Source organism: Lepisma saccharinum, chromosome 12 (assembly GCF_977018435.1).
Source record: "Lepisma saccharinum chromosome 12, izLepSacc3.1, whole genome shotgun sequence".
Classification (NCBI taxonomy): domain Eukaryota; kingdom Metazoa; phylum Arthropoda; class Insecta; order Zygentoma; family Lepismatidae; genus Lepisma; species Lepisma saccharinum.
The window spans coordinates 63687214-63809109 of record NC_139240.1 but is presented as its reverse complement, the minus strand read 5'-3'; the positions used below and the strand labels follow the sequence as shown (position 1 = coordinate 63809109).

Genomic DNA, 121896 nt, shown 5'->3' with positions numbered 1-121896 from the left:
TCGAAGTCCTCTCGCATTACGATAACCTCGCAGTGCATCTGCACTATTACTACCGTTCTGATAAAACAACTTCACCAGCAATGCACGTTCTTTCTTATTTAATGGCATGGTGATCACTTCCGAACTCTTGTTCAACACTCACGTTAAGTGATTTAGCTGAATTAATAATTAGAAAGACATTTGTTAGTGGCTGGAAGTTGCGAGAAAATAATCTCTCGTTTATTGCAAGATTTCAAGGTAAAGGCAAATCCATAACCAATTGGAGCAGTTTACGTCATTATTAAAACCCATCATGGAAGAACAGTGCCACATTTCAACCTGGTGGTGGAAAATTGAACTTTTTATCGCCATCCTCTTCCCCATGGTCTGCATAGTAAATTCACCAAATTTCAGATTTCTACGATGCCTCAAACAGGCTACAGAGGGTTCTGAGTTGGGTAACTTTAATTCTGGCCACACGGTACAATATAAATATAATTGTCTACATGCTAAAGATATGTGCGTAGAAAAGCGGGACGTCACGGGTCGAAAATGCCGGCATCTGCGCCACATCACACGCTATCTCGGCCCACAGCCAAAATAAACTCACTTTATAAGCGAGGCTATCTCCTTTTAAAAGAATTCCATTCGTGTAGGTGTAGACAAAAATTTATTGAAGTTACTGCTGCATAACATAATAGGCTAAGTATATTGCAAAATCATGTAGCAAGTTAAGCTAAGAGATTACTGTTGCCGATCTCCGTAGCAGAGTGATTGTCACAGCGCGCTACGACGCCAGAGATTCCGTGTTCGAATCCCGGCTTGAGGTAAATCAAACTCGAGGTTTGATTTACACTTAAATACGAGGGTCACTATTTATATTTTGAGCCTTGGCAACACTGATTGAAGTTAGGCGCGATTTGACGTTTGCACGGAATCGTCTGGCATCATTGACCATAACGTACTTCAAATGTTTTGTCAATAGCTTCATTTGTGTTGTTTATGTTGCCTTGGAGATTACGCGACAACAATAAAATGGAATTAACTCGTGAACATTTTCGTGCGATGATTTTTTACGATTTTCGACGTGGATTATCAAGACAAGAGTGCATCGATCAACTTACTTCCACATTTGGCGATGAAGCCCCATCCTTTGCCACCGTGAAACGCTGGTAAAACGAATTTAATCGTGGCCGCCATTCGCTCACCGATGAGATTCGCGAAGGTCGTCCAAAATCAGTTGTTGTTCAAGAAAACATTGATGCTATGCAAAACCTAATACTGCAAGATCGTCATGTGACATACTGTGAGATTGAGGCAACCATAGGCATTAGTTCCACCAGCATATATAAAATATTACATGATCATTTAGCTGTGAGAAAGGTATGTTCTCGTTGGATCCCACACAATTTGACAAGAACTCAAAAAGACGCTCGCGTCAATCGGTGCAAACAAATGCTCAATAAATACAATCGTGGTGCTTCAAAAGACTTATATAAGATTGTAACAGGTGACGAATCATGGATATATGCATATGAGCCGGAACGTAAACAGCAGTCGACTGTATGGGTGTTTCAAGATGAACCCAATCCAACAAAAGTTGTTCGCGCTCGAAGCACATCGAAACAAATGGTCGCCTGTTTTTTCGGGAAAACTGGTCATGTGGCAACTGTGCCTTTAGAGGAACGTAGAACGGTCAACTCTGAATGGTACACAACAATTTGTTTGCCAGAGGTCTTCGGTCAAATACGGAAAACTAACAAACGCCGTCGGATCATTCTTCATCAAGACAATGGCAGCTGTCACACATCTCGTCTAACAACCGACTTTATGAACATTCAAAAAATCGAATTGATGGTTCATCCGCCGTACAGTCCTGATTTGGCACCCAATGACTTCTTCTTGTTCCCGAATGTCAAGAATAAATTGCGTGGACAACGATTTTCGTCGGCGGAAGACGCCGTTGATGCGTTCAAAAACCATATTATGGAGGTGTCTCAAGAAGATTGGAAAAACTGCTTTGACAAATGGTTCGAACGAATGCAAAAGTATATTGACCATAAAGGAGAATACTTCGAAAAACAATAAAGCAGTTTTCAATGCCAAATTCCTGTTTTTTCATTGTTAGGCTCAAAATATAAATAGTGACCCTCGTACTACAAACAAACTATAACTAGCGTTATTTGCTTATGGAATATTATTCCTTCAGGTTTCCTGTCGCTTCTGTTAGTACAGCCGTGTGTTGAGCAGGCACCATTGCTTCGTAAATCTTATTCAAAAGTACACAAAATTACATGCTTTCTTACGGCGTCCTCGAATGTTTTGGTCTCACTTCGGCTCTGTCACGTGACCCGGCTTCAGAAACAGCTCGTAGTGCTTACTCCTCCCTTTTACCTCCATGATAACGACAGAGAGAGAGAGAGGGGGGGGGAGAGAAGTCAAAAACAATTGAAGGGAACTGCGAGACGTCCTTGGCCGAGTGCGAAAGGGGAGGGGACAAAACACCGCCCCCATTGTAAGTAGATTGATTGACACTTTGTGGAAGGCGCTGTTTCTGAAATCACCCATTGCGTTTTACCAATAGGATCCCGCTAGAGGGTTTGTCCGAAGCGTAAACCGATTGCAGGTCAAAAGCATGCTATGTGCTTTGTGGAGCACACACATGCGACCGTAGTCACGTGACCAGAGCCTCGAGGCTTGTTACTTCTCAGCGAGGTCACCTTCCTTGCGGGAGATGACATCCAGCAACTTCGGAGCCTGCCGTGGACAGACGTGGGACGTCGACAATGGGGACCGCGTAAGTACTGTCATAGCACGGCTGGAACAAAGCCGTTTGTCTCGATTGTCAGTTACGTAAGTGCGTATGTGCTCCATATGGTGTCTAAGGTTGTCGACATTGCAATTCACCTTGTGTAGGCACTTACGTCATTGTAGCAAGCACCAGTCTGGCATTGTTGTTTAGCTAATGACGAATAAATCGGATAATGGCGAGATTAGCTTTACTAATCGCGTATGTCTCAGTCTTTCTAGTTCAATTTTGATTTTGAGGTGACTCTTAAGTCCACTTGATGCAGGGATAGGTTCATCGGGACTGGACCTACAGTTTAAAGTGGTATCTGAAACACTATGTGCCTCCACCGGATATCAAACCCAAGGTATCTTGATTACAAGGCTAAGGAGAAACCACTAAGCCATCAGGGAGGCCCGCCCTTCTACAGGGTGTCTGCAAAGTTACGCAACCGAGATTTTAAACTTAAAGCCGCGGTGGTCTTGTCGGTAGGGCGTCTGCTGTGACGCGGGTGTCCCGGGTTCGATTCCCGGGCACATGTAAGGTCGTAAAATTTTCGCTTTATCCCCACGTAAAGCGGCTCTGGGGCTCATCCAGCTTCAAATCAATGGGTACCTAGGGGTAAAAGCGGAGCGTGGTGTTATCACATCACCTCCAAAATGGCCGAGATCGAGAATGTGCGGGGCCTTACCCGCAAAATGTGCCTTCGTGTCACGGTTCTGTATGCACGGGGAACTTTGCTTTATCTAATTGCATACCAGACACTCTGTCAATTCAGTGCACTGTCTTCTAAATCATTCGTCGTCGCGATTAGCCAAACGTGAAAGAGGGGCGACGTAAAATGACGTAATTCAATCATTTAATCTATTTCCAAACCGCCCAATAGTAGGGAACGCATTAAGCATGTGATTGCTACATCCTGTATTAATCCGGTCCCCGGCCATAAGTGCCGCAAAAATTTTAAGGTGGATGAGTTTTTTGTTTTGCTCCTGTTTCGGCATGCCTAAAGAAAGGGGAAAAAAGCTTGGGTAGACATCTGGCATACCGGGCCCAAGTTTTCTAGGGGCCCATAAATTCAAGATGGCCGCCGCTTCACCACGCACCAACAAATGAAATTGATCAAAACTCCTTTAAAATTGGTATTTGACAATTTTGCATAGAGACATATCTTGTTCAGAATTGAAAACGGAACACAAAATATTCTTACAGTTTTTTTCATATCTTGCACTGTTATGAAGATATTTCCAGTGATCCAGTATCCTTTCTTTAGGCATGCCCTAATATCTGCTGGCAATATAACATAATTGCTTAGAATCCTTGCAGAAAAGGGTACGGAATTCTTTCACTGGATATATCTCTATAACAGTACAAGATATGAAAAAACTGAAATAATATTTTGTGTTCCGTTCTCAATTCTGAACAAAATATGTCTATGCAAAATTGTCAAAAACGAATTTTAAAGGAGTTAGGATCGATTTCTTTTGTTGGTGCGTGAAGCGGTGGCCATCTTGCGCCCCTAGAAAACTTGGGCCCGATATTCCAGATGTCTACCCACGATTTTTTCCTTTCTTTAGGCATGCCCTAACAGGGTCAAAAGAGAAAACTCGTCCACCTCAAAATTTTTGCAGGATTTATGGCCAGGGATCGGATTATACAATATCTTATCTCACGTCTACCCTTCCAATGGTGTTAGGGGTGACCCTTCGTGAATCACTCAAATGTCTTCCACATAGTACACCCTGCACTGCACCCCTGCAGACTAACTCACTCTGGCGTCTTGACCCACAATCCTCTGCGGGGCTAGTCTTATTTTTTGATTCTCCTTTCACAAATTTCATCTCATCACCTTTCCTCCTCATTTTCGAGATTAGCCACAACAAATCAAAGGAAATCTACATTTCTAGCTTACGTTAACTGATGAAATGGGTGAAGAGAGAACAATGAAGCATCCATTCCTAACCCGGAATTCGAATCTAGAACCTTAGGATTCATGGCATGAAGGTCCCTAGAAACTGGCATTGTTCATTTCAAGTTACAAAAAAATCAGAAAGCTTGTTATCATTATCTTGATCACGGAAATAGACTTTGGTTAGTTAGTTATTCGAACGGTGGAACGAAGTAGAAAATGCATTAAATCGAAAAATAAATTAGCGTAAAATTCAGGAACCGGTTTACGTAAAAATGTGTCTAAAAGATAATAAAAATCTGTGCTAGATATTCATTCATCTGGATCTAGTAGTAAAATCTCCCCAGTGGTATAATAATAAAAAATTGAGAATAAAAAAATATTTTAATTAGATTTATAATAATTATTATTGTATAAGACTAATCTTAAACGTGATAATAATTATTATAATTGTTATCATTAGTCGGGGTTCTTCAGCCATCTGCTAAAACTCTTCCTATCTTGTGCCATTCTCTTTAACTTCCATTAGTGTCTTCCCTCTTTAAGTAACCATCTCTGACAGGTATTGTTCCCATTCTATCCGAGGTCATCCTCTTCCTCTCCTTCCTTCTGGTCTTGTTTCGGTTTTCTTTCTTCTCCCATTCTCATGACATGTCCATACCAACCCACTGTTCTTCTCTCTATTACCTCTTCAATTGATTCTACTTGTAGCTTTACCCTGATTTTAGTGTTCTTGATTCTACCTTGTCTGGCTTTTCCTACGACTTTTCTGAGGTATTTTATCTCTGTTGCTGCTAATCTACTTTTATGCTTATTTTGGAGCGTTAAACTTTCGATGCCATAGAGCATTGTTGATTTAGTATTTTTTGTATCTCATTTTTCCTACTATTGTATTACTTATTTGGTAATATATTTTATTTGTTTTTAGAACTCTGCTGTATATTTCTTCTTCTACTTTTCCATCGCCTGTTATTGTTGTTCCGTTGTTCTAGCTGTTGTCCTTCCAATTTTATTTCCAATCTCTCTTCATTTCCATGCTTTCATATATGTATTAATTTACTCTTCTTTGGGTTCACTGTCATTTCTCTATCTTGTACTGAGCTGGCCCATTCTATTACTGTATGTTGTAGCTCCTGTTTAGTTTATGTTATTAATTCTATGTCATCAGCATACAGCAGTGATTGTACTGTACATAAACTGGTTTAAGTTTTCTCTTTCCAACCTTACATTTTCGATTGGAGCTTTCCATGACTTGGGGTGTAATAGGTGACCTTCGAAGGCATCCAAGTCTTGCAGGCCAACGAAGCTCTGGCGTCTGGACCCGCAGACAGTATAATCCTCTGCGGTTTGTGTTTTTTTTTTTGTTTTTTTTTTCATTTGAGTGTTGGGTGCACCTTTACAGCCTCAGCTTTTAAAGCTAGGCATGAAGAGTTTATCCTACGAGTTAATTTATTTTTCGTTGTTTTCTGCCACTTTTGGCTAATCGCGACGATGGGGATAAATAGTGATGAGATGAATGAAGCGACAAATATGGACGACAAAACACGAGCTCAACAGAAAACTATACTGGCTGCGAGCCCAGACTCAGAGCATCGTTAGTCTACACGGGTGTACAGTCAAAATGGAGAAATTTTCTATCGGCAAATTTCTTTGAGGAAATCTGGAATAAGATCGCACGTTTCAATGATCTAGAATTATTATTTTTATTATCCATTACTTTGAACGAGAGTGAAGGCATGGTATTACTTGCAAAATTTCATGTATGGGTAAGAGGTTTTGCCCCCACGTGCTAGAATATCATGCATTACATAAGCGTTGCGTTCAGGTTAAGTTTTATGGATGAACACAGCAAGTTCGCTTATCATTTGGCACGCACTTAAACATTGACGCAAGCGGAATGTTGGCATTATCGGTTTCATCATTCAATATTACCTTACCCTCTGCCATTTTGAAAGTGCGCTCTTGTACGCACGTGTGGACTGCAGAACGGCAAGTTTGTGGAGCGTTAAGAATGTAAGAAGGGTGGAAAGGCTTCGCTGGTCGCGTTCATAAGCTATCGTTATCGTATTCGTAACTCCCGCACAGCTGCGCTCCTGCTGGCCTTGTGATGCAGTGTGCGCGCAGAAATCTCGCACGGCACAGCGCTCTCGCTCACCTTCACTTGTGCAAGCTAGTTGCCCACTTCTGCCTCATGTAGGTTGCCAACGCTCCCGGACAAACTTCGTTATATTTCTTATGATTGTAATGTGTTCTTTTGGCATTTGCCGAGCGAAGAAATTTGTTATTGCAAACCAAACAAACCTCTCAATAATATTTTGAAGACTCGTAGTCAAAAAAAAATGAGTCATTGGAACTAATGGGAAGTTCAGGCACACACGCACATTGTTGCAACAGAGCGTCTACACAAGACCTGCAGATTACGAAAACAATTGTTGTTGCGTCAAAGTCTCGAGACTTCGTTATTTTCTTCGTAGAATGTTGGAGTTGCGTTCAGTGCATGTCAGTATTCGTCTTGTTGTCACGGCAGTTCGGAGTCGAGAGAAAATAGAAAGGTACCAGTTTCATAGATTGGAGACACAATAAAATCGCATATTTTTGTGTTTCGCATGTATCGTACTTACCAATTGTGTATTGCGGAACATAGTTCAAGGTGCCATTATGTTTTTTTACACGAAAACAAACGCAATTTTTCACATTCTGAGTGCTTTTTTTATTCCTTTTTTCGCTTCCGGAACACCCAATGTGGCGGGCACATTTTGACTCACGTTGTCGGTATGCAGTGTTTCAACCTTCTTCACCGAAAAATACCTACCGGCGCCCACCGAGCGTCGAATGACATGGGTACCTAGGGGAAACTCTGGGGGGTAAAGGCGGTCAGGGGCGTGGTGCTGATCACATCACCCCACTCACGACCGGATCAAGAAAGTGTGGGGCGTTACCCCCACACCCCCTATATGACTTCATGGCGTGGTGCTAAAGCGCAGGGGAACACTTTACCTTTTTTTATCATGTTCGTCACTTTTGGAAATTATACATTATGCGCGGGTAGCTGACGGATAGCCCCACGAACCATACACAGATAGCCCCACGAACCATACACGGATAGCCCACAAACCATTCACGGATAGCCCCACGAACCATACACAGATAGCCCCACGAACCATACACAGATAGCCCCACGAACCATACACGGATAGCCCACAAACCATTCACGGATAGCCCCACGAACCACTTCCGATAAGTTAGGTTAGGTTTGGTTACGTTAGGCAAGCATAGTAAAAAAGGGGGGTTTGAAACACTGACAGGGGCTTACGTCATCAAACGTACGCAGCATCCGATTGGGCAAGCAAATGAAAGCAATGGCAATTGTGCGTCGGTGAGATATTTCTCTTAAAAAATACATGATTTCCCGGTCAAATATATTCCACGATGAAAGAAAATACCTCAACGAACGTTGTAAACCTTGGAGAAACTAATTTCCGTGAGTAGTTTCTTTTGTAACATTGAAGAAATGTGTCTCCGATGTATGAAACTGTTACCAATAGAAAATTATTACTTTTGGTCGCGCATAGCTGCCGACAAAATGGGGCGGGGATTAAGTTGGGCACAGCGAAACGGCAAAGGTTAGGTCCATGGGCGTCCGGAAGGGGGGGCAAGGGGGGGCCGTGGCCCCCCCCCCTGGAAAATGAAAGTCAACCAAAAAATATGTATTTCACACATATAATTTCATTTTAGCCACAATTATTTGTGTTAATTATTGCATGAACACCATAAATTCATATTTAAGCAATGTTTTTTAGGGAACAACACTATTTTTGGGGAAATTTTGCCTTCGTTTGCCCCCCCCTGGAAAAAAATACCTTCCTTGCCCCTCCCTGGAAAAAATCCTGCGGACGTCCATGGTTAGGTCGCTCCCCCTCCATGAAATCCCGTGCCCTCTCGCGCAGAGACTTGTTTTCGTTCGATTGCTCCAGATATACTCCGGGCAGAGCATACTTTTACTTACAAATTGTGGTCCCCCAGAGCTCTGATTACGTGCCTACAGACAACAACTGACATTCAGGGCATCAATCCCGGAATTTCATTCTTTAAAGTTAGCACGCGTAGCCTTAAGCCTGAATTACACGAGGCTACATTTCCTATTGGATCTTCAAGTTGGACTTGGACTCGTTGTGTGATACTTGCTCATCAGCTAGTTTTTACCTCGCACGACACTCGTTACCGTAATTGTTAAACTTTTGTTCTCACAAGGCATTCCGCAGACGAGCGACTTGAACATTGTACGAATTGCTACTTTCCTTCCAATTGCCAAAATTTAAAGTAAACTATGTGCTAGAAATTGACTAGAAAGAAAAAATGGTAGTCAAGGCACACTCACCACGCTGTTAATGAACTCGGGTATGTTCAACAAAATATGTCAAACATTGAATACAGTAAAGCGTCCCTGAATCTCATTTTTTAAAATGAAATGAAATGCTGTAACTTTATTGTATCTTCTGAGTGAACAATCTAAAATTGTCATTTGCATAAAAATCCAAGTATTATAAATAATCAAAGTAGAAGGTATTTTGTATATTGTTCGTTCATCTTAACTTTTTTTTATTTACTTGTGTTTTGCATTGTATCCCACCACTGACACAAAAAAAAAAACAATTCATTTCTCATTCAACTCCACTAGAATATTCAAAGGTGAATTACCTTTTCTCTTTGTCTTAAATAATTTATTTTTCATCATTTGAAAATTCCCAAAAATTAAAATAAATTTCTTATTGAGTAAAGAGACAGTGACACAAAATTATTCACTTGTAGCTACAAATCTGAGAATGCATTCTAATCATGTTTAATCAAAAGTGTTAAGTGTCATAATTCATTGCACAAGAACTAAGAAAATCCATGCCTGACTGTCAGTAGAACACTTACTTTAATATCAATAAATGTAGTCTGTGCTTCCCATCCGTGACAATGGAATGTTCCAGCGGTAATAGTAAAGATTTTCACTATCAGCTAATCGCATCTGTCGTGTACAAATCTCATCTTCCTAGCAATGAGGCAAAAAGTCCACGACTGTAGGTCGAGGACAAAATTGATGTCTCTGAACACGGAAGCGAGATTCAATTATCACGCAATATATATCCTTCCCTCGGTTACGTAACCAGAATGAAATTATATTTTTCACACGCGCATACACAAACTTTAGTGTAATGGAAGCTGCTAATTCGAGAAATGATGGAAACGACACTTGATGAGGGAACAATTGCGACATGTTATCTTCCCACAACCTTCGGGGCTAGAAAATGGCGCAACGTTTATAAGATGATATCTTTTATGATTGCCCTTATGAGGAGAATGATGTCAAATATAGGGGCTATCCACCGGAAGGAAGTGTCTTCGCGCGGACGCCATAGTATTAGCACAACTTCCGGTTCGTAGGCCCACAGTAGCCCCGTCTAATTGGCTGGACTTTTTGACTCGCTTTGACTCTCTTTGCACAGAAGCGTCTAGTTCGTTGATTTGGAGTCAAGTAGTGTATTTGGTGTCTGCACAATCTGCACTTCCTTCCGGACCGGTGTATGTTTGGTGTATGGTCACGTGGTGCGTGTTAACTAATCAAATGACCGTTTAAAGTGGCAGACAGGAATTTGTTGAATATTTTAAACTTGAACACCGCTTTCCATCTAGTTGGTTGAACGTCATTTCCTTGCACCACCCTGACACTGGATATACCTGCACTGCACCGAGTGTCAAAAAGTGCAGCTAAACCGAGTTAACAGTAGGAAAAAACGATAGGGTGTGTGGCAGAGAATGTAAACATTTTTATTGCACGTTGTGTATAATAAGTAGCTATTCACTTTATCTCAAGTCATTGATTATGAAGGAGAAATTATCGTAAATCAGGAAGTGTTTCTTTTGTTCAGTTTCTGGCCATTTTCCTTTCTACATATTGCAACACTACCGCATAGATTTGCAATTCGTTTCGATGGCTAAATTCACCTCTTACCGTCTTCTCGTCATCACGAGGTAGAGTCGAATTACTTTCGGAACATCTCCAGCGGACTGCGCGAGTCTGTCTAGCGAGCCTAGTGGGCGTGTAGAACCTGAGCATGAGGCTTAGCGATAGATTCTGGGTTATGATGACGTCAGCGGCTCGCTTGGTTGATTGGCTGCTTCGAGAGTTGTGACTCGTTCCGATGCTTCAAATGCATAACAGCCAAAGATGTTACGGAAATAATCTCCCTCTAAACAAGCTGTTGCCCCCCCCTGATAAATCCGGCCTTACGTATGTTGTTGCTCTGGATTTGAGATAACTGCCATGACCCTGACAGTGTCAAAAAGTTTTGGAGGAAAATAAATTAAAAAGCAATAACAACTGCGACAGAGTAAAATAAAATATATATATTTGTATATCCTCGCCGGTGCATGCACTGCAAATGAATTGGCTTCGCGAATTCCCCCTGAACTGCAAATCCTGATTTCATTGGAAATAACCGTGTTTCCCCTCCCTGCGATTGTTGCTAGTAATTTGCTCATCGCGTAGCGTGTATGGAGAACGGAAGTGGAAGGTGACCTTGGAAATTTGCAAGTGGTGCAGGTCTCAAACTAACCGTGTCACCTACAAAAACACACAGGAAGATGTATGCCTGGAGGTAAATAGACCACCACAAATGGTAATCTGCCTATGGCGATGTTCGATTCATATTATTGCGTGCGTCCCAAATGGAGTAGTGGCAAGGTTGATTGATTTAAATTAATATTTAAATTAGGTGATTTTTTGTTAAATCACTGATTTAAATCACTTGAAAAAATAATTTGTAGAAGAATGTACATTAGGATTTCGTAGATATCAGAATCACTTTTGGTTACACTACATAAATCTCGTGATCATTTAATGGTGTTTATTAGACTGTGAGAAAAGAAACAAAATATATGTACTAATGGGGTGAAGCTCATACGAAAGGAAGTGTAATATGTAAACTGTCAACACACTAAAAATTATCTTGATTTAAACTTCAACAATTTTTATAGGCAAAAATAGCAAACATTTTGTGTAGAATAATATGCAAAATACTAATCATGTTCAACATTATCATTAAACTGTAAATAAACATGGTAGCTTGCATTTTGCAAACTATCGTTAAAAATTTGCCAAAATTCTGCTACAAAGACTATAAGTTACAATTATATAGTACATCCAGAATGTTATATTTTCACTAGAAGAAAAGTTACTGAAATTATTATTGTTTCATTACCACAATCAACAAACATTTCAATAGTTCATTCATATGTGCAGGATCAGAAACAGAACAATGTATATTTACATATTTTTTTTTATTTGCTTTAATCAAAGTGTTCAAATATTTTACAGGACCGTTTACCCGAAATAGCCTTTCTGTAAAAAAAACATATATCTATATGTATGGTGCCAAAAACCATACAAGCTATTTCAATCGTGTTTTTTTTTAAAAAAATCCGATTTAAATAAAGAAAATCATCATTTTTTTTTTTTAATAAATATCCACCCTGCGTAGTGGTAACTTGCTTGCATTTTAATCAAGGGGGTCGGGTTTCGATACCGGGTGGAAGCACAAAATGGTTTCGATTCAACTTTAAACTGTAGGTCCAGTCCCGATTAGCCTTACTGTGCATGAAGTGGGCTTAGACATGTAGGTTCATGTAAATGAATCAACAATGTATTGTTTCCATGTCATCTTTTTAACTTTTAGATTAATTGCGATTGGAATGATAAATAACAGCGGCATGTCCAATAGAAATGTTTCTATGTTTCTCTCCAAAAAAGGAAGCGAATACTTGAAAAAGTTTTTTTTTATTCATTTACTTATTTCACTTTTCTGCCACTTTTGGCTAATCGTGAAGATGATGATGAAAGGACAATCATGTGAAAAAATGGTGAAAAATCGTAGTACATTGACAGTTTGTCATCACCAGTGAACGGATTTATATGTAAATGTATATTTATGAATGAAGCTGAAATCAGTTATATTTTGTATTATCTTTGCACATCAAGGCACGTAGACTCGAACAATTCAGTTTTCAATTTCCATATTTCTACATATATTAGGTTGTGGTTCATATTTTACATATTTTAGTTATTTTTACATATTACTTCCATATTTTAGAACATTTCGCAACATATACTCCATATTCGCGCAATAACTACATGTCCCCATGTGACCGAAAGAGTTGGGTGTATTTCTTGCGAATAACTGACAAATTTCAAATACACTCCCATTACTGCTTGCGATATTGAACGCAGTTTAATATAAATCCATCTTAATTGAGGAGTTACAGTTACGCACCCATTTACTTCAATATCAATGGGCACTGCTACAAAAAAAAACTTACGTACGCAAGTTGCAAGCGTTTTTTCTATGTTGATTATTAAGCTGGATACTATGTTTGAAAAATATGATGAATAAGAACTTTCGGAATCCCATGTATTCCTTAAGGGGAATCAACTTCAACATCAAGTTACGGCTAATGAAATAGAAGTTTCGACTTTTCCGCTGGTGAAATGCATCTTCAAACTGCCCTCTTGCCGTTGATATATTTTTCTATTTCATCGGAAGTTTGATTGATATTCCCAAGAGAACAAATCAAATAATACTCCCATAAGCCCAATTCATTTCTCCTTGCCTCCTACGGCCATCCTGGCAGTGTTGCCAAACCTGATGAGCATAAAAGAGCTAAATTTCACCTTAAATAGAGTTAAAACTTACTTTCAAGGAGCTAGATTTAGGAAGGCTGGATAAAGTCCCTCCCAAGATAATTCTAGTTGTCAAAAGAGGGGGGCGCTGTATTACTGTTAACTTTACAGTGATGACATCATCACCATCTAGATCCGGCGGGATAACCCATCTCAATAATCCACTGATGGTCGTATGAAGTCAAAAATAAAGGATTCCCTGCTAACAATGTTATGTCAATTTCACGTCAGCCACGGCGCTATAAAAAAGTAACTGGGGAGATAAGGGGGAGTGGGGCGACGCAGCCAATATAACAATATCACGTCACGTGCAAAATTTATAATCATGCCAAAAAGTTGGTCTATATGGGTCGGAACCAGGGATGGCATCATAGTGGAGCACGAGGGCGGGCGCCCCAGTTCAAGCCAAACTAGTGCACGAAACAGCCAGATCTGGCTCCAAGAGAGCTAAGTTGGCAGCACTGCCACGGAGGGAAGAGCTTGGGAAGAGTCCCGTGGAAACTGTTCCTCATGCCCTTAAGTGACAACAGAAGGAAATTCATGTTCGAACACTTACAACAAAATTTGTTATTAATTGTTTTGGAAAAAGAAAATGAAAACACACTTTCTGTTGTTTTATGTACAATTAATGTCAATGTAAGCGTACTTGTATTTTATGTAGCTCGTGTAGTGACTTATATTATTAAAAAGATAATTTTTTACAATTTTTAGTCCATACGTAACTTCATATTTTTGTGAAAATAACGAAATATATATTTCCATATTTAGCACATTTTTGCTACATATAAATCCGTTCTCTGCTCGAAACCTACTCCTTTATACCGGTAAATAATCCTCCGGTGGTGAATAGAGAATAGTGTTTGGCATTCTGCGATTTTCCTTATTTTATATCGCTGTTTTGTCACCACTGATCCTCACTATCCCCCACCTCGTCTTTTTTTTCACAAACACCTAATTTATGGTCTCAAGCAGAGAAAATGGGCACTTTAGACAACCTTCCTCCCTATCTAACAGAATTTTAAATGACAAGAGTTTTTAAACGCTTGGGTAATTGTTTACAATGAAATAACACCATCCATAGTGCAATGATCATATAAGATCACCAGAACCAAATTTCTAAACCTGCTGATGAAGATGAATAATGCTCAGACGAAAATTGATGGAGACAAACACAAAGAAACGCCAATGTCAAGGCTGGTACTCGAGTGCACGAGTTTTGTGAATTGAGCAGTGAGTGAAACAGAATGCGTGGCGAGTTAGCAAAATGCTCACAACTGCATAACTCCTAGCCAAACCTAACTGTGGGCAATTTCGTGCATCAAATAAATAAATGAAGAACTGTGCAAAGCAGGAATGTCGTTATGACCCCAAGAACCTTCTACAAGTCCTTACAAATTGCCCATGTAAAAAAAAAAAACTCCAAATTATACAGGGTTAGCCTAAAAGAAATAGACAGTTTAAACGCTTTATAAATTGACATGTGTTTGTTACATCAGAAAGCATTTAGTACTTTTGTATAGACAAAGTCTTGAAGTTTACGACCTCCGCTTTTCGTTTGTCTTCGTGACGTCAGCATCACGTGAGTACCAGTGACGTAAGTCGAGCAGTATGGTCGCTAGCCAGGATTGAATTTGATAAAATAAATTCTGTTACTATCGTGCAGTGTCGTTTTAGAACACTGTATGGTAAGCAACCACCCACAAGACAGACAATCTACGATTGGAGCAAGAAATTTAGGATAACTGGTTGTCTGTGCAAGGGGAAAAGGAGAAGATAAGAACTGGACTATTGCATTGATATCTGTCGTGTTACAAAAAAGACTGTGAAATTATTTGGATAGAACTCAATTTTCAAAAAAACAAAAAACTTCTAATTGGATCGTATTATCGCCCACATAAGAACTCTCCTATTTCCATCCTAGAAGCCTGCAGGGATTCGGTATTAGCAGCAATGACAAGTGGTGATATTATGCTATTTGGTGATTTCAACCTGTCCATCGATTGGGAAAGCCCAAATACGGGAACTATAAACTGCCAAAATGATCAGTGGTTTATTGATACGTTCATCCACGGAATAGGGTTAAACCAGTTCAACTTGCATAAAACACGTGGTGACAGTAACCTTGACTATGTACTGGCAACCCTGCCTAATATGCAGGTAACTACAGGAAAAAATCTTCTAACCTCCGACCATGACTCACTCGACGTCACAATGCACCTGCCTACCACGAAGAAAGACAAGGAATCCGTCAAGCAGAACCAACGCCCCCACCACCTATGGTGAAAAGCTCCATGGAATGCCATCCAGCGGGCGCTCAATGTCTACCCTTGGTTTTTGCTGATGGAAGAGGAAGTGAACGAAGCCGTTGAGAACTTTGTCGAAATTCTGCATGCCACGATAAAGGACTTCGTGCCCACTGCGAGACCGAGATCTACCAAATACCCCGTCTGGTTCGACAGAGAAGTTCTCTTTGTGTTAAAAAATAAAAAACAGGCTTGGTACCTATGGAAGCAGCACCCTAATGTTCACACTCACGGTACCTATTGTGACATCAGACGTCATTCAAAATACCTACTCAGAAAAAAATATAGTGAACATATAAATAACATAACAACCGAATGTACTACAAACCCTAAGAGATTCTTCACTTTACTAAATTCAAGAAAACAAAGCCCAGTTATACCTAAAGAAATTGTTCATAATACTGATATTGCTAGTGGAGAAGAAAGAGCCGAACTTTTTAATGTTTTTTTTCATCAGAACTTCTCACCTCCCTCACTTTCCGACTCTCTCCCCCACTTAAATGCTGTCTGTCCTCACACACTATCTTCAATCAAAACATCCCCCGAGGAAGTAAAATACCTTCTCGCTTCATTGCCCCTCCACCGGTCCCTAGGTCCAGATGAAATCCCCACAATATTCCTATGTAAAACAGCCAACTCCTTGGCTCTTCCTCTGTCTGCCTTACTCAACAAATGTTTCTCTAAGGGTGTGTTTCCTAAAAACTTCAAACGGGCCAACATTGTGCCCATTCACAAAACTGGAGATAAAAAATGTGTAAAATCCTATAGACCAATCTCGCTTCTATCGCCACTATCAATTATTTGTGAAAAAATCATCAAAAACAGGTTACTTCAGTTTACGTCACCATATATCAACACAGCACAACATGGTTTTCTTCCAGGCAGCTCTTGCCTAACAAATCTTTCCGTCTTACTTTCGCATGCTGCCAGAGCTATTGATAATAACTCCCAACTTGACACTATATATTTGGACATTTCGAAAGCCTTTGACAAAATTAATCATAAATTTCTCCTTCATAAATTATCATCCAGATTTAACATCCATGGCAAATTTCTCTCTTTACTCCAGGACTACCTCCATGAGCGTGAACAACGTGTTGTTCTTTCAGGTACCTCTTCTAACTTTCTTCCCGTTTTGTCTGGAGTTCCCCAGGGGAGTGTCTTAGGGCCGCTCCTATTCCTTCTGTACATGGATGACCTCCCTGAAAAACTGTCCTCCCTCCCTATCAATATACTTTTGTTTGCGGATGATTGTAAACTCTTTAAGGAGATCTCATCGCATCATGACATGATGATTCTTCAAAATGCTCTCACAGAACTTGTTAAGTGGTGTCGTCAGTGGAATTTAGAACTAAACCCTCAGAAATGCTCTTTCCTTACTTATTCCCTAAAAAAGAACAAAGTGGTGTCTACTTATACTATTGAAAACAAACCAATCCAAAACGTTTCCACCCAAAAGGACCTAGGTATTATCATGGATGAAAAACTCACTTTTAATTATCATATTATCGCTACCACTAAAAAAGCCATGCGCCTTCTCGGTCTTCTATACAGATTTAGCGAAATTCAAAACCCATCATCTCTTGCTTTATTCTTTAAATCTTTCATCTCGCCCATCCTTGAATACTGTTCCCCAATTTGGGCAATGGCCTCAAAAACCAATCTCACCAGAATAGATTCTGTTCTCAGTTTCTTTCTTGCAATTGTTCGCCATAGAATACCTTCCTTTCGACATGTATCCAAATCAGACACCATGGCTGCTCTGAATATTCACGCTCCATCCTTTCGTCGTGATCTAGCTGACATGAAATTTTTATACAAAATAATAAATGGCAAAATCAGAACAGATCTCCTAATCAGTGAATTCTCACTTAGGGTACCCCAAAAGCTAACGCGCAACCTGCAACTCTTCCACAACCCAACCACTAGGCTATCCCTTCTACAACGCTCCTTGTTTTACAGGCTCCCAGAAATCTACAACAAACTTCCCCTGAATGTAGATATATTCCTTCCAGAACGTAACTTTTGTATATTACTGACGAAGAACATGTAAATCTATCCCATCTTGTTATTGTTTTTTATCTTTTGTTATTATTTGTTTCTACTTTATGTTGTTTCAGTGTAAAATGGCCAAATAAGACTGTATCTGAAACTCTGAGTAAATAAATAAATAAATAAATAAATAAAAAGGGTCACACATAGAACACTTGTAACTTACCAATGTAAACTTCAGGACGTACTCTTCAAACCATATAAATATTTCAGCCCTATTATTTAAACTCTTCTTTCTGTAAAATTTTGAAAGTGTCTATTTCTTGCTACGCCCTTTGCGAGTACGTACTTAAATGTTATTTACCACGGCTACAGATATCTTAATCTCAGGGGGATAGGTTCTTTATTCGAGAATTCCAAATAAGAAATCGTTTTATAGCCAAGAGGATATAGTTAAATGCGGATCTATATTCTGAAAAACTATACACAATACAGAGAAAATATATAGCGAAGCTTGTATATACATTGAAATATACGCTCATTCCAAATTTACGTAGGTTGTTATATTCTTCTTGAAAGGAAATCTTCTTCTTCTTTCTTCTCGTAATTTCTGGCAAAAGGCTTCGTCTTCCTTCTTATCTTTGATTTGGAAAAAGGCTTATTCTTCTTTTCTTCTTTGATTATAGAAATAGGCTTCTTCTTTTTTGATTATGGAAAAGGCTTCTTCTTCTTTTCTTCTTTGATTATAGAATAGACTTCTTCTTCTTTTCTTCCTTCTATTTTAGGAAAAGGCTTCTTCTTCTTTTTCTAATTTATTATCTTTCTTTTTAAAGCGTAATCTTATTTATTTATTCTACATATGCACTCGTTTTACCCGCTTCTTTGGCAAACAATACAAGCTATACTTATAGAAAGAGTAGGGTCGACTAAACTGACAATAGCGCCACCTCCTATGTAACGACCAAAGGGGAATAGCCCAGGATCGCTAACAGCAAGCGCTGCCTATGGCCCAGTGCGTCTAATAAGAAGAGCAACCGTAAGTGCTTCGGGGCGTCTAATTTGGACACAGCGCCACCGAGGGACGGACAAATACAAAAGCTGACGATGTACTCCTCGTCAGAAGATCAAAAGGAGAGAGAGATATACATTTCTGAATTAATTTGCTCACTTATTAACTTTCCTGATTGTTTCATATACGATCATATTCTTATTTATCTTAATTGGCTATATACAACATTTTATTTACTCCTTCTATAATTTTTATACTCTTCCTTTATATATATTTCATTTACTATAATATATATAATCGCTCTTCTCCGCTCCTAGTTTCCACAATGAACTCTGCTCTTCTTTATATGGCGTGCTGCCATCTGTCGTCGCTCTCGGGAAACATTTTCTTCCTTGCATTTCTCATTGTGTCGTAGGAAACTGGCACGTGACATTCTTTTAGGCTAACCCTATATATTTCGAAAATTTTTTGCACCTAAATCACAATCGCTTTATTTATTTAGCTACTGTACTTCGCGTGATATAGACTGATTTAATATAAACGTAAATATTTTATGATAATATCCAGACAAGAAAGATAAAACGCACAAATAACAATCTGGCTCACGTCAAGGCGACTGGCAATGGACGGGTCTCTCTCGGTAACACGCGATTCGTTATCAGCGGCGAAGAGCAAATGGTACGTCGGTTGCACGTAATTGTACGACCGTCTGTAATGTCATTTGGTACCTTTGTGTCATCTGCGATTAAGCAGACACTGATGGGTGCCTTTTGTTTAGTCTTTTCTAGTGGTCTGGCAGGGAGGAGGTAGCTGCGCGTGTTTTTTACTTTGTGATTATGCTATGGAATACGGTATTATATTCTACGTAGATGAAGCATATGGAAACAAGTCTTTTTCAGTTACGAATGAGGCGAACGAAAGAAGTGTCTGTGCAAGCAGTGACGCGAGACGGCTCCACCAATTAACACGGGAAAGGAACGGGATTGCGTGGAGGAGGAAAAGCGACTGGAGTTACCAGCCATCGCAGCAGCGTGTACTGATTCACACTGCTCACTCGATTTCCCCCCTTCTCTGCCGCTTTGCGCGGGCCTCGCCTAGCTCCAGAAATAGCCGGGACAGAGTATAGATTGAAACCCACATATTTCCAACTTTCCCCTCCTTACATTTTTCGCGCTAATGCACTAATAACGTCGTCGCTTTGTAATTAAGGGCTCCCGGGTTCGATTCCCGGTGGACGCTGGTGTTGACTCGGATCACACTTTAAGCTGTAGGCCCAGTCCCAATTAGCCTATTTGTGCATAAAGCGGACTTTAAAACAAAAATTCAACTCAATCAAACACCGAGTCTGTCTATAAACTCATATCCATGCCTCCAGCTACACGTGGGGAACTCTTTCTGAGACAGCGAAGGCAAAACGCTGACATCACACCGGGGAAACCCCACTCACTTGACACAGTTGTCTTCTATTTGCATGGCCTTGTGTAGCTTTGCATAGGAGCTTATACAAATGGAAAAACCGTTGTTATTTAACGGATTTCTTTCTCTGGTTAGCTGAAAAAAAATCGAAGCACACAAATGTATTTTACCAGCGAAGAGTTGGAATTCCTCATCTACTTATTGTTTGATCACGGAGACGTGCCTGGCCCACTTTAGATGAAAGCATTTTCCTTAGCAGTTTTCTTAACATTTAAGCCATGACCAAAAAGCTACCGTGTAAAGTAAAAATTCTTATGGCATTTCAGATGCCATGGTATTTCTCAAGGATAGAATCGGTCCTAATTCCGTAGCATAACCAATCAGAAGCGAGCTCTACGTCACGAGTTCAGATGCAACATGGCGGCCGAGTGAGGTGTAAAAATGTATCACTTCACATTTTTAAAGGCCTATAATTATTCAACAGAGAGGAATAACGTTTCCGTTGAAAAGATCTTAGTTACAAATCAATAGCACTTCTTCAATACATACTCTACTAAAGCGTGTTCAGTACACGTATGGAAGAATAAATTAGTAAACACAGGGCACTGGCTATCTCTTATACCTTTCGTGCTGTATATATTATCTAACGTTATCTGAAAGAAGTTAACTTTTTCCTGGTAGACAAGGCTTAGCATTAAGAGGCCATAGTGCGGGGGCAAAAAGTATGGGTGTAACAGTCCGCCTAATCGTCGCCACTGTTTTCAAGTATACAAGAAAATTATGTCAAGGAAACTACGAACGAAATACCTCCAAAACGTATTGCCGTAGAATTATTAAGTGTGAATATACATAAACTAGGTATAAATCATGTGTAAAAAAAAAATCATATGTGCCTATTCTATATCTGAAATTTCACAGTACCCTAGAGAAGTGGTTCTCAACTTTCGTGAAACCGCGGCCCGGTAAATTATTTTATCTTCTTTAATTCGTTTCGCTGATCCCAACAACTATACTCACATATTTTTCTATTATCAACTTTATAGAAAAATTAATATGTACCCTTGAAATTAAACATTAAGAAATATGATATCACATAATCAAAAAGAGTAATAGTTCGATTATATTTAGGGTTATTGACAAATATAAAAGTAAGTTTAAATTAGTTGTCAACCACTGGATTTAATGAAATTTTGCACCTCAAGCCAATCATTACATTAATTTTATAAACGCTGACTTTCTTTGACATGTTGCATTTTGAACATGCCTATATTATTATACCTAAAAAACTGATAACAGTATTAATTTGGTAGCAACTAACCCAAAACTGGGCCGCGGTCCAGCGGTTGAGAAACACTGCCATAACAATAAGGTACAGAGCTGTGTCCTATTGTTATTGTATCTTCTTTAAAACTTATATTTTCCTCTATATTAATAGTGAATATGAGGAAGGAATAAGGCAAAACGATAATCGCTTTATCAGGGCCTCTACGATGGCGCAGTGGTAGCGTTGTCGCATTAAGGGGACCCGGGTTCGATACCCGGTGGAGGCATTTTAAACTGTAGGTCCAGCACTAATTAGACTTACTGTGCATAAATCGGACTTAAAGCACTAATTCAATCTATAATCACTTTATAATTAGTATACGCGTGTAACTTCATATGTACTATAAGAAGGGTTTGTATATCAGCATGCTATATTTTTCGATAAAAAGAAATACATGCTTATATTACAATATTTTCACATGTTCATTTGAAGTTTGGGTAAAATTTCAGTAACCACCAAACGTCTGAAATTCCTTTATTTTCTTCTTTTTCACATTGGTACTTACGTATTCTGCATTCCTAAGGATTCTTCAAGGTGACATTTTGTTTTTTTCACGCAAATAATCTCAACTTTCGACATATCGAGTAATTCTTGTTTGTTCGTTATCGCTTGCGTTACACGCAATATGGCGGAGAAATCTTGACTAGCGTTGTCCATGACCAGTGGTTATACAGTGTTGCAACCTTTTTCATCGGAAAATATCTACTTTCGTGTTACTGTTTTTGTAATTTTTTTCAGGTTCGAAAACCCCACGAACCATGCACAGATATCCCCACGAACCATTCATAAATATCCCCACGAACCATGCACGGATAGCCCCACGAACCATTCACGGATAGCCCCATGAACCATTCACGGATAGCCCCACGAACCATTTCCGGTAAGGTTAGGTTAGGTAGGGTCACGTATAGGTTACAATAGTTAAAAATTGGTTTTAAAAAAATATGCGTAGCCCCACACACCATTCTCGCATAGCCCCACGAACCATTGACACATAGCCCCACGAAGAAAGCCAAACTCATCTTGTACAGCTTTAGAAGATTTTTGAGCCATTGACACATAGCCCCACAAACCATTTGTGGAAACGTACCTTCTTCAGTTACAAAAACACATGTTTGGAAACACTGACAGGGATTACGTCATCACACACAGGCTACATCCACCTGGAAGTAAATGGATGCAATAGCTTTCGTGCATCGGTTACACATTTATATCGAAAAATAGATTATTTACCGGCAAAATTCAATGAACGATGCGAGAAAACACTTCCCCGAACTTCCAAAATTATAAAGAAACTGCATTCGGTAAGTAATTTCTCCTGAAAAATTGAAGAAATACGTATTACGTATACGTATTACTGTGCCTCCACCGGGTATCGAAACCGCGACTCCTTGCTTACAAGGCGGTGATGCCGTAATTTACCGGGCCGCGGTTTCACAATGGTTGAGAAACACTTCTCTAGGGTACTGTGAAATTTCAGATATAGAATAGGCCCATATGATTCTTTTTTTTTTTACACATGATTTATACCTAGTGCATGTATTTTCATACTAAATAATTTCAAGTCATCGGAGAGATTCTTGTGTTCATTTGGTAATAGGTCATCGTTTCTAGATAGGCGTACACACAGAACATGTGAAAAATGATCTTGCAAGGTGAGCTAGAAATTTTCAATTTCAATTTGAAAAAGCTGTTTTGAGAAGGTTCACTAAATAAAAGTATATGTTTCTGAAATGCGGTAAAAATATGGAAAATACAACTAAACATCTAACATTAAGTAGGTCTAAAAGGTTCTAACAAACTCTATCACGATTTTGCTAACCCCCGGATCCCCATATGTATATAAATCCGAGCCTAATGTACACACAAGTTGTCAAACGTTAACTCTTTCCAATTTTCAAAACGCTCGTGAACATGGAGCCTTTGACCGACTGTACACACACTCGAAAATAATGTCGATTTCTTTTAATCGACATATGTCGTATCATAATATTTGTTACAAGGCGCGGAAACCACAAATAATCAAGATATTTGATCTGAAAAGTGCTACGTGAAACCACATTTCCACGAAAAATAACAGAAAACGTTCATAAACAACACAATCCTCAGAAACCATACAAAAATTTCCACTTTTTAACGGGTGTACATTTGTCTTTGCAAACCGACAATACAATGTTAATTTAATGGAATATTAATACGTTTATAGGGCCATCTGTAAATTCTGCCCTTTAATTTGTTCTCTCTACTCGTTCGGCACAATTTTTGCCTTGTTCCTTACTCCCACCCCTTTCCCGGACTACGTCTACAGTCGCTAAACAGACTTCAGTAAGTGTTTGTCTGCACCATACAAGTTTAAAAGGGGTTTCAAGTGAACGTTACTGTGCCTTTCTTCGTCAAAAAAATATGAAACACTTCAAATACTGCACTCAACAAGTCTATTCTGATGAGTAAATTGGTCATCTAATAAGAATTCTCTGTATGAGGTACTCTGCAGTTGTATACATACTTTAAACACAAAACACACTCGGAGGGTTCGAAACCAATATGGCGTAAATGCTTAAGGTGAGATATCAAATTCGAAGTGTACATACCTGTTTCGTAGCAGGCAGTTTTAATAAAGTTCACTTACAGCCAAGTACGCACGTAAATATAGCAGCTTCGCGATAAGTATTTAATAATAATCTAGATTATTTTAATACAGTAAGAACACTTCTAATCATAATTGCACTTCATCACAAGCACAATATCACGTAACTTCCAACCTGCCGCCGATAACAATCTCAAGAAGTGCAGGAATTTATCGATGTGTGGCGCTTCAATCGCAAACAAGTCTTTGCAGTAAGCAGTGTTGCCAAGTTGGCCCTTTTGGGGCCAGAACTGGCCCTTTTGAGTACGTACTCAGCCCCAAAATTCAGCAAAAACCCCAAGGGGCTTTTTAGCCCTACAGAGAGAAATCTTGCTACAAATCTAGCCCTTTCAGTAATGAAATGTTTTTTGGTATTTCAGTAAACTGTAAAGAAGAATTCACTTAACCGACCCTCCTCTGCACCCGCAAGCTCGTCCTGCGACCCCTCCTGGGGAGCAGGCAGCAAGTGCACATTGTCAATTTATCCCCTTGTTTCTGGTTTTGGTATGCTGTGTAGCCCGAGGCGAATTACGGATAACGTCGATTCCAGAAAATGCGAATCTTTGTTCAGTTGCATTGCATCTGGTCCTTCAAAGTTCACAGAAGTGCGGTGCGGAATCGACGAATCGTTCGTAACAGTAGGCTCGCCCAGAGACTAGTTCGTGCGTGCGGCCGTGTGTGTGTGTGAGTGTACGTGTGCATATATATGAAGGAGGAATATGCCGAAAATGTGTAATGCTTTTGTGTAATCTACTGCACCACAATTTACGGGGGAAATAAATTATTTAAGTTAAGAAAATTTAATTTACTTGAGCTTATGCCCCTCATCTTGACAGTTGATTAGTTGTGGTTCTTGAGTTTCAGAAATTTTGCACCAAAACACCCAAGAATTAAGAACCAGATTTTTTTTAAGTGCGCAGCCGCACCTATGTAAATCTAGCCCCTTGGATGTGAATTTTAGCTCCATTTTGGGTGCGATTTAGCCCGTTTTTCTCTCGTGCTGTTGGCAACACTGGCAGTAAGCGAAGGTGGATTTAGTAGAGGTGGGATCGTAGATGATGTTCGGTGAACAGGGTTAGATGAACATCCGTATTGTCTGCAGAATGAATGGTAATATACAGATTATGCATTTGTTTTTCGAAAGCATGCGTTAACTTGCGTTGTGATCTTTAAAAAATCTAAATAAAAAAATATATAAATCGTTCCACAGCGATCGTTAGTATAAACTTGTGACAACCTCCAATTATGTTACGAGTAGAGAAAGTCGAAAATTTTCGAACATAAAAGAAGTTGACAAGTCACGATTTTTAGATGTGGTCTCGGAGGGTCTGGTACGGAGCACACCCAGCATGTAAAGGCCAAAACTAAATGCTAAGAGCTCTAAACCAGACCCTCCCAACCTAACCACACATGCATTATTAGACCTAAGCGGAATTGTAGGTTAGGTATTCTTAGTTTGAAGGGCCAGGTTTAGAGCTCTTAGTATTTAAATTTGACGTTTGTTGCAAGCTGGATGTTCACCACACCAGACCCGGTCTCGGTACTAATCACATTATAAAACTTAAAACAGCATTTTTCGTGTTTGCATCTAATGTGCTATTCAGATATCTGCATCGAAGAGCAAAAATTCATTCTGACAAATAGAGGAAGTTAAAACTTTCAGCGTGTTGCTTAACAGACAGTTAGCAACATGTGTGTCCGTTTCAAGACCGTGACTTTGGGATTATTTGCTTGCGTCTTACTTGCAACAAAAGCTCTAATACCTGTGCAATTAATCACAAAAGACCAGCATATGCCAGGTGTTTGTCACCGTTTATAATATCTGTAATTGACCATACATCTTTCCATCAGCTTTCTGTGCAAGGAAAACTTGAAAATGGTTGCAACAATCTTGCTAGTATGTCTGCACAGTAGCTGAAGATATGCACGTATGTACAAATAAAGACTCTTGTATGCGAGAACACATTCAAACCTCGTGGCTAGGGAACGGTTCACGAATATGCGGAACACACGTAGGCGGATTACATGGAACACGAGTAAAGAACTATTTTATTTATTGATTGTGCCTTTGTGCAATGGTACAGTGGGATCTATGAGTATTACCGTGCAAATTGTCCATCACCATGTTAGTACACTTTATTTGATCAAATAAGAGCTTCAGGATTTGAAAGAAAACTCAAAACAAGCTGTTGACAACGAAAGCACCAGCATGCATAACAATCCATCGCTTAAAAACACACAGGATGTAAGAGACAAATTATTGAAAATAGTCATGGACAATTTGCACGGTAATACTCATGGATCCCACTGTACACAATTACGTGGAAGGCAATTTTGTAACGATTTCGTAACGAATGCAAGAAAATTTTAGTTACAGCTTTCCATCATTATTGTTTTATGATTTATTGTTGATATTGGTTTACAAATAGCTTTATAATAACTATTTGAAAATGTAGGTATATTTCACCTGCATCACAAACTGTTGCATTGTGGCTTCGAGCAGTCATGATTGAGGCCAGTTCTTGTAAGCACACGGAATTCAAACGGAGGGGCAGGAGATTTGAACCTTGCTTATGATGGTACGAGTACATACGTTGTGCAGTACTCGGTTGTTCAAACAGAAGCTCACGTTATTTCACAGGATTTCCTTGCACACGACAAACAAATTGACCGCAAACATGGCGGCTGTGCGAATCCTGACATCACATGAAACCCACGGTTCATTTTACAGATGTTATTTCTTCTAGCAATAAGTTTTACAGATATAGTTTGTATGCATAAACAGTATTGCTTCTCGTAAGAGCCTTTTTATGGTGATTATTTTTTACGTTTACATTAATTCAGTTTCCATTTTTTAATTATTAACAACTAAAGACTTTTCTCACAATACGTGCGCATGCAGATGCACTTGTTCCTATTTTTCAATTATTTTTTTCTCTTTTATGACAATTCTGTTCACTGGCGTACGCATGATTTTTTTTCGGAGGCAGCTGGGATTGTAAAGGTGCATATTACATAGCTGCGTTTTTGGGAGAGGTGGTACACAATAAAATATTTCATAATTACCATCTGTAACCTTCGTTTTAAAAGTTGTCGAAAGACAAGCATGGTAATTGGGAGTCATTTTAAAGGTGGCTTTCAGTGACCACTACCGAGTTCTTAAATGCATTTTGATTTTCTCAAAATTTCTGAAGAAGCTGTAGCCCCATCAGCACCCCCATGCGTACGCCACTGTTTATAACTAATCGTGACGAGGTTAGGTAAAATATTTCTCAAGAAGAATTCGCCTACGAATCACATTAGAAATTAATTAAGCAGGTTCACCTTTCACATTTGAAGTGAAATAAAGATTGATAAGGAAAATCAACTTCCGAAAGTTTGTGAAATAAAACTTGATTGTCTTTCCTTTCTTTTGTCTCGAAATTACACATTCTGGAAGTTGATTGTTATATTCAACGCTCTGGCAATGTTATCAGAGACACGTAAATCACGTCAGTATAAAGATCGGTAAGACAATAGAAATGTAAAACTTTAAGCAGTCTTGCTTCATCTTTATAACCCAGTTGACTATATTCGAAGCTCTAGCTCTTCGTGTTGTTTAGTAGGCAAGTTTGTCTTGGGTTCTATCACAGATAAATATTTCGAAAACATGAAAATTTGCGGATACGTTATTTTTGCTTTGGGAAGTTAAGATCAAATATGGAGGATGACCAAAATTATACACAGTTTAGTAAGTAAACATATGCATTTATGTATTTGCTTTTATTGTTCATTGATTTGGTTTATTTTACTTTTCATTTCTGGAGTTCCTTAGCTAGATAATTTGGCGCCCTAGACAGGTGAGGTTTGGCGCCCCCTCTGCACTACCAAGCACCGATATTTTATGTGGGATATTTTCTTCTTATGCCATGGTTCGTGATATTTATACACCCTAATAATTTTGAAATGGGCAAACAAAGGAGATTTGGTGTTTCAAGTCCACTTTATGCACAGTAAGGCCAATCAGGACTGGACCTACAGTTTAAAGTGGGATTCGAACCACTTGCATCTCCACCGGGTATCGAACCCGGGACCCCTTCATTACAAGGCGACGACGCTACCACTGCGCCATCGGGGAGGCCGAACAAAGGAGACCTCATTAAATAATAATATAGGCTATATTTAAAGATTCGTAGTTTGCATTTCTGATAAAAAAAAAATCAGCATATTTAAGAATATTTCAGTTATTTCTTAGTGCTTGGAAAACATATTTTAAACGCGCTATGTATTACTACAACTGTGGGAAACAAAATTTCAAATGTAAATTTCTTCGCAGCATATTTTTAGTGATTTAAAAAAACTTTTAATGGCGCACTAGGCTACAACACCCCCTTGCCCCCTCGCTTCGGACCTACTTCTGCCACTTGGCTAATCGTGAATACGAGGATGAGCGATGAGTTGATGAAATTGATGAAGACAATTGACAAAGAACACCGATGCCCAGCTTGGGATTCGAATTCGAGACTCCTGGTGTCGTAGCGCGTTGTGATAATCACTTCGCTACGGAGGCCGGAATACTTGCTTTTCCATAATCTGTTGCTACAAATTAGTAATTAACGCTATATTACCATGTACTATTGTAGTGTAAATGGTGGGGTATAAGGGTTCATCCTTTACGGGTTATCAATAGAATTGTAACATTGAATGCTTGAGAAGGAAATTACTTTGTGTGAAGAAAATCAATGGAACGATTATTATTTATTTATTTGGTTTTAGCTATTAAGTTATGCATCAGTTACATTTGTAAAAGATTTTATAATTTTACAATATCACAATTTTATAGTAAGTACAATATGTTTTCTTTAATGGCCTATAATTGTTTAGTATAGGCTATGGTGTATTCTATTGTCACGGGTCGGACGCACAGTGGCATTAAAGTAACTATTCTACTGACAGTTAAAGCAACATTTTTCTTACAGTTTCTGTGCAATGAAATATGAAACTAAACACTGTTGATTAAACATAACTACCCTTAGAATACTTTCCCAGATTTAGTGCTATAAGTGAACAATTTTGTGTTACGGGTGGGGCAAATGATACACTGCCTCTTAATAAGAAATTAATTTTAATAGTATCCGTGAATTTTGAAGTGATGAAAAAATTTATTTAAGAATAAGAGAGAAGGTAAGTGACCTTCGAATATTCTAGTAGAGCTGAAGGGGAAATGTAAGAGTTAAAGGAGAATTAATTGTTTCTTGGTGTCACGGGTGCACACAATACAAACAAAAAGTAAATCAAATAGTAAACGAGCAATATATAAAATTCCTTCTACTTTCTAACTTAATTATGTATAATACTGAATTTTTATCCAAATGACAAATGTAGATCTTTTGCTCACAAGATGAAATAAAGTCCCAGCGTTGCATTTAATTTTAAAAATTGGGGTGTAAGGGGTGCTCCTTCCACGTAGTGCACCCAATAGTCAACCTCACTTCCACGTAGTACACCCTGGACTGCAGACTAACGAGGCTCTGGCGACTGGCCTGGCCAGTATAATTCTGTGTCGTCCTGTTGTTTGTCCATATTTGTGCTGAGCGCCCTTTTTAGCCTCAGCTTTTAACCAAGGTAAGGAAGTTTTAGTTTTCAGACCCGCTTTTATTTTTGTTATGATAAGAGGCTGGACCCCGTATAGTGTGAACGGGTGCAAAATAGCTTCAGTGCTGACGCACCCAAAAGAATTTAATTAAAAAAAAAATTAAAAATGAGATTCAGAGGCATTTTGACATGGAAAGCCCCACATGTATTATTTTCGTAGCTGCATTCTTCAAAAGTGTTGGCCCATAATATCTTGCTTCCTTTAGTTCTCTCATGAAAGTCACGCGTATTTATATGAAGTCTACATTCAACGGTAATATGATCAGCTGTTCCTTCTGTTGCACCACACTGCCAGTATTTGGATGTCGCAATCTTCCTAAGTCTTCCGGGGTAAGGGAGCAATTTAGCCGACATCTAAAAAGAGGTGGTTAAGAGTTTCTTGAAAGCTTTATGTCTTGATCCACGGCAATCTTTATTCCAAAGGAGGCTGGAGACCTGAAAATTGGCAACGCTGTTTGGACAGAAGATTGCCAGGAAGATATGTATCAGGTGGTTATAATTAAAGTGACGGTGTTCAGAGTGGTACAGCACGGGCTGTAATGAGAGTAGCAGTCTGAAACTTCGTAGATATGCTAATGAAGCAATGCGCTCGCGAATTATGAAAAAAAAAAAAAAAAAAATAGTTCCAATTCTCGCCACCAGGGTAAAAAATGGCGCTGTAAGCAGTCAAAACTTGGTATAGTTACAGGAAAAACACTATAAATCGCAGAAAACAATACTCTTTGTAATAAAATATCGCTACAATTTCACTATTCGAATTACATGAACATTACTAAAGGAAAAAGCAACAAGCGTCACCAACAACAACCAGGGAGCTCACACAATGGTTAGGCAATTTCACCGACTTTGACGTCAGAGTTATGGAAAATTCCACGTTTTGACTGCTTACAGCGCCGTTTTTTACCCTGGTGGCGAGAATTGGAACTTTTTTTTTTTTTTTTTTTTTTTTTGCATAATTCGCGAGCGCATTGCTTCATTAGCATATCTACGAAGTTTCAGACTGCTACTCTCATTACAGCCCGTGCTGTACCACTCTGAACACCGTCACTTTAATTATAACCACCTGGTATTAACAATATGAATTCAATTTTCTCGTTAAATAACTGGAAATAAGCATAAAACTCAAGGCAAAGTTTACATATCATATGCAGCATGCAACTTTCTTATAATGTGTGCAGTAGTTTGACCTTATTTTATTTACTAGCATTTTGGAATGATAGAAGCTCTCTAGAAACTAAATATTTAAATGATGGAAGATCTAACACATTGGCTTTAAAGTTAGATAAACCACCATGGTCGAATATTACAGTCAGAGTGTAAAATTAATCTTATGTAGGTACATAATATTTCTGTACAGCGTCTTCATTTTCGCAGGCTATGACATAATTTGCCAGTCTCAAGCCTTGAGAAAGTGTGAGAGGAATCAGTGTTCTATTCGAAAATATCAATATTTCACATAATTCTCTTGTAAGTAGTATTGTACGGGGTGTTAAGTCACCCTTCAATTTGGTAGAAGATTTAAAATGCCATCGCAATTGTCCACCCACCCTTTCACTTCTGTGTTCATCGCAATACATTGTAAGCCGGCCTCCATGGCAGAGTGGTTAGCACATCGCGCTACGACGCCAGGAGTCCCGGGTTCGAATCGCGGCCTGGGATGGATGGTTGTGAACGTCCATTCATCACTTTCACCATATCATCATTCATCCACATCTTCGCGATTAGCCAAAAGTGGCAGAAAAGCAAAGTAAAATAAACTAAATCAATCAATCAATCAATACATTGTAATTAGGATGTGAAAACATTTGATTTGCGTGCATATATATGTACGTACAATGGGATACATTAGTATTGCTCGGCAAATTGTCCATGACTATTTTCATGAATGTTTCTCTAACATTCTATGTGTTTTTAAGTGATGGATTTTCATGTATGCTAGTGCAGAAGTTGCCAATAGCTTGCTTTGAGTTTTCTTTTAATTCTTGAAGCTCTTATTGGGTCAAATAAAGTGCATGAACATGGTGATGGACAATTTGCACGGTAATAGTCATGGATCCTACTGTACAAGGCTAAAATAATGCCTTCCTTGAAACTGATTGATTGATTGGCATTTTGGGTTCTTGTGACTATGTACTCCCTACTAGAAAGGGGACACTTTTGCATGGTTTAGAAATTAGGTTTTACGTTTCCGTTGTTCATTTCTTTGTGTTTTACTGTTTTCGTTAGGTTAGGCCTGACTTAGAGGTTTGTCTGAGTTTGAATTGTTTCCCGAATTTTTGTTTGTGTTTTGCAGTTTCACCTTTGTACTTAACACGAGTAACGTTAAAGCTTAGCGTGTGGTGCCTCATGCACACAACTTTTGTCAGCGTGGAATTTGCTTCTTGCGTAAACATGTCTCAAATTAGTCTGCCTCTATGTCATGTTTATAGCTCTTCAATGTCGCTGATTAATAACATCATTGGATGGCTATTAAATTTGATGATTCACCACGTGAAAAGTACGAAAATCTCCGTGATTTACTGGTATGCGCGGCTCAAAAAATGCAATGTATATTTTTAACAACTTTATACTGCTTTACTTATGAAAAATAACGTTGAATACACTAGCGAATACAATTGGGCGAGTGAAGTGTTTACGGGATGAATAAGCTACAGAAAATTGTTAGTTTTTTACGTCTTGACGTTCATTCTCTAATAATAAGCTGATGTCATGATTTACAAAGTTGCCAAATTGAAGGCTCCGCCCTTCCTCGGATTAAAGATGGGCGTGATTCATACCAAGGTTCTTTAGATAGAGGGGGATTATTTCCGGAACATCTTTGGCCGTTATGCATTTGAAGCATCGGAACGAGTCACAACTCTCGAAGCAGCCAATCAACGAAGCGAGCCGCTCACGTCATCTCAACACAGAACCCATCGCTAAGCCCCCTGCTCAGACTCTACACGCCCACTAGGCCCACTAGACAGACTCGCGTAGTCCGCTGGAGATGCTCCGAAAGTAATTCGACTTTTTTTTTTCTATATGTTGTTGAATTGAGTAGTGTTTTTTTTTCTCATCAGTCTTCCCTGTAATTGACCATTATTTCTGCCAACTTTACAATTATTCTGTTTTTGCGTGTATAGTCCTAGTGGTTTTGCAGAAAATTCAGTGAATTCATTTGTCACGTGCGTGCTTAGCCCATACGTCTGCTATGTGATTTCCTTCTATGGATGTATGGATTGATTATTTTCTACCCACCTTAACCTAACGATACCATATACATAGAGGAAACTCGAGGTCTTGCAAATCATCCACTACCGTTGGTATTTACGTAACATGTTATACCATATCAAGTCGAGCCTAATTATGGCATTTATTAACCAGTTTGAGCTTCGCTTTAGAGGAAAACTTATCATTTGCTCCATGCGCAAACATAGTTTCACAATGCGTTACAACTTGCAACACCTCCACGTGCAAGTAAACGGGGGAATCACGGGATTTTTTCTCTCGATATTTTGTTGCAAAGAAAAAAGTATACTTTGGAGGCCTGATTGAAATAAAGTAAATATTTTTTTGCACTGTTCAAAATGTTTACACCAGCGTGTCAAAAGTAATGTAGTGGCTATACCTGATCAATGCTATATATTGTACAGTAGGATTCGCAAGTATTGTTCGGCAAATTGTCCATAACTATTTTCAATAATTTTCTCTGTTGCATACTGTATGTTTTTAAGGAATAGATGTTTTACGTAAGCTAGTTCAAAAATTGTCAAAAGCTTGTTTGGCGTTTTGATTCAATTCTTGAAACTCTCATAAAGGGCTTGACCATGGTGATGGACAATTTGCTTGTAATACTTATGCATCCTACTGTACGCACTCGATTGATTGCCGGCCCTCTTGCAAGTAAATGCTATATAAAGCAGTAAATATCAATTCCGATTGTAAACTACGTACAATGAACTTTTTCTGTTTTCATAGGGCTATATCTAACATTTGTTTTATTCAGCGTAGCTTTTCTGCCGATTTTGGCTAATTGTGACGATGAGGTTGAATGATGGTTAGTTGAAATTAATGAAGGAACATACACAACAAAAACACACTCCCATGACAAGACTTTGCCTTGGACCTTCCGTGGCAAGATCGTTAGTTGGTCGTCAATGTTTCCAGATATGAAATGCACAATTGACTATTGTGAAAGTTACATAAAGCTCTCAGCTCAGTATCACCTAACCCGTTATTATAGAATTAAAATATTAACTTAACTTATGAGTCTACTTAATGCTATTATCAAGCAGAATCGTACATTTAGATTTTCTATACAGGTGTCCCGATCTATCACACTCGAACAAGAAGAATGGCATTCTTGAACATTTCGTTGACGCCTATAAATAATAAAATTTCAAGAAATCTTACATTAATTTTAAATCATACAAAGAGCAAATTTTAGAGCAAAACAATGTAGTATTTTTTATCAAATAGTTTCAGTAAACCAGCGTTAAGCTTGAGTGCTTAAGAAGAATTGTATATAATGCGAATTAGATTTTTTTTACCTATGTACCAATTTTAAAATTATAACAATTCTTCTCAATATTAAATAAGTTAAGTGCATAATTGAAATCGCATCACAAATCTATTATCAAGTGTTTTCAGGTAATTTGCATATTAACAATTGCAAATATTTGACAAACTTGTATTGGGTTATGTAACCGATGTAACAACAGCCCATTTTTTTTATTCACGGTGTGATTGTGGACTATTTCTTGGATATCGACCAGTTTGTTATGAAATATACAGGGTGAACCAAAAGTCCCAATACCCCTTATGTATTTTGCGACGAGGGAAGGTAATGGATCTGAAGTAAATCGAGTATGATAAGAGATGAGACATGTTATCTGAGGAGGTTACAGACAACAATTTAGTCTAGAATGTCTGTATGGACACCGTCTATTTCATAACAGAGAAATATGCGCCTCCAGGTACGGTGTGAAATTCTACGCAGCATTGTGGAAGTGATCGTGGCAAAGGCATGCCGAACGGATTATTTCAGTTCGTTAGTTGTGTGGTAACACGTGCCGGCAACTTGCTGTTTGATATAACCTCGCACGATGAACGATCGGGACTTCGGGGAGGCCAGTTCAGAGGAGCTGCTAACTGTGGAGAACCACGTCCAATCCATCTGTTACGAAACACTTCATTAAGATATTCTCGCACGGCTGGTGCTCCATCTTGCTGAAACCAGACGCGATCGGTAAGTCCTTCGGCTTGCAGTTGAGAGACAAACCAGTCTCGTAACATGGTGAGAAAGGTGAGACAGCACAGACTCACATACCTCCGGGGTAATGGGACTCTTAGCTCACCCTGTAGATATTAGTGTAATAAAAAGGAACAAAATTGATGTAGATTTCTCTCACAACTTATCGCTGTTTCATTTAAATGTTTCTACTGAAGACTAACATTGGATTTTCTTCAAGGCAGAATGAAAAGTGGAAGACACAGGAAACAAAAGGAGGACACAACGAAAACCTTGATAGAAGCCAAAATGAGGTGGGAAAGAAGACGTTTAAAACAGCTTTGCCACAGGTGAGTACATAGCTATTCAACATCAGTATTTATCTTGTTTCTAGAAATTACTCGTACTTATCTTTTGTTTAGGTGACATTTTTATATGTATTTTAGCAACAAAATAGTAAGAGCGGTCACGTTCAGTAATTGATGTACTTTGATTATGCATCAATGTATTCATTAGTGCAGTTTGAGATTCATTTGGTTTGGTTTGAGTTGCTGTTTTAAGTCCACTTTATGCACAGTAAGGCTAATCGGGACTGGACCTACAGTTTAAAGTGGGATCCGAACCACTTGTGCCTCCACCGGGTATCGAACCCGGAACCCCTTGATTACAAGGCAATGACGCTACCACTGCGCCATGGGAGAGGCCCCAGTTTGAGATTCATGAATTGAAACGAAATCAATAACAAAATAGATATCTTCACTGACACCATCAGTACAAAACTAGGGATAGTCACAAAATCCGATCCGGATAATCCTAATATCCGGAGAATTTCGATATCCAGATAATCCGGATATAAGAGATTTGATGAAGGATTTGTGGAAAATTCGTTCAGTGAAATACGAAAATGAAGAGTAAAAGAATATGTGGATATCCCGTAAAATGGATAAACGATAACACTGTCGGATGATGCACACATTCGAATATACGGACATTTCGGATAATCCGAATATCAGGATAATCTGGATATCCGGATAATTCGAATATCCTGATAACCTGAATATCCGGTTAATCCGGATAATTCTGATATCCGGAAAATTCGGATATCCTGACATCAGAATATCCTATATCCGGATATTTGAAACACCGGATAGAAAATTATCCGAATTTAGTCATCCCTACACAAAACATCCCGTGTATAACCGTAAAAGAAAAATTAATTTAAATAATTTGGATAATTTGTGTCCACGTATCTTTGAACATGATTGTACACTCTAAATCCCATTTCATTGGCTTTCAAGTAACTGTATTATTACTTTACTATCTCTAATATTCGGAGGAAATTTATAAGTATCTAAACTCCATAATAATTTACAGATGAGCGTATCATATATATTTTATAAATATTTTATTGGCCATCAATCACCGTATTTACTTTTTTCCTTTGCTTGCAATCTTATACGCCGATACTCAGTTTTTGTTTTTTTTATTTACCTTCATTTCTGGAAGTTTTCTCTGTTCTAAGTAAGACGATTTCTATCTTGCTTCCTTGCAGTGTGTGACGAAGAAGATTAAATGTTTTCTTTCCTAGTTAGATTACGTAAGTTATTTGTTAAAGGTATTGTATTACTTTATGTTTAAAATACTGCATATTAATTTTAAATTGAGGAATAAAGCTTTTTCCTCAAAAATTTGTACAAAACTGGGGTGCGTCTTACACGCCGGCAAATATATTTTGCATTTCTTACGTGTAAAAGAATTAAAATACACCTGGTTCATTGATCTTTGTCATCTCTTTCAGATCCTGGCGTCTTCAGCCAAAAACATGGTTTTGCTTGGCTACGGTATGACACTGGGCTTTCCAACAATCGTGATACCATCGTTGCAGGGCGGGAGTGACAACAATAGCACGCTGGTTCTGAATGAAGAGCAAATATCTTGGTTTAGTGAGTAACAATATGTTTTTTTTAAAAAAAAGTTTTATAAGATACTATTCAACACAATACTTGCCTTGTAACCAAGGTGCCTCGGGTTTCATTACCAATGAAGTTACGTGTCACATTGATTCGTGTCCTGTCTTTAAATGTGAGTTCAGTACTACAGATTTTACAATAATATAATAAATCGGTAGTCGGCATTAATATAATTTATATTAATGTTGTTTTATACAAGAACTAAGATTGGTAACATTATACTATAGGGGTGATGGATTTCTTCAAATTTACAGGAGAAAGTACTTACGGAAATCGTTTTCTGTAGCGTTGTGGAAGTTCGTGAATGTAGTTTTGATTCATTTTAATGCGAATACATGTTGTTTTCTGCGAAAATCTCTGTCCGACACGCTGTTTCTGCTGCCGCCATTTGCTTTCTGCACGAGAGCACAATAGATGACGTAATCCCGTAGTCAGTGTTTCAAACTCGCCGTGTTTTCACTAGAACATGACGTGTCGAGTATTTTTTTATTATTTTTTTTTAACTATGCTTGCCTAACCTAACTTAACCTAACCTAACCTAACCTTACGGAAAATGGTTTTTGGGGCTAACGTGAATGGTTTTTGGGGGTAATGTCAATGGTTTTTGGGGCTAACGTCAATGGTTTTTGGGGCTAACGTCAATGGTTTGGGGGGGGCTACGTCAATGGTTTGTGTGGCTAACGTCAATGGTTTGTGAGGCTAATGTCAATGGTTTGCGAGGTATTAGCATAATTTCAAATCCTGGCACGAAGGTAGGTATTTTCCGGTGAACGAGGTTGCAACACTGCATAAATCGACAAAACACTCACACAACGCGCGATGAACCAGTACACCAACGCCATAATGTGTGTTACAGAATCGAAATAACAAGTAACAGTAAGTACTCGTAAATTTAAGAAATAGACATTATCTTACTTAGAAATGCATTATTTCACCTTAGGAAATGTTCCGCATTTTAAAATAGTACGTTAGAAACGTAAAAAAGTGCGAAATATATGATTTATAGGTGTCACCCCCATACTATAATAGTACCCTAATATTTTGACAGTTCTTAGAACTTCTGTACACTTAGTAAAGTCAATTTAAAATTAAAATTTATTTATCTTCGTCAAACCAGAAAAAGACTTAATTGTCCTATTCTACCTTAAGCTTAATACTGAGAAAAGTACATTAGTTATTTGCTTGTTTTAACCCTAGCTTACTCGAGGGGGGCGGGGGGCTATCAAGCCCAGCATATCTATTTTCCGATTTTTACTGTGAAAATTTTTATTAAAAATTGAAAATAAATTACATTGTTTCTTAGAGTGTTCTCAATATTTCTGCACTACTTTTGTTCATAAAAATATACATGTAATGTAATTAGGAGGCAAAATGCACTTGGTGGATATATCAGGCGCCATCTTTAAATGTGTGTTATTCGAGACACTCATGCCAGTGACGGTGTAAAATTGATTGGTAATGATGATAATTTTTGTAATTATTATAATTAATAAACAATTGCCCCTATACAAAAAAAATCATTAATAAAAAGTATTATGTTTTTTGTGAGCTTTAGCGAATGGTAAAATATATATGACACGCAATAATTGGTTATTATTTTTTATTAATGATGGTAATTTTTGTAATAAATAACCGCGTATATAATCAACAAAGGAAGCTGTGATTTAATAACAAAATGGTTTCTTGAATTTTAGTGATAAAAAAAGTGTGGGCCTGTGAGCCCCCCCTTCAGGTAAGTAAGTTTCTCGTACGGCACGGGTAAGCTCTTCTCAGATAGGGTAACAGGAACTGAACCCGCATTTAAAAATGGAACATTGATCACAGTGACATGTGACTTTACTGCAAACCAATCCAGGAACACCTGAAGAAATGAAGCTATTTTAAACATGCAAGCTAAAGTATATATTCGTATCTATGTTTTAAGGATTTCAGATAAACATAAAATAACTTATTGACTAAAGAAAGATTATTTTCAATTTATTCTGTTTTGCTTTAGAATATCCGGGACACACACACAGAAAGACTCGAATAAGTGATATGAAGTATTTTCTTGTAGTATATTACTGTTTCAAAACGTTTCAATTAGTTGATATAAATCAAAATTAATTGGTTAATATATATATACATAGGTTGTGAATGTAAAACATCAACCAATTCGAAAGCTTTTCTTGATAATATTGTTCTTGCTGAGGCTAAGTTTCGAAGTCACGTACTCTTGAAAATCGGCAATTTATATACTCTGTGTATGGAATTCCTTATTCGTGATGATGGGTTCGGCAGTAAAACATGGTAAGTAACATTTTGATCATTTCTGAGTTCATTAAGGAAAAAGCTTATTAAAAATTAAAAGCTATATTCCAGATAAATTGTTTTCGTGTTGTGTATACCAATTTCATAAGGCTTCACTGAGTCATATGCAAATTGTATGACACGGCAATTTCATTCGAAAATTGAAGAATGGCAGATTTTACTTTGTAACTCAAAAATAACCAAAACATCACTTACCATGCTTTACACCCGAGCTCTTCATTTATAATGTTTTGTAATTTTGAGAGGGAACATAATTGTTTGACTCTCCAAAAGTTATGTGATGCACAGTTGAGTAAATATATAAAGATTGCTGACAAAAAAGTAAAGTTTTGCTTGAGTCTGTTGTTGTTTGCTTTGTTTGTAAGCCCACCTTATGCAGAGAAAGGCTAATCGGGACTGGACCTACAGTTTAAAGTAGGATCCGAACCACTATGTGCCTATCGAACCCGAAACCCCTTGATTACAAGGCGACGACGGTACCACTGCCATCAGGGAGGCTGTTGAGGTTTGGCTATTGAGTCTGAACCTTATATAAATACATCTGAATATAAATTGTTACCAACAAACCAGAATAAATTTATCATAACAGGACCTGGAATCTAAAATGTTATCTTTCCTCTCTCTTTCAGGCAGTATCAATCACATCTGCGTTCCTCTTGGTTGTCTAGGATCGGGCTACATTGCTCAAAAGCTTGGTAGGAAGAGGGCTATGATAGTTGTGAACCTTCCCCTTATAGCGGCGTGGATCATGTACTACTTCGCCAACTCCGTCTACATGCTCTACTCGTGTCTCGTGCTCACTGGACTCAGTGGTGGTCTTCTGGAGGCTCCAGTTCTCACGTATGTTGCCGAAATCTCCCAACCTCATCTGCGGGGGTTCCTGTCGGCCACGGCAAGCATGTGCGTCATCTTGGGGGTCTTTGTCCAGTTTCTGCTAGGGAACTTTATGGACTGGCGCCATGTTGCTACTGTGAATGTTTCCGTGCCTCTGGTCACGATAGTCATGCTGTGTTTTGTGCCAGAGAGCCCTCATTGGCTTGTAAGCAAGGGGCGCTTGGATGAGGCCCAGAAGGTTTTGTGCTGGCTGAGAGGATGGGTCAAGCCTGACGACGTCAAGGCTGAATTCTCGGCTCTGGTCCAATCACTGAAAGCGAATTCGGACCAGCCGCCCTCTTGCATGGACAAGCTGAGTAACTTCACCAAGATGACCTTCTGGAAACCTTACTTGCTCGTATGCTTGTCTTTCTTCATAGGACACTTCGGAGGGATGACGACCTTGCAGACTTTCGCAGTGAGTATCTTCCGCGAGTTGGGGTCACCGATCAACGAGTACACGGCCACCATGTTGCTAGGCCTCGTTGAGCTAGGAGGGACTTTGCTCTGCGTTATCTTGATCCACTGGACTGGAAAGAGGCCTCTGGCTTTCGGTTCGACTCTTGGTGGTGGCATGTGCTTCATCATCGTTGCGACATACGCCCATCTAAGGGACCAAATGCATCTGGAAATGTCTTGGTTGCCTCTGACTTTCCTAGTACTCTCAGCCTTCCTGTACCATGCTTGCATCCGCCTTCTACCCTGGGTCCTGATAGGTGAGGTGTACACTTCAGACGTGAGGGGATTCGCCAGTGGGGCATCGGGGGCTGTCGGTTACATATTCGGTTTCCTCGCCAACAAGGTCTACTTCACCATGATCCACTCGATGACTCTACCAGGGGCCTTCTGGTTTTACGGAGCGGTCTCCTTTGTGGGAACAATATATCTCTACTTCTTCCTGCCCGAGACTGAAGGTAGAACTCTTCAGGACATACAAGATCACTTCGCTGGAAAGAAGAACTTAAAAGACAAAACATCTACTGAACCTGAAAAATGGGCTGCAGATAATCCTGGTCTGTCTTGTGACCAGGAATCACATTTGTGATAGGCTTCTATTGCAAGACTTCAAATGCTGTCGTTCACAACTATTCCTCCTTAAACTCATTAGCAGAACTCATATTCACGTGTTCACAAATACGAGGTCCTCCAGAAAAAGGAACGTTTTGGTGTGAAACACAAATGACAAATAATGTGAGCAAAACATTCATTGTTTGTACAGAAACTACATACCTTACTCTACATTCCCATATATTCGCCATACCCATTCAAGCACTTATCATAGTGTGATACCAGTATGTTGATACCGTCATTGTACTTCGGTTGTCGCCAATGTAGAAACAGCGTCTTTGAGTTCATCAGTCGTGGCAAAATGCTTTCCGGAAAGAAGGAATATTCGACTGTAGCACACACCACACTCCACCTACAGAGGCCTTGAAGACAAAGTTCGATGAAGCAATTCAGGCTGATCAACTTTTCGTGTTGGACAATCTACATGAATATTTTCCTGCAATTTCACGATCTCTTCTTCACGACACCCTCAGTACAAGAAAATCTGTGCCAGATGGGTCCCTCTACTGCTGATTGAGGAGCACACTGTCACTGTCACTGTCACTACATTGTGGAATACATTGGCGGCAATAGACGGTATCAAGACACTGGTATCACGCTATGATAAGTGCTTGAATGGGTAAGGCTAATATGTGGAAAGGTAGAGTAACGTATGTAGCTTCTGTACGTACAATAAACTTATTGCACACATCATTTGTTGTTTGTGTTGTATACCAAAATGCTATTTTCTCTGAAGGACCCTGGTATTAATACGAAGGTATTAAGGTATTAATAAGGTATTAAGGTTAAACCACCAGTGGCGTAGTAACGAGTACTGGTGGAGAGTCTTAACGCCCCCTGACCTAGCTTTCTTAAGAAAAAAAAATGAGATATAAGTAAATTTGACTACTGAGAAGGAAAGCTATAACCAACCGTTTGACTTACATTTCCCTTCACAAACTTCTTGCATGCATCACTACATACAATGTATACATTTCGTTAACGTGAAATGAAATTGGTTGCAGCAAACGCGGTTTGCAAAAGATGTTATTCGTCACAACATAATATTCTCTCGATCAAGGATGTTTAATCTATAATGAGTAATTGTCGAACAGAGATCTATTTATTTTTGGTGCTTTTACATAATAATCATGCATTTATTATTATTCATTATAGTTTAAATCATGTTGATACTCAGTAATTTATGTAGATAACTGTTTAAAAAGTTTTATTTTTCTGTTCAAATGTGTAAAGCAAATATAATGAATTTATTTTTAATCTCGTTGTTCTTTATAGGAATTTATTTATTTATTATCTCGGAAGTATTATTCCTGTATTTATTCTTATTAATTTGTGGAATGTAAGATTTTAAGCTATTGTAACTAACTAACTCTCTAGCCCGAAGGTTTATGGCTGCCGTAACACAAGCCTTCCATCTGTCCCTCTGTTTCCATCCTTACCGATTGTACGGGTAATGAAAAATTCTGAAACATGGTTTGTTAGGATATGACATTTCAGTACATTGTATTGAGCTAAGTTGAAAGATGTGCCATTTAAGTGTTCCATTTCTATCTACTTGGAGAGCTCAACTTCCAGGAAGTTGTTCTTGGAAGTTTTCTAAGTTCTCGGGTTGTTTCCTTCCTTCAGATCTTGTTTTAATCACACTTTATGCACAGAAAGGCTAATCGGGGGTTGGACCTGAAGTTTAGAGTGGTATCCGAACCACTCTGTGCCTCAGCTCGGTATCGAACACAGGATCCCCAGTCCATGATTTATTGGGGTGTAAGGGGTGCTTCTTCCACGTAGTACGCCCAATTGTCAACCTCACTTCCACGTAGTACACCCTGGACTGCATTCTGCAGACAAACGAGGCTCTGGCGACTGGCCCCATGGACAGTATAATTTCTTGTGTTGTCCTGTGTTTTGTCCTTGTGTATGCTGAGTGCCTCTTTTCAGCCTCAGCTTTTAAACGAAGACAGAATATTTTAATATTTTAGTTACGACACTACGTTACAGTTATGTTATTTTAGTTCTGGTTCTAGCCTAAGTGCAAATTCAAATTTAAATTAATTATTTTTTCCGCTCCATTTCAAGTATTATGATGGAACAAATATGCGTTATAATAAACTACAGAACTTGTACAAAGTAAAGGATCCTTAAGTTGTTAATATAATTAATACAATATGAATTAACAATAAATAATAATAATGAGTCACGTGTTCTGAACAGTGACGTTTATGTCATTAGACCTAAGTATTTCAATATCCTCCTCCGTGGCCGTGCGGTATAAGGCGCTGTGCTTTGGGCTGCAGGACGGCATGGGTTCGAGACCGCCTGGGTTCAGTCTCTGGGTTCTCGGCCTGTGTATAGGACTGGTGGCAACCCATCATCGAGAGGTAATTGGGGAGCTACGAGTGAGTAGCGCAGCCCGGTCACGAATATCTCCTACAACGGCTGGGGTTTCGACGTGCTGACCTCACGTCACCCCATTACCGGTTGAAGATCTCCACACCTCTAGTTAGATTTGTGTAAGGGAGACTGGCAGTCGGAAGATCGGTCTAGGCCCTTCAAGGGCTAACAATTTTAAAAGTTAAAGTTGAAATCTCAAAGCTAAGAATCTAGACTTTGTCAAGAGAGGAGAAAATAAATTCCTCTCCGACCTGTAAAAGTGCTGAAACGAGAGTCTGAATGTGAATGTTGAACTTTTTAAATTGTTATGAAATGGTGCTCACTTAAAGGACTAGTGTTTGTACGTAACGCTGGCCATCAGCCGCTGTTAACTTGTTCCGACCCAGAGACTTATGGGTCGGCGATAGTGTTTTGTCCGCATGGTGCGTGTGTAGACGGGAGGCAAGGTGTTGTAAGTATGTCATCTACAGTGCATTAAATATTATGTCATAACATGTTTCAGTGTTCAGTGTCTTGATTTCTGATGTCTGATTCCTTCTTGTAGTAATAATTTTGGCTCGTAAATGAAGACCACTGTATAAGGAACCTGTGTATCCTTATCCATCGGCCGAACTCTTGTCTTAATTATTTTGGTACATTTATTCCTTTTACATAAGTGAACATCTATGCCTAATTAACGTAAAGACCCAGATTCGAACCGGTAAGCAAACATTTTTATTTTAATTCCTAATATAAATGGCGCCCGAACAGGGACACTTAGATAAAGTTATGCCTTCTGTGGCTGTCGAAACTTCACTGAGGCGAAGTGATACGAAGAGATATTTTCAGGCAGTGTTGTAGTTCAAGATTCCATATTATTTACCCTTGTCACTTCACTGTCACTGAGCCGGACTGGCGGGCGCGCTCGTAGGAATTATAGGAATTTATGTCCATCTGCGAGGGCCTGTTATGTGTACGACGATCGTTCGGATTCTGGGCCTGGCCAGCTGCGAACTCCCTTGAGAACAGAGGGTCCTTGTTCAGGACGAGGGTGAGGGTCTTCGTTGGGGGTTTTAAATTTTAAAATGCCTGAAGTTCCGTGATTAGCTGCTTCTCTAAATTTCAACCATCATGCTGAACTCTAATTGATTGTGACGTGAGCCGAATGTGGACTGGATGGATATGAGATTTTATTGCGGGACACACTGGCTTCTTTATCTCGAAGTAGGGGGCGGTGATATATGCAGGGCTTCATGGGAAAGAACGCTGGTTTCTAGAGACGGCTGTCTTTTTCTCAGAGAGCAGGAAAATGAAATCTTGTGGGGAATGCGTAGGAAGACAAATGGTAATGGTAATTCGTACATCGATTATAACAATGAGAGCTTCAAGAATTGAAAAAAACACCAAACAAGCTGTTGACAACCTCTGCAAAAGCATTCATAAAAATCCAGTCCTTAGAAACATATAGTAGGATGCAAGAGAAGAATTAATGAAAATAGTCATGGACAATTTGCCGATCAGTACTTGTGCATCCCACTGTACAGTGCAAGGGTTCGCTTCGAATTTGTTAACAATTTTAATGTTCAGTGGGTATATATGTGACTTTGTGTATACCCTCATACACCATTTCAACAGATACATTGTAAATGATTTCCACTACGATCATGTCATGCATAACATTTAGCTTAGATTACATACTAATTTTCACAGATTTCGGTTTCCCCTCAATCTGCATCCTCCATTGTAACTATGAAAGTACAAATGTAATGAAGTACACCATTTAAAAATATCACTCTTTTATTTCTTTCATCTCTATAAATGTTTTAATAGATAGAAAAATTGAGGAATTTTCCACATTATGCTTGTTCGCTATTGTGACTTGCTCAATACAGTTAATATTAATTGCATTTATTGCTGAAACTTTCACAAAGTGGACATTATTGAAAGGTATTTCTGTATTTTCGATGGTGTTCCGTTTGTGACACGAAACAACTTAAGTTAACCTTGTTGCGTAAACATAAGATTCTTCGTATAAAATCATAGTTCATAAAATATTTAAAGTATTTGTACAGTAAAACATGATAAAATACACTTTCTAACGTCCTCACTCCATTACAGATACAACTGTCAATAACGAAAATAAAAATTCAAACAGTAACGATCTCACTAATAAAAATATATTATAGTCTGCAAACCTCTTTTTTTGGATCATAATCTTCATCCTTTTTCTTTCTTTTGTACATATCTTCAACTTCCTGCAGTGTTTTACCCTCTGTTTCTGGCACCAAGAAGTAGTAAGGAATAATTGCGAGCATTCCAAGGCCTCCATAGAATAAGAAAGCACCTTTCATTTCAAACGCAGCGCGGACATAGATGTAGGTCTTGATTGCCGTGAAGAGAGTAATGTATGCAACTGCCGCTGAGGCGCCACTTGCCACACCTCGTGCTTTGTATGGATACACCTCGCTTATCAACATCCATGGCACGGGAACTAGGCCAGCGTTTACGAAGAAGCTGAATCCAAATATTAAAATAAGTGGAAGCCAGGGAAAGGTAAGGTGATAAGCGTCTCTGAGGTAGGTATAACCACCAACACCTAGAAGACACACTGCGCTTGCAAAGGCTGTGAATATCAAGAGCTTTCTTTTGCCAGTCCAGCGTATGACGAACATGAGGAATATCTTTCCGACAAGACCTACAAAACCGATGATCACTGTAGCATAGTGAGGATCTATAGGGCAGTCTAGTTGTTCTAGAATTTCTATGAAGAATGGTAAAAACGCTGCAACTCCTGCTAGTTGCTGAAGCACAAAGCACAATGAAACAATTGCAAACGGTTTCAAAACTTCTGGTCGCAAGAACTCCTTCACTTTCTCAGCAATAGGGACACCCTTCACTTGTTCCTCAGTAGAGCTTTTGTAGACTTCAAATTCCTTCTCCACGTGGCTTAGTGGGATCCACCCTCTTAGCCATCTCAATGATTTTTCTGCATCTTTTACACGTCCCTTGTACAGAAGCCAGTTGGGACTTTCAGGAACGAGCAGCAAAACCAGAAACGAAGCTAGAGGCACAGCAATACAGCTCGCAGCAGCCACTCTCCAGTCTAAGAAACTTCCCAGAAGGAACAACACCATGTGTCCAATCGACACGAACATGTTGGAGTACCCTATGAGTATCCCTCGAAGATGAGTCTCACTGATCTCGCCGACATATGTGTGAGTGGGGGCTTCCAGCATGCCTCCTGCCGTACCAGCAAGTGCAGCACCAATGTAGATCATGGCAACAGTGGTGCTCAGATGGTACAAGGTCCAGGCCGCGATGAAAGGAAACACTATCACCAGCATAGACTTTTTCCTTCCTAGATGCTCTAGGATGGGGCCTGAGCATAGACACCCGACAGGAACGCATATCATTGGTATTGCTCCTAAAAAGACAATGGCAAAAATGAATCAGGTGAATGTTACAGAGAGAGAACAGACAATTGCCATGTAATATTGCACAACTCTTATAACGCTCTCTCGTGTACTATCTTGGTACAGTTCCGGCCATCACTGGATGTGTGTCGTCTGCATACTGTTGCCAGAGTTACGTTTGGTGCAAATTTGACGAATGACCGTGCTATTGCACGAGTGCTTCATAGGGCTAATAGCTTTTAAACCGTTTTCTATCCATGAGTTCTTTCTAGAATATACAAAATTGCTTTATATTTTTAATTTATAATTATATCTCCCCCCCTTTATTTCACAGAAGATATATTAAGACTATTTAGAACAAAAATAAAATAATTTCCCTTCACAATTGAATGTTACATTTTCTTAAGAATGTTAACAAACCACATCCCACTCGAACATCTGGATTGGCCACCAAACTTATCAAGTTTATTGGAAATTGAACTTTTAAATTATATAAAGTTTTGTATAATGTATTCGTTTCCCTGCTATACATTGGACACTCCAGTATTATATTGTCCACGTCTGCACTTTCTCAGACACATTCACATCTCTTATTATTCGATCCACATGAGACCATGTTTGATGTGGCTTAAATTGAACAATTGATCTGTCTGATTCACCAACTGCTACTAGTTCATGTCGCCACCAATCAAACCAGTCTTTCAAAATGTTCTTTCACTCTAGGCAGAAGATCAGTGTTATATAATGATAACTGCGTAATATTTGGAAGACATGCCGCTTTCTTTGCACACTCATCTACATGGGAATTGCCTGTAATATTACTATGTGCTTAACTCAAGCAAATTCGATGGTTTTTCGAAAAACCTTGCCAGATTGCACTTAATGATTGTTGTTTATCTATGTGGAAACTACTGTCGGATTAAACATTATCGATATTCGAGTTTGGATTCTAATTAAAAATTAACCAACAGAGCTACGTAAAAACGAATTACATCAAAATTTAGCTGATTATATTCTGCGTTAACCTATGGTAACCATTTTTTTTCTTTGGAATATGCCTTCGATTTTTTTATCGTTGCAACTTTTTCTTAGTACTGGGTAATCCTGTCACTACAGCGATCTGCATTAAACAGTGGAGAATGTGGGCTGCCATTGCGAGGGGTGTTGCGACGTTCAACACACAACTTAAATCCGTTGAATAAAAATCTGCCTAAAATCTGTTTCGCAATGTGAATTGACAATGATAATCGATTTTAAAAACAAATGCAAAGAGCTTCAAAACAGGACCAATATCGTATTTGTTGGACTACCCAATACTAAGAGAAAGTTGTTTCACAAAAATGATAAAAATCTTTTTTTGGCCGATTTAAAAGTTCTGAAAATTAAGAATTGTACTTAAAATCTTTCCAACTGCATTGTATTTAAATTTCATCACGGTCCGACGACAAGTTTTTATTGTAGATGTACTACGTAGAAATTTTCAGCGAAAAATGCAGGCTCGACTAGGACACGAACCCGGGTCTCTGGTATACCGTGCCATTGTAGATCTACAATAATTAACATCTGTACGCTGGGAGGAACCAGGCAACGTCGAAGTCTACTGTGTTTCAAAGGCAACAGATCCCGTTCCGGTAGCGCTGGCAGAGACGATTCCACGCAGGTAAAACATCGATAACGAAAAATCAGGCGAGGCCAGGCCGGCTCGGTAGCTCAGTGATTGTCATCAAGCTGAAGACACTTTACAACACCGCCTCGTAACATGTCCCGCAACGGTAGATCAATGGAAGTATTTGTGTAAATGCCTTGGTACTATATGTAGAACATCGCCCGATACATTTACTGTAGATCATTTATTGTTACCAGATTTTGTATTCTTCCCATAAGCGTAGCTACGGGGTGTGCCGGGTGTGCCTAGGCACACCCTAATGGGCTGCTTTATCAAAGAGAATTAAATACAGATATTTCAATAAGAAAGAAAATAAGCGGCAGTTTGTAACAAGTTGAAAATGTCATTACTTGGTACAAACGTGTGCATTATCGCTGATAAAACTAGTGTCGATATTTTGATGTCATTGGAGAAAGAAGATATTTACTGGATTCTACTCTGTACAGCAGCGCTTTTCTTCTATACCTGTCACAAGCTGCACGTGTGAGAGAGCTTTCTCCAAGCTTACCCAAGTTAAAACTAAATTAAGAGCAACTCAGAAGCAGGATAGATTGGAAGCCCTGCTCTTGCTATTTGTGGAACAGGAAAAAGCTTAGTCTATTGATGTAAATGAAGTTATTGATGTGTTTAAGAACATTGTACCTTTTGAGAGACATCTCTTGTTATAGATGACGTGTATTTTGATGTATTTGTTTGTAACATTTATGAACATTTTGTGTGTGTGTGTAATTTCTATGCAATTTGATTTTTTCTACTACATTTAATTCAGAAATTTTCAACACTGTCATTTAGTGAATTTATATTCCTTTACTAACATCAGTGCAGTTAAAGAGCCAAGTGATTGTGTTGCAAAATATGCTATTAAAAAGGTACAATACCTCATTTTATTTCTTTGTGCACACCCAAATATAAAGTTCTAGCTACGCCTATGGTTCTTCCCTCTTGCTAAAGTAAGAGTGGTCCAGTTTTTAGTAGCTCAATATATTTATTATATTTTAGGACATAATTCAGTGTCAATGCTTTCGTTGCAATATCACTACAGTGAGAATTATTACCAGATGGACCAAGCTAACCGCAAAACACTCTATGCAAATTTCTTGCTGGCCCTTTTCTTGTAAGTACACCTAATTATGTAATCTAGATCTGATATATGTGTAATGTTATCATAGGATCATGTAAGTAGTCACTCCTGCATAAAAAAAAAAGTGATTTGAGCAATGGCACGGTATGCCAGAGACTCGGGTTCGTGTCCTGGTCGAGCATGCATTTTTCGCTGAAAATTTCTACAAGTTTCTTATTTGTATAATTTCAGAGAGCGGTCGCTTGGAAAACACAACGGCAATAAAAAATCATAGGTACAATCTTAATTTTTTTTTTTTGGTTACCACAGCTTAATGTAGAATTGAAGGCTCACTTGGGCCAATATTTTCACTGAAATGATATGATTGTTCACAATATGTACTCATTTTGTACTTTTTACAAATAAAATACTTCTGAATTAGAAATATGTGTATTTTTTAGCTTAACGCAAGTACCTAACCACACTAAGTGAGCGTTGCAAGTTCTAGATAGGCCTACATTATGACTTTGGCGCTGCGAAAAAATCTTGACACAGTAAGGGCGCCGTGAAACGAAAAAGTTTGGGGACCACTGGCTAATTTTTAATTGGAGTCCAAACTCGAGTATCCATAATTATTAATCCTATAGTAATTGCACATTCTTCATTTCATGTTATACTGAAATCGTACAGTGGGATCCATGAATATTACCGTGCAAATTGTCCATGACAATTTTCATTAATTTTTCTCTTACATCCAATATGATTTTAAGAGATGGATTTTTATGTATGCTGGTGCAGAAGTTGTCAACGGCTTGTTTTGAGTTGTCTTTTAATTCTTGAAGCTCTTCTTGGGTCAAATAAAGTGCACGAACATGGTGATGGACAATTTGCACGGTAATAGTCATGGATACCACTGTACTAGCAACAGCAGCGTGAGCATGACATATTTCAAATGTGTTATGCGTTTGCAGTTAATCATAGGCGGATAATAACAAGTGCAAGGCAGTGGCGGCGATTGGGTTCCAAAACCGGGGGGGGAGCAAGGTGCCAAAACTAAGGGGGGAATACAGAATATTTCCATTTGTAGATAAGGTGTAGTATAGTGCGGTAGCAAAAGTGGCGCTAAGTTGGGAGCAACCGCCCCCCCTCGCCCATCCTAATCGCCGCCACTGGTGCAAGGTTTCAATTGAAGTCAACATTATTGCATTGATAACTATAATCGAAGACTATTTGAAATTAAACAATTGCTTAAATTATCATACTTTTTTCGAACTACTCAAAAGTGTAAGCAGTAAATCCACGAAACATGCCTAAACATGCATAATCTAACATTTACAACACATGAAATATATGTTTACTTATTCTAACGGAGCTTGTGCTACAATGGTGTATCAAAAGTGAACCCCATGGGGGGAAAAATGCTCACCAAACCAAGACGCCTGTTCATCCGTGAGAAAGAAAGTAGTCCCGTTGGCAGGGCGGAGTGATGCGATGGCTATCGTTGGGAATGCATGGCTCATGCCATACGATATGCAAAGCAGTCCCATAAATGTTGTGGCCAGAACCTGTGAATAGAAAACAGTAAGAAACAGTACAAGAAGATTCAGAATAATGCACTGTGATATTGCACATGAGCAAATTTCTCTATTTTCATGGAACCTTTACCCAAATGTTTTACGTATTACAAAATGCCTAATTGATAAGTTGCAAAGGTATTTTTATGGTCAAATGCACAGATTAGTTAGTTTGCACCGGACAGGACATTTTAAAAAGCGGATAACCATTCAACCGAAGGAAGTAAAAGTTCATACGAAATGGTTTCAGGTACAAATCAATGCCACTGCATAACTACATACATTTCAGCGTACACAGTACACGTATAGTAGAATACATTAGTCGTGTCAACTGTAAACACCAGCACTGCCTTATGAACAGAAATATCTCAATATATAAACGTGAATGATGTTACTTAATGTTACAAAAAATATGTAAGGTTTGTGTGTTCACACGATATGTCATCAATTAAATAACCATTTCCTCTTTTAAATTGCATCTCTTCCTGTATAAATTTATTAGTTAGTATGTAAAAACGCGTCACCCGGTTACGTGCTGTACACAGTGTTCCTACGCGCTTCGAATCACAATCGCAAATGCTAACCGGAATATTAGGGCCTGTGCAAATTATTGTCTGCTGTAAAAATGATTTAAATTTCTATGCTAGCAGAAATGTAAAGGGAATGCTTCCGTTTAAAGCAGGCGTTACTTTCCCAATCTTAGCATCTTTATTTTATCTTGCTTATTGTCTTTCTCCTTGACCGTTTCCTCTAAAATAGTTTCTCTCTCCCGTTTTCAGTCCTTTGTTTTCGTCTACTACCCCTCTTGCATCCTTTGTTTTTATTTATCGTACTCATATCACTTTCTGTTCCTCCCAAGTTTGTCCGATGCTAATATTTATATTATTTTTCCTTTCCTCTTCTCTCTCTATTTTATCTTGACTTTTTCTTTCTCTCCTCACTTCTTTTATTTATCCTACCCTTCCTCTCCCTCTACATAAAAAAATTATATATTTCGATATAACGGTCTGACGGTTTTCACGCATCTTTTACCTGTGGACGGACGTTTTAAAAAATACAGAAAAATACACTATTAATAGTATCACAATGTATTATATATCAAATGAAAGCATAGTTTCTGTTCCAATAGATATTTCAATTAGATGTTACATTTTTATAACTTACACATTGCAATATTTATTGAAAAATTACGTCTTTTTTCGTATTTTTGATAAATCAGCATAAACACGCACTGTGCACGTTATAAAAAGAAACAACGAAATAACGGTAAGCCTTTACCCAAACAACATAAGATGCTCTCTGGTGGCAAAAAATAGAACTATCTCCAAGCGTGTGCAACGATGATCGCAACGGAAATATGGCGATGGTATCCTTGCCGATTGGCGACCGGAAAGTGTTAAAATGACGTCACGGAGACGTCACTGCAATCAAATTAATCTTCTTGAATCAATGATTTGGTTTGTTTTACTTCGCATTTCTGCCAATTTTGGCTAATCACGAAGATATGATGATATGATGAAATTCACAAAGAACACCTATGCCGGGATTCGAACCCAGAAGCTGTGGCATCGTAGCCCTATGTGCTGTGGTCAGGGAGGATGCTTTACTATAACTGAGAGTACCTATTAAATGTACAGTGGGATCCACTAGCATTGCTCGGCAAATTGTCCATGACTATTTTCATTAATCTTTCTCTTACATCCTGTGTGTTTTTAAGAGATGGATTTTTATGTATGCTTGTGCAGAAGTTGTCAACAGCTTGTTTTGAATTTTCTTTTAATTCTTGAAGCTCTTATTGGGTCAAATAAAGTGCACGAACATGGTGATGGACGATTTGCATGGTGTTACTCATGGATCCCACTGTACGTACACCCAACGGCGAAAGAAACAGTTTGCAAATTGTCCACCACCATTTTACTGTTTGACCAGCGATCCCAGAGCTCCAGTTGGCAAAGTGCCAAGAAAAAGGGGAAGTTGGCGGTAGGAAGGCAGGCGGAAGAATGCCGCTCGCGGTTGCACGTTGAACAGTGTTACCAATCTGCGAGGATGCTTATCCACCAGAACATAAGTAACGAAAACCGAGGGACATGCACAACCATGCCGTTCGTCCTTTTTCCAATTTAAAATACAAGGATAGTAGGGTAAAGAATTGCAGTTTCACTTATAGGGGCATCGTTAGAATGGTGGTCGGGGGTCGCGCCCGCTCCAAGATTTTGGCAAAAAATAAAACAAAAAGAAGAAAATGTCATTTCAACAAAATAAACACATGACGCAAGTGAAATGTTCGTAAAGATGATGTGCAACACATAAGCATACAGAAAAACAGAAACATTTGAATGACGTTGTGCAGAAAATTATGTGAAAAAATATGAAATAGCATACCTTTTGTGAAAGTAGTTCAATCGTCCAAGTCATCCGAATCGGAAGCTGACTCATCACTGTCATTTAAATTGACCACCAGAGGCTCGCAGACTTCTTCGATTATTCCGTCTCTGTCCCAATAGATATTTTCCAATGAAGACACATGAGAGCAGTGTTTCTTCCACTTTTCGACTGTGACACTGTTAATCGCCTGTTCAGAGTATATCAACAGATTTGACATATTTGTGTCACCAGTTACGTTGCGATCGCGAATAAATCTTTTCACATCTGCCCACACATATTCAATGACATTAATATCGCAATGATAAGGAGGTAACCTTAAAGCAACGTATCCATGTTCTTGGAGTATCGTGTCGAATTTGAATATTTTCCTTGCAGGCGCGTTTCTTCTCACCAGATCTAATAGTTCAACTTTGCGCATTTGGGGACAATGCACGATCTTATTTGCAACGAGCCAATCTAAAATTGCTTGCTTAGTATTGGAACTGGAAGCTGTTGGAACCTTGTTCACTACGATAGAGTGGTAAGGGGCATTGTCTATAACAACAACAGCATTACGGGGAAGGTTTGGAATTAGTTTTTCCTTTGCCCCCTTTTCGAAGATCGTCGAGTTCATCTGACCGTGATAATCCCCACTTGTTGTATTGGCTTTGTACAATAAATTTGAATTCGGTATGAAACCCATTTCTCCCCCCGCACACAAAACAATTATGCGCCGTGAGGCATTACCGGTTTGAACCACTCCACATTCGTCTTTACTTTGCCAGCATTTTCCAAATGTAAGGTTGCTGTCTATCCACGTTTCTTCCACAAACACAAGAGGCCTATTTTCTTCCCTGTAACGTCGTACTGTTCTCAAATACAGGGTTCTAGCTAAAACTATATCGTTTCGTTCCATGATGAACTTTCTTTTGTTCTGTGACCTTTTGAAACAAAAACCGATCTCGTGGAGAATTTTCCTTAATGTTTCACGTTTCCTACGAAACCCAATGCGTTCGTTCAACACAGGAAGCAATTTACGAATGGTTGGCACAGTTTTCTCGACCACGTAAAATTCATGTATAGCTCTTCTTATTACACCAGTATCAAAATCGTCTAAAGCGACATTCTCAATAACGCTTTTTCTCTGGCGTTTTCGGGGTGATCGAAATTGCGGGTTATCTTCGCCCTTTGCTTCACTGCGAATTCTCTTCACAGTCGCCTCTGATACGCCCGCGATTGCACTCGCACGTTTTGTAGCCTGCGAAATTGGAATTAGAGGGTGGCATTCTAATGCTTCTTTGTCGCAGAATGCAAGCACATTGTGCACCATCTGTTTGCACACGCTGCGTAGAGGTTTAACATTAGAACGTTGTGACGGTCCTGCCTCCATCATTACAAAAGCAGATACAGAACTTCGCACGAACACACTACAAACACACACACGAACAAACTTCGTCTTTCCGCGTTTTGTTTATACTCCTCGTCCGGATTCCAACCTCACTTTACACCAAAGAAAGTTCCGAAAGATCAGTTTTCCCCCTAACAACCAAGAAGGAAAGGCTAGGGCCAGACACGCCTCTTTTCGCGACTGCAGCGGGTGTGACTTCATCTGCGGACAAAACCCAGCTGAGACTTTACCCCATACGGAAAAAAACGTGGAAAGGCTGATCTGTTTTGTTCTTTTCGCTCCTTTTTTCTTGTATTTCTGGATTGTTGGGTTCAGGGTGCGAAATCCTGGGGGGGACGAGGGGATTTCCCCCCACCAAAAAAATTTCCGGGGGGGTAGAGTTTTTGTTATAACAAAGCAATTACTTTCAATTTCAAATATACTTTACTAAGAATAATATCGAAAACACACACAAATTAGTGTGGTTGTGAGTGTTGAATGCTTTCTCTCTCAAGAGATCATTAACAAATCTGCATCAATACACACAACAAAAGAAAAACAAGAATGGAAAACAATAATAACTATGAAATCTAATTGATTTATATTAACATAGTGCATAAACTAAACAAAAACTTACACATAATAAAACCACTTCAAATATGTTATAATTTATAAACGTCTTTAACCGGTTAGTAAAGGAATTAGTTAGCTGCTTTACACTATCTGATATGTATGAAAGTAACAAATTAATTTCTAATTAATAATCATCATAATTATTTTAATTTAGTAATTTATTTTTACGTTTAATAGCATTAGAAATATGTACATCGCATAATTCACATATGTTTGTGGGGAGGGGGCTTTAGGTTAAGAACTTTCTCCCCCTCACCAGTTTTCAATGATTTCGCACCCTGGTGGGTTGTGAGGTGTTGCAGTTTACAATGCCTTTAGTGAGGTGTTGCGACGTGTCGTGATCTCCGACGAAAAAATAAAAACAGCGGGTGACAATATATACCTGAACACATCGCATCTAACGAGACTTGTTAGTGGCTTGTGATACCAGTAGTCTAATTACACATCAGGCTATCATACACTTCAATTGGGTTACAATTATTAGAATAAAAAATAATAATATTGTAATTTATAATAAAGGCTGTCACGAGTATAGTAAGATAAAAACTGCAAGCATACCCCTCAATTTAATATCCAGTCCCCCACTAAAATTCCTATGTCAATTTTAGGTTCACTGTTGGTATTGAAGAGTTGAATCTCGATTAGTGTTATTGTGTTTTGCTATTTTTTATGCAATATAAAGACCTTTGGAGTAAAACGTCACAGTGAATGAATGGATGTCTGAACACTGCAGGCAAAAGTGACAACAGCGCTTTACGGAAAAACAGGTGGTGGCCATGGACGTCCGCATGATTTTTTCCAGGGAAGGGCAAGGAAGGTATTTTTTTTTCCAGGGGGGCAAACAAGGCACATTTTCTCCAAAAATAGTGCTGTTCCCTAAAAACACATTGCTTAAATTTGAATTTATGGTGATCATGCAATAATTAACACATATTATTGTGGCTAAAATGAAACTATATGTGCGAAATAAATAATTTTTGGTTGACTTTCATTTTTCAGGGTTGACTTTCATTTTTTTGCCCCCCCCCCCCCCCCGGGCGCCCATAGTGGTGGCTCGAAACCAGATACGGGTCCAGTCGCCTTCCTCTGGGGTTGGGTCAAAGATGCCGAACTGGCGCTACGTTCAAGATTTCAGCTTTTGCAAAGACAGAGCACTTCCAATATCTTGTGTCAATATTCTCCGGTTGGCAACATTGCTCTCTTTCCCCACGTGACACTCGCGCTGCTCGCGTTTCAGAGAAGCGGTTCCGCAAACTCCCCCAATTTATGACCGGACTCTTCTACTTCGCGCATGCGCAGAAAACTCGAGAGCTCTCGGATCGCTGGTCAGACAGTAATTCGGTCTGTATTACACATTGTGATCACAATGGATTGAAATAATGACGTCAATATGCAGGGAACAATGCCTGCTTCGAACCAACATACTTTCATTCCTTAAAGCAACACAGGGTGTAGAATAAAAAAATAATTAAAATAGCGGTGGACAATTTTCCTACCATTATCTTTGCCGTTGACTGACTGTACATATGATTGTCAAAAATAAAGTTAACCAACTTTTCATATCATTAACTTAAAACAAAAGCAGAGTGAATATTGGGGAGGCATGAAGATATCCTGCTTCCTCTTGAGCATTTTAGGGGACGGGGATAATAGCCCCCTTCCTTTAATTGGCCTTGTGATAAGGTCAATCCTAAAGCATGTGAGATGTCCAGGACAGAGCCCGTCAGTGAAGTTTAAACTTGTTTTCCATAGATAGAAAAGAAGTTCATATCAGATAAAGGAACCCAAATATCTTGTCAGTGCGTTGAACTGCTGCACAAATACTATTACTAATCTGACTTCCATGACACGAGACAGATAACCTTTGCTCCTCAATTACTGGCTTCTGTTATCGTCTCTATTTTGGCAGAAAGGAAGAAATCATGAGAAGAGCTTGTGAGATTGTCATTCAAGCGAGATTCAATAAGAAATTACCCTGGGTAGAGTGCAATGAAGATCAGAGATCATTTGATAAATAATTAATATAATCTCTATTTGTTTATATACTTATCCATCTCGCTGAATTTCTTGCTCATTCTCTTCTTTCATTGCTTCCCATCTCTCTGTCACTTTTTAAATTTTTATCAACTTTTTGCATCTCTTTTTCCTTCCCTCTCTTTTTCTCATTAACACTTTCTATATGTGTCTTGCCCCCTCCTCACTTTTGTTTTTTTTTCTGTGTCCATCGCTTCTTTTTTACTTCTCCATCTCCCATTCTTCTTTTATTTTTCATGCCTTCTCACTTTTTCTCTCTCTGTGGATATCGCTTCTTTTACTGCTCCCCCCTTCTCCTTCTCGCTAATACTTTATTTTTATTGCCTCTTCTCAATTTTCGTTTCTCTTTGTGTCCATGTCTTTACTTCTCTCTCTTTCTTGTTTTATTTTTCTTGCCTTCTCACTTTTTCTCTCGGTGTGGTTATCGCTTCTTTCACTTCTCCCCCCCTTGTCTCTGTCTATCTCTAATACTTTATTTTTCTTGCCTCTTCTCAATTTTCTTTTCTCTTTGTATTCATCGTTTGTTTTTACGTCTCCCTCTCGCTCATACGTGTTTTATTTTCCCTCCCATCTTCTCACTTTACCTTCCTCTGTGGTTATCGTTTCTTTTACTTCTCCCTCCCCGTCTCCTCTATCTATCTATCAATCTCTCTACTCTCTATCTATGTAATCTTCCTCTCTGTCCTAATACTTTTTTCATTTTCTCTCTCAGGAATATCTTAGCGCATAAAAGAGATGTCCTCACCAGTGATGTGCGTCTACGCGTAAACAACGATAGTCTACATTCTACACGTAGACTATTTTATACACGTAGATTAGGTAATCTATGTAAACATGGCGAAAGATGATAACAAAGGGCGCCGTGGAAGTAAAACAAAATTATACTGCGTATCAGTTGCTGATGTGTGAAGAGAACTTTTCATACTCTTTCTTCCAAATTCTCACCTAGGAAAAGAACCTAACATAGGAAATATTCTAGTGTTTTATGGGGAAAAGACCACTCTTGCCTCACGACTGCCATCTGTTGTTGTTTTTTGCATACTATTTATCTTCTTCCATAGTTGATGATGGAAGAGAAGAGAAATTTTGTTGTAATAGGATTCTTTTCATTTCGTTAGGAACCAATATAGTTGAAAATGTCACTTTCCTTTCGTGAAAGCCTTGAAAATGCACTTTAGATTGTCTACGTAGTCTATGTAAACTACAACCCAATGTAATCTACGCGTAGATTACGTGTAGACAACTCATGTAGACGTAAACTTATAGTCTACGGCACATCACTGGTCCTCACTCACTGACTCATGAACTCACAGCCCAAACGTCTGAACCTACAAACCTAAGATAGGCATAGTGGTAACATCGTCACCTTGCAATCAAGGAACATCTGATTTGATATCCGATGGAGGCACATGGCGGTTAGGATTCCGATTTAAACTGTAGGTTCAGTCTCGATTAGCTCATCTGTGCACAAAGTTGACTTACAAAACTCAAACTAGAAGCCTGAAAATTTACGGGCGCATTTTCTCTTATGACGTATGCATCCACTAAGAAGGGATTTTCCGAATATTTTCTGCGGGGGCTCTCTTGATATATTTACAGCAGTAAATCCAGGACATAGAAACATGAAAACATATGCATCCTGGCAGATGAAGCCACGAGGGACGCTAGTGCACATATATAATACTAATCGTATCACCCTTGGAAATTACATATCACAGAGGGCCAGGGTGGGCATCATTCACCCTGAGTCAGGAGTGTGCCCACCCTGAAGTTTAAAAATCTATGCACACCAGTGTATACACCGGACGTAACAGCTCCCCCCCCCCAAATTAAAGAAGTTGCCCACCCACCTCTAGATTCCTGACTGCTTCCTCGATGGCGTAGCAGTAATGCCGTCGCCTTGTAATGAAGGGGGCCTGGGTTCGATACCTGATGGAGGCACGTTACACAGTAGTTCGGATCCCACTTTAAAATGTAGGTCCAGTCCCGATCAGCCTATCTATGCATAAAGTGGATTTAACAACAACGTAATAAGCAAAAAAATGCAGAGTCGCGCCTACAAGGAAAAATAGGAAGATTGAGGTCCAGCGCGTTATACGAGACCCACTGTCAGATTGAAATTCATTTTGTGCTACTCATATTCTCTATACAGCATCAGTTCCTGAAACCAAACGGCCTCCCATTTCTCCAGACCTAAATAATCCATCTGAGAAAAATTACTCACCAGCTAGTGGCTCTTCTTTTTTAAATAAATAAATAGCAACGTTATTTCTTTTAGGCAATTTGCTTCAAGATTGTTACTTGCCTGCGCCAACACTGATCGAAATCGGTGATGTTTGATTGGCAACACTGATGTGTCGTGGTGGGCATCGCTTGAATTCTTCCCATTCTGCTTAAGGACATTATTGACACCTGGAAACAGAAACAAAAAGGGTTATGTACCGTATTGATCTGAACAGAACAGGTTAAGTAAACCTATAGATATAGCCAGGCTGATGTGTTTGAAAGGTGGGGGGTAATTTGAACAGAAACACACATAACATTTGTAGTTATATACAACTTAATATGGTTTATAAATTATATATTGTTTTCTAAGTATTTTACATCTGTATTACATTTATACTTAATTTGGTGTCCGAACAAGTGCAATAACAAAGAAAAACAAAAACTGATTGTAAATTCCATGTAAAGTTTTCTAAATAAATAATTAACAGGTTTTAAAAAAAAATAATTAAAATTTCCTACAAGCGAAGAACAATTTGAGAGGCATGGGGAAATTTCGGGGGCCAGTTCTCCCTATCCCCCGTCCCCTACAACGACGTCACTGGGTAATGCTTCTGTAAGAAAATATTATATCCTGTAATCCTATAATTTGTTATTGCCCTTGGACATTTACTTCAGATGTTCGGAAACCCAAACCTTTGGATTTCGTCTCTACAGCCCGCCTCTAAAGTGAAGTGGTTACTGTATAGCGTTGCGCGGATGGCCAGAAATGTTCGGTTTACCCGAACCGTGAACCGAATTTGTACCCATTAGCATACAGATACATTACAGTTATAGATCTTTTCAGTTCTTACGGCGTGCGCTCTACAAACTGGCAAGGGAAGTGGGGAGTGGGGAATTCGCCTCAGACCAACCAGACAACAGTGCTGGCGCGCCCGCCGTAAGAACTGAAATGACCTATAGGTATATGCAATATAATGCATAGTTGAAGTCCTGAGTCGAACGCCACTATACTTAAAAAAAAATTCGAAAGATCAGTTCCGCCTGTTACAGGAGTAAACAACCACGAATATCCTCCCCTCAAACCTTTCCAATAGCGTCCGTTGTAGGAACTGACCGTTCTTGTGAAGTCCACGTGGAGTACATGAGATGTTGCCAACTCAGTTTCTTTAGAGATTTCTTAACGTGAGGTTGCGTTATCTTTCCTAGGTTGTGTTACTGTGTAGTGCTATTTTTTTATACGATGTTGAGACTTTAGGAGTATAACGCCGCAGTGAATAAATGGACGTGTAAACACTGCAGCCAAGAGTGGCAACAGCGCTTCTCAGAAAAACAGACGCTGGCTCGAAACCAGATACACGTCCGGCCGGCTTTCTCTTGAGCTGTGTAACTGGCGTTCGAATCAGGGCTTCAACTATAACAAAACTGAAACATGGAGTGGCATAACGAAGTTACTTTAACATTCTAGCTCCAAACGTTTAGTTCCACATTCATCCTCATCGTTGCTGTTAGACTGAACAGATAGAAAAGAGACTAAAATAACTAAATAGATATAGGCTCTGTCCGAAAGGTACAAAGTACAGACTTGAAGTATAGTCTTGGCGGAAGTGACGTCACCTAGTACAGTTCGAAAGCGCCAAGAACAGAAGTACGCAAGTGCACAGCTCGCAGTACAGGTGGTTGGTGACTAGGTCACGTGGTTCCCGCACTCGTTATTCATTTGTTTAAAATCACGGAGCTAGAAAGCCAGCGACATAGGTAGATATACGTTATGGGCCAGCAAGTTGTTGGTTATACCTAGTTCTTCTAATGTGTGGAAATGTATGTGTACGAACATTTGAAAATGCTATGTGATTTCTATGGTGAAAACAAGTGTTTAAAGCGTGGAAAACCAACGTGTCCTCGGTTATATCTACTGATCGTATTTGGCGCTGCAGTCGAAGTGCAGTTCTAAAGATCTTCATTTCCTGTCCACGACTTCAAGACCGCACTGCGGGACCATTCTCGAAGTATGTTCGCTTCAAGTACGGTCTTGCACCTTTCGGACACGGCCTCAGACTAGAAAGATGTGTCCACAATAACAACTGAGCATCGTCTTGCGCCAAGGACGAAACTAGAGCCCTCTTGCGGACAGCCTGCTTGGTTGCTTATGGACGAACCATTAGTGAAGAATTTCCGCTCTGGTACTAGCTGCCTGTGTCAACGATAATAGAAATACCGGCCTAAGCAATAAAAAATCACGTTTTTTAACCATTAGAACCCACGACTATCCTTTGTACACCGTCATCCGGAATTTCATGAAACGTACATCACTTGATAACGATCACGGAAATGATTTTTTGTCATCATTAAATCTATCCTTTCCATTACTCATTCAGCGACATCTGTTTCGTAACGCTTTTTTCCTTCATTTTGAAAAAAACTGTAGTGACCTTGATGATAGTTGCGTAACAAAAGACAAAATTGAACTTTTTAATATATTATATATATTTTCTCTGCACCAGGTTGCCCTTTTGTAGTACATAAAATTGTAAATAGCAAAGTAGACTCTATGGCAGTGGTGCTCAACCTTTTTCAGTCCGGGACCCACCTTGAAGGATATTACACTTCATGGGATCCATAAGCATGGGCGCCGGCACAATTACTTGTAGGGGTGTGCACCCAGTTCATAATCATATTTTTGCTAACATCGAGTGCTTTCAGAAGTCCTCTCTTACGATTGCTTAAACAAATTTCACATACTTCATTCTAGAAAAGTAAATATGTAATTCAAAAGACTAATTTACTCTAGTCTAACATCTAATTAAACACACATCATGAAATTGAAAACAATTTCTCTTCACTCGCCGAACTAATGAGACGGTTGGGGCCGCCTTTTCCGCATAAGCTTGTGTTCAATGATTGTTAACTTAAGTCGTAAATCTGAGTTCACATCAAATCTATTACTGTACTTGCTTTTCACTTGAATCAGAGATGAAATCCCTTTTCACACAAATATGAGGTGGAGAACTGCATGGACAACTTTATTGTCTCGTCCGAAAGTTCAGGATATTCACCTCTTAAAGATATCCAAAACTTTGTTAAGTCGGAATCTAAAAATTTAATTTTAATGCCAGAATCCCAGCTTGATATTTATTAGTTTTACTGACAAAATGTTTGAACTTTCAAAATACGAAAATGGGTCTCAAATCAAATTGAATTCACTGTAACTTTCTGGAAAGCAATTTTCAATCTCGTTACCGAGAGCAGAAGATGAGACAATACAGATTCACTAGGTAAGGAAAGGTTATTCTCAATTACAAAATATTCTAAGGTCTGGAAGGCAGAAAAATTACAATTTTTACATACTGCGACTACAAAAATCATGACAGTTGATGCCTCTCGGCAACCGCATACACACACACAGGCGGTCGGAAATATCAAGCGACACCTCGACTTGCATGTAACACACAGATAATTAAGAACTCATTGCTGCGACTGACATGAAAACTACAAATATACGATTCCCTTAAATTAAACATCAGAGAGATGCCGGTAAAAAGCAATGGTAGGGTGCGAGTAATAGAAATGCAAAGAGTTTAGACCAAGGTCCATCGACCGCTAGATTCCCCGCAGGCGGCAAACAACGTCGACGGACCTTGGTGTATATTACGTACAACACAGGTTTAATTTAAACTGTTAATACAATATATCTTAGTAGTCTAAATGTAACAGGTTTTTAAGACACAGTATACATTTTCGAGCCCAACTTCGCGACCCAGTAAACGCCTCCTCGGGACCCAGCAGTGGGTCGCGCCCCATAGGTTGAAAAACGATGCTCTACGGAGTTAGTATCCGCATATCGTGTGCCACAAAGGAGAAACAGACCGAAACCTGCCGAAATCTCGAATAAACTATGTTAAGTTATCTCCGATCTGGGAAATGGCCAAAAAGTATAATGAAGTAGTGGCATAAATCCGGGGCTTTATATAAACAGTATGTCACTACATTCCTTCAAAAGAGTTCTGATGGAGCAGTGGAGAAAGGGATGAGGAGTTCGTCTGTATAGTAATTAGTGACTCCAAAACAATTAATGTACATGGTAAAACTTCAGTAATGCCCAAAATGTATATATGCCTCCATGGAACAATGTTCTGTGGCATGATTTGTCTAATCACTGTGCGAATTAAGCGTTTTCTTCGGAGGGGGGGGGGGGGGGGTTGGGGATGCGTGCATTTGAGATTTCATTTCGAGAAGTAGTTTTCTTTTTAAGGGTGGGTATGCATATTTGCATGTTACCAGTCAGTAAACTAAACTATTGCTTCTGAGTCATTATATCTTATGATACGTAATTTAGAAACACTTAGTGTATTTATATTCTAAGAAAACACAAATTCATTCACAAAAAGAGCTATGGAACTAGTAAAACTGAGAACTTGAATAAATTTCTATTGCCAAGTTCAAACTTAAAGTCCACCTAACAAACTTACAAGTTTCTTGTGAACACTTTAATGCATGTACAATATCATCAGTACTATGTCATGAAAACTTAAGTGAAAAACAGCCTGCTGTTGTTTCGACTCGGTACGTTTGGTTAATTGTAGAATTGTGTGCTTTTTTTAATCCCCAAGGCTGGAAACTTTTCGGCAGGGAAATCTGATGACTGGACCATTAATAGACACGAATTATTTGTCAACTGTGTTTGTTACAAATGTGGTATATTCTATATAGTTTCCATCTCATTTTCTTTGAGGGAATAAAATTCTTTTCTCACACTGTGTCTAATAAATAAATATCTTGGTGTTGGTGCTGACGGGTCCACCTACAGAAATTCCACCTTTCTTCTCCAACTTGAATTTGCACATACTCCTAAACGAAGCTCATACTTCCTTTCGGTTTCGTATGATGCAATCCGTGATCCTTTTTCTGCACATAATGATCGAACTGCATGCATGTCATGGCAAATACTTCGTGCCTGAACATAGCATGAAACAAACTGATCGTGTGAATGTTATGTAACTCGAATCCGTATGCCTGTCATTGAGGTAACTGGGTTGCGTGTGTAAGGAATTTGCTATCGCAGTCTGCAACATCGGACCAGCTTGGTGGTGGAGCGCGTTAAGTTCGAATCCCGTCCTCGGCATGGCTGTCCTTCATCAATTTCGTGGAATCATCACTCATCCCCATCGCCGTATGGCTGTATTGATTTCGCATATTTCCGTCGCATTTAATTCTCCCAGGTTAATCGCGACGCTAAGAATGAATTGATAAACTGGATGATGGGATGAGTACAATAAAACATTGATGCCTTACCCAGGATTTCATCCGTAGGACGCTAACCACTCAGTCATGGTGGCTAGCTCAGCACTTTTGGAGTCACTCTACCCTGTCCCAGCTATCTCTGGAACAAGGTCGCGCATAACGTCAGAAAAGGGGAGAAAATCGAGTAGGCAGAGCGAAGCAGTACACGCTTATGCGAAGGCTGGTAACTGCAGTCGCTTTCCCCCCTCAACGCAATCGCGTTCCCTCTCGCGTCACTACTTGGGCAGAGACTTGTTTTCGTTCTACTGCTCCAGAGATAAATGGAACAGGGTATAGTTGGGTACAAGTAGTGGGTTATGATTATTGCCGGCTGCAGAATTTTTTAGGGGAAATGGCGGGGAGTGCCCCCCCTTTCCAAAATACATTCTGGCGTACCCTCTATGACATCCTTACAATAAAGGTTTGCCAAAGTTTTGTTTAAATCCATTTTATGTTCACACGAATCGGACTGTTTAAAATGGAATCGTAACCACTGCTCAGTGTGTCTCCGGCAGGAATCAAACCCTTGACCTCTAGATTATGAGGCGAGAGGGTATTGTGTTACGCTATCGGAGAGGCCTGAACATCTCACTAGCAGCCTAGAATAATTCTAGGGTGTTCAGGAAAAAGCACATAAGTCACAAACTACGATTTTCTGTTGTTTCCATCTAAGTACCACTGAATCAATTAAAGAATATATATATATATATATAAAATTATGTCCAAACAGTGACAATCCAACATTTATCACATGTCTGTAATGTTTGCCATTAATAGTATAAAAATTTTAGAAAACTGTCTGCTGCAAAGTTGCTTTTTTTACTTACGTCCTTTATCCCCAACAGCCTAGAATTGTCAGTGAATAAAAATATGTGTGAAAAATTGTTATGGAAATAGACTCACAGGCTACACATCGCGCAATTCATAGCTTTCCGGGCAGCCTTGATGAGTCTGTAAAGAGACTTTTTCTTCACAGTAACAATAAAAAAGACATCGAGCTATTATACCTGACAGAAAGAGCAATTTAGTGTAATTTCACTGTATATACGACGTTCGTCATCATGAAGGGTTTTTACATGCCTGCTGACGTCAATACCAAAAGCCTAAAGCGTTCTGTCCGACTTGATCTGCTGGTCACTCACCTGTTCTTGTTTCTTGCCCACAACCATGTGTTCAACGCGTAAAAAGAAATGCATGGCCTCTGATAAGAAGGAAAGCCACAGAGCCACGATGTGAAGTAGAAAATAGTCTTCTTCTTCTTCTTTATTATTTATCTCATACCGCGTATTTTTGCGATGTCAAAGTTGCTGAGTTCAGGTACCATTATATGTGTTACAAACTGTTGATGAACATCTTTCACTTAAAAAGTCGAAAGAAGCGCTTAACTATTTCATCAAGGTCCAAATATCTAAACTTATATTGCTAGCAAAATGTTTAGTATTACCTGCCATTAACCCAGAGCCAATGCTGTACATAATTTATCCAATTTCCCAAGCATGACATCAATTTCGGAGTTTCAAGGTCTTAAAAACAATGTTGCCAGACATCGAAAAAATTTAGCCTATGGGTGTGTTAGTAACAATGCTTGAAAATTAGCATACATTATGTCCGTTTCCATTCAATCTATTCGTAATTTGCAGTGGATCATCACATCATTAGGTCATCTAATGACGTAATCGACACGTAACGCCATCCAATCTTGATTACTGAATATCCTTGATAAAGCCACCTGTTTAGGGTACACATCTTTCAAAATTAAAATATTTTACTGATATACAAGTTATTTTTGTCGTATTTAGTAAGACGACGAAGTTAGATAAAATGAAAGAACAATTTTCTTGCTTCGAAGGGAGCTTTCATTGTACGGAAATATAATCTCATTATCTATTTTAGTTCATTTGTTGCAATTCTTGATGGTACGATTGTATAATATCAAGTTATCAATTGTTAACTGCTGAGCTCCCCAGTTTCTAAGCCAATCAAATTAGGATTCTCAATGCCGATGGTCAGAACTTGAAGTGGAAATTGTTAGCTGGGGGATGTTTAGACGAGCCTTGGGGTAGCTTGGAGGGATCGTCCTATGGTTTAACATGGTGACCATGAGAGGATTCGTTGCAAAAAATTTGTTAGCTGGGGGTACACCATCCACCCCTCATTCGAACACTGCCGATAGTAGCAAACACGGATCAATCATAGGTTTAAGGTGAAGTGGTATATATCACGTTGCAATACTAACTCTCTTTGTTTTCGATTAGCTTACAACTGAGACTGTTCCAAATGTGTGTCCACATGTGTGGTCACATAATTTGTCATCAAAAGACTTAGTTTCTTGATTAATCTGAACAGGCTGCAGAGAAAATTCCCGAATTAATACTTCATAGAATCAAAAGAAAATGGAATCGCACAGTGATAAATAACCTTTTGTAGGCATTCCTGAAATTTTGTTACTAAAATTTCTTAACTGTCAGCTAATCGGAAAACTAATATTTCAAGGTCATATAAAGTAACTTCATCTTGGGTTGGAGCACACAGCAAAGTACAAAGGTGGTTTTGCAGTTGTTCATGTAGTTCGATACGGAGTCCTATGTTCGAAGCCTGATTAGACATGGATGTGTCGTTCTGTTTGTCCCACCATCTAGTCATCGTCGCAGCCGGGAGTTAAACCATAATCTTCGATTGAATGATTGATTTGGTTTATTTCACTTCGCTTTTCTGCCAATTTTGGCTAATCGTGAAGATGAGGATGAGTGATATGATGAAACTGATGAAGGGACAAGGAACAAGAACATCCGTGCCCAGGCCGGGATTAGAATCAGGGACCCCTGATGTCGTAGCGCGTTGTGCTAACCACTCCGCTACGGACGTTGGTACCATGATCGTCGAAAGAAAGCTCGCATGTCCATGACTCCTTTTTCCAAAACTAAATATGGTACTTAACCCTTTAAATATGTTGAAACAAAGCACTTTCGCCTCCAAATGCATCTCCATTTATTATTTGGCAACACTGCAGAGTTCGAACAACGCCAATGACCGATATGGTGTATTTCACATGGTACTGATTCTGTTGTGGTCTTTGCAACCAACGTCCTTGCATTCTTAGCTGGCACAGCCTTCACAGAGCGTAAATGTGGGTCAGAGCTCGATATCACAGCCGGAAGAAACTTCATCTGTACTTTCTACTTCTTTCTCGAAAGGATATTGCGACATTTTATGCTACTTGTGGTGCCTGTGCCATTGAACCGCGTAGACCATAGACCGGGACCACTTCAAAGAGGCATCTGATTGCGGATTCAACCTTGGCATGCGCTTAAACAATGCATACGCGTGCACACACCCTCTGATTAGGTGGAACAAAAGCCTTGAAAGTTCAATCTGGGAATGAAAACTGCATTCTACCTTACTGTTCTACAAACTCTGAGCCCTTCATTCAAGACTACAACCACAGAGAAGATAAAACGTTACTACGGGGGAGTACACCTGACTTAGTACATCTTGGTAATACACGCAAGTTATCTTACTATAAAAGTTTAGATTCTTCAATTTTGAACTCTCAATTTCAACACAAAATATACCGATTTGAGTAATTTTTTCAATTTTTCTAGGCGATTTTCATTACTTTACATGGGTGCATCTGAAAGTACTTGAGACATGTTACTGTACAGATTTTTATGCACATTTTGGTGTACATAGCAAATGCATTGAATAATTTCGATCTCGGCCTGTGTAGAATCTACAACCTCAGCTCTGTTGCGTCTTTTCAAATTTTTGCTATGTATAAGGACCATACAATGTGATTCTGAGCTACTGAAATAAATCCCCATGTCGAGGATCCAATCCAGTAACCACTAAATCCAAGACGATATAACTTAACCTCAGGGATTTGCAGAAGTGTAATATCAGATGCCATTTTTAGACACGGGCCTCGCCGATGACGTAGTGGTAACGTCTTCCCCTCGTAATCAAGGAGTCCCGGATTCGATACCCGGTGAAGGTACATTGCAAAGTTGTTCGGATCCCACTTTAAACTGTAGGTACAGTCCCGATTAGCCTATCTATGCATAAAATGGACTTAAAAAAATCATTTTTAGACCCGATTTTTTTCGACTCGACGCCTTGAAAGCGCCATTCTCTCACAGTAGTTTTCTGGTTCGTGTCCCACGGATGTTCCTCTGTTAAGTGTATCTTTATGAATATCATCTCATAAGCATTCATCCTCATTACCGCGATTGGTCAAAAGCAGCAGAGACGTTGACGATAATAGGGCTTTGAGGTTCCCAAACGAAAACTATATAAATCTAGATTGGAAACATTTTTCTTGGTTCCATTTTTCACGTTCACAATCTGATCAGAAAGGCGCCGTTAATAAACAGAAGAAATCTAGTAAAGAATTATTATTACTATTTCTAATACATCTCACGTTCTCCTCCATGGTCGTGCGGCCTATGGCGCTGTGCTTCGGGCTCGGACTGTGGGACGGCATGGGTTCGAGTCCACCTGGGTTCTCGGCCTGTGTATAGGACCGGTGACAACCCACCATCGTGAGGAAATTGGGGATCTACGAGTGAGTAGCGTAACCTGGTCACGGATATCTCCTATAACGGCTGGGGGGTTCGACGTGCTGACCCCACGTCACCCCATTACTGGTTGAAGATCTCCACACCTCCAGGTAGGATTGTGGGAGGGAGACTGGCAGTCGGGAGGTACGCCAAGGCCCTTACGGGCTGTAGAGCCACGATTATTATTATTAATACATCTCACAATGTGATGACTACTATTGAAAAGTAAGATAGTGTTTTATTTTGTACACTCACCGGCAATAAAAATGTGACGCCTAGATCCTGAAACACTTGCGTTATGTGGGTTGCCTAACTTTACAGCGATAAGTGGATTTTAATAGCAAATTTTCAATGGCAACTTCTACCACAGCCGTAGTGTTAGGCAACACACATAACGCTTTAGTGTCCAATCTTTATTACCGATGACTGTACAAACTCCAAAACATTCTCTGAATGTACCTCTAAACCTATTTGTTATAGGAGGTAATCCGTTGCAGAACTATATACATTGTAGTAGTACTAGCTACGTAGATCATTGTGGATTGTATTGTGTGTGTTCGTAAGAATCATTGAGTTAACTTTTTTATTAATACCCTCGACGAAAAGTAGGAAATCTTTCTCCAATGCCTTTGTGCACAGTGAAAAAATTAACATGTCGTAAAACCATTATATCTATGCAAGAAAGAAAATTCACAATTGCTGATTCAAAGCCTTGCACAATACAGCGTTTGCTACTGTTAAATTTGTCTTCCACATTAATTAATGTTGAAATCACTGCATCGAAAGCAAGGTAGTCCCAAATTTAACTACACAGAGATTTGTACACAAAATTAGCTAAGTATTCAAAAGCCAGGTGCACAAAGCACAACAATATGAAGAAGAACACATCACGCACAATATCTTGGTAAGTTATTATTCTGCGTGTTGCAATGGGTAAAAGCTGCCACCTTGAGGATTTTCTAAGAATTAACCTTGGCCTATCTGAGCGTAAAATCTTAACTGTCGAGGAACTCGCGTGCAATAGCGCAACAAGATATTTGTTTCGCTCGCTGCTAACGTCCAACTCGAATAAGTCACGAATAATCGAATATCAAACAATGATGCAGTGCAATTGAAAGAAAGGAATGGCTACAAATGAACCTTCTGTTAGATTGTCGAAAGTTTGGGCGAGGGGAAAGTACGATAACGGAAGTAAACGAACTTACCTGGCTGACTTGCTGGATCGTGTCTCTCCGAACTGACATCCATAGCTTGTGTGAAGATCTGCTCTCTCTCGAGCGTGCCTGACGGGATGTGTGACGTAAGGATCAGCTGTTTCGCGCGTTACACGGATGAAATTTAAAACAGCTTAATGAAAGGAGCTGTCTAGGTTTGTGTACCCCTACAATCTTTCAAACTCGGTCTTTTCTTGGCGACGTTGATTACGTTCCACTATTAGATTAGCGTCCTAATTGTTTGTCATTTATCACTTCGAATGTCTACCATTAACCACGAAGAAGCAGTGTCTCTCTCTTTCTCTCTCTCTCTCTCTCTCTCTCTCTATATATATATATATATATATATATATATATATATATATATATATACACACACACACACACACACACACACACACACACACACACACACATATATATATATATATATATATATATATATACACACATACATACAGGGTGATTCAGAATTCATATTACACACTTAATGGGTTGTAGCGGGGACTTAGTAGATCAAGTTTTGGTAAGGAGCCCATGTCCGGAAACGTACCGTTTTGGTACTACACACATGACAAAATCACATAATTTCATATCTCCCGCTTTACCTGCGTCACTACAAGAGCTGCTCGATGTCCTTTTTAGGCGTTTTTTGGCTTATTGGTCCTTTTTTAGCCTCTTTTTAGGTTTTAACGGCTTTTTTTCGCAACTTCACCTTCTTTCGACTACGTTTTTACTGCCCATTCTCAATTCGAATCATCATCAGTTCATCACCTCTTAAACATCCTTTCTGTAGTAAAGAAATAAATAAATATATTTGAACCATCCCTGAAACGAGAGAAAAACCTTTTTGGAAGACTGAAGCAGGTACGGTACAAGGTCCTTTAACCGTAACTTGTCTGGAAGGTCGCGCTGTAAGTAACAACTTTCTCTTGTTTTGAAGCTTTCTGCACGGTGTATAAGACCAGACAGCTGCGCCTGCAAAGATCTCAAGTCAGATAAGGAGGTGCCGCACATATTCATTAAATATGTAATTAAAACTAAGTTATTAATTATACGTCATTTTTTTCCGTTTTTAGGTCCTTTTTTTATATTTTTTTAAAAAAAAAGAGTGTCACTTTTTTTTTAGGTCTTTTTTTGGGCAATTTATAGACCTTCAACTTCCGAGCACTAGTGATGATATGATGAAATTGATGAAGGCACACTCACAAAGAACATTAATGCCCACGCCGGGGTTCGAACCCGGGACATCTGGTGTCGTAACGCTTTGTGCTAACCACTCCGCCACAGAACATCGCATATCCACGAAGTTCGCAAGCAACACCCTTCCTGATTTAAAATCCTTTACCCCTGTGCATTCGTTTAATAGAGATTGCTAAAAACTACAATCTTCAATAACACACACAAATAGATAGTGAATATGAATTTTCAAAGCAAATATCAATTTCAAGGTTGATATGTATTGTTGACTTGTAGGTAAAAATTAGATGCTGTACTTAAAACGAAACATTACGGAGACAGGATGTTCTCGTCGGTTTGGAATGCAGACCTTACAAATTCCATTACTTGCCTCGTCCGTGGAAAGGTACCAGCCTGACAAACGGATATGAATCGACAGGGATTGGAATTTGTATAGCGAAGCAACCGAACCGATCTGAGAAGATCGGAAGGGAATTTCAGAATGAGTATTGGATTTGGTTTTGGTGCGTGTACATCGAGGAAGACAGCGCAGGTATGTACCTGGAGGACGGAGGCGTCTCTCCGAGCATAGAATGGTCTGAGCCTTGTTACTAAACCTCTCGCTAGTACCTTTTCTTACTTACACCCCGGTAATAAAATAATGAAATAAGGGAAGGAGGAAACATGGTAGAGGTACGGGCCTTTTTTTTTGTAACTTTTAGTTGTAGGTGCGAGTTCCTTATAGGAAATATGTGCTTCAAAACGCGGGTTAGGAATGCTAAGGAAAAATGAACACGAATTCGACTTATCTTTAACGAGGATTCAACAGCTGGCGGAACAAACGTTTCCGATTTCACCGTCTCGTCCAGTCACCAGGGCAAGGTCGCGATACATACAGCAATTTTCCACTAACACTGCACATTCCACGGACTGTGTTGCCATTATTCCTTCCACCGTTGTCAACAATACTGAAGTCATGGCATTAAACATACCAAATTTTATTCAACCTGAAAAGTTTTCAGGGGTAAAATCCTTAGAAGTTGATCAATTTTTCACAACTTTTGAAAATATGGCGGATGCATTAACTTGGACCCCTGCAAAAAGAAAAGATTTCTTGCCTTTATTCTTCACTGGAATCGCTTTAGATTTAATAACGGGAATAAAATCTCAACCAGATTATGCAAATAAGGAGTATCAAACGCTCAAAACAGAAATTACCAACACTTTTAGGGACATTGGTCAACCTCTCCTGGTTGAAGATTTCTTAAAGGAACAAGTCCAACAAATTCATGAAACCCCGCAAGCTTACATCTTGCGTAAGCATGCCTTGATTCAGAAATATCTCCCCCAAGCATCCGTAGATCATGTAATTTATTACATTGTGAGGGGACTACGTACTCAGTACCTTCAGATAGCTTCCGACAAGAATTTTAATTCGGTGAATGAACTTCTACGGTTCATCAACAACTTGCAAAGAAAACAAACCCTTTTGGAAGAGCAAGCGTACAGAGAAGCTAGGGAATTAGCGGCGCTTAAATATACTCAAGGTCTAGTTGCATCAACAAATCAGATAGGATTGCAAAACATAGTAACCCAACCTCCCATAAAAGAACCTCAAACTAGCTCAAATAATCAACACGAAATAAACAGTCAACTGCAAACAGAAAAAAACTTTGTAACACAAGATCAATTAAAAGATTTGGAAATTAAAATGAATGAACTCCAAATTAATCATTTTCAGAATAGTGCACAAACGTTCAGAAATAGATCACAGCCTACTAGAACTAATAATAGATTTCCTGCACGCCAAAGATATAACGGTGGGAATAGTTCACATTCCCAAAGAAGTAACAATTTTTATAGATCAAATAATTCAAACAATGGTTACCAACGTGGGAACAGGGGACGTTCAAATTACCGTAGAGGAGGTTATAGGCCATTCCAGAGACAACACCCTCAACAAGCTCAGAGATGGCAACCCTGTCAAAACTGTTGCCCTCAACGTGAACAAAATACAGCCCAGCAATATAATCAACAAGTATATTACAATCAGACAGGTTCATCGGAACAACAATCACCTAATGCCTCTTTAAACTATTGAAACCCTATGAACGTGGGAACGGTCGTCAGGGGAAAAGTTCACATACAGTTCCCATAATTAAACAGAATAATCTTAGTTTTCTAGAAGCAACAGTAAATAGGAAACCTTGTAAAGTACTTGTAGACATAGGTGCAAATTGTAGTATAATAAATGATAACTTGGTTCCAACAAATGCAAAAAGAATAAACATAAATTCAACCATAGCAGGAATAAGTGGAAATTCCATAACTGTCAGACAAATTGCCTTCATACGATTCCGAATCGGTGGGAAATTTTACTGTCACCCGTTCAGAATAGCTAATACAAAATTCCAGTATGCAATTTTGGGCACAGATTTTTTAAATCTACATAAAGCAAACATATCGTTAGGAGATAATACGATCTCATTGCAGAGATTAGGGTATTCACCAAAATGGCAATTTTCCAGTGACGAAAGCAAAGTACACACCATTCCTGATCAAATATTTCAAATGTTAGATTTAAATCAAAGTTCAACATTTGTAGCACAACATAAAATAACATTAAAACCGAAATCTTCAACTTATGTAAAACTACGGCTAGACAACATCCAGATTGGTACTAAATATACCACATTTGAACCGAATAAAGAATTGTTGGACTCATTAGATATTTTAGCACCTTATGCATTAGTTAATGAAGAAGAACCCCACATTTTGCTAACAAACACAAAAAATCATCCGTTAGTAATACAGAAAAACACTCCAATTGGTTCAGCAGGAAGTAACCAAATAATTTCTGAAATTTATGACACCAACGTCAATGCGAATGCAAATAGTGGTCATAAAGTACATCATTCATTCGAGCAAGGTGACGAAAATTTAGACCAGGAAACCTTAAAACGACTCACTAAACATAGGAAATTTTATGACGTTAAACAAATTGATATAAATCCAGAACTAACAGAAGACCAAAAGCTCAAAATTCAAAATTTAATTTACAATTATGCGGATATCATGTATTGGAATCCTGAGTGCTTTTCTAAAACAAACGCAATGGAAGCACACATAGATGTTGCTGAATGTGTTCCTCCAATTGCTAGGCAAATTCCCATACCCATAAATTTAAGGGAAAAAATGAAAAATGAAATAACAAGACTTCAAGAACAACAGATCATTGAACCTTGTGAAAACTCACCATTTCGTCATCGCATATTCTTAGTTAAGAAACCAAATGGAACCTACAAACTAGTTTAAGACTTTTCAGAAATTAATAAAGTAATATACAATGTTTCATATCCCACTCCAGATTGCAATGACATTTTAGCACGTCTTGCGGGCAAATTTTTTTACACTACATTGGACATGGCTCAAGCTTATTTTCAAATTCCAATATCAGAAGAATCACGTCCAGTTACGAGCTCCGCAATTCCAGGTTGTGGTTCATTCCGTTATAAATGCTTACCTATGGGCATGAAGACATCCAGTAGTTTTATGAATAGACTAATGGACATAGTATTTAGTGGTCTTCCCGACAATCAAGTAGCCACCTATTTAGATGATTTGTGCATGGCAACTTCCACTTTTGAAGAGAATTTCTCCCTACTTCAACAAATATTTGATAGGATTAGGAAAGCAAACATGACGGTTGGAATAAAGAAATGTAAGTTCGCATTTTCAGAAACCATCGTTTTGGGACATCTTCTTTCTGCGAAAGGGATGAAAATTTCCGACAAAATCATTAATTCAATCAAGAATTTTCCAACACCTAACAATAAGAAACACGTGAAGAGCTTCTTAGCACTTTGTTCTTACATTAGAAAATATGTGTCCGGATTCTCATTTTTAGCGGATAACATATATAAACTTTTGAAAAAGAACGTTCCGTTCACGTGGACAGAGCAGCACCAGAAAGAGTTCGATGAACTAAAGGATAAAATTCTCAGTTCTCCCGTTCTCAAACCGTATTCTCAGTTGGCCTCGCAGCCAGCATTTGGCAAGATTCGGAAGACGGAAGCTCACGCCACCCAGTTGCCTTCGCGAGCCGCAGATTAACCGACACAGAGAAGAAGAAATCAATATTTGAACTAGAATTTCTCGCAGTGGTCTATGGAGTAAAAGCGTTTAGATATTATTTGCTAAACAGCCATTTTACTTTAATAACTGATAATCACTCCATATCATATTTACGACAAGCATCAAATTTGACAGGTCCATTGGCACGAAGAGCTCTGGAACTACAGCAGTTTTCCTTCGATGTGAAACATGTCAAGTCATCAGAAAATGCCCTTGTAGACACTTTAAGCCGCTATCCAGCAGATGAAGCTCCTGCCGACAGTGAAGACAACCCTGAACTAATTTTCCACCTAGAGGACGAAAACTTCAGCATTCGACAACATCAAGAAGACGATCCATTATTCGGCCCTATCATTAAAATCATCAACAACGATCCGATGCAAGATCCAGGAGTAGTACGAGCAGCACAGTATTACGTCATCAAAGACAACAAACTGTACAGACGTCATCGATACAACAAGACAGAGGAACTTCTCTTGTGCATCCCACACAAATTAAAAGATGAAATTTTCGAGAAGATTCATTGCAGTGAATACAATGCAGCTCACGCTTCACCATCTTCCACGTATGAAAATTTCAGGAAAAGATTTTACTTCCCAGGATTAAAACGATGGGTGTACATGAAATCAAAAAGTTGCCTCGAATGCCAGATGTCGAAGAGAGATTTCGGACCAAAGAAGCTCACCCTTCAGACGTTCGAACCGATCGCCACCCCAGCCAGGAAGTGGGTCATCGACACGTGCGGTCCACTGCAGGCCACAGAAAACCACGGACATCGCTACGTTCTCATCTGCGTAGATCAAGCGACCAGGTACATGGTAACGACATCTATACCTTCAGTTGACGCCGAAACTAGTAATATAAAAGTATATACTACTGGGACGAGAAAGTATGAGCCCCCCTCAGGCAGATTTGGCTACACTTAAAACTAGCTCAACATGCCCATATGATCTTTTTGCTCAAGTGTGGCACCCTGTCTAATCCAAGATTTTTGTAAAAATGCCTTCGGGAATTTCCCGTGAAAGTATGACCCCCCTCAGATTGATTTGGCTACACTTACAAAAGCTGCATCTGCCAGATTTTTGTCCATAATCTTGTCAAAAATATGCCCCTCTTGATATTTGTTTTGGATACACTTAAAACTAAGCCCAAAAGCCACCCACACCCACCCACACCCACCCACATACATCCACCCACATACACACACACACACACACACACACACACACACACACACATGTTTACTTCTGGTTTATTTCTATTGCATCATGTTGTGCAACAAATTATTATCCAATGTTATAATGCAAGAGCTTTTGCATCATGTTGTGCAACAAATTATTATCCAATATTATGCAACAAATTATGATGCAAGAGCTTTTGCATCATGTTGTGCAACAAATTATTACCCAATATTATGCAACAAATTATGATGCAAGAGCTTTTGCATTACATATCAGTTAGTATTGTGAGAGTGGCTGAGGAGTAGAGATGTGTTGTTGCATTGCTCCTCATACAGGTCTGATATTTGACACATCTTGCTTGTTTGTTGTAATCCACTCATATTTAGAGTCAGGTTTATATCTGCCCCAGTTTGTTATACATGATACATGGTATTAGGTTATTGCCTTTCTAGGACATGCCTGTCTAGACATGCATTTGTGCTAGGGCAGTGCTTCTGTACTTATTCTACCTTTGTGCATGTAGGCTATCAGCTTTATAGAACCTGTCATAGGTTTATTAAGTATAGAGTTTTGATTTGAACCCCAAGAAATTTTATATAAATACCAAAGCCAAAAATATTAACACACATACACACACACACACACACACTAAATATACAAAGCACACTGCTGAACCCAACTGATATTTTTTATTAAGCATAGAATTTTGATTTGAATCCCAAGAAATATATATAATAAACCAATAATAAAAATGCCAAATCAAAAACATTGTAATCAATGCAAAAAGAATATATCCAGCCCCAATTGGGCTAAGCATCAAAAATTGTAATCCAGACAAATGCAGAACTCCCACAAAAATATGCCCTAAATGCCATAGAAAATATAGTCTGGAATATTTCTTATATAAACATAAAGGTACTTGTTCTGTACAGTCATCAACATTGCCTCCACAACCATCTACATCTGGTCTGAAAAGGAAGCATGAAACACCTGTTAATGCTAGACCGGCAAAGCAGCCACGCTATGAACCCATCCATAGCAGTTTTAATGGCCAACTTAGGGATCACCGTTTTGTATCAGAGCCAAGATGTGACATTAAGAAATTTTTGAACAGTATAAATCCTGATGTGCAGGCAATTCTAAATGCACAAAATGGCTCTTATAAGCTGTCCCTCAAATTGTTTACACAATATAAGACACCAAATGGCACAAAATTTACACAGCCCCACATAACAGAAACTGTAGCTATATATTCAAATACAAATTCAGACAAAATAATAAGCAGTTTGATAGAGCAATTGAATATTAAACACTCTGAATTTGCAGCAAAAGAATCAGGATGGAGCCTATGCGGATCTCCACACAAGCTCTATGTTAATATTTCTGAATTCAACCCATTACAAGGATCTACATATGTGTCTTTACCTGATAATATTAAAAACAAAAAAGCCGTGGTTAACATAAAAAATAATGATGAGAAATGCTTTCTGTGGTGTATTTTAGCTGCTTTGTTTCCAGTTTTAGATCATCCAGAGAGAATAAGTTATTATAAACAATATGAACACAATTTTGATGAAGCAATGGAGGGCTTAGAATATCCAATATCTGTTCAGAATATTGATAAATTTGAAAAAAAGGCCAGGGATATCAATGGTAAACAATTATCTATTAATGTATTTATTTGTTCTACTGGCCGTGGCAATTGCTTGATAGATCCTCTCAGAATCAGTACACTTGAAGATGATTTTGCTGTTCCGATTGATCTGCTCTTAATTGAAGGGGATGGTACATATCATTACACTCTGATACACAGTCTTGAAGCTTTAGTCAGAAAACAACTAGACAAAACTCATAGAATATTCAAGTTGTGCAGAAGATGTTTGACTGTATTTGATGGTAAAAAAATAATAAATGGGATTAGTGAAGTGAATGCAGAAATTGCTAAAAACAAGTTAATTGAACATTTAAAATACTGTGGCAACCATAAACCTGTTCATATGGTGATGCCCAGTCCAAGTGAAAATGCCAAATTCAAAAAATTTGAAACCTTGTTGGAACACCCAGCATATATAGTCTGTGATTTTGAATCAAACCTCAAACCCCTTGCATTCTGCAGCCCAGATCCTGATGAATCTTCAATTACATCATACCAGCTACATGAACCTTCTAGTTTTTATTATGTTGTTGTACAGGATGGTGTTGTTAGTGAAGAATATATATACATGGGACCAGATGCCATCAAAAAATTTGCACATAGAATAGAAAATGAGTGCCATGACATAGCATCTAATATCTTATTAAAATCAAAACCTATGATGCCTTTAAAAGAGAAACAGATTGAAGATTTCAACAATGCAGAAAAATGCCCGGTATGTGATTCTGAATTTTCAGATACAAATATCAAGGTGAAACACCATTTTCATACAGATGGTAAATTCTTAATGGCCCTGTGTAATAGCTGTAATATTAAGATCCAGAGACCAAAATTTATCCCTATATTTTGCCATGGTGCATCTAATTATGATTTTCATCATTTGATCAGGTACGAGGGGTTTGACAAGCAAATATTTTAGCAGAAAATAATGAGAAATATATTGCTATTAGCAAGATAATTAAAGTTAATGGTGTTACATACACCATTGTATGTAACCATACATAACCATCTTGATTCATACAGAATTTTATCGGCTAGCCTGGCCACACTGGCCAGTCAATTATCTGATGATCAATTCAAAATCACATGTGCTTTATTTCCAAATCAGGACCTGAAATTAATTAGGCGGAAGGGTGTATACCCATATGATTATGTTACAGATTTTTCTAAATTTGATGAGTGTGCTCTGCCACCAAAACAAGCATTCTACAGCAAAATCAGAGCATCTGGAATCACTGATGAAGATTATCACCATGCCCAGTTGATGTGGAACAATTTAAAATGCCAGACATTTGGTGATTATCACAAGGCATATTTAAAACTTGATGTCACTCTCTTAGCTGATATACTTCAGGCATTCAGCAAATCTTCCATGGAAAATTATAAGCAGGATCCAATGTATTTTTACAGTGCACCAGGCCTAGCATGGTCTGCAATGTTTTTAAACACTAAAATGCAATTCGATCTAATCCAAGATCAAGATATGTATCTGTTTATGGAGCAATGTATAAGAGGAGGGATGGTGCAATGCTCTCAGAGATATGCCAGAGCTAACAACAAATATATTCCTGATTATGATCCAGCACTGCCATCAAATTATATACTGTATGTAGATGCCAACAACCTGTATGGTTATGCTATGATGGATAAACTGCCATATGCAGGGCTTGAGTGGGTTGAAGATTTCAATATTAAAGATCTTCAGGATTTTGATGACAGTAACTATGGCCTGTTCTTAGAAGTTGATGTGACAATTCCAGATAATTTACACAACACATTTTCTGATCTGCCCCCAATTCCCGAGGTTAAGTGTTCACCTCGCTCTAAACAGAAGAAGCTCATGATGACTCTAGAGCCAAAACAGGGTTATGTCATATATTATAAAAACCTCCAGTTCCTGATGAATCATGGTGTTCAAGTGACCAAAGTTGGCAAAGTTTTGAGGTTCAGGCACTCAAGATGGTTGAAGCCATATATTGATACAAACACAGAGCTTCGAACATCTGCAATGAGCCAATTTGATAAAACTTTGTTTAAATTGATGGTCAATTCAGTGTATGGCAAAACCATAGAAAATATCAGAAAACATACTGATGTTAAAATAATTACTGACCCCAGCCGGAGCAAAAAATTGATTGCAAAGCCTAATTTCAATTATAGAAGAATTTATGATGAAAATATGGCACTCTTCAACATGAAAAAAACAAAGATTAAGTTTGATAAGCCTATTTATGTAGGGGCTGTGATATTGGAATTGGCCAAATTACACATGTTAAAATTGTATTATGATGTGCTCAAGCCTTTTTATAAGGATCGTGTAAAACTGATGTACATGGACACAGATAGTTTTATTCTTGATATTCAGACAGAAGATGTTTATCAAGATATGTCACAGCCTGAATTGCTTGAATATTTTGATACCAGTGAACATACAAAGATTCAACCCCACAACAAAAAGGTGCCTGGCAAGTTAAAAGATGAGACACTTGGTGATGTTATTGTAGGATTTGCTGGGTTAAGGGCCAAGATGTACAGTTTTGAAACATGTAGTGGTGTTGTTGCCAAAAAGGCCAAGGGCATTGGCAAAGTAACTGTAGACAAAGAGCTCCAATTTAAAGATTACAAAAATTGTCTCAAATAACAGAGTTCAATAAGAACATCAGAATGCAGAATTCAGTGTGGATCACTTGTTGACTACAAATGTTGTAAGAAAAGTGGCTCTGGACCCACATGATGATAAGAGATGCATTTTATCATGTGGCATACATACTCTACCATGGGGTCATTGTGATTTGAAAAGTGGCAAACAATGCCCAATTACAGAGCATGATTTGAAATAAATAAACATGCCTATGAACTTATTTGGGTTCAAAAAACAGGCTATTATGGACCTGCCAACACCAGCACCCTCTTCTGATATAATATCTAAACTAAGTGCTTTGTTAATTATTCATCTGAACAGCATAGTTACAGATGTTGATGATAAAACAGGTAAAATATTGTACATATTTAACAATAATTTAAATCATTACCAATTATCTGTAGGTGGTCAATTACAATTTATTACAACCCCCGAGGGTAATGTCAAGATTTCAATAGGGAGAAATATTTATAGAATTAAGCACTCAAACATGATTTCTGGCACTGTATATACTGTTTCTGCTGGTGACTGCTTATATATTGAGGTCCCGGGATCCTATGACAAGCTTATACCTTTTTTTATAGAATTAAGAATCAGATATTCAATAATAAATAACCACTAAAACAAAATGCCTAATGATATATTTGGCCATACAAGACATGAAGATCACAGTGATGAGATTCTGATGCTTGATGTCAGAGTCAAGAAATTAAGAAGTGATTTACAAGCTTTACAAACCACACTCAATGCCAGTCTTCAACTAGAAATTACAAATTTACAATCACAATGCATGGACCCTCTTCTTAAAATTGACTCAGAACTCAAATTGCTGCTTCAGAAATATACTGACCTGGCAACATTGGATAATTTTCAAAGTTTAGAGGAGGCTGTAACAGCTCTTCAAGCCAAATTTAAGACTCAGGCCACCAACTCTGAGCAATTGAAACAACAATTAGAAGAACAGATAAATAATGTCCAGACACAGCTCCAAACAATTGTCAAAAGCATAAAATCACAAGAAGATTTTGATCTAGTGATTTCCACTCTAAAGGAACAGATTCAATCACTACAGATACCTAATCTGGACCCCTTGAACAATGCCATAGCCGAGGTTAAAGAAAAAATTGAGACACTTGAAAATTTTATGAACAACTTGCCATCTTCTGATGCTTTGAGTGCAATAACTCGGAGTGTTGCCAACATTAAGCTGCAACTTGAAACATATGAAGATTTTGGAAAAATTCAAAGTACTATAACCTATCTTGAAGGTACCATAGCAGCAATGCAAAGTGATTTGACAAATGTACAAGAATCTCTAGAATCCCGCCTGCCTGGTATTGTAGATACTCTTGTCAGTGTCCAGCAACAGATCACAAAACTTGAAAACCTCAACACTGAATCTGAGCTATCTCATTTTCATCACTTGATCGATGATATCCAAACAAAACTTGAAATTTTACAACAATCAACACCTACTCAGGCAGATATAGCCCTGCTCCAAGATGCTATGCGTGGTGTGGTTGATGCTTCTGAATTAAATGATGTGAAATTGGCACTTTTATCTTTGCAGAATACTGTATCAAATCTGCCTACATCACAGGAACTTAAAAATATTAAGAGAGCTGTGAATCGCATATTGAAATCAGAAGATATCAAGAATATCCAGACAGAGATCAAACAACTTACTCAGACAGTGGCCACTCTACCAACTAATCAACATATTAATGAACTGCATGCTCTGTTTGAGGATATCAGAAGACAAGTCCATGATCTTACAACCCAAAATTCAAAATTGGCAGTTCTTGAAAATTCACAGCAAATTGTAGCTAATATCAAGCAACAGCTAGGGACCATGGAATCCAATCAAGCAAATGCTCTGTCTGTTTTTGCCACCCAGCTACAAGAGATTGTGCAACAATACAAGAAACTTGTTGTGGACATAAAGATCAAGCCAGGCCATGATGATGTTGTTAGGACTATCAATGAGCACCTTGAATCTGTAACAAGTAGATTGCTTACAGCAGAAAAAGAAATAACTGGCATAATTGAGAATCCTAAACATACAGTAATTCTTGAATTGTACAGTATCCCCAACAAAGAATATGATTCACCATTTACACCAGGTGGCAAAATATATATGCTGTCCCCTGCACAATTTTATTACCAGTTTTTTGTTGGGGGCACACTTAGACCAATCAAGATCAAATATTGGCTTCAACCACAGGCACACCACTACCCTACCTTATCAATAACAAATGCTGATAACAAAGCAAAAATCACCAGTGTAGAGTTAGAAGATTTTACAGACCCCAATACATTAGAAACATCTTATGCTGAAGATGATGGTTCTCTGGAATTTAATATACAAATAGGAGACAAACTGTATTTAGAAAATCCTGTAGTATCAGCTGCTGAACACCCCATAGTTGCAATATTCTTGTTTACATACTATGTCTAGACAAATTATTGTTGATGAATTACACAGACAAGCCAGACATAATTATAAGATACTGCCAGTAGTCACAAAAGGCATAGATGATTTATGTAAGTGTGACTTGGTTGAGATGGCAAGTGGACAGCTGAAAAACTTAGACAAGATCAACAAGGGCTACAAGTATCTACTCACTGTCATAGATACATTTTCAAAATTTGCCTGGGCTGTGCCACTCAAATCCAAGACTGGAAAATGTGTTACAGAAGCCTTCAGGACAATCATCAATCAGAGTGGAAGATCACCGCGTTATTTGCAAACAGATAATGGCAAAGAATTCTATAATTCTATGTTCCAACAATTTATTAAAAGCCAGTCAATACAACATTACTCGAGTTACAGTGATCTCAAGGCCTCAATTGTAGAGAGATTCAACAAAACCCTAAAAAATCATATGTATAAACAATTCACACTGCAGGGTAATTATAAATGGCTTACAATCTACCAGAACTTCTACATAAATATAACAACTCGGTCCATTCCACAATCAACATGAAACCCTCTGAGGTAACTTCATCTGATGAGCAAAAATTGATCAGAACTGTTTATTATCCTAGATACCAGCCAACAACAAGAAAAGCCAAATACAAGGTGGGTGATCAAGTAAGAATCAGCAAATATAAGCACTTATTCAAAAGAGGCTTTACAAGAAACTGGAGCACTGAATTATTTACAGTGGTTCAAGTTAAACCTGGGACCCGATACACATATATAATAAAAGACCACCGAGGAGAAATTCTCAAAGGCAGGTTCTATAAAGAAGAACTCAGCAAAACTAAGCAGCCTGACACATATCTCATAGAAAAAATCATCCGCAGAAAAGGCAACAGGATACTTGTCAAATGGCTAGGACTCCCAGAACACAGCTGGATCGATGCAGACAAAGTGATACTATGAGCACATGGGATGTTATAAAGAGGCTGCCAGAGCCTGAACAGCAGAATAAGAGAAATGGAATGCTGCTGCCTGATAATATTAGATGTCTTATTGTTGGGCCATCGGCTTGTGGTAAAACTACACGAATGATTGATAAATTTTTATTGGCACCCAACTGGTTAGACTGGAAAAACAGGCACTTGTATGTCTTCTCTAAGAGCTTGGAACAATTAAAATATCAGCAGCTGATGAAGCTATATGATGGACTGGATATAGCGACTTTTGAATCAGATGTTAAGCCACTCCATGAATGTCTCGATAATTCTGTTGTTGTGTTTGATGACATTATACTGGATAATCAAAACAAGGTTAGAAATTTTTTTACACAGGGGCGGCACAAAAGCATTGATTGCTTCTACCTGGCACAGACTTTTTCTAAAATACCGAAGCAGCTGATCCGATACAACAGCAATTTTATATGTGTGTTTCATCAAGATCATACCAACCTCAAACACATACATGATGAATATGTAGGTGGTGACTTGAGCTACAATGATTTTTCCAAGTTTTGCAGTAGGTGCTGGAATCAGGACAGTTATGGGTTTGTCACAATTGATATGACAAGGAAACCCAATAGTGGCAAATACAGAAATAAAATCAACAATTTTCTAGACATTGAAACATATATAAATAACCATGAAAAGGCCAATCATTGATGATCTTAAATTAAGAGATTATCTTGTAAAACGATTTAAGGGATGGAAATTAGAGAACCGAGGAATCTATGAAAAACACAAGCAAAGAGAACAACCTATTATTGATGCTATTAGTGAATTAGTTAAAAATATCAAAACTGTTACAGAACAAAATCAAAATTTAATCACAGAGCTTGTACCTGTAGCTGCTAGGAACACATTAGATTATCCAATCACCCCACTTTCTAGTATTCATACACCTAGTCCTGTTGCTCCTCGAAGAATTGAAGCTACTCAGGATCCTATTGAATTGGGTCTTCTTGCTCAAAAATATTTAAGCACACCTAAAGACAACAAAGATGAGGTCTTTGGCTTCTATGCTGACACAGAGCGTGATGGTAGCATCATACATAGAATTGGCAATTTCAGAGTAACATTTATGGGAGATGATCTGATTGTATATTCAGAATCTCTACTTGGAGAAAAGGGTGGTTTTGTTAAGTATCCCGGCACACCTGGATTGTGGGAACTGATGACTCGGAAAAGGCCTGGCAGCTATACAGATCAAGACTATGAGCACTACAAGGAAATATTAATAAAATCAGATGCTATATACCAGAACAATGATCCCACACAAAAAAGAGTCAAGTCTAGCAGTGGAGCAAAATACAACAACTTAATCAAGCCCATATGGACACAGATAAAGACAGGTAGTGGAATCAAACAATACAACACCCTGCCTAAAGAATTTGTGTGGGTTGATGATGTCAGGAAACTTGTAGATAGGTTGCTGGTGATAGCTGGGGAGGAAAATGCTGGCAACCACAATTTTTACAATGAAAAGGTTGGAATTATGGACATGATAAGCACCAAATTGTCTAATTTTATAGTGAATGACACTAAGGGGATTGGATATCTTATAAAAATTATTAATACTCTACCACCTAAATTTTGGAATATCTCTGAGGGTCGGGGGTTGGTTAATGACATTATAAACAAGCTGCCATTTGAACTACACATTCCAGGCTATCAGTATTGTGGTCCCGGTACAAAATTGGACCATAGATTAAACAGAGTTGACCCTGGTGTTAATCTCCTAGATGCTGCTTGTAGAGACCATGACATAGCATACAACACACATTCTGATCTTGACAAGAGACATGTTGCAGACAAGAAATTAGAAGAGGCTGCATTTGGTAGATTTGTAAGCAAAGATGCTTCTTTAAGTGAAAGAATAGCAGCATTGGGAACCACCATAGCTATGAACACCAAACAAAAACTGGGGTGGGGGCTGTGAATATGTATATAATAAACCTAGAATGAAGGCCAAGGGTGTTATGTATCAGATACCTTATGAAGGTCTTAAATCTCTTAAAACTATTGATAGTCTTTTAACCAAAAAGCAGCGCAAGAAAAAAAATTCTTGTCTTGCCAAGGGCCATGGTATGAAATTGTTGCTTAGCACCCCCCAATTAAAAAAAATTACAGCAATCTAGAAAAAAATCACATGTGGGTGGATTTATATTTACTATCCCGGCCATCTTAGCAGCACTTGGGGCTGTGGGGAGCTTGGCTGGGGGATCAGCTGCCATAGCAAAAACAGTAATAGATGCCAAGAAGAATAAGGCAGAATTAGATGAATTGAAGCGCCATAATCTGGCCATAGAGAAACAAGGCAAAGGTGTTAAAAGAGCCATGAATAAGTTTAAAAAAAACAAGAGCCGCTTACAAACCAAGATATTGAAGCTTTAATCAAGCCACTGGGCATCAAACATTTTAGAGGTGTGTACATGTCTGATTCTTTACCAGAACAACCACTCAACAAAGAGTGTGGCATAGTTAATTTGGATAAGTACAAAAATCAGGGCACTCACTGGATCTGTTATGTTAAATATTTAAAAGATGAGGCATTTGTGTTTGATTCATTTGGAGGTATTCCACCTGAAAATTTAGTAAAATATCTAAAATCAGCTAATCTTTATTACAATAATGCCCGTGTTCAAAATTTCAAAGATGTTAATTGTGGACATCTGTGTTTATCTGTTCTTAGATATATGTCTCAAATAAATAAACCATCAATTGAAGATTTTCAAAAAGCCTTGTGGTATTTAAAACATCATGGGGGTATTCCATCTCACCAGCCAAAATTCAATATTGAAACTTAGATTACATGATGATATAGTGTATCCCAAAACAATAGCTCTCAGAGCATTTTATGGCATGTACTTGATCCCCAATATTACACACCACAACAACACAATTGCAGTTGGTGATCAAAAAATTGTCATCACTCCAGGGCAGTATAATCTGTCTACTTTAAATGCTCAGTTACCCAGAGGTATAGTTTTAACTCAAAATTCTGTCACTCACAGAGTAGAGATTGTGTCTGCTACAGAGACAGTGGATCTGGGTACTATAGGAGAGCTGTTAGGCTTTGAGAACAACACAAAACTTGAACCAGCCATCAAACACACTGCTATTAATATACCTAAATTCTTAGCCATAGAGACTCTAAATATTCACTGTAATGTGGCCGAGGGTATGATCACCAAATAAAATGGCATAGGCACTCACAAACAAACTGGCATCATTGCAACATTCAAGCCTAACTCTGAATTTATGGAGCCCATCATCTACCCTCCATCACCAACATTATATTTTCCTGTGTGCCATAATAGAATAGATTACATTGAGTTGATGGTCACTAATGAAAAAGAAGAATTAGTTGATTTTGCTGGAGCCACAACAACTGCAATCATAGAGATTAATATTTAAATAAAAATACATACAAGAAAAAAATGGAAAATATTGAGAGTTATGAGCTACAATCATTCCCCCCAAACACGAGGACATTTGCAAATTTAAATCAACCCAACACAGAGATTGAGGTTGATCTTGATGTAGGGGACGGCTTTATACACCCCCACAGAGCAGATCTATACATCAAATTTGATGTTGTAAAGCTCGATGGTACAGATTATCCGGCAAATTCAAATATAAGATTGGTAGATAATTTTGTGCCACATCTGTTCTCTGAAATTGAGATCAGAAAACATGGTGTTGTTATAAACAGAGTAGATTACCCCGGAATTACCTCTACAGCTTTGGCCACACTAAAATTATCCAAAACCGAGGCTTCTTACTACAAAATAGGTGGATTTGAGGCTGGTGATAAAATATTATCTAAAAGCCACACAGTGCTGTTCCCCATGCGCCTGTTGCCAGGATTCTTCTCAGATTACAAAGATATTATGTGGAAGGGTGGTTTAAGAATCACATTTAGAAGAGCTGCCAATGATAATAATGCTTTGATGAGGTACAGTACATTAAACTCTACCGGGGAAGCTCTGCCTAATACTCTACCTGATGAGGGCAAGTGCCTTATTCAGACTATGGAGCTAAGAATGCCAGTTGTTGAATATGAAGCCAGTTATGCTCTTAAATACAAAGCTGATATCCTAGAAAATCCACAGTTGCCTTTACAATTTTATACATATCAATGTGTACAGAAGCCTGCCACTGGTGCCTATTATGAATTTGATGCTACAAACTCATTCTCCAGTATACAATATGACATGCCAGATTTTGTGGTGGTACTGTTTCAGACTGGAAGAAACAATAATCAGGAAAAAAATTCAAGTAAATTTGATAACTGCAACATCAAGAACATTTATCTTAAAAATGGCAGAAATGAGGTGTTTCCTAGAGAAAATTATAATTTAGACATGTCCAAGGATGATTTTCTTAAATTATATGAAGTTTTTACAGCATACAAAAGGGTCACTACTGGCAATACTGACATGTATTACACACCAGATGAATTCAAAGCACAGAGACCCATGTTTGTTATCAACACCTCAAAAAGAAAACAAGTTGTGGTTAATGACAGGACAAACATTAAAATTATGTGTGAATTCCACGATACACTTCCTGATGGCACCATATGTAGTGTTATTCTTATAGGTGAAAAATCATATATTTATGATGTAAGAAATGAGAGAGTCACAGAGCAATTCTAGAGGGTCTCTGCATATTACACAAGTTGGGCCTGGTGTCCAATTAAACTTAAACCGGAAGTAAATATGTGTTGGTGTGGGTGGGTGTGGGTGTATGTAGGTGGGTGTGGGTGTGTGTGGGTGTGGGTTTTATGAGCATCTTGGCTTAATTTTAAGTGTATCCAAAACAATATCAAGAGGGGCATATTTTAAACAGGCTTATGGACAAAAATCTGGCAGATGCAGCTTTTGTAAGTGTAGCCAAATCAATCTGAGGGGGGTCATACTTTCACGGGAAATTCCCGAGGGCATTTTTACAAAAAATCTTGGATTAGACAGGGTGCCACACTTGAGCAAAAAGCTCATATGGGCATGTTGAGCTAGTTTTAAGTGTAGCCAAATCTGCCTGAGGGGGGCTCATACTTTCTCGTCCCAGTAGTATATACTTTTATACTACTGAAACTATTGCCAATGCATTAATGGAACAGATCATTTTGCGATTTGGTGTGCCAGACAACATCACGCTTGATCGTGCACCAGCGCACACTTCAAAAATCATGGAACAATTGAGTCAAATATTGAACGTCAGACTCAGATTCGCAAACACAGATTTCCACGAAACAGTTGGACTCGCCGAAAGACATATTCAGAAATTAAAGCAAAGGCTGAGACCGTATATACTGAAAAAATGTGCACAGTGGTATCTGTATCTCTCGGCCATAACGTTTGCGATAAATTCAGAAGTACACACAGGAACAAGATATTCTCCACATTACCTTATGTACGGTTACGAACCAAAGAATGCGATGGATTCATTGCTAGGAATAGATCCAAATTCGTTGCAGCACTCGAACAAGGAACGCCTAGACATATTGCAAGCGATGCGTGAACAAGCACAGGAAAATCTCCAGAAGAAATTCAAGACACAGAAAAAGTACTCAGACCAACACACACGGCATGTTGAATTTCAACCTGGACAAAAAGTGCTAATTTTAGACACAGTTCCGAAACGAAATGTACCTAAGCACTTCGCAAATTACTTCAAAATACATGGTACAGTTCTGGAAATGGAAAATGCCAACAGCGTACGAATAAGCTACAAGGACGGCCGAGGAAAGGATAAAATCGACACATTTTCCATAACAAGAATCAAACCCTTCTTCGAAGAAAAGGAGAAAATACAAGAAGAAAATTATAACATCGACGAAATGTCTGCAGAACAGTCAGAAACCGAAGAGACAGAAGTCAAAGGGACATCATTCCACAGAAAGCCAAATGGGAAAGAACGTTGTCATTCCATCATTTCATCGTCATCGTCGCGATTAGTCAAAGGGGAAGAAAAGCGACGCTACAAAACAAGCAGTCCACTCGAAGAATCCATGTTTAATTAAAACCTAAATGCATTTATTTTGTTAAATCTTATCAAAATATACAGGAACTGTCCTCTTCAAAAATAGAGTTTCGTGATAACCACGCCAAACTGTCATTCGTTGAATAAACTGGTTTCTTTTCATGAAGATTGCAACACTCGCCTCCTCGACTTGGAAGAGAGCGATATCAACAAAACACGTACATCTCCTATTACAGCGACCAAGGAACGAAGTAGCGTGACGTCATCTTGAAAGTGACATCAAATGAACAACAAGCAACTAGCAGAAGTGACAGCAGTTTCGCATGTAAGCAGTTTCTCCAAAACTCACATCATCTGCATTCGAAGATTACGGTGAAACACGATTATGCAAGAAACTTATATAATAGAGACATTAGAACATTACGAGAATAACGAGCATTAGGATATTTAGTGTAAATTCTCTACAACAATATACATACGTATATTGCAGAGTATACACTCCTGTTATAATTTAAATGAAATAGTGCACAAGTTATATTTATATACAGTATGTATGAATTTACGCTCGTGATAATAATATTTCATTTATGTGAAGTTTAATGATGCTAGGGACAGGTTTTATCTTCATAGATAGCCATTTAAGTATAGTGCGCACTTGAGCGTATCTGATATCCCTTAGTACACAATTTCTGGAATTCTGGTAATTCCATATATATAACGAATTCCTCATAATACATATGAGTGAGAACAGTAAATGAATTAATTTTTATAAATATTAATAATTCTTGTGTTTCATTGCAATAATAATCATAATAATAACAAAGCACTGCCCTTCGAACCTGCGTCTCATACAGCGACAGCGATATCTTTAATAATTGTAGGGACTATCTTATTTTTATTAATTACGGCATGTTTTGTTCGTAAAATTAAATCCTGTTTTTGTTGTCGTCCCCTTGCACAACAAACAACCAGTCGACAAAAACCTACCCCTCAAGTTCGCAGTATAAATGTCACAAATGAAGAACAAATAATTCCTGTAAGAATAGCACAAAATAGACATATCAGACCATCAACAGCACCACCCCCTATTCCTTCATCTTCCAAAGCGCTGGCTAAACAATCTTGTATCGATATCCCATCACATCACTTTGACAGTATCTGTTAAGGCACATCACCACCGACTTGCACTTAGCCAATGGATTAGACACCCTGTCCAGCAGGCAGACAGTGAACTTCTAAAGCCGCCCTACAATTGGCTGAGTACATGTCGATTGGTGTATGTCCAATATCTACTACATTCCTATCCTTATTTTCTCTTTCTCCTTCATTTCAATGGCTCAGACCACCTCTAACAGGTACCTACAACACCAGAGCATCGTCGAAGATCGACAGAGGAAAACTCGAGGACCAACGCCGCCAAATTGTCTTCCACCTTCTACAGAATACACCTCCAGATTAAATCCAATTTCGGAGCATCCCCCCCCCCCCCCCCGATTTTGATGGACGATGGACTTGCCGTATTGGAGAATAGAAATATGAAAGACAAGTCAAGAAGAATGTTCCCGGAGGCTACACTTTGTTTGGACAGGACAAAGAAGGAACAGCATTCATTGAATGTGTGTCTATTACATTCAAATTGATACTGCTAAGACAGGACAATGCATCCAAGAAGAACCTTCTGTCCCAGTTGCGGAAGTTGGAGAAGAAGTGTAGGACGTTTCTCACCTAGGACAACATGTGATTCTCCCACTGTGATCTGATTCCCAGCTTACAACACCTTAGTATAGCAGGCAAGTATTTCACGAACTTGGAAATCCTTCCCAGCAGGACCGATTAGTAGCATTACATGTTCCAAACGGCAATTCAACAGAGCATCCAAGGTGCCCAGGTGTCATCAATCATTACAAGTTACAACAAGGTGTGAAAATGCAGAAGTTCGAGGTACTGGAAACGCCAAGTTCACCACTTCAATCCCTAGTGAAGTCCCAATAGACTACATAAAGTACAGGAACTAGGTTCGTTTCAGTTGTGCTACGAAGTCAGATACATTTCTATGCATGGACAAACGTGAACAGTTCAGAACACGGACAATCGAAATGATACTGATCTGCAATCATTGCGTGAATTCTTTTAGAAGAAACTGGTACTTTCAAAATGATAAAACAAAGTGATTAAGTGAAAATAAACACAATGATACGAAATAATGTCGTATTGAACCCTTAAGGTTTGAACACAATGTGTTTAAACAGTGAATATTATCTAAGTGATTACATAGTGTAATTATGGCATGCAGTGTAAACTATTCCTTATCAAAAGTGAATATTTTTTCATTCAGATTTCTAAATAATTATAAACTTTGGTTCCAGGATAGTGTATAGTGCATCATGATTTAATTTTTCATTGTCGATGCCAAGAACACCAGTGATAACGTAATATTAAAATCATCAATTTAAGGGACAAAAACATCGTAAAACAAACAAACAAAAAAAAAAACTATTGTACTGGTAATGGTTATGGTTATGTATTATAATGAACTATACTAATTTCATATTCATATGTTTAGTTAATCAACTTACTGCTTTTTGGTTCTTAATGGGTATTTAGTTGTTTATGCATTATTTATGCATAATAATAAGTATTATGGATTGGTACTGGTAAAACTTTTCTGCTTACCAGGTTTGATAGTTTCTTCATGTACTACTATATCGTTTCAAAGGAATTTCTAACATGTATGAACCAATAAATGATACACTCAGACAAGCGACCATCGGAGATGACGCTTCTTGACAGGGGGGTATGTTGACTTGTAGGTAAAAATTAGATGCTGTACTTGAAACGAAACATTACGGAGACAGGATGTTCTCGTCGGTTTGGAATGCACACCTTACAAATTCCATTACTTGCCTCGTCCGTGGAAAGGTACCAGCCTGACAGACGGATATGAATCGACAGGTATTGGAATTTGTATAGCGAAGCAACCGAACCGATCTGAGAAGATCGGAAGGGAATTTCAGGATCAGTATTGGATTTGGTTTTGGTGCGTGTACATCGAGGAAGACAGCGCAGGTATGTACCTGGAGGACGGAGGCGTCTCTCCGAGCATAGAATGGTCTGAGCCTTGTTACTAAACCTCTCGCTAGTACCTTTTCTTACTTACACCCCGGTAATAAAATAATGAAATAAGGGAAGGAGGAAACAGTATAGATACAGGAAGCAAAGTAAGGGCGTATAATTCACGTGGCAACAAAGAACATCACATAAACACAAGTTGTTCAACACAGCCTAATGTAATTTAGATATTTTACGAATTGTGCAGTCAAAATAGAAAAAAATAAAATTCATAATTCATAACAAGCTGACAATTCGTATGTGACTTATTTATAGCATTAATAACAACATATCAAAAGTTCCCGGCGATCACCCGTACGCTAAATCCGCCATGTTGGAAAAAGATGCTTAAAGATATTGAAATTGTTTTGTTTGATTTCGTGATATGCCCTTGTTGTCGTTCTTGGAATCTGGTTGATAACAAGCAGGAAAGTTCATAGCAAATTAGATCTTTGAAGACTTGCAGGAGGAAACTTTCCAACCTCGACGGGCATGTTCTGGCTACACTTGTTTCCTTGTACGTGACGCAAAGGGGAAAAGATGGAATTCTTCATTGGCCAGAAAAAGTCGCCGCAACCAAATTGAGCAGACTTTAGATCCAGAATTGCGCACAAATCTCACTGTCCTGTTTTGCGCACAGATTTTGATCCAACGTTGCCAATTTGATAGCTTCAAAGTCTGTGCGCAAAACTGTTTTTCTCTTTAGACAAGTAGAGAGAGAGAAATTAGAAATAAAATAGTAAATCTCTTAAGGATTAAATAAAAAAATATAATTTAATTTCATGTTTAAAATCATGTTTTCATTCTTACTTTTCCATGTTTTCATTCAAAGGGAATCTATAGAAAAAGGCGGGTAGCCAGGGGCGGAGCTCGGAATCGGGGGGCAATTAATACTACTCTTTTTCCACTTCTAATTGTTTCCAAACCTTAAATCGAGGATACTTAAATCCATCCTTAATCACACAAGCAACTCCTTTTTCAGTAACACTTAATCGGAAATCCGCCATTCTTCAGCGTCAGAAGGCAATCACAACACAACCAAGACCAGATACAAATACTTCTGGCAATCGAAGCTCGTGACCTTCGGTATAAATACGGAGATACGCCGACCATTACATTCTAGTCCACCAATCAGGTTTATCCTCTATGCCTATCTAATGCTACCCTTCCAAGCAAAAACACGTATAAGTCCACACACACACAAACAAACACAACAGAAGTGAGAACGGCTTCAGAACATTTTACATCTGACAACATCGCCTCATTTTTTTGTGTGCAATCCTGTACATTGTGACAGCTTGTCAACGGCTTATCAGATACCACTGACAAAACAGGAAAAGTGTGCGCAATCCCGCTGTAGCCGAAAAAGTCTGCTTCAATGTCACGTTTTCCTATCTCTTGCCAAATAGAAAAGAGTGGGAAACCTTAAAAATTACTACATGCACTGTGATAGAATGTTTTGTCATTGCACCACTAGGCCATCCTGTGTAAACAAAGGATGCGTGGTAACCATCCCGTCAATCTTGTCATCAACAATAGAGATGAAAAATTTTTGGATTAATTAATTTGGTTTATTTTACTTCGCTTTTCTGCCAAACTAACTCTCTGGCCTTCTCAAGCCCGAAGGTTCATGGCTGCAGCAACACAAGTCTTCCATCTGTCCCTATCCTGAGCAAGATCTATATACTCTTTTCCATCCCTACCGATTTCCTTTAGGTCTATCTCAACGTTGTTCCTCCATCTTCGTCTTGGTCTTCCTATTGGTCTCTTACCATCAGGTTTCCCAACAAGAATCTTGTAAACTCTTCATTCCTCTCCCATTCGTGCCACATGGCCTGCCCACCTAAGTCTTTTTCATTTAGTTTTTCTAATAATATTTGGACAGGAATACAAATTATAAAGCTCTAAATTATGTAACCTTCTCCACTCACCTGTCTCCTCATCCCTTTTAGGTCCAAATATTTTCCTAAGGATCTTATTTTCAAATAATCTCAATTTATGTTCCTCTTTCAATGTAAGGGACGAAGTTTCGCATACATATAATACTACACGCAAAATTACTGTTTTGTATATTTTAACTTTTAGTTTGTTAGATATTAAACGAGAAGATAGAAGTTTATGAAGGGAAGTAACATGCATTTTATGAATTAAGCCTACTTTTTATTTCCTCTTTAACATCATTTTCATTTGTTAGTATTACTCCCAAGTACTTGAATTTGGAAACTGGTTCAAAAGAGTTGTTATCAATAATTAGATTTGATTATTACCTAACACTTGGTTTCAGCCTGTAAGCATATATTTAGTTTTCTCTTTGCTAACTTCGAAACATATCTCCTTAGCTGCTTTTAAAAATACTTTAGCATTCTTCTTAATTGTATTTAGTAAGTCTACATCATCTGTATATGCTAACAACTGAGTCACACCGTTTAATTTCAGTCCTTCATTAGTTTATTTTACCTTCCTAACAGCATATTCTAAGGCAAAATGAAGAGCAATGAAGATAATGCATCTCTCGGTCTTAACCCATCATGAATCGCTTTTCTGCCACATTTAGCTAATCGAGAGGATGAGCATGAATGATGATATGATGAAATTGATGAAGGTACACTCACCCATGCCCAGGCCGGGATTCTAAAATGGGACCTTTCTGTGTGTTGTGAACGCCACTAAATATATTAATTGAATGAAATTTAACTACCAATTTGTAAGAGAACGAAAGTTTATATTACAATAAATAAAATAAATAAATGAAACATGTTATTTTCTTCTGGCAGCCATACAGCACTTCATTGTTCTTCCTTTAATCAAGATATGTTAACTACAAACATAAAAAGTAATTTATTACATACACAAACCGGCATTGAGGTTATGTGTTATTTTAAAAATTATTCTATTTTCAATTAAGTGTGGCAATGAATGACGTATTTCTGGCGACCAATGAATGTGCCTTCATGAAATATGTATGAACCTTATTAAATAGGTCTTGTATGATAGTCACTCGTAATTTGTTTGTTCTACTTTACAAAAAAAGTTAATTAATAAAAAGTGAGATTTCTTTATTACCTTTCCATGCAAGTATTTTCAAACACGTGAAACTAACGCATAACTGTTTGCAAATAAGGTAATGATGGATAAGAAATTCTCAAATCGTCACAATAAGATAAAGAGTTTCAGTAATGGTAAGATAGTTGACCGAAGTACAGATAAAAACCCAATTAAGAAGGGTAATGAAGATGGAACTTGTGAAGTTAGAAAGGAAGAAGTTGCAAAACAGCAAAATGGAATGCAACATGAGCTAGTGCAGGTGCATAAAACATCCAATTCTTTTGACATTGAAGTGCATTCCAGTGACACACTGATTGATGAAGCAAGAAAAAGGATAACTTCTGATGTATTGAAAGAGAAGTCACGTGCACAGTACAAATCTAATCCACATGAAGCCAGCATTGAGGTAAACGAAACTAGCGAACAAGCAATGAATCGTGTTCTGTATACTTCTGACGTCACTACAGATTCCAGTGGAGAAAGTATTATAAATTCACATCCTCCATGTTATTTAGCTGCAGCTGACCAATCAACAAAACATAGAACATCAGAAGTGGATGGGAATAAGGCAGAAAAGCATCTTACAGTGCATATCAGTAAGTTAGACGAAATGGAAGACATCAGATGCAAGTGCCACAACTCAGAACTTAGTTCTAGTGAAGTAACTCAAGTTGTGGAATTTAATACGAACAGCTCTTCTTCTCAGGGGACAAAGCTAGTCGATCCTTTGTTGAAAACACACATCTCAAGAAAACAAACTACTGGGAAGGAAGCGATCGGTGTATATGATGCAACTAAGCCAAGAAAATATTTGATGAAAAGAGCTAGGTCTGCTACTCCGTTCAGTCGAGAAAGATACGATGGAGTCTGTTCAAATACAGCAGTCAATTGCAAATGTATGTCTCCCAATCAGGTACATGCTAATGTCGTTCCTTGTCCAGCACACTCTGCACAGAATAGAAATGAGTATTGTCCATGTACTCATGCAACATTGACACTAGAGGTTCCTTCTCGTGAAGCCGTTAGATTGCAAAACCTTTCAGAAGTTGAAAGGAAAAAGTACGGTACGATCCCAATGGTTTGCAGGTGCCACAACCAGGAAATTATGCCTCGTGATAAAGTTAGAGATGTGAAGAAGAAGAAGAAGGCCTTTTGGGGCGGTTTGTGCCACAAGACGCAGTCCAATAAGAAAGAACTGCTTGAGCATAGAACACTGCCACCTTGTGACTGTCATGAATACTATAATCAGAAGCCTGCAGCTCCTAAAGCAATGACATTACATCAGTACATTTGCGTATCAGATACTGAAGAGTCGTATGAAACAAGGAGGAATATTGGTAGGGCATGCGAAGCAAAGAAATTGAATGAACCTGAGCCTCAGCTGTACAAAATGGAAGTCAAGCAGGCAGAAGATGGTTCCGGACCACGTGGAATCGTGTTCGATCTGGTCAATGAGAATACACAAGGGATATGCGAATGTATACATTCAAAGCAGGACAAGGATAAAACTGGCATAGAGAGAAGACTGATAGTGCCTAAGACAAACACAGACCAAAGATCGCAAAACAAGAGCACTCATGAGGTTGAAGCCAATATCTTCCAGTCGTCAAGAAGAAGGCTTGAAATATACTACTTCGATCACGGGAACTCGGCATATTACAACGTCACGGACAACCCGCCACCTGCAGTTACCGATCCGCTACTTGACAAAGCCGACGAGTTCACGACAAAATTCTGGTCGGAAATCTTCGGAACACTCACGATTGCTCTTCTGTTCATAACCAACTTCGTTCTACAGTTGCTGAAGTTTCTTCTAGTGAGCGTCGTACGGCCGTTTACGGCCAAAGTTTTGCAAATCGCAGGAGACTATCTTGTGAAACCCTCCTTGGCAATATGTTACAATGGCATAATTCAACCTCTTTTAATATTCTTGTACAATGTTGCCAAATCTATTCGCGACTTAAGTCAGCCGTTGGCGAGAGCTGTAGGCTTTTGGTTCCGCGAATTGGCCCATTTGTTCCGAGCGTTCAGGCTTGTTGAGGTGAACATCAACAAGGACTGCGAGAAACTCAGACACTGCCCAGCATTAGATGAATCATATTGCAATTAACCGGTACGATAGACGTTCAGTTATTTGAACATTAAATTTACGTCTCAAATCATCCGAATGTTGTTGTGTTATTAATACATTTACAGGGAAAGAACTGTTCCTTGTGGAACGATAGCAAAGTAGGTGCTGGTGATCATTGGTTTAAAAACACATCAAACAAACTGATCCATTGGCTTTCACTTTGAGTACACTTTATGTACAGAAAGGCTAATTGGGAATGGGCATATTACAGTTAAAGTGGGATCCGAACAACTATGTGCCTCCACCGGGTATCGAAGCCGGGACCCCTTCATTGATTTGCTTTATCTTACTTCTCTTTTTTTGCCAGTTTTGGCTAATTTGCGAAGATGTGGATGAGTGATGATATTATCAAATTAATGAATGAAAACCCAAAAACATCCATGCCCAGGCCGGGATTCGAACTCGGGACCCCTGGCGTCGTAGCGCGATGTGCTAGCCACTCCGCCACGGGGGCCAGACCGGGACCCCTTCATTAGATTTGATATATTTGTTGTTATAAGTCCGCTTTATGCAAAGTTAGGCTAATCCGGACTGGACCTACAGCTTAAAGTGGGATCCGAACCACTATGTGCCTCCACCGGGAATCGAACCTGCGACCCGTTGATTACAAGGCGACGACGTTACCACTGCGCCATCGCCGTTGATTAGAGCACTACGTCATCGAGGAGGCTCCTGACAACAAACAAACTATTCTTGAGGAGTACCTATCTTATTTAGTGATTCTGACAAAATCTCTCACAATTGTTTAGAATTACCAAATACTTCAGTCAAAATCACAAAATATAGTAAAGGTTACCACGTTTTTTTGTTTCTGGTTGACAAAAAACTTGGTTTAATTTGAACAAAGCAGTTTTTCAAGTTTATGAGATGGTTTTCTTCTAATATTGAGCTTACATACAATTGACACGTATGGTTATAACTAGAGCCCGGAAGTTCAGGCATTTATTTTCGTTAAAAAGGCAGGCAAAAAGGCATTTATAATGTGGAAAATAGGCACTAAAAATGAAAAAAGGCAAAATAAACCCAAAAAAGGCACATTTAGAAGTCGCTTACTTTTATCTATAATTTCTGGCAACATGTTAAAATCTAAATTGGGAAGAGCATTTCAATTTTCTCCATCTTGATTGCACATAACTACAAGGTGCTTTTTAAGTTTTCAACATTCATTGATAGTCGTCTGTCAGAGAGAATGTTTTTCATAATAGAAAATGATCTTTCTACTTCGACAGAAGTTATTGGAGCATACATATAACAAGCTAATGTAGCTGGACTCATTTTGGTAACAGCATTTTCACCTTTTAGAATATCACAAATTGTTTTCAATTGTTTCAAGTCCTCATTTGCACTCACTACCCGTTAGCACTTTTCCGCAACAGCTCACAGCTTTTCTCCTGGCACTTCCATCATCTGCTGCATAGATTCCTCGAAGATTTTCATGGATGCTATAATTGTAATTGTCTCTGGCAATGCACCATAATGTGCAAAAGTAAACTTGAATAGCACAGGAGTTTTTTCACTTCACGAATTGAAGCCGCTTCATTTTCTGGAAGAGCATCGATCACCTCACTGATTTTTTGAAGGTTGTTAGCATTATAGCTGCTGATATCTAGGCTCCCCATCTGGTCAAGACTGGTTGCTGAGGTAAACTAAGCTCAATCGCAACTTCCTGAAATTTTCGGGTTCGAGAGGGAGATTTCAGAAATATTTTCTTTGTGTTCGAAATCAACCTGTCCACTTCAGCAGTCAATCATGCACAAGAAATGTTAACCGAAAGGCAATATCCTAACTCAGCATGAAATACTTTTTTCTCACACTTTTCTCCTTCAGCAATGTTGAAACATGCGTGAGTTCAATATTACTTAAATAAGGCGAAAATTATTCACATAATAAACGGAAGAAAAATAAATGCCAACAACGTTTTTTGGGAGAAAAATAATTTATATACACATTTTTTTTAAAAAAATGTCAAATTTCATTGAAAAAGGCAAAAAAAGGCATTATAATTAAAAATAGGCAGTGGGGTCCCAAATAGGCAAAATAGGCAAAATGAAAAGGCTTCTAAAACATTCGAAACAACATAAAAAACGTATATCCGGAAAAATTTTATCAATATATGCAATAGATAAAAAGAGGCATTTTGCCAAACTTCCGGGCTCTAGAACTTACCAATAACTGTGAAATCTCCTTATAGAGCTATTGTATTTACAGTAACGTGACCACAAATAGAGATCCTCAAACAGGTCTCATTCGCTCTTGTATAGATATTTGTGGTTTCACCAGTGGCGGCGATTAGGGGGGCGAGGGGGGCGAGGGGGGTGTTTCCCCTTCCCACTTTTCACCACTTTTGCCCCTGCATTATGCTAAATCTTATCTACAAAGGGCAATATACTGCCTTTGCCCCCCAGTTCTTGAAACAAAGCAAAAGATTTGCTCGTAACACATGTACACTCACTGGCAATAAAAAGGGGACAACTAGATCCTGAAATACACGTTTCCCTGCAAGGCGTTATGTTTGTTGCATAACTCTACAGCGGTGGTAGAAGTTGCCATTGAAAATTTGCTATTAAAATCCACTCATCGCCTTAGAGTTAGGCAACACACACATCGCCTTGCAGTGAAGCAAGTATTTCAGGATTTGTGCGTCCCATTTTTATTGCAGGTGACTGTACATACACGTATATTAACCTCGAAAGCGAAATTGCACGTCATGCGACAAAGTAATACAACTAAAAAATTAAGTAACTGAGTCACAGTAATTCACTTCTTCCTAATGCTTCCATAGACTGATTCTTAAGGCGAGGAGGGACAATTTCCCCTAGGCCTTTCTCGCTGCGGCAGCTGTCGATCACTGTTGCCAACTTCGCTCCTTTGGAGCTAGATCTGGCTCTTTCGTGCACTCGTTTGACTGTGAACTGTGGCACCCGCCCTCTACCCCACCATGATGCCACCACTGGCTCCGGCCCATAAACACCAACCTTTTGCACGTGATGTGATATTCATATATAGGCTGTGTTACCCACCTCCTCTTTCCTCCCCAGGTATTTTTATATATAGCGTGGCTAAGGTGAAGACAATATTATTATCCGGGAATCCTTTATTTTCGATTTCATATGAACATCATTGGATTATTGAGACGGATGATGCCGCCAAATCTAGGCTGTGAAAACTAAGAATAACTTGCCATCACTTTAAAGCTAACGGTAATAGCAGCGCCCCCACCCCTCTTACCCTAGGAGGCACTTCATGCAGCCTTCGTTAATCTAGCTCCTTGAAAGTCATCTTTAGCTGTATTAATGTTGAAATGTAGCTCTTTTATCCACATCAGGTTTGGCAACACTGCAGGATGGCCGTATGAGGCAAGGAGAAATGCATTAGTTTTATGGGACCATTATTTTATTCGTTCTCTCGGGAATATCAAACATCCAATGACGTAGAAAAGCACATGGACGGAAAACGGACACGTTGAACTATGTCATAGTAGTAGAAAGAGTCGAAACTCCCATTTGATTAGCCGTAACTTGAAGTTGAAGTAGATTTCCCCATAAGGAATATATGGGATTCTATAAATACTTATTAATCTTATTTTTCAAACATTGTGTCTAGCTTACTAATCAACTTGAAAAACAGTTTCCACTTGCAACATGGAGAGAAATTCATACTCTCTTGCATACTAAACCCTTTTTAAAGTGACGATATTGAAATAAATGCACAACTAGTGCGTAATTGACCCTCCTTGCCTTATGAAGCTCCTTGGCTTAAAGGTATTCAAAAGAGATACATTTTTCAAAACTGAAAGTTAACTAGCCTGTAGCCTATCGCATACCTATGTTTACTGCTGCTTTTCGTACTCACGATTTGTACTCACCAAGACGATTGTTCCAGAAATTGATATGGGAAATTCTTAATGGTTGTTATTAGCCATAAACCCTGTAGAATGCGTCTGTAGCTTCAGCATTCCAGAATGTACTTCACAGGTCTTGCAGGAATATGAGAATATTCGGTACGTTCTAGCGTTACGTGTGTGACATTTCACATAAAATATAAGGCTATAGATATGAGATTGGATTAAAATATTCATAATTAAATGAATTCATAGAATTATGAAGTACTTTGTGGTGTCTGCTAACAAATTTTAAAAACTTCGGTATGACGACATGGCCTGAATGCACGAAAGGTATTAACGAAAGTGTATTACGTGTGTGACGGTTAGAAAAGGTGCGCAAAGTTTGACTTCATTTGCCTGTGAAGCATATAGGCTACGGATGATAGTAATTTTCGTTGGAGAAACATGCAAATTATAGGTATTCACAAACATTTAAACCTTAATGCAATTAAAAACAATGGTAATTTTCAGATTGTTTCATTTTGATGTTTACATGCAGTAGGACCACATTTCGTGGAATTCCTCATTCACTCTTAAGGTTGGTAACACTGGTACTACATGTAGATAGAGCCAACGTAAGGTATCCTCAATTACCAACACTATGATTTTTTCAATTTTTGTATCAACCATGTGTAAAGAACACAAAATAGCTGCTAAGATGTAAGAAGTTTCTGATTTCACAACGCTCACTATATTTACGATTTTTTGTTGTCGAAAGACGATTCTATGTCTATAAGTGTGCGACCTTCGGTCTCAGGCAAACAGTAATATACAAATATTGTACCTAAGAAGCTCAACACTCCATAAAACACAAACACGCCGTACATATTAAAAGCAAACACCATATCCAGAAAAGTTTTGGACGCTATAAATCCAAAGATGTACGCTGTAGCAGCCACGATGCCACTAGCCAGTCCACGGATTCTGAATGGATACACCTCGCTCAGCAGGGTCCACGAGAGCGGGAGAATCCCGAAGTTGGTCCAGAAAGCTAAGCAGACGAATGCCGTTAAGGGTACCCATGGGACTTTTACATGGAGCGTACTGTTCATAAATGCATAACCTCCTAAGACGAAGCAGCTCATTGATGCGCCCAGCATGGCTGTGAAAGCAAGTGGTCTCTTGCCGGAATATGGAACTATGATCAGGAGCAGGATGTTAGCACCCAGACCGGTTAGACCGAGGACCACGGTGGTCCAGTGTCCGTCCAGAGGAACTCCAAATTCCTCAAAGATGCTGACCATGTATGGTCGTATACCGGCCATCCCTGAGAAATGGCAGAAGAGGAACATCATTACAGTCAAACCTATTGGCTTGATGTGAGCAGGTTCGAGAAGTGACTTCAGCTTCATGTGGAACGGGATTTGCAGTACCTCGTACTCCTTCTTCGCATATTCTTCCAGGTAAGTCAACTCTTCCTTGACCTTAGAAGGTTCAACCCATCCTCGCAGCCAACGGAGAGCCTTTTCGGCATCTTCCGTCCGACCCTTCATCAGCAGCCACACGGGACTCTCGGGCACTTGGGAGATCGCCAAGATGGTTGCTATGGGAACGGAGGCACTCACGGCCGCCGCCGTTCTCCAATCCAGCACGGTACCCAGAAGGTACCCGAAGAAGAATCCCAAAGCCGAGCAGATGCCTGAGTATGACGTCAGCATTCCTCTCAACTCAGGTTGGGTGATCTCGCCGACATAAGTAAGTATGGGGGCCTCCGTGAACCCCACACCGAGACCCATGATGGCGGATGTGACGTAGAGCATGGTGACGGATGAAGCTTTGTAGAACATGAACCAGCCGATGATGTGAGGGATGTTCACCATCATCATAGCCTTCTTGCGGCCGAATGGCTCGAACATGACTCCAGAGAGAATACTACCCAGTGGTTGGCAGATCCACGGAATACTGCCTGGAATGAAAAGAAGAAGGTGGTGATCAGGGGTAGAAAAAAAACTAATTCAGGCACCAACCCCTTTCTCTCAGGGGCTAGCTTTCATTATCAAATATGGTCTAAGAAATACATGAATCCAACTAAGAAAACGTTTTGAAATATGATCATAATACACTTAATTTAATAATTAATACAAGATTGGATTAAACATAATTCTTGTGCCGGGGTGTCCTTCTTAAGGAAGATTCAACTAGTAACAGCATGAATAACTGCAATATACAGCGTGTCCACAAATTCCTGCTACCATTACAATGAAACACGGCTCCTAAACTATATGAGATAAAGACATGCGGTTTTTTTGCAACGTGTTCTACAGGTCTCAAAGTTTTAATAAGTAGTGGTATTTTATTATTATTATTTTAATTTTTTATTGTTTTTTTTTTCAGATTATGTTGAGAGCGACAATGACGACAGCACAGGAGAAGGGACAATGTCTGTGGTGGTATACCAACGGGGCGCATGTGGAAGTGTTGTAATTGTAAATAAAACTTTGAGAGCTGTAGAACACGTTGCAAAAAACCGCATGTCTTTATCTCATATCGTTTAGGAGTTAAGTTTCATTGTAATGGTAGCAGGACTTTGTGGACACGCTGTATTAAGGCCCCAGACTTTTAAATTTCGGTTAGCAACAGTGAAATAATTTATAATGCCATGTTTATTATTCTGATTCAATGATGCAAGTCATACAGAAAACACACAAACATTATTGGATTGATTTGGTGTTTTAAGTCCACGTTATGCACAGTAAGGCTAATCGGGACTGGACCTACAGCTTAAAGTGGGATCCGAACCACTATGTGCCTTCACCACAAACATTAAAAGACACATACTGTACTCGTTATTTTAAAGAAAGGTATGGAAATTTCCATAAGCGAATTTGAGATATTAGAAAAAGTTAAATTTTCACGCACCATGCCTACTGGACATCCTGTATTTTTCTACCTCTGGTGGTGAGTATCACGCAATTGTGTGGAATAGACGTCCCGGAAAATACAAATACAGATGTGTGAAGTAAAATGTGCTTGTCGCAAGGTCAGTGTAATTATATTGTCTGGGGAGAAACCAGGAATTATAAGAATAGCATGTGCGGCTGGCTTACGACTCAATGCTAACGCTGGTGCCTTGTAATCAATGAGCCCCGGACTCGATTCCTAGTGAAAGCACATAGTGGTTAGGATCCTAGTATGAATGTAGGCCCTATCACCCTGTCCTGGATATAAAACGAAATTTGAAAAACTTTTGGTAAAGGCGAATGGTCCATCACCACGTTCAATCCGTCTTGCCTCCATATGGGGATCATACATTGATATAAGGATGTCAATAGGTAGAAAACATCATCTGCTTCAGCATCGACACACTAATCCATAAAACAACATGCGATGTGAAACAAAAATGAACAAAATTAGGGATGATTTTTTTTTTTTGCCTACTGTTGGTTTAGGTGCTTATTTCACAAGAAATAATGGTACATGTATTGCCTATACGCAGATGATATTAGCTTAAGGTTAATTTAGTTATGTTGGGGGTAGAGCGTACCCGATGGCGAAGTGGTAGCGTCGTCGCCTTGTACTCAAAGGATTCCGGGTTCTATACCTGGTGGAGTGGTCCGGATCCCACTTTAAACTGTAGGTCCAGTCCCGATTAGCCTTTCTGTGTATAAAGTGGACTTAAAACACTAATTCAATTAAATTATTCAATCGAAGTTATGTTAGCAAAGTAGAATACACTCAAAAGTAATGCACAATTTTGCGTCGTACAAAAATGGCGGTTATAGCGACAGAAAGTGGTCCCAGGAGGTCGGCACCACATTTGAGATGGTTTCGATTACATCCTTTGATATTTTTATTTTAACACCAATCAGTTTTAATGAACCAATATGTGATGTGGAGCTCCTACGTCGCTTTAACACCATTCTCTGAAAAACACTAAGTTGCTGACCAACGCAGTTTATTAAGATAAAAAACACTTAACAGGTGACGTTTCAACAATGTATCAGGGTCTTCCTCAGACGAAGAACTGAACTAAAATGATGAAATATACTACGCACAGAAAATATTACATACACATAGCAGGGTCACTAGCCACACAACAACAAATCAAGTTGACAGTCCTTATCTAGGAAGATTTCTCCAAAGGAATTAAACATATCACCTCCTGACAGTTGACTAATGGGTCTACTACACTGACAGGTGATTGACAGGTCAAGATTAGACAGAGTCTAGAACCACCTGCTTACCATTCACCCACCCCTCCTGCCTTTTTGGATATGGATGAATACCTCCTCCTCTGGTCTTCTTCTTTTCTCTTCTTTCTTCCTTGTTCATTCTTGTTTTTCCCTCATTCCTTTTCTTCATCCTTTCAACTTTCTCTAACACACTCTTCCATTCCTTGTTTATCTTGAGTCCTCTATTCCAATTCATGATGTCTTCTCCTTTCTTTTCTATTTGTTTGGCCTCCTTCCATTTTCTCACTAGTTCTCTCTTTTCTTTTCCTATTCGCCTAGCCGAATCCCATTCAACCTCTTGTCCCGTTTCTCTAGTGTGTTTGAATATGGCATTACTGTCTCTCTTCAATCTCACATCATCCATGTGTTGCTTTAACCTGTCTTTAAATCTCTTCTTCGTTTCCCCTATATATACACTTTCACATCCTCTGCACATCACCTCGTAGATAACCCCTTCTTCTTCTTCCTCTCTCTTCTCTTACTTCTTCTTGCTGGCTATATTTAAAACAGTGCGTCCTCCCTTCCTGTAAGTTCTTATACCCACTTTCCTCAGCACTTTGCATATCTTCTCTGTGGCATCGCCCATACTTCTTATACCAAACCATCTCTCTTTTTCTTTTTCTTCCTTCTCTTCCAGTCCTCTCTCTTTTATCTCTTTTCTTCTTATGTTCATGTTGTGTCTGTCTTTCTGTTCATAGCCATTCTCTTCTAGTTGTTCTGAAGGAGTCTGGGGATAAAACCACAATGTTTAGCCTAGACGTGAGAAGCATGTTCTCGAGCATCCATCAAAAGGGGACACGTAGTGGATGTAGTGAGGAAGGAAGTGGGGGAAAAGCATTAATGGAGAATGGGGTATTGAGAGAGTGGTACAAGCACTGGAAACCATTTGGGACAATGGCTACAGCAGAGTGGGGAGTAAAATCATCAAGATTAGTGAAGGTTTGAATATAGGCTCTTGCTTGAGCCCTGTGCTGGCGGAATTAGTTATGAATGAATGGGAGAAGGAAGTGATAGTGAAAGGAGGAGATAAGTTAAGTCTGTTTTGTAGATATGTGGATGATTGTTTTTTTTATATGGAAGGGAACGGAAAGGCAGCTGAGTAAGCTTGTTATAGATGTAGAAGATGAGAAAGCAGGGATATTCCTTGAGCTCGAAACGGAACAGGAAGGAACATTAAATTTCTTGGATATTGAGATGAAAAAGAAGAGAGGAATGGGGATTGTGGCTACATGGTACCAAAAGAAGTGTTCGGTAGGAGTGTTCTGCCACAAAAGAAGTGATGTGGCTGCTGGAACTAAACGTAAATTTATAAGGAACATGGAAGACCGAATAAAGAAGATATGCACAGAGAAAGGGGGAGAAGAAACCAAGATTAATAGCCTGTGGGAACAACTAGAAGAGCATGGCTATGAAAAGAAAGACAGACACAACATCAACATAAGAAGAAAAGAGATAAAAGAGAGAGGACTGGAAGAGAAGGAAGAAAAAGAAAAAGAGAGATGGTTTGGTATAAGAAGTATGGGCGATGCCACAGAGAAGATATGCAAAGTGCTGAGGAAAGTGGGTATAAGAACTTACAGGAAGGGAGGACGCACTGTTTTAAGTATAGCCAGCAAGAAGAAGGAAGAGAAGAGAGAGGAAGAAGAAGAAGGGGTTATCTACGAGGTGAAGTGTAGAGGATGTAAAAGTGTATATAGGGGAAACGAAGAAGAGATTTAAAGACAGGTTAAAGCAACACATGGATGATGTGAGATTGAAGAGAGACAGTAATGCCATATTCAAACACACTAGAGAAACGGGACATGAAGTTGAATGGGATTCGGCTAGGCGAATAGGAAAAGAGAAGAGAGAACTAGTGAGAAAATGGAAGGAGGCCAAAGAAATAGAAAAGCTAGGAGAAGACATCATGAATTGGAATGGAGGACTCAAGATAAACAAGGAATGGAAGAGTGTGTTAGAGAAAGTTGAAAGGATGAAGAAAAGGAATGAGGGAAAAAACAAGAATGAACAAGGAAGAAAGAAGAGAAAAGAAGAAGACCAGAGGAGGAGGCATTCATCCATATCCAAAAAGACAGGAGGGGTGGGTGAATGTTAAACAGGTGGTTCTAGACTCTGCCTAATCTTGACCTGTCAATCACCTGTCAGTGTAGTAGACCCATTAGTCAACTGTCAGGAGGTGATATGTTTAATTCCTTTGGAGAAATCTTCCTAGATAAGGACTGTCAACTTGATTTGTTGTTGTGTGGCTAGTGACCCTGCTATGTGTATGTAATATTTTCTGTGTGTAGTATATTTCATCATTTTAGTTCAGTTCATCCTCTGAGGAAGACCCTGATACATTGTTGAAACGTCACCTGTTAAGTGTTTTTTATCTTAATATACTGCCTTGGTCAGCAACTTAGTGTTTTTAATATGGAAACAAGGCTTAATCACTTTACATTCTCTGAAGTGGGTTTTGAAGGAAAAGTGTCATTTTCAATAACATCTGCATGTATCCGTATAATGAAAAAATGAATGGCAAGCAGGTTTGGATTTTTAGTTTGGTATGGATGTTTGGTAGTTTTGTAAATAAATACTCTATTTGATACGTGTTTAAGAACTAAATATGTGAGTTATATGGTTTGTTAACGGCTAGTAATTCGGCCAGCGGATAAGGGTATTTAAGTTTTTATTCGCTGGTTTTTATTTATAAGCCAAATTTAGAAATGACAATAATTATTGTCATCTGTTACAAGAAATTGGGACATTGAAATATGTGGGAAGAAATTATTTAATGAACTGTCCAAATATTTATATGGTTATATTACATTATATATATTATTTTAATATTTGACTGTTGCAAAGAGTCGACGGTTTTATTATGCATTGGGTAAAAACAAGAGACAGTTACGAGTCGCGCTTGCGATGTCTTGTATAAATAAACATTAATATTGATGCATTTTTTAGTAAACGATAAAGTTTGATTGTATATTAGGTAGTACACGACTGTTCGTACTGAAGTGAAGAGGAAAGTTGTTTTTTTAAGTTTTGTGTTGAAGTTTTTTATGGGTTCAAGTGATGTATTGAAAATTGTTTGAGCAAAGTTTTTTTTTTCCCTAATCGAGGGTTGGAGCGATGTATTGGAACTGTTATCGATGTATTTTTTTTATTTCGGCTACGCTAACATCGGGGTGGAATTGTTTTTTTTTCGCTATTGGTTAGTCTACTATAGCTTCACCCCCATGTGACTTAAAGTTTGCATTGAAGGGTGATAATTGCGGAGCATAGAAATACAATAACATTTTGTTTGAGAGTTGCTTTGGAGGACGAAAAGTATTTTGTTTTAATTAATTTTTACTGCTCACAGCTCGATATTTTGTTAAAGTTATGCAGATAGTTTGTTAAAGTTAGTTAAAGTTATGTGTTTTGTGGCTGTTTAAATTTTATTGAGGTGAAGACATATTTTTGGGCAGGGTTGTAGTTTAAATTTTTATATTAGTCATATTGACAAGGAAGTGTTTAAACTGTAGACTGGCTGGCGCGCTTGCAAGAAATTATGTTTGTCTGCTAGAGTTTGTTATGTGCTATTATTGTTTTGATTTTGGGTTTGACCAGCTGCGCACTCCCTTGAGAACAGAGGATTTTTGAAATTTTAAAATGCTTGAAGTTTTATGATTAGTTGGATTTTTAAATTTCAACCATCAAGCTGAATTTGAATTGATGGTGATGTGAGCCGAATGTGGATTGGATGGATATTAAAGTTTATTGCGGGAACACACTGGCTTCTTTCTCTCGAAGTAGGTGCGGTGACATATGCAGGGCTTTATGGGAAAGAATGCTGGTTTGTTTGAGACTGCTGTTTTTTAGAGCAGAAAAATGAAATTTTGGGGGAAGTGTGTAGAAAGACCGATGGTAATGGTAAATGGTAATTGGTACATCGGTTATATCCGGTTGACAACAAGGCGATTACCAACAAAAAATGCTCGCTTTCTGATTCAAGTATCAACTGCTTGTGCAAAAATAAAGTGTGAACTAAAAGATAAGACAATTACCTCACAAGTAGTACATTTTTCTCATACATCACAATATTTCATAAGGCCTAGTGCATTTATTACATAAGTTTTACTTATATATATATATACATATGTATGAATATATATATATATATATATATATATATATATATATAATACTATAAATTCTGCCTTGGTCAGTATTTTAATGTTTTATTAAAGTGGAAGCAAGGCTTAACAGTGTTAAGTTTTACTTGTAGAGAACAATTCGAAATGCACTACGATTCTCCTCAATTTCTACAATCCCAATTGTTATACATACGATCCTTGTTGTGTTCTTTACATAGAGATTACATTGCCTACTGTTTCAGAGCCTACCTTATCTACGCATAGATGTAGACTAGTATCACAGACTAGCTAGATGAAACAAGGAGCACCTAACATAACATACATACAATTCTAACTAACCCATAAGAAAATGTAACATTTTTTACAAAAAATAGAATGGATTAGCTGATAATATTACGAAGTAAATTGAAATTGTTTATTACAATGACACTCGCAATGGCATGGCACTATTTCAGAAAACATTTTAAAAGCCCAATTTCAGTCTTTAAAAATATTAGTACATTAACGTTTGATAGATGTCAGTCGCATTATGTAAAATATAAACTTACCAAACCAAGACACTTCGTAATCATTAAGTGATAATGGTCCATCAGCATTCTGCAATGATGGTATTGCCACCGTGGGGAATGACAACACCATCCCTAGATCTATAATGACCATGTTCTTGGCTGTACTGGCAAGAATCTAGAATGAAAAATGGCAAAACATGTTCATAAATAATTACATCGATTCCCGATTTTTATAGCTTCAGTTCTTGTCAATACAATAGAACATGTAATTAGAGAATTAATACTGTACAAGCATAAAAATCAAGAAGCTCTATCCAGAGTACAATAATGTAATTTCAATTTTTCGAAGCAAATTGAAACATTATTATTGTACAGTGGGATCCATGAGTATTACCGTGGAAATTGTCCATGACAATTTTCATTAATTTTTCTCTTACCTCCAATATGATTTTAAGAGATGGATTTTTATGTATGTTGGTGCAGAAGTTGTCAACAGCTTGTATTGAGTTTTCTCTTAATTCTTGAAGCTCTTATTGGGTCAAATAAAGTGCACGAACATGGTGATGGACAATTTGCACAATAATACTCATGGATCACACTGTACGTACTACATTTCAACTACTCTACTATCAGCTGCACCTTAATGCAAAATAGGCAACATGTACAGTGGGATCCATGAGTATTACCGTGCAAATTGTCCATCACCATGTTTGTGCACTTTATTTGACCCAATAAGAGCTTCAAGAATTAAAAGAAAACTCAAAACAAACTGTTCACAACTTCTGCACCAGCATACATAAAAATCCATCGCTTAAAATCATATAGGATGCAAGAGAAAAGTTAATGAAAATAGTCATGGACAATTTGCACGGTAATACTCATGGATCCCACTGTACAGAACTTAATTTCCGTCATTTTTCGTCAGTCTCAGTTACACAACGTATTATTGTTAAATATCTCGCCAGAGGAGTATAGCAGACCGAAATTTTACGAAGATTAAAACACCAGTATTATTTTACTTGTTGCATTGGGAATGTCAAACTTCCGATGACGTAGAAATATACATGAACGGAAAGAGAACACATTAAAGATTTGATTTGTCGTAGGAAAAATCGAAAACTCCCTCTTGACGGGGCATCACCGTCCGCAGTCTCTTTCTTCTGCAGAACAATGCAAGACCTCATAATATCGCTTCAATTCAAGAAAAAATTAGAAAATGTACTGGAATATGCTGGAACATCCTCTATGTGACTGTCATTTGTTAGGGCCACTTAAAGAGGCGGTGGGTGGTCAGCGTTTCAAAAGCGACGAGGAAGTAAAGCACTTCTGGTGCAGTTGACTTCGTCATTTTACACCACGGCCATTGAAAATTACCAATTCGGTAGCAAAAGAGCCGTCATTGTAGTGCAACAAATACAGTGTGCCCCAAAACAGTGATTACTCTCTTTGAAAGTTAATAACAGAGAAACTATTACAGATAACTTGACCGGACGTTTTGTATTTGAAGCTGCAATGTCAACATTTGAGTGTGCGTAACCATTCTGTTGTTTATAGTTCCATTACAGCTCACCAGGGGGTATACATTAGTGTACCCAAAGTGGCAGAGGTGAGCTATTTTTCTTTTGAGCAATGTAAGAAGTGTCAAATTACCACCCAGATCCCCCAATTTAACACCGTTAGATTTCTACCTCTGGGAAACTGAAGAGCAATGTGTACCCCACAAAGCCATGGTCACAGGATGACATGAAACTTATCTACTATTTGTTGATCTGTTCTATAGCATTGCAGATAAGGTATTGCTGCCAAAGAGCATGTATAACTTTAAGGTAAGTGACACGCAAAAAAGTTCATACTTGCTGTAATTAGTGTTCTCATTATTAACGTTCAAAGAGTGTAAACACTATTGTGGAACACTCTGTACTCAAATCTGGGCAGCTCCATGCAGGCTGCTCTAAAGAAACAATTTTCCAGCTATATTTTTCCTCCCCAATGCTTTAACGTGTTTCAGCGACACGCGAGACACAAACTGGGTTATCTTACCTGCGGCAGTGCGGTTCTGAAGGATACCCTTTGCTTCCGGGTAACCTCGTCTTGTTTGAGCTCATTTCCGGTTTCTTTTCTTGCAGTTGAATCGGTGACTTTCGAGGAGACTTCTGGACACGGTACAGTAGCGCCTTCACTATACAAAGTACACAGAACATATAAATATTTGTGCTATCAGCTACTCCAACAACTAACACAAGTAGTACTACATTATTATTATTATTAATCAGGCGTAGAAAAATACAGAGCACCCGGTTGCCATGAAGCCTGAAAATGTTCACCTGGCGCATGAACGTTTAAATTCACTTCTAATTTATATATATATATCTTACTTTTAATAAACACGTAGAACAAATAATTAGTGAAGCGTTCAAGAGCCTTGGGTTCATTCTTAGAATGGGGAGGGAATTCAAGAGTATAGACACACTAAAAGTTTTGTATTATTCGTATGTAAGACCAAAACTCGAATATGCATCTGTTATATGGAATACAGACACAGCAAAGTACAGTGAAGCAATTGAAAGAGTCCAATCACGATTTCTTAGATTTTTAAAATACAAATTTCAGAAAGTTTACCCCACATTTGAACACTACGACAACCTAATATATGAAAGTCGGTTTACGAAGCTGTGTCATAGAAGAACGTTACAGGAAATAGTTTTCTTGTGGAAGTTGTTAGATAACGAAGTAGATGCTGAACATCTACTCTGCCAGATAAATTTTCGTATCCCGTCGTCGAAAACTAGACTCAGGAACGAAGTTTTTCTTATAAAGAAGGCTAGATCGGAAATTAAAAAGAAATCTCCATTGTGGAGAATGTGCACCAGTTACAATAAATTGTTAATCAAGAATAACACCATTGACATCTTTTCTATGAACCTAAGGGACCTCAGTAAAGCCACTATTAACTCAATGACCTAAGCTTAAACACATAATTTCCTAATGAAATGATATGTGATCAAGTGTGTGTGTATATATGTAGGAAATAAATTTAAATGTATTTTATGAAGGTGTGTGTATATTATATATATATATTACAGAAATATATGTAACTGTATTCACTATGAATCCTTCATATGAGCTCTGTAATTAGGTATGTACCTGTTGAGTTCGATAAATAAATAAATAAATATACCAGGTGAATCACCTAAAACTTGCACCCCAAATATTTCGTAAACAAAAATAAATATTCAAAAACTGCTTTCGTAGATATAAAGGTATGAGAGGGGCTCATGAAATTAGTGGACACAATGCGTTCAACTACCTAAGGTAGTACGATTTTCAACACAAACCTAGTTTCCTTTTTTAATGGAAACCCCAGTTTATTTTTAGCTCATTTGAAAGTACGGAAAAAATCATTAAGAATGGCGTTTGTTACATCGGTCACCGAAAATTCGATTACTTTTAAAAAATAGAGAATACAGTATGTCTTTTTAAATGTTTCTGTGTTTTCTGTACCACGTGTATCATTAGATCGGAATAATAAATATGGGCATTATAAATTTTGCGCTCATGGTCATATATTACAATGTTCTGCATAGTTATTTATGATGTTACCAGTTGAGCCTTTATTAGGAATGCCACTCCGGAGCAAATTTAACCTTCCACTCTGCAACACACAGGCATATCAGTCGTCGTTTTCATTTTTTGCCGCAAAAATAAGGAGTGCCCTACCTAAGACCATGTCGAGCATATCTAAAATAGAATCTTTCCGAAATGAAGTAAAGAATTTTCTTTTGGCAGAGCAGAGATTGTGTTCAAATACTATGATGTAACTTGTATGTTTATGTTATGCATTTTGTCTAAATCTTTTTTTTTAAATTTATTTCTTATTCATTTTATTTTATTTTTATGTTGTTGTCTTTTCAGAATTTTCGTATCATTATATTCATACATTTATTACAATTACTTTATCAATAGATTTTGTAACTAAATCATACAGTTTATTGTACACTGTATTAATACTGTAATAACATAAGAAATGTAAATTTAAATGACACGGGTTAGGTGGCAGAACAGACTCAGGCTGAACCTCGCCCGCGCAAATAAAGAATTTGAATTTGAATTTGAAGAATTAATTATTTTTAATCCAGTCTTGTGTTAAGTAATAAATTTAATGCTTTAAGATCACATTTCATAGCTTACCTTAGTTGGATCCGTGTCTTTCTTAGCCAAAATTTGCAAAACATTAAAATAAATATATATTTTTAGTTTTTTTAGTTTTGTCTACCCCTGATTATTAACGCACCGCGCGATAAGAGCGACGTCACGAATCCAGGTCAGGGCGTGGATGTTCTTTGTGAGTGTTCCTTCATCAGTTTCATCACATCATCGCTCATCCTCACCTTTGTGATTAGCCAAAAGTGGCAGAAATGTTGTTTTTCTCCTCTGTGTTCCTCGGTATAAACGAGCGAATGCCGGGTCGGTGCATTTAAGGGCGATTTCAGCATCTTCTATTGACCTCCTCTCTTCTCATTCGGTGACGACACCAGAAAATGAATGGGGTCAGAGGGTGCTATAATATTGGGAGGGTAGTTACATTTCGTACCCCACCAAATAGGGCCTACCATAAAAAAAATGCATATTTGGCTCCCCCTTCCCCCGGTTCCGTAACTGTTCATAAACCACGTTAAAACTAGTGGTATATATAAGTGACATCAACCAAGCAAAGTTTTCTGAAAGTAAAATCGATAAGAAAAGGTAAAAGTGTCACGTGATTGCGATTACATGATCATGACTTCTAACATAGAGAGATTGTGTCGTAATTGCCAACAGTCCTAATCGCGAACAATGTCTAAATGGTCCAAACTGCGAACACATGAAAGTGAGAAATGAAGATATTGGTGATATTCCTAAATTTCAAGGTCAGTGTCGTATGTTTTGAAATTTAGATAAAACATAAAAGTAAATAATGATGTTATTGATATTATTGGTTGGTTGGTTGATTTGTTGTTTTAAGTCCACTTTATGCACAGTAAGGCTAATCGGGACTGGACCTACAGTCTAAAGTGGGATCCGAACCACTTGTGTCTCCACCGGGTATCGAACCCGGGAACCCTTGATTACAAGGCGAAGACATATTGATATTATTGGTTAGGTTAGATTGACAAAGCACTTTTTAGTAAAGAATTATGCAGTGTACAAATCAGTCCCCACTTTCATTATAATTAAATAATGTCGTACTTCGACGACGAATCTTCTATGCTCCAAATTTAACCCTCAATGCACTGACCAGTCTCAATTGTGGAAGTGAGTTCCTTTAAATAAAATAGTTAAAAAGACACATGAAATATGAGAAGTTCTAAGCTCTAGGACAGAAAAATGTGTTCGCAATCAGGACACAGTCCTTGAAGGTTATTGCTGTTCAGGAAGCAAGTGTTCGCAACTGAAGCTAAAGCCATGAAACTAGTCCAGTCAAGGTCACGCCTCCCATCTGCAGTGTTGCCAACAAGATACAATTTCAAATTTCATTAATAATTTCGAAAAAAAAATTAGAAAATAGTACTTAACGTAAAGAACATTACCAGGTATTTTTTAAACTGAAATATTTTCTTGGCCATTCAGAAAAAAATAGTTAAAAACATGTTTCCATGAAATTCACAAGGATATTTTTTTACTTCAAACTGTAAAAGTAATGGAAGCAGCCACACAAGAGGGTTGGAGAAAATAGTGAAACATTCTTAAGGTTCATAGGTTTCTACAGTAGACCCTATATATTTTATGCACAAAATGTATAGGCCTTTGAAGTAAAAAAAGTAAAATGTTGCAAAAATCGCAAAACTTCTAAGTAAATTCAGCGAGAAAGTTTGTAAAAAAAAGCATTGAAATTAATTTTAAAAAAAACACACAGCGTCTTCAGAGTGATTGTTCGCAAATAGAATGACACCCATAGAGATCATTGACAAACGACACAAAAAAGAAATTCCTGTTCAAGAAAAGAACAGAGGAAACAGTGACTCACCTCATTGCCGTTGGATGAATTCTTCTACCACGACTGTCCTACTATACGTTACAATCGTGACTTCTACTGACGCAGAAAACACGAACAATTACAAGAAGCGTCCTTCGAGCAACAATTATCCTTTGTCGCAAGCCATTATGCAATATCTCAGAAGATTTCTTTAAAATAACAGCATTGGTTCTTCTGGACAGAATTTTTCTTAATTAAACGTTGTGTCGTTGAGTACGATATCTAGATAAGAAGATGTATATGAGTATTCTGCTGTTGGAAAGCAAAAGCCTATGGACTTAAGGCCGAGAATGTTCATGCCAAACCTAGACCGACAGAGTAGTATTTAAATAAAACAACTTATATAGTGCATAAATTAGGCTTCATCCTCTTTCTTTCATATCGACATTGTTGACCATTTCCTTCAGGAACGCGTAGTGACAATCTTTTCCTCAACTTATGAAGAAGAAGTGCTGGTCTCAAACGACCAATAGATCCAAGACTTTTAATGATGGGTGAACAACCTAGCACGTAATGAACAAACTACACTATCGGATTAAAAATTATAGATACTCGAGTTTGAACTCCACGTAGAAACGAGTTACATCAAAATTTAGCTTAGTCAACTGTACATTAATCTGTGCTAACCAATTTTCTTTAGTATGCTTTATACTTTTTATCGCCTGAGAACTAAAAAAGGGCCGGTTTTTCGGAGTTTTGCAAACGATCGCTATCTTTGAAATCTATAAATCAAAAACAGGTTGTCCGATCGCTATGAAATTTCAGTAGGGTGCAGGCAGAAAGGTTTTACAGTCCGGCCAAGGGAAGCGAAACTAGCTGGAAAGTGCGATTTTAAACGCGAGAGGGGAAGCAGGTAGAACACACCAAACCACACTGTGGCATTTTGCTTGCATGGGTTCGCTTGCTGTGTTTATTACTGCTTGCTGTGTTTGTGATGTCTCTTACAATTCGTAACAAACCGTTTCGAAGTGGAACAAAGAAACTGTGTCGTTTTGGTCCCTGTTGCACATTCTACAAAACGCCCTCGATATAATACACAATGTCACAAACCATTCAGTTACTACATTTTCTTTATTATATTTATAATACTATGTGCAATAATAGTAATACTATTATTAGTGTATAGTCACTACCCTGATTACTGATGTGTACATTTGTGGTTACTGGTTTACAAATAAGTTTATCTACTAATGTGACGTGATGAATACTTTCCTGATATATTCTGTTTGCTTATATAGCATATGGATGACTATTTTTTCATTCTGTACCCTTACATAATTCGTAAACATCTCTAGGTATTTTAGGGGCGATGTTTCTACGTTTGAAAATTCATTGTTGTTTCCACGGCAGACCATTTTCACGGAACCCGCTTCCTGACTAAAGTGCCGTCACCCCTATTTTGCCAATGAACACGTCCAGTTGACGTATGCGCACTTCCGTCCATGGTCTCAGCTAAGGCAGCCAGACAGTAAACACAATTCTTAATTTTTAGGTTTTCAAAATTTGTCAAAAAACCTTTCCTTTTCAATTTTTTGAAACAACACTTTCTTAGTATTCGGTAGTCCTCCAAATACAATTTTGATATTGTTTTGAAGCTCTTTGCATCTGTTTTTAAAATGCATTATCATTGTCAATTCACATTGCAAAACCGATTTTATACAGATTTTTATTCAGCGAAGTAAAGCTGTACGCGAAACGGGTCAACACTGCACACAAAGATGTCCGTTGAAACGTGGAAACTGCAGGCTTGCGCTGCGAGTCTATGCTATATAAAGGGTGTCCGGAATATAACACAACTGAGACAATGAACTCACATAACGTTTGTACAAAAAGCGATAGAGACATGAATGTTGCAGTGGGTACCTATTGTCTTTGTCTATACCCTAACCCAGCTAACTGTAGACCAGGCGAACGAGAACAAGTCTTTGCGCAAGTAGTGACGCGAGACGGCTCCACCAATGAACAGTGAGAGGGGCGGGATTGTGTAATGGGCGAATGGAATTACCCACTTTCCCTGCCCTTCAGTACTCGATTTTTCTCCTCCTTCTCTGCCGCTATGCGCAACCCTGCTCCACAGTTAGCTGAGATAGGTAATATGTGAATACATTTTAAACATTAAAAAAGAAAGTGATTCTCTACATGAATGTTCAGTATAGAGAAAAGTTACTAAGGTGTGAAGAAGTTTATGTACGAAGTAAAAAAAAAGGTGGATAAATAAAAGGGTTTCCAATAATTTTCTATGTAATCAATCGTCTCAGTGAGTATTTATCGAACTGATAAGAGAACGATAAAGTTATATACAACATATACATTGCAGACGATTTATAGAGTTAATTATGACATATTCATAAACACGCATTTCTTAAAAAAATTATGAGGTGTACTGACAACATCATCCTCAATGTCAAAAGTAGCAGAAGAGAGATAGACAAAAATGTAATACAAAATACAAGATTGACTCAAAAGAAACCAAAACCCCCATTAGAAAACTGGTAATATCACGAATTAGACCTTCAAGAATGAAGTTGAACGCTCTGATGCCTGGTCATGGACACATCAACCTACATTTCTCTAATGTTGTGAGTTTACTCACAATAGTGACACTCCCAATGCCGTTCAACTTCAAGACACCCCTGGCACCCCTAAAGGGTTGGGGTGGGAAGGGGGTGACATGTAAAAATAAACAAAACGACCGATATTAGTGTGCAATCCATAGTTTCCGGGGTCGCTAAGATGAATAGTGACACTCCCAATGCCGTTCAACTCCAAGACACCCCTAGGGGAGGGGGTGAGAAGGGGTGACATGTAAAAAACAACCTATATTAGTGTGGAATCCATAGTTTTCGGGGTCGCTAAGATGAATAGTGACACCCCCAATGCCGTTCAACTCCAAGACACCTCTGGCACCCCTGGGGGTGAAGGTGGGAAGGGGTGACATGTAAAACAACCTATATTAGTGTGGAATCCATAGTTTTCGGAGTCGCTAAGATAAATAGTGATACTCCAAATGCCGTTCAACTCCAACATTCCAACACACCCCTGGCACCCATAGGGGTGGAGTGAGAAGGGGGTGACATGTAAAAATAATCGAAAACGGCCGATATTAGTGTGGAATCCATAGTTTTCGGTGTCGCTAAGATGAATAGTGACACTCCCAATGCCGTTTAACTCCAAGTTCATTTTACACTATAGTTAGAATTAATTATTTTCCTGTATAATAGAAGATTGGGATAAATAAATACCCGGGCAACGCCGGCCAATCAGCTAGTCCAGAGTGTCCGAAAAGTCACGCAACCCGGTGTTTACGGCCTTATAACGGAATAGCGAAACGGAATAAGAAGAAACGCTGTCCGCCAAGAGAATGCCCTGTGTATTGGGAAAATTTGGAGAGACAAACATATGTAAGAACATGCATGTTTTAATAACAAATAAGCAAAGTGTTGCCAAAGGCGGAAAAAAAATATTTGCAAATCGTGTATATTGATGCACAGAACTCACTGAGGTAAATTATTGCAACATTTCACAATACCAACGAACAATTTGGATGGCCATCTAATGAATTTGACAGAAAAAGAACTTTGGCGAAGTTTCAAAAACATTGCAGAAGGGAATAAATGGGCTGTTCCAAAAATCGATGTTTTCACAATATTACGACGGACACTGGCAACACTGTTGGTGTCACGTGTCACTAACAGACGTGTTTCATCTCAGGCTATCACACTAAGGCACTTTTAACGACAAAGGAGAAAGTTGGTTATTCCCTAACATATGCAATAAATTACATACACCTTGCAACCCTGAAATGTGGTTTCAATTG

At 38.5% G+C, this 121896-nt stretch overlaps 4 protein-coding genes across 6 annotated transcripts; 2 read left to right on the top strand and 2 right to left on the bottom strand.

Annotated features, from left to right (window-relative positions):
- The first annotated feature begins 2582 nt into the window (after positions 1–2582).
- LOC145996162 (facilitated trehalose transporter Tret1) lies at positions 2583–42864 on the top strand. 2 transcript variants are annotated; one of them, XM_083132511.1, is made up of 4 exons: positions 2583–2776; positions 35154–35258; positions 36707–36851; positions 39818–42864. In XM_083132511.1, the coding sequence occupies exons 1-4, from the start codon at positions 2714–2716 to the stop codon at positions 41104–41106; spliced, it is 1602 nt and encodes a 533-aa protein (XP_082988637.1). In that variant the 5' UTR covers positions 2583–2713; the 3' UTR covers positions 41107–42864. The 2 variants fall into 2 exon arrangements, with proteins under 2 accessions (XP_082988637.1, XP_082988639.1); XM_083132513.1 differs by lacking the exon at positions 2583–2776 and adding an exon at positions 27599–27795.
- A 2411-nt stretch (positions 42865–45275) lies between these two features.
- Positions 45276–70941, bottom strand: LOC145996161 (facilitated trehalose transporter Tret1-like). Of its 2 annotated transcripts, XM_083132509.1 has the most exons (4): positions 70892–70941; positions 59933–60039; positions 51062–51200; positions 45276–46920 (listed from the first exon to the last, which is right to left on the bottom strand). In XM_083132509.1, exons 1-4 carry the CDS (start codon positions 70932–70934, stop codon positions 45677–45679), a joined length of 1533 nt encoding a protein of 510 aa, XP_082988635.1. In that variant the 5' UTR covers positions 70935–70941; the 3' UTR covers positions 45276–45676. The 2 variants fall into 2 exon arrangements, with proteins under 2 accessions (XP_082988635.1, XP_082988636.1); XM_083132510.1 differs by lacking the exon at positions 70892–70941 and having other exon boundaries at positions 59852–59962.
- Positions 70942–97225: 26284 nt separating this feature from the next.
- On the top strand, positions 97226–99414 carry LOC145996512 (uncharacterized). The gene has a single exon (XM_083133015.1). It carries the CDS (start codon positions 97330–97332, stop codon positions 99358–99360), a length of 2031 nt encoding a protein of 676 aa, XP_082989141.1. The 5' UTR covers positions 97226–97329; the 3' UTR covers positions 99361–99414.
- Positions 99415–103648: 4234 nt separating this feature from the next.
- On the bottom strand, positions 103649–118168 carry LOC145996160 (facilitated trehalose transporter Tret1-like). The gene is made up of 4 exons (XM_083132508.1): positions 118071–118168; positions 114107–114245; positions 112106–112241; positions 103649–105170 (listed from the first exon to the last, which is right to left on the bottom strand). Exons 1-4 carry the CDS (start codon positions 118073–118075, stop codon positions 103960–103962), a joined length of 1491 nt encoding a protein of 496 aa, XP_082988634.1. The 5' UTR covers positions 118076–118168; the 3' UTR covers positions 103649–103959.
- Between the last annotated feature and the right edge of the window lie 3728 nt (positions 118169–121896).

What these genes read in the sequence shown, in the direction of transcription:
- LOC145996512 (XM_083133015.1), top strand. Translation starts at nt 97,330, where the DNA reads ATGATGGATAAGAAATTCTCAAATCGTCACAATAAGATAAAGAGTTTC.
- LOC145996160 (XM_083132508.1), bottom strand. An exon ending in TCAGAACCGCACTGCCGCAG is followed by an intron (nt 112,242 to 114,106) that starts GTAAGATAACCC and finishes TTTTCATTCTAG; the next exon opens with ATTCTTGCCAGTACAGCCAA. An exon ending in TTACGAAGTGTCTTGGTTTG is followed by an intron (nt 105,171 to 112,105) that starts GTAAGTTTATAT and finishes TTTTCATTCCAG; the next exon opens with GCAGTATTCCGTGGATCTGC.
- LOC145996161 (XM_083132509.1), bottom strand. Translation starts at nt 70,934, where the DNA reads ATGGATGTCAGTTCGGAGAGACACGATCCAGCAAGTCAGCCAG. An exon ending in TTCGATCAGTGTTGGCGCAG is followed by an intron (nt 51,201 to 59,932) that starts GCAAGTAACAAT and finishes TTCTATTCACAG; the next exon opens with GTTCTGGCCACAACATTTAT. An exon ending in TGAACAGGCGTCTTGGTTTG is followed by an intron (nt 46,921 to 51,061) that starts GTGAGCATTTTT and finishes TTGTCTTTTTAG; the next exon opens with GAGCAATACCAATGATATGC.
- LOC145996162 (XM_083132511.1), top strand. Translation starts at nt 2,714, where the DNA reads ATGACATCCAGCAACTTCGGAGCCTGCCGTGGACAGACGTGGGACGTC. An exon ending in ACGTCGACAATGGGGACCGC is followed by an intron (nt 2,777 to 35,153) that starts GTAAGTACTGTC and finishes TCTTCAAGGCAG; the next exon opens with AATGAAAAGTGGAAGACACA. An exon ending in TTAAAACAGCTTTGCCACAG is followed by an intron (nt 35,259 to 36,706) that starts GTGAGTACATAG and finishes CATCTCTTTCAG; the next exon opens with ATCCTGGCGTCTTCAGCCAA.